The sequence below is a fragment of the Citrus sinensis genome, chromosome 4, assembly GCF_022201045.2.
Source record: "Citrus sinensis cultivar Valencia sweet orange chromosome 4, DVS_A1.0, whole genome shotgun sequence".
NCBI lineage: Eukaryota > Viridiplantae > Streptophyta > Magnoliopsida > Sapindales > Rutaceae > Citrus > Citrus sinensis.
The window spans coordinates 15,773,677-15,897,946 of record NC_068559.1 but is presented as its reverse complement, the minus strand read 5'-3'; the positions used below and the strand labels follow the sequence as shown (position 1 = coordinate 15,897,946).

Genomic DNA, 124,270 nt, shown 5'->3' with positions numbered 1-124,270 from the left:
CACTACCTCCACAAAATTTCCAAAATGCTCAGCCTTATGCACCATATGTTCCACCACCATGGAAAAATCTGGAAGACACAATGCATTCATTCATCAGAAAGCAAGATGTTATTAACAATCAAAATGCACAAAATTTTTCTGATTTGAAAGATACTCTTGCTAAAATTGCTTTTGCACTCGCAATTCAAGAAAAAGGAAAATTTCCAGCCCAACCACAACTAAATTCTAAGATTCAACAAAATCCACCCACAGACCAAGTCAAGTAAGTTATAACTCTTCGTAGTGGTAAGGTTGTTGATAGACCTATGCTTGAACCTTATGAAAATGATGAAAATTCAAAGGGTAATGAAGGACTAAATGAACTTACACCTAGTGAAGAAATAACTAGTGTTCCAGCTGAACCACAATTTCCGCATGCATTGAATAAACCAAGGAAATCAAACCACTCTTCTGAAATTTATGAAATCTTTAAGCAAGTGAAAGTTAACATTCCTCTATTAGATGTAATCAAGAAGGTACCTTCATATGCCAAATTTTTAAAGTACTTGTGCACTATTAAGAGGAAATTGAAGGTAATAAATAGTGCTTTCATGGCCGAATAGGTAAGTACAACTCTGTCTACTAATAATAAGTTGAAATATAAAAATCCTGGTTGTCCTACTATTTCTTGTATTATTGGTAATCACAGAATTGAGCATGCTTTATTAGATCTTGGTGCTAGTGTTAATTTTCTTCCATATTCAGTTTATCTTCAACTTAATCTTGGTGAGTTAAAATCAATTTCAACTACATTTTTGCTTGCCGATAGATCAGTTAAAGTACCCAAAGGAATAGTGAAAGATGTTTTAGTATAAGTTGATAAACTCATATACCCTGTGGATTTTATTGTCTTGGAAACTGAACATGTTGTGAATAATTACAAACCAATTCTTGTAATTTTAGGTCCACCATTTTTAGCAACTGCTAATGCTTTGATTAATTGTATGAATGGTTTAATGAATTTATCATTTAGGAATATGACTTTGGAATTGAATGTTTTCAACATGTGCAGGCAACCTAATGAAGAAAATGAGAATGAAGATGATACTGATGAACAAAAAGAATTGCTTGAATCTTGTATTGAGGAAAATATTCAAAAAGGGGATTTTTCTAAACTCTCTAATGTTTGTTTAGTTAATTCAATTGAGTCAAATAAGCAACTTGAACTTGATATTTCTAATATAAATTCGTTGTTTGATTCTGTGCAGACTTCACAAAATTACGATGACGAGCCAAAATTTGATGAGCTTGGAAGTATTGAAAAGACAAAACAACAAGAAACATCTAAACTGGAATTAAAACCTTTACCTGAAGGATTGAAGTATGGTTTTCTTGGAGAAGAACAAACTTATCTTGTTGTGATTTCTTCAACTTTAACAAGCGACCAAGAAGGTAAGTTACTAACTGTTCTTAAAAAGTATAAAAATGCAATTGGATAGACTTTAAATGATATTAAAGGCATTAATCCCTTAATCTGCACACATAAAATTAATTTGGAAGAAAATGCTAAAACATGTCAACAACCTCAAAGAAGATTAAACCCACACATGAAAGAGGTAGTCAAAACAGAAGTCCTTAAATTGCTTGATGTGGGAATTATCTACCCTATTTCTGATAGTAAGTGGGTAAGTCCTACACAAGTAGTGCTTAAAAAATATGGAATCATTGTTGTTAAAAATGAAAAAGGTGAATTAATTCCAACACGAATTACATCTATTTGGCGCATATGCATTGATTATAAAAAGTTAAATGAAGCCACTAGAAAAGATCATTTTCCATTACCATTCCTTGACCAAATCTTAAAAAGCGTAGCAGGACATCCCTAATACTGTTTTTTATATGGATATTCAAGTTATTATCAAATTCCTATAGCACTTGAGGACCAAGAAAAGACCACATTTACATGTCTCTTTGGAACATTTGCATTTAAAAGAATATCATTTGGGCTTTGTAATGCTCCTGCAACATTTCAAAGATGTATGTTAAGTATTTTTTTTGATATGGTTGAGCATTGTTTAGAGGTCTTTATGGATGATTTAATTGTGTTTGGGAATTCTTTTGATGATTGCCTTGATAATTTGGAGAAAGTTTTGAGAAGATGTGTTGAAAAAAAACTCGTGTTGAATTGGAAAAAATGTCACTACATGGTTACTTCTGGAATTATTTTGGGTCATGTTGTTTCTGTTGAAGGAATTGAAGTTGACAAAGAAAAAATCGAAGTCATATCTGAATTGCCACAACCAAAAACAGTTAGAGATGTGCGATCCTTTTTAGGACATGTAGGATTTTATAGGAGGTTTATAAAAAATTTTAGTGTCATATCTAAACTACTTTGTAACCTCTTCTTAAAATATGCACCGTTTGAATGGAATGATGATTGCTAAAAATCTTTTGAGAAAATAATTTATCTTTTAACATCTACACCTATTATGCAATCTCCTGGTTGGTCTTTGCTCTTTGAATTAATGTGTGATGCAAGTGATTTTGATGTTGGTGCTGTTTTAAGACAAAAAATGGATGGTAAGCCTTTTGTGATTTATTATGCGAGTAAGACTTTAGATAGTGCTCAAATGAATTATTCTACAACTGAAAAAGAATTACTCGCTGTGGTATTTACATTAAACAAATTCTGTTCATATTTGCTTGGCTCTAAATCTGTGGTGTTTACTGACCATGCTGCTGTGAGATATTTGATGAGTAAACAGGATGCCAAACCGAGATTAATTCGTTGGATTTTGTTACTTCAAGACTTTGACCTTACCATCAAAGATAAAAAGGGTGCTGAAAATGTCGTTGCTAACCATCTATCAAAACTCACATCCAAATTCTGCACTAATATAACACCCATCACTGATTTTTTCCCTGATGAATTTTTATTTTCTGTTACTTCAATGCCATGGTATGCTAACATTGTTAATTTTCTTGTTACAGGTAAAATGTCTTTGCAATGGAATGCTCAAGAGAAGAAGAAATTTTTTGTTGAAGTAAAGAAATTTTATTGGGATGACCCTTATTTGTTCAAATATTGCCCAGATCAAATTTTTCGGCGATGTATTCCTGATAATGAGGTAAGTAGTGTCATTAATTTTTGTCATTCTGAAGCATGTGGTGGGCACTTTTCGTCAAGAAAAACTACTGCTAAAATTTTACAGTGTGGATTTTATTGGCCTACCATATTCAAAGACACATATGAATTTTACAAAACTTGTGAAAAATGTCAAAAATTGGGATCAATTACTAAAAGAAACATTATGCCCTTAAATCCCATACTTGAAATTGAAATATTTGACTGTTGGAGAATTGATTTCATGGGTCCGTTTCTATCATCTTTTGGATTTGTGTATATATTAGTTGCAGTTGATTATGTCTCAAAATGGATTGAAGCAATTTCTTGTCGAAATAATGATAGCAAAATTGTGGTTAAATTTTTAAGAGAAAATATTTTAAGTCGATTTGGAATCCCTCGAGCCATTATCAGTGATGGAGGTAAGTATTTTTGTAATGAATAAATATGCCATTAATAAGTCATTTGACTCTTTAATGAAGAAATATGGAATTACACATAAAGTTGCTACCCCTTATCATCCTCAAACAAATGGTCAAGTTGAATTAGCAAATAGGGAGATAAAACAAATTTTGAAAAAAACGGTTAACCCAAACTGAAAAGATTGGTCTCTTAGACTTAATGATGCACTTTGGGCTTACCGCACTGTATTTAAAACGTCATTAGGAATGTCACCCTATCGGTTAGTTTATGGTAAACCTTGTCATTTACCTGTTGAACTTGAACATAAATCACTTTGAGCTATTAAAGTTTTTAATTCAAATTTGGATGATGTTGGTAATGTGCGAAAATTGCAATTGAATGAACTTGAGGAATTAAGGAATGATGCATATGAATTATTAAGGCAAGAACAAAATCATTTCATGATAAAAGAATTTTTCGTAAAACATTTGAAATTGATAAAAAAATGTTGCTTTATAATTCTCGTCTTCATTTATTTCCAGGGAAGTTAAAGTCAAAATGGAGTGGCCCATTTGTTGTAAAAAATATATATTCATATGCGGCCATAAAAATTGAGAATTCAAATAACGGTATCACATTTAAAGTTAATGGTCAAAGATTAAAACCATATCTAGAACATCACCCACGTGACGAGGACACCGAAACTAATTTGGGTGACCCACCAATTTTTGATTAAGTCTTTAATGATTGATTTTTTTTTACTATTATTTTTCTATTTCACTGTTTGATTTTTTTTCTCTGTTGATTGATGCACTGTATATATTTTTTTTAACATTATTTTTCTTGTGTAAGCGTGTTTGTTTGATAGTTGTACTTTCTCTCATCAATTTTCATTATACATCATGAGTACCTCAATAAAAAAGTTCTTGTTTACACATCTTAGAAGATTTCTGCGTATAAAATTTCACTTAAAAAGCCTGATACGAAGCTATAAATCACATCCACTTTGGGATCTGCAACCACCAGAATTTGTGTCCTATGTTGAAGAGCTAGAAAGCCAACTTATAGCAATGGAGAGAAGTATATATGAATATCAATTGGAGCTTGAGGTTAACTCGATAAGAGGACGAATGTAAGTTCATTTTCCTTTTATATTGTGTGTTTCTTTTTGCTCGCTTTCACATTTGATTTGATTTTGCAGATTTGATTTTGGTGTGTTTTGATTTATTTTCCCGTATAAATGGCAGACAACGGTACTCCGTAACTTTTTAAGTCGGTATCTTCAGTTTTCCACAATAACTGAAACCCCAAAATCAAACATGGAAGAAATACAACATAAACTGCATAAGCATTTTCCCCCTCTCCCTCAGAATGCCCTTAGGAAAATTTACAAAGTTTGTTGTGAACGACTACGTTTGTTAATGATCAATGGCATTCCTTCTGACATTCGTTGGTTAATTGAAGCAAGGTCCGATTAGCAGGTGAGTTTTCTGATCCATTTGTTTCTTACATGCCTAGTTTTGGTAAAAGCACATTTGCTAAAAAAATGAGAGCTAAACAACTTGGCTCAAAATATCATAACTGTGTACAACTTGATTGCAAATGACCGGATTGTAAATCTTTAGGATTGGTTTCTGATACTTGTGAAGATACAATTAAATCGTTAAAGATGGCATGAGTAAAGAATCATTGGATGATATCTTACGATCTCTTGAGACGCATTGAAGCAGATTTGTGCAACATGAGATTTATAATTTGTGGATACTATTCTAAAAGAAAGCGCACAGTTTAGTCTTGGGAATATGACTTAAAAAGACCATGTTTGCCAGTTTATAAGAAAACTGAATAGGAAGTCAATCCTCGACCCATAGAGGGCGTTCAAGCCGTTACTAGACATAAAACCAGAGGAAGATGTGAGCCACAATCACAACTACTAGTAAATATCCTTTTATTTTGCTGTTATTTTATCATTTGCATTATTGTATTTAGCGGTGTGATTTTGTATTTAATAAATATTTATTTTCTTTTACTGTTTGCTTTTTCTAATCATTATTTTCTTTTTATTGTTTGCTTTTGAATTATTGAGCCACGAGTTTTACTCGTCATTTGATAAATATGCCAACCCATTTACAGCTGTTTCACATTATTGCTATCACCAAGATCTTTAAATATGAGCTCGTTTTTCAAACACTCACAACTTGTTTTTGAAAGATTAATTCAATGGCAGCATCTTCGAGTAAACAATTCAAAAATATTTGTGTGCTTTCTGGGTTTCATTATGGAAAGTACAAAGAGTTCGTTCAGGCAGCTGTAAATCTTGGTTGTGTCATAGCAGAGAGAAAACTGCATCTTGTAGATGGAGGAAGTGAACGAGGGTTATCAAGACTTGTCTCAGAAGCTGTTTTTACTAAAGGAAGCCAAGTGCTAGGCATTATCCCAAAAGTCATGAAACTACTAGTGTGCATGTCTGGCCCACCAATTAGAGAAGAATTAATGGTATCAAGTATATAAGAGAGAATATCTGAAATGATGAATCATGCTGATGCTTTTATTTTCTTGCCATGAGATCTTGTAACTTTTGAGGCACTGATTACATTTGCATCTTGGACCCACTTGAACATTCATCAAAAACTCATCGGTTTGTTAAATGTTAATAATTTTTATGATGGCTTGCTAACTTTTATTAACCATGCAATAAAGAATTATTTTGTTCCATATTCTGGAAAAAAAACTCTTTATCTCTGTTTCTACTGCTAATGAGTTACTTGATCTTTTACAAGCTTATACACCAGAGCTAGATCCAAAGACTTTTGCACTGAATTGGTCGACTGATGATGGTAGCGGTAACAGTAGTAGTAATAAGAAGTGCGAATTAGATTTAACTCTTCGTCTATAAATATTTTCTGTTGCAGTGTTTATGTACTTTCTTCTAAACTCTTTCGCTTTCCTTTTAAAACATTGAGGATAATGTCTTTTTCAGGTTGGGAGGAGGGAATAGTTGATAATTGTGGAATGTCTTAGTCCTGGTGATGCGTTTACAAAAAAACAATTCTGTAAAAACTAACTTTGGACTAAATTTGAGTCGAAAATGGCTGGATATGGAGAGTGCAGTACCTCTAAAAACGCATCTTTTTAAATTAGGATTAACTAACTTAGGACAAATTTGAGTCGAAGATGGCAGGATATAGAGAATGTAGTACCTCTATAAACTCATCTTCTTAATCTTAAGAGTGTTGTTTTAAAAAAAATTGACTTTTTCTTGTTCTTTGTTATCTGCTTTTAAGTTTCTGCATCAAGTTCAGGTAAGATCTTCTCCTCTTCTTCTTTTATTATTCTCTTTTATTATTATTTTTTTTTTGCATATTTGTAAAATTATAAAATGTTAAGATAATGTTTAGATTAGGTTGGGGGTGGGGATAGTTGACGTATATTTTTAAATATGTGTGTTGTTTTTCTCTTTTCTCTTTTCTTTTCTTTCTTTAAAAAAAACCAAAAAAAAATTTATTTTTGTCTAGGATGGTTATGTAAAGAGTCACGACTTTTGAGACGCATCCTAATAGTCTTGTTGTATTATATTTTGATTTTGAAATTCATAGTAAATTGTTTTTGTTCCCTTTTCTTTGAATTACTCGAATTTGTGAACTCTCCACTTGGTTATTAAGTTATTTAATTGTTTCCTCATTTGACAGGTATTATTGAATCATTCTTCACACACACACTATGACACATACTAGTGGGTTGTAAGTTAAAATTTTACAGCATTTAGTTCTTTTGATTTATTCGGAATAATATCTAAAGTAGTAGAAAGTGTATATATCAAAAATAAAATAAAAAAGAAAAAAAGAAAAAAATGTTTTTATTTTTGCAATATCTAGAACCCGAGTAATTAAGTCCGTAGGGGTGTTTCAACACCTAGTGCCCTAAGGTCAACTGGTTTGGAAGTCACTGACCTAAAGCTCGCTACATGGGTTAGAAATGTAATATTTTAAAAATATGTGTGAATAATCTACTGCCTAAAGATATAATTTCTAATAAATTTTGGAACGAAAATGTTGTTTTTCTTTTAATGAAGCCCCATAAGTATTGTGTTAATTACTTTAGCAAAAAAGAAGGTTTGATGATATTCTTGATAATAAGTGAACATCAATGTGATAAAGAAATTTAGGAGGGTTCATTTATTTGGTAGTTTAGAGGATAGATGAACAACTATTAACTTGCATGTGAATTTTGTAAATCTTAATTTAATATAACGCTTTAATTGCTAGAGGGCTAGCAATAAGCTGGTTGGGGGGAGTGATTAGTATTAAAAATTATTTAATTATCAAGCGATAATATGTTATTTTATGCTTATGTTATAATTTTTATTTGTGTTTATGTAATATATTAGGAATTATTAAATATATTTAAAACAAAATGGAATATCGATTACCAATAAACGAAAATATGGTTATTCAAAAATTCAAATTTCGGCTACAACAGTAAATTCAAGCGGCAATCTAATTAAAATAAACAGCAAGTCGCTTATAACAAAAAAAGTCAATAACGACTAGTTTTTCAGATCCAACTACAAAAAGGCTCAATCAAATTCAAATGATGGTGGATAATTTTCATTAAGCTTGTTATTGAGAATTCAACCTCTCTTGTGCTTTAAAACTTGTTATTCTTTCATTAAATCACATTTTGGTCTTTCATTTGTAAACATATATATTGTGTGAGGGAAACTCATTATAATCTTTTTTTTTTTTTTGAGTGATTGTAAGTGTGGAAAACACTTGGGATAAGAGGTTTGGGATTACCTCAAGTTGTAAAGGTTGATTGATACATTAGAAGTCAATTGTAAATCTTATAGCTTTGGGTTGTAAAGGCATGGATAGTGGAATTCTCAAGTTTGGTGAGTTTGGAGGCGTGGACATAAGTGGAGTTTGTCGAACCACGTAAAAATATCGTGTTTGCTTTCTCTTCGCTTATCTCTTTAATTTTGTTTATTATTATTAATTTTATTAAGGCATTGTTTTGAATTGTTGTGTGATTTTATTTGCTTAAGTTTTTAAAGCCTAATTCACCCCCCTCTTGGGATGTATCGCTAGTATTTCAAAAAGTTAAAGAAAAAAAAAAAAGCAACCCTAAAATGTAAACCTCATAGGCTCACACTAGCCTCGTCCTCTAATATTGGTCATTCCCCATCATCAAAGCAGCCGCCTCCTTTAATCAAACCAAGGGTCTTGTCTTTTCAATTGTGTTTTTCTAGTATTCAACTTGCTAAAAATTCTAACAACAACCACTTAAAATCTAAAAATCTCAATTTCAAACATACTTAACAACAAATATCAACTACAAATCATCCTTAATAACATTTCAACAAGTCTTTTTAAAGTTAACAAAACATAAAACATGCAATCAAGTACAATAAAGCTACAAAAATTACAAATCTAAAAATTAAAATGGCAAATGGCAAGCATGATTAAACATGTCTACATGACAAATAAGGCTAATAATTCATCTCCAACACCATCAATACTCAAAACAATATCCAAATTAGCAATAATTAACCACCACCATAGGAATTTTTTTTGTTTAATGTATATATATTTTTAATTTTTAAAAGCTGAATCTTAAAAAAAAAAAAATTCAACCAGAACAAGTTAAAAATTCGGTTTGAATTCAACCTAAACCGAATTTTAACCTAAACGGATTGAAATTTTAAATTCGTTCAAGTTTCACCGGTTAATTCGAACCGAACCGAACGCCCACCCCGTACTATTTACCTCCGCACATAGAAGTAAATCCCAACGCCCGAACAAAAGAATCTTTTTAAGCGGTTCAACATTTACTGCCCAAATCCCAACGCCCACGTGCGGGGTCGTATGGCGCGGGGAAACGAGTGGACCAGCCGGTCGTGCTATTCTCACAAACACTGTTCTTAAAGGCATTAACCGGCGTGCAAGATATTCGGCTTTGTCCAAATCTTTTGAATTATTCCCAATCCCTCCAACTGTCATAAAATCTTTGGCCTTCAGTCGTACATTTTAGACAATTTATTTTCCCATTTCATATGTAAATGACTATACCACCCCCATGCAGAAATCTCTCGACCTTTTAATTTTTCATATAGTGGAACCTTGAGAAAACATTCATTATTTTTTTTTAACATTTAAAAATATCTTTGCTCTTAAATTATGTTATTCGGAAAATACAATAAAAACCGTGATTAATCTGAATAATGTGAACCATGTAACTCATAGTTATAGTCATATTAGATGAACCTGTGTAGCATCTGAAGGCTAAAATTGTAATTTCGTAGACTATTTTGACATTTCCAAATTCCAAATGTGTAATATCCGATGGAAATTTCTTACGCCTCAAAAAATCCCCCGTGAAAATGGAGGAAAACCAGTTAAAATCGTTGACGTGCAAGGATCTTATTGGTCCATCCTCCAATCGAGTAACGACGTTTCACATCCTCCCATTTCTTGGGGTTTCGTGTCCTTCCTCTCTCTCTCTTTCTCTTCTTTCACGCTTGCCTCTCCGGTCGGTTTATTCTCCCGGGAAAATCCACCGCTCCGACCGCGATTGTTCCATTTTCCCGGAAAATTCCGTCCATTCGGTCCGTTTTCTTGTTCCCTACCTATCTCAATCCTACTCACCTTCTCAAGTCTAAAGAATAGCCGATCGTTTACTTTTTTCGATTGTGACTAGACTGCTTAATTAGATGATTCTACCTTCTGGATAAATTATTTGACGTCGCTATCGATCCCAGGAGTTTTGTCAGCAACCAAACGGAGGTTTGATTTTTTAATTATTCTATTGAATTTTTGAATTTCGTTGAATTTTTAAATAGCAGAAATATAATTCGAAATGATGCTTCTGCTTTGTTACAGTGTTTTGGAGAAGGAGAGAGAATGGCTGGTCAAGGCGGCTCTTCAAGGAAAAGCCTGTCGATGACGAGTTCGTCGTTGACCGGGAAGAAGAAAGCTGAGAATGGAGGCTCTGATTTGCGAAAATCGTTTTCAGTTTCCCGTTCTATGTACGTTCAATTTTGTTGTACATATTCCGTTTCTTTTATCGTCTTGTGTTCTTCATTCATTGCTCACTGTTTTAGCCTCTAATTTAGGATACTGTTTTGTAGCGCTGTCGCCTGTCAGTTTGGTTGCTTTATATTTTTCTTTGAAGCATGATTGTTTGGAGTATTTCGTATATATTAAAAAGTCAAAGGTTTAGAAATATTTCATATTTTATCATTCGTTAGTCATATGCTGATGTGTTTTTCTTTCATTTTATGCTGCAAATTCAGACTTTGCTTGCTTGCCAATGAAATTCTAGCGGAAAAATGACAAAGTGTTGTTCTGGTATTGTCGGGTTTAACTCATCTAATTTCAAATATTAGACTCGATGATGATGGCATTTCTTTTGGCTCTCCAATGTGGAAGTCCATATGCTTGATGAGATACTTGATTAAATTTGTTAACCACTGGTGAAGGACTCTGACTCAAAAGTTCAAAGTTTGAACATTACAAACTGTTCCTAGACTTGGCAACATAAGTGATTAATTGGAAGACTTATTTGTGATTTCCTGCATTGGAATTGTAATCTCAGTATCTTCTTCATTCCCACTTGCTTTTGCAACAGGGGATTGGCTGGAGAACGCACTGTTAAGCGATTGCGACTGTCTAAGGCCCTTACTGTGCCTGAAAGCACAACTGTTCAGGAGGCATGTCGTCGCATGGCTGCGCGTAGAGTTGATGCTTTGTTGTTAACTGACTCCAATGCACTACTTTGTGGAATTCTTACAGACAAGGTATCACTATGAATCTCATTTGGTTCTTGCCCAGTGGATTAACCCAAAAAGAAAAAAAGGGGAAACCCCCCCCCCCCCCCCCCACCTGGAGTTTAATGGCTGCTGTGCGATTGATTGTTCATTCCCCTTTGTGGATGAAGGACATAGCAACAAGAGTTATTGCTCGTGAGCTTAATCTCGAAGAGACACCAGTTTCCAAGGTTATGACCAGGAACCCAACATTTGTGCTATCAGACACTCTTGCTGTGGAAGCTCTCCAAAAGATGGTGCAAGGTTGGTGAAAATCTAAGAATCATATTTACTCTCATATCTGATATATTAGTCCATATTCTTCTTTTGAATTCATTCACGATCTCTCTTTTTTCACAGGAAAATTCAGACATTTGCCTGTTGTGGAAAATGGAGAGGTCATTGCTTTACTTGATATAGCAAAGTGTTTATATGATGCTATTGCCCGTATGGAAAGGGCAGCTGAAAAAGGAAAGGCTATTGCTGCTGCTGTAGAAGGTGTTGAAAAACATTGGGGTACTTCCATATCTGGTGGGTAGAGAATGTTTTGTTCAACAACTTAGAATACCTTCATTGTTTGTTGTTGTTTTATAACCATATCTGCCACCTAATTGGAGAGTAATCCTTATTTCATGCCATTTTTGGGCATATTCAGGTCCTAATACATTTATTGAAACTCTTCGAGAACGAATGTTCAGACCCTCTTTGTCGACAATCATTCCAGAGAAATCAAAGTAGGTAATATCTTCTTTTTAAATATCTATGGGCTTTTTGATATCTGTTTGCTTAACTGTAAAAATATTGCCAGAAGTTGCTTATTTAACCATTTTAACATTGTTCAGGGTTGTAACAATTTCACCAACTGATACAGTTTTGATGGCAACGAAAAAGATGCTTGAACTTCGATTGAGTTCTGCTGTTGTAACAGTTGAGAACAAACCCCGGGGCATTTTAACGTCAGTATCATTGTTCAATTCTGCTTCACTTCACTTTTAAACTGAACAAAAGAAACACATTGCTAGCCTATTTTTTACATTGAAATCTGAAAGTTTATCTTCTTTATTTTTATTGCAATTATTAATTGAGATTGTGACTTTTTGTCTTTTGATTTGTCAGTTCGAAGGACATCTTGATGCGGGTAATATCACAAAACCTTCCCGCTGATTCAACTCTTGTGGAGAAGGTATTTATCTCTTTTGGATGTCAAAAATGTAATATCTCAATGTTTGTGGAGACATCTTGGTGCTTATCTTTGTTGGCCATTTTACCTGCTATTACCTGTCATTTTACTGATTTCAAGGGATATCTAGGCGTTTATGGAGGACATCTCTTTACTGATAAAAATAAAAAGTGCTTGATTTATAAGCGTTGTGTTATTTATTTGATGTACAGGTCATGACTCCTAATCCAGAATGTGCAACTATTGACACACCAATAGTGGATGCTCTGCATATCATGCATGATGGGAAATTTTTGCACCTTCCTGTAGTAGATAGAGGTGATATGCCTATTACTTGTTACAGCAAAAAGTAATATGTAATACACCATAATCTGATGAATATGTATGAAATTTGTAGATGGAGATGTTGTTGATGTGGTTGACGTAATACATATCACTCATGCTGCCGTGGCCACTGTAAGTGAAGTTGATGCCCTTGTTGGCTGTGCAATTTTCCGTATTAATTCGCTTCATGCAATTTTTATAGGTTACAATCAGTTGTACGAGAAGCCTAACATGTTCACTTGATGTCTGTAGTCAGCTCTAGATACATAACCTTTATATAGGAGCACTTACTTATCTATAGTTTTTATCAATTGGATTAGTCCAAGGGTGCAAGTCCTATTGAGGAAGCATCAGTCATAGTTTGGTTGTTTAAATTGGTTCAATTAAATCTCAACCCTTATTCACTATCTTTGTTCGAAATCTTGCAAAAAAAAGGTAGCATTCAGTTCTTCAATGCCTTTTTTATTGATTTTGAATCACGTGTACGAATTGTTAAGCACCTGTTGGAGTAGTTTGAAAATTACATGTGTGGATATCAAATTTATTGACATTGCACATATCTTTTTACCTGAGAGCTTCTTAAATCTTCACTGGAAGAATTAACATGACCTAAAATTTCCTTTGTTAACTAGGTAGGAAATACTGCTGGATCAAATAATGAGGCAGCAAGCACAATGATGCAGAAGTTTTGGGACTCAGCTATGGCCTTGAGTCCTAATGATGACGAGGAAGACAACCGAAGGTTTTACGCTTGATGCTTCAATGTTGTTATAATTCTATTCTCTCTGACTGTCATTTACCAACTATTTGTGAAATTACAGTGAAGGATCCTTGAAATTTGCTTCTGAAGGAGCAGATACAGCAAGATATCTTTCCTATCCTTCACCTTCCCCAGGGGTGCCGAGTGCTTTTGCATTCAAAGTCCAAGATAAAAAGGGCCTAATGCATAGATTTACTTGTGGTATGCTACCTTTTCTGAATTTTATAGAAGTCACTAATTATGAATATCTAGTCTAGCATTTGACATGTGGTGTCTATTCAAATTCATGATTTGAACCACCACATCTCCAAAAAAAATGTGTAACTGGTGCTAGCTGACTCGTGGAAAATTGGGTGATGGAACTTAAGAGTCAAATTGTTTATCAATTTTACATGTCTTCCAGAATTTAACTTTCATCTGGACCTGAGAATATGGACCATTATATTACATCCATGGTTGATTGAATTACTTACTCTTAAAAGTAAAAAGAGGATTAGACAACTATGTGATAACTGTCATTTCGCCGAGCCTTTTCTTTCTTTATTTATTTAATTTTTTTTTCCAATCTTCTTGCATTTCAGCATGTTATTTGTAAGAAGAAATGAATGAGTGAAGATATTGAATAAAAGTCTGAAATGTGCAGGCCTTTCTGCAGGATAGCTTTGATTACAAAGTTGTCTGGCCTTTATAATAGTAAGATGTTTTTCAACCGTGGATGCAATTGGCAGTCAATATTCTGTGGTCTGAATGAAAGTTAAATTCCAGATTCCTAGACCTGAGAATTTGTCTCTATACACACACACACACACACACAAAAAAAGAGCTGTCTCGTGCGGACATCCACATTTAGGGGGGGAAAAATGCAGACATCCGCACCAAATAAACTGATTGTAGTTGTAGATAAAGATAGGCGCGTTCAGTATGTGTAAATTCTTGTTTCTGAAATCTTTAATTTGAGTCATGTAATCCTGAATAGATTACTCTTCTTTCGATATAATAATGTTTTGATTTGGGAGTTGATTGAGATTGTGCTTTTTGCTTCTGAATGTAGATATTCGTAGTTTGACAGAGTTGATAACTGCAATCCTTCAGAGGGTAGGTGATGACATTGACCGTAACAACCTGCCTATAATTCTGGTATAACTTAATTCTGTTGTTTCTTGCTTTCCTAATTTGGGCTTTCTCACAATAGTCTGCTTACTGCTAGCCCACACTATGTAGTATGAAGATGAAGACCATGACAAAGTTGTTCTGGCATCAGATAGCGATCTTGCAGCAGCAGTGGACCATGCAAGATCAGTAGGTTGGAAGGTGGGTGTCAATTAGTTCATAGTGCTTAATACTCACTTCACAATTGAAAACCTAGCATATTTTTTAGTGAATCTGAATAATGGTTTCCCTTGGAGTAGGGGAGTTTGGTGTCACTATAAATTAGTCCGAGACTGAGAAAGCTTTTTGTTCGCTAGCCTTTTTAGACTTTCAAAACCCAAACAGAATGCATAAGAATTTTACTGAACAAGTGTTGTGTTCTTTTCTATTCAGATGAATTCTGACATGACTGATAACTTTTTCAGGGATTGAGATTGCATTTAGATTACAAAGGAACTGGTGGACGGAGAAGGGGTTCTGGTTCTGAAAGCCTGGATTATGCTCATCAAGATGCTTGGGCTTCCGCATACAGTGCTGTTGCAGCTGGGGCTGCAGTAGTTGCTGGTTTAGGCATAATGGCATACTTGAAGAGAGCGGGTCAGTAATATTGTTGTTACACACTCACGGTTTTATAAATGATTTGTCAAGAGAAGCACAACTAAAGTTTCTCCTAAATTTGAAATGCCAAACTGGAATAGGGTTTTTCAGGGGAGGGTGGGGCACTTTTTGGTCCTCATACATATGTTTCCACAGAACAAATAAACAAGAAGGAAAGGCCATCATTTTGGGTTCTTGCATACATGACTGAAACTCATTTATTTCATAGATTGCATACATGATGACTATGTGGTTCTGTTCAAATTTTTTTCATCACTGAAGTTGTGATGTTCTCATCAACTTCAGTGCTGTCGTGTATAATAACAAGTGTTACAATGCTCTGACACACAATTTTGTTTTGAAGTTTTTTGAGTTTCGACAATCAATCAAGCTAGTTGAATAGAATTGGCATGAGTATCACATAGCATGTATGTTTGTAGATAAACAGGAACAGGGCAGCCATCTGACCAGCCATTAATGTGTTTTCTCAAAAAACAGGAGCCAGGGCTAAAGGCCCCTACAGTTGGTTCGAATTGTAAGGCGAAATGAAAACAAAATCCTACATGAAAGTTTTCAACTAAAGATTTTGTCTTGTCTTGTTGGGCCAAAGATTCTTGAGCATGTCTTAAACGTTGATTGTGTGGCCCTGTGGTTGAAGTTTTCAACGTTGGATATACTAATTTTGTAACACAAAAGTTTTTTTAAGGGGAAAAAAAAAAAGAAAAAGAAAAAGAAAATAAAATCTATGATATAATTTCTCTCTCCATCACAGCCAAGAAGAGTTGCGATTTAATTGAATTTTATTAATCTGATCGGGTAGGGGTCGTGGCAAGGGATTTACGAAATTATTTAATTTCTTTTCTTTTTAATAATAACAAACATAATTAGTCTTAGTTTCCAACGCATTTTGGCAGTTTATCACAGTGCAACAATTGATAAAATGATAACAACCCATATTATTATTACAATTTACACACAAAAAACGTTTTTTTTTTTAAATACTAATATATTACAATTAGAATTTTATTGATATTTACAATTAGATAGTAATTGGGATTTTTTTTCATTATTCTAATATGACACAGTCCGAACAATAATTCTTACTTAATATTAAAAAAAAATATATTCTACTCCCAAAGTAGAGAGCCAAATAAATTTCTATTAAAAGGGGGCAGGGACTCAAACTCATGTGCATTAGGTGCATGAGTTGCCAATGGGTTACAAGTCTATTGAAAACGGTGGTTATTACTAGCAAAATATTGTAATAGGGTCATAGCAAATAAATAGTGGATAAAGAGATTTTAAAACGTACCATTATATTTTATCCGCTGAACCCACCTTTTAGAGCAAAACTACTTTCCAACGTGGGTTTGATACCCCTTTCTTTTGTCTTTTTCAAAGTTAATTACAATGAAATCCTATTATTAGTTATAAAAATAAAAATAAAAATAAAATTTTTTAAATTTTTATATATTAGTCCTGTACCTAAAGATTTTTAATTGCATTAATGCTTCTAGAAGCCATGATTTGTTTAGAATTCAAGCACTTATTCTCTTTATACACACAAACACTAGTAAATTAAAAGAAAAGTTTTTTGAATTATTTAAATTATTTTAAAGAAAACTAAGGAAATATTTAAATTATTAAGTAAAAGAAAACTAAGGAAATATTTAAATTATTTTCAAATAGAGTAATTGTTTAGAATTTTTTTACCCTTCTCTTAGTTAAGTTAATGAAAGATCTCAACCATATGGACGTGTGCTAATAACTATTTAAACTGTTGAGGTGGAGTAACAAATATTAATTTATTTAAGTGTATAATTAAATTTATTCTTTTATTTAAGGACAAAAACTCAACCAAAAATACAAACTCATTGTTCAAACAAACAAAAATTATTTTACAAATTCATAAACTAACACTTTATTATTATTAGTAAATTAACATATTTTTACTATATAATTAAATAATTGATAATATGTTAAATAAATCTTATGTTTCCAAAAAAAAATTAACTACATAGAATATCAAATTAAATTTATTTTCATATTTTGTACATTACATTTACTTGAGATAGTAAAATCTCTTGTGTTGGAATAAAAAAGATTATGGGGTTTGAACCTTGGTCATATGGGTGAGAGGAAACTGGTTGCCGTTATGTTAAATTAAAAAAAATTAAATTTATATTTATCACTAATTATGGTTCGTAAATAATATACATAATTTAACTATATAATAAACTAGTTCATTTGTTAATTAATAAGTAAATTTATCAATTTAAATAGATATTAATACATGTAAGAATAAGTCATTTAATTGGAAATCTAGTTTAATAGTGTAAAATATATATATATATATATATATATATATTATGGACTTTTATGTCATAATTATAAAACTTTTGATTTTTCTTATTTTGTATGAACAAGAGGGGCCTTTAATGTTAATAGCCTAAAATCACATCTAAGCCATTATGCAAGCGGTGAATTTGAAAAAGACAAAAAATGGGGCACCAAACCCCAGAGGCAACGTAGCTGAACCCCACGTTTTAATGATTTTTTTTATTACTAAAATATCCCAACAATAAATTACAATAATAGACAAAATAATATGTTTAATTTTTTTGTTAAAAAAAAAAACACTGTTTCCACCCTGATATCCTTTGTATTGTTCTCTCTCTTTATTCAATGGGTAGTGATTGGATCATATTCAGTGGCGGATCTAGAAGAATAATTTACCGGGGGCTAAATTAGATAATAATAAAATATAAAAAATTAAAATTTTGAATATATAAAATATTTATTAATACATTTATAATTATTCTCTACGAAATTTCATATTCTAAAAATATTATGCAATAGACTTGTCATCAATATTATTAAATTTATTATTTATTATATAAACAACCAAACTATCATTTATTTCATCCAATTCCAAAGATGATTATTAATGAGTTTCATTACTGAAAACGTTCTCTTTACTATTATTATAGAAAATGTAAGAATTAATCTTATTTTTGAGAATAGAAAATATTTTGGGTGGAGGGCTATCATTATTTTTAATTAAAATATAAGTTTTTATAATTCTTAAAAGTTAAAGTTTAAATTTTATGGGGTTTATAATTTATAGTGACTATTTTAATAAATTTAATGAGGGATAATTAGAAAATAAAAATATTTTTCTTTTTTATTTTTACAATTGTTTTTGGGCCAGTGGGGGCTTGAGCCCCCACTGGTCACATGCTAGATCCGCCCATGATCATATTCAATGGTATTGAATTAATTGGAATCAGAGAGGATAATTACTTAAGAGATATTCTTTGTCAATGAAAGAAGGAAAGTGTAAAAGAAATGAAAGTTCTTTGCTTGCTTGATCTGAACTTGCTTCTGAGCTTAAAGATGATAGAATTTGAATTTTGTTTCTCTCACGCTACTGGAATAAAGATTGAAGGAAGTTGCATATAGGTAATAAGTTCTTCCTAACCCAATTTCTTACTACTTGGGTATGTCTTTAGTCAAGATTTCTATATTCACGTGTGAGAATGTAGTGCAAAAAATGGGTGGAGAAAGATTTTTTTTTTTATTTGTTGTGATTTATGATTTTGTTATTTAATGTAATTTATGAAAAATACATTTAAAGATTAATGGGACAAAAAAAAAACAGATGAAAAAAATGAATATGAGAGTAAAACCTTATCATTTGTAATGGTGGAGAAAGATCCATAAATAATTGCGAAGATAAAGAAAGGATGAAAAAGTCGTGGAAAAAAATTGCACAAATTATAATAATTTTGTTCAATAAGAGTATAATAGGTATTAAAATGGGTTTGCTAAGTAAAACATAAAGTTTTAAATTATGAAGATGAGTTTGTTAAGTAGTCGGGTTTAGTGAGTATTTTAGTGGATTTAAATAGCCCCGTCTAAAATTTAAATATTTTAAAAATATAAATTAAGCATAATTACATATACACCCTTAATTTTTAAATTAAATTAATACTGAATTGTAAATTATGGAAAAAGAAAATAATCAGTACAACAAAAAAGCTAATACCACTACAATAATAAAGCCATAAAATTTTGTTCTCTTAAACCTTTCATAAAATTATGGAAAAAGAAAATAATCAGTACAACAATCGGCGCTAGAGGCTTTTGCATTTTTCTCTAGCGCCACCTTCTTTTAAAAAAAGAAAAGAAAATCACATAATTTGTTTAAGAAGATTGATATTTATTTGTTTGGTCCTAAAAGGCCTTTTCGTTTTTTTTTAATTTATTTATTTTTTCAAACGCTAGAAAATATCTCCATGGAAAGCAAACATAAAATTCGAAAGGACTGTCGGTTTGCTTTTTTATTTTTTAATTTTATTAATCATTTATAGTATAAAAATATGAGTTTTTTTATTTAAAAATTGTTTGGTTATGTTATGTTTTCGTCACATGGGTTTATGGATTCGTTTCTTCATTTTTATTTTTCATCCTATTGTATGTGAAACGTTGCTAAATGGTTCTGATTTTGTTGGTTTAGTGATTTTAAACCAAAATTGAAAAAAAAAAAGAAAAAAGACTTTTGTTCAAGTTTATTTATTTGTGGTAATCTTGAAATCGCGATGCTAATGTCCATTGATACTGCGCTGAGATGACTAATATGGATGTTTTTGTTAATTTTGGTGGGAAGAAAGTTGATTTAGGGGTGAGGGATGTCGGTTATCTAACTTCGGTTTCTAATTTTTCTCCAATTCAATATCAAATTGATTTAGTATATGAGCCATTTTACTTGATTTATATTCTCAAAATATATAAATTTTATGGCTAACGTTAAAAGTAGGGACAGATTGGGAAAATAATATATAAAATTGACACCATTACAGTTAGAGGGAGATTTAGACCTATATGAAAACATGAAGGGAGTTTTGTTTAATTTCTCTAACCAACATGAGGATTTAATTGGAGAAAGCTACTAAAATTTTTTTAAGGGTGGTATTTTTTCGCCCCATAATTTTTGTGAACCCATCCCATTTTTAGAAAATAATTACAATAAATTCACATTATTTTTAAAAATTAAAGAAAATTTTAGAGAATTAATCAATTAAATCCATTTTTTACTTAGATTTTTTTTTAACAATATTTGACCACTAAGATTACCTTAACATATGTTTAATTTGACTATTTTATCATTATAAGGCAAAAATACTAAAATACTCAAAGTATCACTGTACTATCAATAATTTTTTTTATTACATAATGTACTAGTAATATACTTTACTAATGTGATTATTAATTTCCAATTAAACTAACATAATGTCTTTGATATGATACTTGTGAAATCTACCGGGATATCAATTTATGTCATTTACATGTCCCGCATTAACAATTTTTTGGATCTCATTTAAAAACATTCGACTATATAGGTTATAAAATTAGTACCTAAAATATTGGATATAATAACACGTATTATTGGAGCAATTTGGTCATTTTATGTTATAAGGATAAAGTAAAATTAATCATAACTTAAAGTAACTTTAATATTCAAAAGACCTATGCAAAGAAAGAAAGAAAGAAAGAAAGATTATTAGAATTTTATTGGTTAATTATCCAACCTACTCGTTGATTTAGTATTTTAAAAAATAATATGAATTTGTAGTAATTATTTTTTAGAAATAAGACGTGTTTACAAAATTTGTACCACCTTTTGAGCTATTCTAATTTTTAAAAATTTTGTACCATGTGTCTTTTAGTGATAAGGTATAATCGGTTAAGATTTAATTTTTTATTTTTTATTTATTAACTACTAATTATCAACATATATTTTTATCAAAGTAAACATCAAATCATAAGGGTACTAATATTTTATCAAAGTGAATGTACAAAGACTAATAATATGACAATTGAACCTACTGCCATATTATAGAGGTTGTGAGTTACATAGGTTGTGAATTAGCAAAACTCTTTTTATTAATAGGCGAAAGTGTACTTGAACAACAAGAGCAATCACAACCTGTGCATGAAAGTGATGTGTGAAACTCATTAATTCAATACGGAAAAAAAAAAAAAAAGTGCGATTAGAATTTATTAGAACAAGCACTTCACAGGTGACAGTACGCTACCTTAGTTAAGTGAGAGCCGGACTTGCCTATGGTACAGATTCTGTACCTAACATCTCCCGTCATCCCACCGTCTCATTTTCTATTGTTTAAGTAGCTCACAGATTCTGTAAGCTAGTCGAGTCCAGTAGGGCCACATTATTGATTGGGATTATATTAGGGATTATAATGGATTGGATTTGACCCAAGATTTACGTAATTTAAATTTAATCAGATTAGATTTGGATCAGTTTAAAATAAATTTAGATCAAATTTGAATATTAATGTGTGGATCTAAGATGGATCTAGAGTAAATCTGAATTTATCTTAATATCTAAATTCATATCTATATCCACTCATCTTTTAATTTTATTTTATTTTAAAAATTTCTTAACAATTGTGGAATTATAGTGATAATAAATTTTATTCATAGCATATTAGTGGTATTTACTATACATTTAAACTCTTAAAACTTAAATGTTAATTTTGTAAATTTAAAAGTCAGCCAGGCCCAAAGCATGTACATGCAATATTCAAATTGCAAACCAAGTAATACAACCTGACAATTTATTTTATTATACTGGCCAAATAATTTTTAAGGAATATAGTTATTCATATATTTTGTCAAATAGGGTCATAATAAAAATAATAACGGACTTAATATAAATCATATTTAATTTATATGTTATTATCTAATGTTGTAGGAATGAGGGTAGGTGTGTCGTGGATATTAGAATGATGAAGGAGACAATAGAATATTAGATTGATCTTACTCCTACAATTACTTTTGAATTATATTTTATTATCTTTCTTATTTATTATTTTGGTGTAAAAGTATAAGTTACAATATTTATTATATTTTTTAGAAAAATTATATAATTTATTTATTATCAATACATTTTAGCCTTCAATTTTCGTTCTAAAAAATTATTTTTTTTTATTAGTGAGTTTTAGAATTCATAACGGATCTAAAACAGATTTTAATTTTATTTTTTTTTTAATTTGGAGCAGATATATATATTTATTTCTTTTTTAGATCTGAATATGGAGCGAAAAATATGAATTCATGATGAATCTGAAACAAATATAGATCTTAATTTTTATTATAAATTTAAATTTAACATAAAATAGATCCAACCTATATATTTCTCATTACTATCCTTAAATTATACAGAACAAGTACAGCTCAGCCCCAGTCGGCAGGCCGTCAAAGTCCATTTTCCCAATGGGTGGAGTTTTTTTTTTTATTAATACTTGAATCACAACACTCCACGCTTCATCTCAATTCCCTCATTGTCGGTGACTACGGAGTACGGACCCACTTTCAAAATTCTCTTTGATCCTCTTCTTCTCCCTCTATCTCTATGTATATATATTTGGCTCACAATTCTCAATTTCATTAAAATTTAAAAAATATTAAATAATTTGATTTAATAATATAACTATCTAGTTTAATAAGGGTCAATTTGAGAATGTTATAATTTTTAAAATAATTATTGTTAACTGTACAGTAAAAATAATTAGTTGTGAAGAAAATTAATTAAATATTTGGTAAATTTTGTTTTAAAAAATACTATAAATTTTGAAAGCAGTTATAGACGTTTAGTAAATCTTACTGTTAAACTGCTGAGAAAAAATAAATAGCTAAAATGTACATAATATAGGATAATATATTGATTTTATTTTTTTATTTTTATCTTAAAATAATTGATAATTAACTTTATAATATAGTGAAACAAATTTAATAATAATTCGACCAATAAATTGATATTAATAAATTTATATTGATAAATTATAATAAAAATTTATTAAAATATTGATTTTGTTTCGAATTTGAATAAGGATAATTTTGAGTTTAGATAATAATTTTAATAATTTTGAGTTTAGTTAATCGTTTTAAGGACATTCATGGAATTGTATTAAAGGATAAAATTGATTATTAAAATTAGAATTTAAAAACTACTTCTTTCGTGTTTTTCAAAATCAGTTGTAGAAATGGTTGATTTGGCAAAAGTGATTTTGATTTTGTTTACCAAATATTAAAATTAACTTTTAGATTTTAAAATCACTTTTAAATCTCTCAAAAATAATTCCAAATGAGCCCTAACTGTTATAGTTATTACATTATTAAATCATATAATTTAGTAACTTTCTTAAATTTTAATAAATTCAAGATTTTGAATTATAACATTTTTATATATACAAAATTTTAGACTGGATCAACACTACTCTCTCTCTATATATAATATATATATATGTGTGTGTATATATGTATGTATTATTTTGACTTATTTTTTTCTATTCCCAAATCCCTAGGTGAAGAAGGAATATAGCCACGACAACACCATCACATGCCACACTTTCCATATCTTCAAGTTGGAAGCACTCGAAAGATTACTTATTCTGTGTAGCATGACACTTCGATCCTCTAAAAAATTGTATAAAAGCATAGTTGAAGGAGCTAAAAATCTTTCGTGTCCGGAAATGTGGAATTTATCTTTAAACTCTCAAAGCTTCAAAAAAAAAAGTTAAGCGATCTTTAATTTTTTTTTTTTTAATTTTTTTAAAATTGTATTTATGATTAGGGATGGGCATGGGTTAGATTTTAAGTCAACCTAAACCAAACCATAAAAATTTGGATCCAACCCAAACCAACTCAAATATTTTTAACTCAACTCAAACCAAACCATTTGGGTTTGGTTTGAATTTTATTATCAAAATAATTTTTATTTTAATAAAATTTAATTATATCAAAATTATAATAATTATTAATTGTTATTAATTATTAAATTGATATTAAAATATAAAAAAATATAGTGGATAAAAATTATAAATTTTACAATAACTTAATCCTTAAATTAAAGAATACTAGAAAATCAAAATAAAGTTTAATCACAAAAATTATTATTTCTCAATAAATAAGAACGTACACTTTAATAATAAACTTTCACAAACATGACATTAACAATCTAATAATAAATTTTGCCACTTGTTATTTATTTAATTATGCAATATTTATTTTTATTTATCGTTTTGATAGTTTTGCGTTATGTTGTCTACTTATATGTTTAATTTTATTTACATTCTGATATTATATAGTGTGTATGCTTTATATTCTAATTTCATTATATGGTAAGTAAAGTTTTGTACAGGGCCTAATATGGGCATTACATTCAATTATTGACCAAAAATTAGCCGCCATCTAGCATATTGGACCTAGTCCAAGTCGAGTTATTATTGATCACTAGTAGAGTCTCCTGATCTTTCTATGATGATCCTTCCATGTGGGAGGAATTATTTTTGTAAATAAGAAAAAAAAATTATGCTATTTACAACAATATTTATTTAATTTAAATTTATTTTTACATGTTATTTTCATTTTCCAACTGTTGACAATTGATCATGCCATAAAAAATTTAATAGTGGCCTTTCACTTATTTGTGCTCATTTATTTTGTTTTCATTTATTTCATTTGAAAAATTTGAGTGTTGGGGTTTTGTCCATGACCCATGAGTAAACCATACCCAACCCATAATGAAAATAGTTTTCTATATAAAACCCACATCTAACCCATTTTCATGATTTACCCAACCCAAACCATTTTATTTGGTTTGGGTTTGGGTAAACCCATGGGTTGTGGGTTTATGCTCACCCCTATTTATGATATTAGTTGTGGTTAATGCGTACTTGATGCCAAGAAACTAGGATTTAGTTATTTAGCTAATAGTGGTGTTTAGTTTTACTCATATTCTTTAATTTTAAGTTTAATATTTAAGCTAGTTTTTAAACTCGCATCAATCTCAATAATGGAATTATGTATTAGAAGTTATTAATCCTTTGAAGTACCATAAAAATCTCTATGAAAGTTTGGATTTCTTCATATTAACTTGTTTATTACTTTTATCTTTTTATTTCATGTTGTAGACAATTCGCGCCTGTAATATTAGTTCATAAAAAAAAACTCATTTAAAAGAAGTATAATTATGCTCTTTCGAAAAATTTATTTCTCTCTCTTTCTCATTTCGTTAGGGGGTCTTTAGCACCCCTCATTACTTAGCAATGCAACCCCATGTTTGGCTGCAGCAAGTGGCTGCTATACAGTACATTATAATACTGCAATGGCCGCAATAGATTTTTTTTTTAACTTTATAATAATAATATATAAATGTAACTTTTTAATTTAGTATAATATTTATTTTCTTTTCTTTTATTTTTACATTATAATTATTAATATAAATTAATAATTTATTATTCAACAATATTATATTATCTTATATTATATTATAACTTTTATTATATTAAAATATAACTAAAATGCATTATTTAATTATATTATAATAATTAATATATAAAATTAATTAATATTTAATAAGTTAATATTACTAATAATAAAAACGTAATAATATAAAAAATAAAAATATAGTATAATAATACATTATTTAATTATACTATAGTAATTAATACATAAACTGATTATTATTTAACAAATTAATATAACTAATAATAAATACTTAAATAAGATATAAAAGTATAATATAGTATGACATTATTTAATTATATTACAATAATTAATATATAAAATAATTACTTTTAAATAATTTAATATAATTGATTACAAATATATAAACATGAAGAAGTTTGAATAATATTAATTTAAAACTAATCATAATATAAATAATGATATAAAATAATAATCATTTTGTTAGCGAATATATTACAGCTATTGTATCACTTTATTATTTTGTGATTATCTTGTGGTGTGTATAAACATTTTTTTCTATCGTCCTAAGATGAATTTTAAATTGATCTTATAGGTTTTAAGTACTTACATATGTAGTGATATTATTTAAAGATTATTTGGTTAAATTATTTACTTTGATCTTTATTTAATAGGTTATATATTGGAAAATACTGAAAAATAAATATTATGCTACTGAAAATTTAAGAATAGAAGCTTTGATTTTTATGAAAAATTATGATATATTTAACATTTATATTAAAAAAACAATGTTAAATTTATAAAATTTAAGACTTCTGTGTTTAGGATTTTTTTAAGTACTAATAAATATTATTTTCTAAAATCACAAAAAAATATAGTATAGTACAACACTAAAAATAATATAATTAAAAAAATTAATATAGTACAACGTAACACCAAATATTATACAATATTATTATAATATAGTGGTAATATTATAAAATATAATATAATACACATGTATTAAAATAATATAATACAGCATAATATAATATAATATACCAAACTTACTCTTAATGTGTTAACCCTTTATATAGTGCTCATTCCTTAAGTGAAATGAAATGAGTTATTAAAAACTTATTAAGAACCCCAGTAATAAAGATCTTATAAAAAAAAACCTAAGTAATAAAGATAATATATAAGAGGACCCAAATGTCATTATCCTTCTATTCTATAATATGAATTCACAAGGCCATCATCATGATTGACTGATGAGTTTAAATCATCTTTATTAATATTAAATTATATATGCCCATAGGTTTAGGCTAAAATTATGCAATTCTGAAAAGGAATCACAGTTTCTTGTTTGTCTCCATTCCCATTACTTTTAAAAATATAGTATTTCTTCTCTGCCGGCCTTTTAATAATAATTAATCAATTCATAATTAAAATTCACATAGTGCTTTCTTACTCAACATAATGCTATCTCTTAAAGCAAAAAGGGATTCACCATTTTCTAACTAAAAACAGCTATACTCCTTTCAACTTCTATATTTGTTCTTATTAAGCGTATGTATCTCGTATATAACTTATTTTATGTAATATTATAATAAAGAAAATAATTTAGTGAGCAATTTCATACTACTATATAATGAGTATTTAGATACGTGACACAATTGTATGATTATTTATTAATAATATTAAATTTGTAAATTAGTCAAACAACACCCGGTGATACCGTGATAATATAACTTACCACTTACCATAACCAAATAATGTCACCTGATAAAATCATTACTCATTATAAATAATAGCACAATGATTTTTTTTTTACTTTTTAAATTCACACTAAAATTATTCATGAATTCCATCTTTTCCTTTTATTTCCGTTTTCAGCGGAACCAAGATTCTATTCCTTTTTCAACCATTACATTGAATAAGTTCTAATACCAACAAAAATCTCTCAATGACCTTTTTCTTTTTCAACTGTCTCATTCATCCTCATCTTCAAAAGTCTAGATTATGGCGAAATTAGTCGCATAATAAATGTGCATGTTGATTTATTTTATCCAAAATTATATCTTAACAATGTGACTATTCCAGAGTATTTGCGAGGTGGGGTGGGCTAAGAATTAGGAATGGCAATGGGGAGGGGAGGGGAGGGGAGGGGACCAATCTCTCCGTACCCATCCTCGATATTTGCGTATGACCCCGTCCCTGTCAGAATTACTTGAGAGAATCTTCATCCACTCCCCGAATAATAACAGGGGATTACCCATCCTCGATATTTGCGTATGACCCCGTCCCTGTCAGAATTACTTGAGAGAATCTTCATCCACTCCCCGAATAATAACAGGGGATCCCCGAGGGTCCCCGATCCCCGAATAACTAATGCATTTTTTTTTCGATTTTGAGTTAATCATATTAAAATAAAAAATTCAAATAAAAGTAAAGTTCGAAATATATCTTACATTAATATCCATTACAAAAGTCACATACATTAAATTAGTAAGTAACGTAGCATGCAAGGGATACAAACTTCTTTTACAAACTATCATGAGCAAATTAATAGTTTAATATAAAATTGTTGCAAATAAAATCAAATTTAGATTCAAAATTAACTTTTTCAATGGTGGCGTATGCACTTTATAAATGTGGACTATTCCCTTTACAATACAATAGTTAAATCAGAGCAAATTAAGAGCAAATATTATATTAGATTAGATTAGTTATTAAAATTGTGATTCGTTGTGGGCAATTATAACATCTAAAAATAAATAAAAAATAGATTTAAGTTTAAAATATTTAAAGAATATTAAAATTAAAAAATTTTTGGGCTAATAGAATCTACTCGGTCTTTTTAATGTCCTAAATAAAAATTTAGGACTTTAATTAGTTAATTAAGCCTAAAAGTTTAATAATATAAATATTTTGATATTTTTTATTTTTACCAATATTTATAATTTAAATTTTATAATTTATTTACTAGTAATTTTAAAAAATTAAAAAAAATTAAAAATTAAAATGGGGAAATGGGTAGGGGATGGGGATTCCACCTCATCCTCGTCCCCTCCCCGAATAAGAAATTGGGTAAAAAAAAATTTTCGTCCCTTCCCCGAATAAGAAATTAGGTATAAAATTATCCCCATACCCTTTTTAAATGGAGAAAATCTCCCAGGGTACCCGTACCCGTGGGGATTTTTGCCATCCCCACTAAGAATGTGTTAAATGTGAAGCATAATAAAAAAATTCTCTGACGAATTTTCAACTAAAATTTATTGCAAGTGAAAAATACTAGATTGCTTTTCTACAATTTTTTTTAAAAAAAGTAATCAAACAAGCATTCAACATTTTAAATTTCAGACATAGAGAATAAATTGTGTAAAATGAAACAAACGACTGTTAATTATTTTTTTTCCCCAATAAAACCTCCAAAAAAAACCTGTTAATTAGCATTAATTAGGCATTCATATAGAGGAGTTACAAGTGAATCTGTCATTAAACAAAATGCCAGCCAGAGTCGGTTGTATTTTCAGTTGAAAAGACTGATAAGTCCACACTCCACAGAGAGCTTTGCCAGCTTGTAAGCATAAAACATCAATCAGCAATGTTTTCCTTCTATTCATCACGTGATATGCTTTGAGATATTGTCGACTTAAAATAAAATTTCATGTTGCCAGCACAATGGAAACTGTATTTTTGCCCTAAAAATGAAATTCAATAATTAAAAAAAACGAAAATGACCCTCAATATTCCGCCGTATTTGCTCCTTTTGTTTTTTTTCCTACTTCTTAAGTAAGGTTAGGATATTAAAAAAAGTTTAAATTAACTTTTTAGTTTCTAATTCTCTAAGATTTGAATACGGTCAGTTGTCTAATCAAATAAAATTACTTGTAAAATACTTCCACTGAGTTTCTATGGACTATTGAATGATTACAAATTTATAAATATATTAAAAATTTACAGTCTATTACGTTTATTTTTAGTACAATCTAAAAATTTAGGAAGACTTACTTTAAAGGTAAATTGATCCCTAATTATTCATGCTTAATTACACATGCATAAATATAAGTAAGGATAGATGATCCATCAGTCTATCGTATTTCCATGGTACCTCACAGCAGACAATCGTTTCTCACTAAACAGAAATTTACGATTGAGGTGGACCATTTGGCCACGTTTGATATAAGAATTTATACATTAACCCACAAGATGAAAGTGAAACAGAGGTCACTATCAAATTTTACTTTCTTTTTCTTTTCATTTAATTTACTTTATAAAGCAGAGCAGCAGGAGAATAAAGATAGCGCACAAAAATCGAAATCAATCAAAACCAGAAGCTTCTCTTTTTTATCTGTGGTCTGTTAACCAAATCTACTTCTTGCACTCACAGTCACATACACAGACATTCGTATACTGATGATATATTCTTTTGTTTTGTGAGTTTGCTCACATAAATATCGAAAAAGAAACGTACAAAAATCATTATGTTCAGTGCCATATGTTCCTCGTTGCCATAGTTTGCTTAATTAAAAAGGCTACCCCAGACAAGCCGTAGTGTATGTATAGTTATACAAAAGGCAAAAAAACTTACCCATTTGCCCAAATTCCAATCTTTTTCACAAGCTAGGCAAGAAGCAGCAGCCATGAAAGGTTCCAAAGTGAAGCCACCATTTTCATTTTCAGCCATTTTGTTGCTGGTTATTGTAATCACTGTTTCATGTGTTTTTTTAGCACAAGCACAACAGCAGCAGTCACCCATTAAGACAATAGTGGTGTTAGTGATGGAGAACAGATCCTTTGATCACATGCTTGGGTGGATGAAGAAAGCCATCAACCCAAGAATCAATGGAGTCACTGGAAATGAATGCAACTCTGTTTCAACCAAGACTCCGAAGTCGCAGACCATTTGCTTCACGGATGATGCTGAGTTTGTGGATCCGGATCCGGGTCATTCTTTTGAGGCTGTGGAGCAACAGGTATTTGGCTCTGGCGTTATCCCTTCAATGTCTGGTTTTGTTGAGCAGGCATTGTCAATGTCTCCTAATTTGTCTGAAACTGTCATGAAAGGCTTTAGCGCTGAGGCTGTCCCTGTCTATGCTGCACTTATTAGAGAATTTGCTCTATATGATAGATGGTTCTCGTCAATTCCTGGTCCCACACAACCGAATAGGCTTTTTGTTTACTCTGCTACTTCTCATGGCTCAACAAGCCATGTCAAGAAGCTACTTGCTCAAGGATACCCTCAAAAGACCATTTTTGATTCATTGCATGAGAATGGCATTGACTTTGGTATTTACTTTCAAACCATACCCTCCACTTTGTTCTATAGGAATTTAAGGAAATTGAAGTACATATTTAAGTTTCATCAGTATGATTTGAAGTTTAAGAGGGATGCTAGAAAAGGGAATTTGCCAAGCTTGACTGTAATTGAGCCGCGTTATTTCGATCTTAAAGGGTTTCCTGGTAATGATGATCATCCATCTCATGATGTTGCTAATGGGCAAAAGCTTGTTAAGGAGGTTTATGAGACATTGAGAGCTAGTCCTCAATGGAATGAGACTCTTTTGGTCATTACTTATGATGAGCATGGTGGGTTTTATGATCATGTTGAGACTCCATATGTTAATGTTCCTAATCCAGATGGGAACACTGGCCCTGCTCCTTCTTTCTTCAAGTTTGATAGGCTTGGTGTTCGCGTGCCGACAATTATGGTGTCTCCTTGGATCAAGAAAGGGACTGGTAAACTTAATTTTTCTTTACTTTGTGTCTGTTATCTTTTTCTGTCTAGTGTTTGGGGTTTAGTAGCAGAATTGTTTTGTAAATCACACAGCTGTAGTTGATGCTGATTTCTGACAGTTAATTAATGTCCCAATTAATTTCATTGTGTCAAATGGCCTAGACTTTTCATAAAATGTAGGATATGGTCTTGTTGATTTCCTCAGTCAATCTTCGTTATCTGGATCTGCATGCCAAACATACTGTACTGTATATTGTTTAAGGTCAATTGATTTTGACACGCTGGTTTAAGTCCTGTATGAAATTACAGGTGGAGGGATTTCATAATCTGGCTAGTGTATAAATGTCTTTTAGGTGCATACTATTGAAAATTGTCCAGATAGAAACTAAAATGGATGTATTTATCTATTTTCAATTTTATTATCTATTGCATTGATATGTATTTGTTCGTTCTTTGCAATATTACAGTGATGAGTGGCCCAAAAGGCCCTACTCCAAATTCCGAGTTTGAGCACTCTTCAATCCCTGCAACTATAAAGAAAATGTTCAATCTTTCTTCGAACTTCTTGACTCACAGAGATGCTTGGGCTGGCACGTTTGAGGAGGTTGTTGGGCAATTGACTTCTCCCAGAACAGACTGTCCGGGTATGCTATTGGTTTTTGCAAATCTAAGATTTGCCGATCATACACTACTTGGAGTCATCTGTAATTTGGGAGTAAACTTTATGCGGCAATAAATCACAGAAACTTTGGTGGGAAAAAACCAGTATATTGACCATCTTTGCTGGCTTAAAAATGAAAAAGAAAATTCAATAATAAGTTTTGGCAATTTTCAAGATTGATGATACGTGGCAAAAATTTAGTTTGTTTTTCTTATGTCTACTGCAGAGACCTTGCCAGATGTGGCACCTTTGAGGAAGACAGAAGCGAAAGAAGATGGAGGACTATCAGAGTTTCAGAGTGAGGTAGTTCAATTAGCAGCTGTTCTCAATGGCGACCACTTCTTGAGCAGCTTCCCAGATGAGATGGGCAAGAAGATGACCGTAAAAGAAGCTCATGAGTATGCGAAGGGAGCTGTCTCGCGGTTTATTAGAGCAAGCAAAGAGGCAGTCAAGTTGGGAGCAGATGAATCTGCCATTGTGGATATGAGGTCATCACTCACAACAAGATCCTCAATTCACAATTAGTCAAAGTCCTATAGAATCCTTATTCTCTTTTATCTTAGAAAGTCTCTATTCTTAAGTCAGATTTGTGAAGTGAAATGCAATTAAACCAAGGGGAAGCACAACTCCGCTAGAGCTATTTGGTTGCGTCTGGTTTTTTCATTCCAAAAATGCCAAACAGATGCAACCAGAACTGCTCTGTCAACGTTTCTTCTCTTTAGACTGTTTAATTGGTTTATTTACTTGTTTAGAAGCAGGTTATCGTAAGGTATTGATGTAAGAAGAAGGCTTCAAGTTTGTGAGAAGAGTCAATTTATGTAAATTTGTTATTCAGGTCATCCTAAGGTGTTGATGTAAGGAGGTTTCAAGTTTGTGAGAAGAGTCAATTTATGTAAATTTGTTGTGCTTGAGCTTGCAACCTAAATAGAAACGTTTGTGCTTCAAGATTCTACTTTTCCTACTTTCTACAACTGCAAAACAAAGCGGTTGCAAAAAAAATTGATTTGCTGGAACGTCGACAGCAGGGTTCGAACCTGCGCGGGCGAAGCCCAACAGATTTCAAGTCTGTCTCCTTAACCACTCGGACATATCGACGGTTGGCGTATTCAGGCCTAAAAATTATATTAGAATAATCGATCTTGTAGTCCTCCTGTCCTCTCAAAACAATATCACGATGGCAATACTCTAATTAGAGACATTCGTATCATATCTAAGTTCGAAAAATTGTCATCAGATTCAAATGTAGCTACGAATTTTGAGAATTTATGGGAATAGAGATGAATAATGGACATACATTACCAAATCCAAACTTAATAAAAAATCGCCATCTATATTTGGTGCAGCATCGTATTTTACTACTTTATATTGTATTTCTTATATCAATTAATTAACATTACTCATGATAGTATTCTACGCAACACCTGAAATTGATCACAAGATCAAGCATGCATAATTTTCCAAATGAAGGGTTATTGCAAGCTGTTTTGTTGGCATGCATAGGGAGTTTCATGTTTTTGCCTGATAACTGATGTTCTGCCACTGAAAACAAGTATATCACCAATTGCCTGTGCATTGAGAGCTAAAAGCAGATTTATTAAATATGGCAAAGAGCTTTCCAGAATTTAGGCAAAAACTGAAACTTGCTGGCTGACAAGCTGCAAGTCAAGAAGGAGAATGTGTTTACATCATTAAATAAACAGTGCTGCTGTATACCCCGGGTTAAACCCCGAGTCAAACCTCAAATATTGTGAAAAACGACGTCGAGCATTCCTAATAAAACCGAACGATGTCGCTTTGCTTCAATTCATTTCAAACCAAACGATGTCGTGAGCATATGCTTTGTCCTTTTATTTGCTTTCAACCACAACACTCCGCTATTTACAGAACTTTCAAACTGCAAACTACAAACTGTAAAACCCTAAGTACAGAATTTCCAAACTGCAAAACGCCAACTGGTTCGTGAAAATTGAGTGTTGAACTCTACATTGCAAAACCCTAGCTGGTTCTTCAAAGTTAGTTTCAATTTGTACGTGGGCTTTGGCATAAGACAACCAACGGTTCCTCAACGTTTACTTGAACCTTCACCTAATTCATTTTGAATTGGATCTTGACCTGTCTGATCTTGAACCGTAAGCATTTGTTTGTATATTATTGTTCCTAAATTTAATGATTGTGAGCTGAATCGTGAGTGGTTTGCTTTTGAATTTATGAATTTTAAGATGTTTTATTTTAATTTGTGAGCTGAACCATGAGCATTTGTAACTAAATTTGCTGAACCGTCACCGTTGGGTGATTGCAGATTTTGTGGGTGTGAGAGGAAGAGAATGTGTTTATGTTTCTGTGGTTCGTCAAAAGAAAATGAAAAATGTGTTAAACAATGTGTTTTCAATTTAATCAAAACGGTGCATTTTCAATTTAATCAAAACGGTGTGTTTTCAATTTAATCAAAATGGTGCGTTTTCAATTTAATCAAAACGGTGCGTTTTCAATTCGGGGTGCGAGTAAGGGGAAATAGCTTTTTCGTTAAATAAAAGAAAACAGGGCAATGGCTACACTAGAAGAGGTGACTTACTAGTTATTAGGATGAGTGAATTCCAAAAGCTGTGTGAATTCAACTTATCAAAAGGCTTTAGAAAGCACTTGCAATGACAACAAGCATCTGTTGGCTAATGCCTGAAACCAAATGTCATTTAGATAATGTAGAGATCAAAGAAAAAGGAGATGAATGTTTCAAAGAATCTCTCAAATGTACAATAATTTGATCCAAATTTAGGGGAAACCTTGTGTAATTCACATAACAAAGCCTCAAGCTCCCCAAATAGAAACCCATCCAGGTTGAGGATTATGCTATGGATTGGAGACTGAGCTAATATCTAAAACAAAGAGCAACTCCAGACAAGCCACTTTCCTTTTTCCAAATTACAGAAGTAGATAACTGTTAGAATGAAATGGTGAGCCCCCTGTAACAAGCAGTGGTGGTACATTTAACACGCTTAATTTCCAGCAACCTACAACTAAAATTTCACATCACAATTTGTCAACAGCAACTCACACAATCACACATTAATCATATAAGATCAAGATACCCACTACTAAAATTTGTTTCAACACTTTATCAGGCTATATGAAATCCTACACAGGCTCTATTTTCTCATTTTTGCAAAGAAATACAATTATATCCACTGAGAAACCCGATCACCCACTTTCATTAGAGAATATCCGTGATGAATAAATAACCAAGTGTCAGATAAAAAGCAGTGTCAAGATGAGAACCTCGGGCAGTTAACTAGACTAAGTCTTCTATTCTCAACCACAATTGTACAGCACAAAAGATTTTGCTGAGCTTTTCAGACAGAACAAGGACTTTGCCATGTAGATATGTCGGTAATAAGATCCCGTAGCTGATCTATGAGACGCTTGAGATACTTGTTCTTGTTTGCAAGCTCCTGAAGGAAAGTAAAATAAAACTAAATAAAAACCCACAATTCAGTAATTCTCATTCTCCTTAAGAAAAAAAATGCAATACTTAATATAACCCAGAAATAGAAACTTAAAAAAATTCAATATTCACCAGAATTAACTCAAAGCTACTGGAAATTACCTTCCTTAGAAGAGAGGCTCGCTCTTCTAACTTATCGATTTCAACTTCATCTGACCGAGACACTGAATCCACTGGGGAGGAAACCATTTCAAATGATTTTGCCTATTTTAAGACGCAAAACCCGCCACCAATAAAACATGAGTTGACAGTAAACAACGGATTTGGAATCAGCGTTGAGCTGAGCCTTTGTACATTGCTATAAATGCATGAGTGGCAGAAAATTATGAAAAGCCATGATCATTACTGGTGTCAAATTCACAAGCAACTTGCTCAACATTACCCTAATTCATTTACAGTTAATACCATATATATGATGATGTAATCCAAAGTTCAATTAAAAATATCTAGCTTTCTACTTCAAAAAATAAAAACTTCAAAAGGCTGTAAGTTATGAAATTAGGGTTTTGGAGAAAATAGACCTTATGAGAATTAGGAATGGCAGTGAGCACAGCACGGAGAGCAGCGACAGAGGTTTTGTAGCGATGCCGAGCCTCGTCAAGGGCGCTATTGCCGCTGCCACCACTGCTGTCCAAGTGATGGTTGTTGGCATCGGAAGTGGAGTCGGCGTGAACGACGCCGTTTGAGGTGGAGGTTGTGGTGGTAGTGGTGGTGGACCACAAGGTAGGGTTGCAGAGCTCGTCGTTCATAGAGGAGAGGATCTGAAAAGCTGCTTCAATCGTTTCTTCCAGATGCTTCTGCCCTTCTTTTGCCAGCTCTTGTGTCGTTTTGCTCGTTGTTGCTGCGTTCGAAACCCCGCTGGTTTCTTCCATGTTTGGTCCTTTCTGGTCCGATTTCTTTTTGCTTGGAGTGAATGGAGGAGTCTTTTGAAATCAAATTCAAAAAAAAAAATATCCAAAGAAAAAGAAAAGACGTCGACAGCAGGGTTCGAACCTGCGCGGGCGAAGCCCAACAGATTTCAAGTCTGTCTCCTTAACCACTCGGACATATCGACGCCTGTCGTATGATCAGTGACCAAAATTTAATTATCACATTTATTACCAATAGGTGCCACGCATTGACATTTGACGGTCGTTTAATATTGGCTAAGGGTCAAATTGTGAAAGCATGCCTAATTATTTCTGAAGTGAGACTGCTCTGTATTCATTTCTGAGTTTACAAAAGAGTGAAAGGGATTTTCACAAGTAAAATATCTCCTGCTTTCTTCTCCTTTTTTTTTTTTAGAAGGAAAGTAAGACTTTCATTGCTTCAACTTTGTGAATACATCAAAAACGGCCTGAGGAATTTCATTGATCCATACACCTGGCTCTTTAAAGTCTATGACAAATTTCGCCAGACAGTAAGCTTCTAAATTACAAGTTCTGGGGGTATGCTCAATCCTGACAAACTCAAACTGTCTACACATGCTTTGAATCTCTGAGATCACCCAAAAAATTTCAGTCCTGCTTCCTGACTTGTTGTTGACTAAATTAGTCGCTTCCAGGCAATCTGTTTCTACAATCACTGACTGCATTTTTGCTTCTGTTGCAACCTGGACCCCCCAATCCTCAACTTCAGCTTCTGAGTATTTTGCTTCTCCTCTAAATGGTACAGTTTTGACAGTTGCCATCACTATTTTGCCATCAGACCCTCTGACCACAGCTCCCAGCCCGGCTGTTTGCGATCCAACATGGATGGCTGCATCAACATTTATCTTATAGGTTCCAATTGGAGGAGGTTCCCATTGCTTTTTACATTTCTCAGACCTTGACTTGAGGGCATTATCTCCAACCTCTCTCACTCTCTGAAAAGCTCCTACCACAACTTCTGCTTTGGCTGCAGACACTAGATGGTTCACCTTTTTGTCTTCGAAAATCTTCTTGTTCCTAGCATTCCATGCAACCCACCAGTAGGCTACTACCAGCTCCATCTAAGATTTGGTCAATTTCTTGTACAAATCCTCCATTGAACTCAACACATCTTGATTTAATCCGCCATGGAGCTCTACTGCAAAAGGGGCTTGCCTCCAAATTTTATGGGAGTTTTTACAATATAACAGTGAGTGAGTTATGGTTTCCACCTCTTTATTGCATAATCTGCAAATTGGAGTTGACAAGATCTTTTTTCTCCATAAGTTTTCAGCTGTGGGGAGAAGATTTCTAGCAACCCTCCAGAGAAAGATTTTAATTTTCTCTGGAATGTTTAGAGTCCACAGATCCTTCCAGTATTTAAAAGCATCACCATAATAACTTGGAGTGTCAAGGTATTTTATTTGAAGGGCAATTTGATAGCCACTTTTCACCGAATATTGCCCTTTTTTGTCAAAGTGCCACAACACTTCATGCTCTTTGTTTTCTTTTGGCAATGGAATTTTAATGATTGCCTCTGCATCCTCTTTCATGAAGCTTTGCCTGATCAGACCTTCCTCCCAATTATTCCCAACATCAATCATTGCAGCCACTCTAGCATCCTTGTTTAGATTAGATAGGAAAATTGGTTTAAAGGTTGCTGGTCGAGGAATACAATTATCTTTGAAAATTTGCACTCTATCTCCATTTCCAATTCTCCATCTACTTCCTTTCTGCAGGATTTGCCTCCCCCATAATATTCTCCGCCATATAAATGAAGGGTTGCAGCCAGCCTTGGCGTGAAGAAATTCAGAATGCTTGTAGTATCTTGCTTGCATGACTTTGGCTACTAGTGAGTTAGGATACTGCAGCAGCCTCTATCATTGTTTAGCAACCAAGGCTTGATTAAAGCAAGTAAAATCTCTAAAGCCCAAACCCCCTCTGCTTTTTGCAACACTCATCTTCTCCTATCGCGTCCAGTGAATGCCTCGTTTGTCTTCTTTGGAGCCCCACCAGAATCTTGCCACTGTCCTTTGGATATCTACAAGGAACGATATGAAAGATTTTTCATTTAGTTTTGCCGGAGTCGATAAATAAATAAATTTTCAATACCAATGTTTTCACTTTATAAATTGTGGTCGTTCACAAATGAAAAAGAAAAAATTAATCAATAAATAACAATAAAAAGCATACGGTCTTAAACATCTCTAATTGGTAAAAATCGAAGGAGCTATACTTTCCCTATTAATTAAAAGCTTTAAGTTTTAATTCAAAAATTTTCTGTGAACAAACATTTTAAATCAATACCATTTAAGATTTAATCTAGTTTCAATAGGTGAAAAACAAGTTTTGTGAACACTTGTTTAAACGGCATTTAATTTTTACTGATTAACTAAAGATTTTAATTTAGGGATGGGAATATGCGGGGTAAGAGATTTAATATGATTTTAATAAGTGAAAATCAATTTAATGAACTCTGTTTCAATAGACATTTACTTGAGATCACCATATTTGATTAAAATATTAAATTGTTTAATTTAAAATCCTCGACCTTTAAAGCACTCCTCCTCTGATCAAATCTCTCTAATTGAGATCACATTTCACTTTTATAAAATTTTATAAGTGAAAGATCATTTACCCAACATTTCCTCCAACAATAATCAAAACACCTTCAAAATCATTCGGTAGATGGAGTATATAGAATATGAGGTGTTTTTCTACCTTTACATATAGAATGTGAGGTTGGGACATTTCCATTCTCAATTATTTTCAATTCTTTTTGTTCCCGAGACAAAGGGACACCAAATGTTTGTTACTTGTTCAAACACAACGTTAGAAAGATCTTATATTTGATACATGTAATTTAGATTGAAATGTGAAGTAATTTGATGACATTAAAACACTAGCGCCACATGTTAATTTTCTTTTCTAGTTGCTTCAAATACATGAAACAAAGCAAGTACTTGAAGCACTCTTTACAAACTTTAAAACCAAATTTCAAATAATTTTACTATTATAGACTTTCCTTTCAAGCTGGATTTTGGGCCAACGTCCCAAATTCAGCCCAGCTAAACCAATTAATCCACAATTTGATTCAATACTTTTGGGAAGCCGTGTGATTTAGAAATTTACTAACGAAAGCTGAAATGGCAGCAGTTTTTTATCCAAATTTCTACCAAACTACTTCATGAGTTTGTTGCTCATTGTTCGTTCATGCAACTCTTGCTGGTTTCTTAAAGATTGTATATCTATTTTTGTTGTGATTTTTTTTTCCCGATGTTTGGTTGTATATGTAGAAGGTCTATAAATATAGTTGTGGCATATAATTTTGGCCATCTTTTTGCAATTTGATTCAATTGGTTATTTGGGATAAGAAAGAGAAATTTATAAATGCCTTGGATAAAAAATTGGAGGAAATTAAATAAATTTGAATTATGGCCTAACACTATTAGAAGAAAAGAAAGATGGGTTTTACCCATCATTTGCCATATGGTGTCATGGTTGAGAAGAGCTAGCAAAAAAGTACGGGCTGAAAAAGAAAAAGAAAAAGCTAAGCCTGATGATCTATTTTTTCAAAAAAAATTATAGATTAAAATAATAAATTTAAATTTAAAAATAATAAAAATAAAAATAAAAAACCTAAATACTCAATTGCTACATCAACAATAATTCAAAGAACTTAAAATTATAATATTAAACTCTCTTTTAAACCTTAATTAATTAAAAGAGTGCTTGAATCAGATAATTCAATATTAAAAAAATTAAATATGTAAGTTTTTATTTGCTTCATTTTCTTTATCTATTATTTTATTTGAAATACTTTTTTTAATCCATTATTAGTAATATCAACTTATTGATTATTAACTCATTATGAGTTTACAATTATTTAAAAAATTAAAATATATGTGAAAGCCCTAGCCTTGCTGAGCCTCTCCCAAGCCTGCAATAGGCCCAATATTTATACTTCTCTTAATATGGGTTTGACCAAACCCACAATTTACTATCCCTACAGTTGAACGACTATTTTTTATTTCAGTGTCAAGGATTATATAGTGCATAAAGTATTATTTATCACGATTTTATTAAAAATATTTTAATAAAAAATTAAATATGCATGACTAAAATCTATCATAAAAATTTTCAAAGCATAATTGATATCTATCATCATAGAATGACATATGTAAATAAAAATATAATTAAAATTTATAATATTATATATATAGTTAAATGTTTAATTTTCAAAAAGGCAAGAATTAGAATTTATTTTCAAATAATTATGGTGGGCAGAAATTTATTTCATTGGGATTTGAAATTAATTTTAAATTTATTTTGGTGAGAATTGAAATTTATTTATTTAAAAAGTACTTTGCTGAGAACTTCATACACACACATATAATCATTATCATATGTAAGCACCTTTTTTTTTTAAGCACCCTTTTTTTTTTTTAAATATGAACATGTTGTTAAGCCGTTTGACTTAAAAGTTAATTTTCAATTCACTATAAAGCAGTGTGGTTTAATGATATTAAAAACTGACTCTATTAAATAATATAGTTTCAAAGCATGTCCATCTTAAAAAAAAAAAGAGTGTACCCACACCAAAAAAGAACTCTATGTGTGTGTTTGTGTAAAAAACAACTAAAATTGTGCTAACCAATATGATATAGACATAAACAAATTACCATTTATAATTCATAAATTACAAAAAGCATCTCTCATAACATATCTTACAATCAATCTATAGCACAAACTAATCAAAAATAAAATTACATGTTTTTATAATAAATAACAAAACTAAAATATAAAAGAAGAAATAAGGCCCCTGAGGTAAAATCAACGTGATACTTTATCTATCTACATGAACAAAGCGCATTGGGAGCCAAAGAAGGTGATTTGTTGCTAGTGAGCGAGTCAACACCATACCGAGAGAACGAAGCTTTTCTTTTGAAAAAGATGAGAACAGAGTTTGAGTGGGTTGAGGGATGAATGAAGCTTGAATGGGCTGTTGATATTGTGAGTCTTGAGAGGGAGAAAAAGTAAAGAGATAAAAGTAAGTAAGGAAAAAGAGTGGAAGAAAACTAGGGGAAGTGAAAAAGTGAGAAAGGAGAAAAAGTGAGAAAGTGAGTATTATGTAGTGACAAGAGGGGAGAAGACTTTTTTTTTTTTTTTTTTTTTCTCTTTTGCCTTGGTTACTTGTATTTTAATTTTAATTTTAATTTTTGTCCTTTTTAATTCATGACTGATGATTATCATGCTAAGCAATGATCTCAAATCAGGTAAAATAAAACGGCGCTATTATAAAAATGACATTTTGTACTTAAATTTTATTTAGAATATTTAAAAATAAATAAATCAATAAAACATAATAACATCATTGGAATTCATAACAGATATCTGTATGCTTTGTACACGACGTTGGTTGTGTAAAAAAACGATAACTTTTTATAGTGGTGTTTATAATTTAAGTTATCATAGACTATTTAAAATGATATGACATATATCTATCAAGTTGTGCAAAAGAGTAAAGACATACCGTTTTGAATTCTAAAAAATTGAAAATATTCAAGCATGACCTTTATCTATCATCCATTTATATTAATTGTCTATAATTTACAAATATATCATGAATGAGTGACATATGTTGTGTATCATAAAAATATTACTAAAGCATGACAGATTCATGAAAGATTGGTGTCTATCCAAAAAAATAAATAAATTAGATCCTAAAACAATGCTTGATGAAATATGAGGAAAGTTGCTTCAACCACCTAACATCTGTTGACTTTCATGCATGAGTGCTGATGTTTGCCCCGGGTCAGACCCCGAAAAATACAAAACGTCGTCGTTTTGTTTTTAATTTTTTTTTGCTTCTTCGTTTTCTTATTTGCGTCGTTTTCTTTTTTTTTTTTCTTTTTCGTTTCTTCCATCCTCAACCGAGATCCACAACCCTTGAGTTGACAGTAGAACGAGATCTACTAATTAAAGCTTTATCCTCTTCGTCTTAAGTTGAACTGAAGAAAGTGATTAACAAAGAATGCACCCATTTAGTGAAGAACAAGACCAACAACAGCTGAGTTTCGGCTGCGAAATTTGTCCTTGAAAGCTGAGTTTCGGCTACTAAGCTGAGTTTCGACGGAACAAGACCAACAGCAGCTGCGAAGTTTCGGCAGAGCAAGATTAACATTGTGCCTGAAAGCTTGAATTTTTGAAGCTTGAATTTTTTTTTTTTTGGTACTGTCTTCTTTGTAACATTTTGTTTTTTAATTTTATTTTAAATTTTTCCCTGCGTTTTTACAACATTGTAACATTTTAACATTGAATTTATTTCTTCAGTTCTCATATTCTTGATTTGTCTCATTTCTATTCTCATGTTTGTATGAAACTTTGTTTTGGGTGATATTGTCGTTATTTGACAATTACGTTAATATAATGGGTATTAAGCTGAGAATTTGTTTCTATATTGCATTTTGAATGTTGATTAATGAGTTGGGCATTTGTTTGTATATCCGAATCTTATACTGCAAAAGCTGTATCATTTGACCTGTACAATTTGACAAATTATTTTCATAAGATTTCAAACCTTAATTTTCATTGTCGTCCTCAAGAAATCAATAAGATATATTGTATACAGCCTTGAGTTGACGGAGTCATGAATATGGAGAAGTTTCTATTACTAATACTCTTGTTAATTACCATCTGTTGGATTTGAATTATTCAACTTAACCACCTTATCATCTGTTGAGTATTTGTTTCTATGTTGCATTTTGTTTCTAAATTTAATGAATTTGCGATAAATAACTAATAAGATATTGAATTATTTAATTTGGCGCAGTTAATGGATAATTTAGAACAAGTGGAGGAGGTTGATGAAGTTGGGGAATTGCAAGATTTACAGGGGGCTGATTTGGAAGAAAACAATAAGGAATTGGTGGTGGAAAATGTTGTTGAGCCTACGGTTAGGATGTCTTTTGATAGTCCTGATGAAATGTTTGAATATTATAAAACTTATGGCCTACAAGAGGGGTTTCTAGTGATGCGGAGATCTTGTAGAAAAAGGGATGATGGGAGTTTGAGATATGTGACATTTACTTGTGGGAGAAACGAAAAGTCAAAAGTCAAAGCTACTAATGTTTTGCGGCTTCAACCAAACCAAAAATTTGGATGCAATGCTAAAATTGGAGGACGTTTGGATTTTGTTAGTGGAAAATGGGTAATTGGAAATTTGATCCTTGAATACAACCATGCCGTGAGTCCAAGCAAGAGTAGGTATTATCGATGCAACCGTTCCATTAGTCATTTTGTTAAAAAGCAGCTTGAAATAAATGAAGAAGCTGGAATTAAAATGGCTCAAAGTTTTAAGTCGATTGTTGTCGAGGCTGGTGGCTTTGAAAATGTGTCATTTTTAGAAAGAGATGCTACAAATCATGTTGACAAGGTGAGGCGATTAAGACTCGGAGAAGGGGATGCTATTGCAATTCAGAGGTATTTTCAGAAAATGCGAACAGAAAATGATGGGTTTTACTTCAGTATTGACTTAGATGAGGAGGGTCGGTTAAAAAATATTTTTTGGGCAGATCGAAGGAGCAGGGCAGCCTATAAGGACTTTGGGGATGTTGTCACATTTGATACCACATACCTAACAAACAAGTATGACACGCCATTTGCTCCTTTTATAAGAGTTAATCATCATGGTCAATTAATTTTGTTAGGATGTGGGTTGATTTCGCATGAGAACACGGAAATATTTACGTGGTTATTTGACACATGGCTATCATGTATGTCTGGGTGTCCTCCCCTTGGAATCATTACAGATCAAGATAAAGTGATGACAAACGCAATTCAGATTGTTTTCCCAGGCACTAGGCATCGATGGTGTTTGTGGCATATATTAAAAAAGGTGCTTGAGAAGTTGGTAAGGTATGCAGAATATCATGCCATTAGAGTTTCATTGCTTTCTGTTGTTTATGATTTACATACTCCTATTGAATTCGAGGAAGCTTGGCAGGACATGTTAGATAAATATGATCTTAGTAATAATCAGTGGCTAAGTGGATTATATGAGGAAAGAAATCGTTGGGTTCCATGTTTCGTGAAAACTACTTTTTGGGCTGGAATGTCAACCACTCAGCGTAGTGAGAGTATGAATGTGTTCTTTAATGGGTATGTTAACTCGAAAACAACTTTAAAGCAATTTGTAGAGAAATATGAGAAAACAATAGAAAGTAAAATTGAGAAAGAATGGCAAGCAGATGCACGGAGTTTTAGTCAACGGTTGCCATGTCGTACCAGTTTTGCAATGGAAAAGCAAATTGAAGAAGTGTACACTATTTTCAAGTTTCAGGAATTTCAGCAGGAGCTGATGAATAAGATATATTGTGAGGTTTTCAGTTGTGGGGGGTCAGAATTTGAAGTTATTGAAAACGATGAACAGAGTTGAGAAAAGACTTTTAAAGTCATTTTTGAAAAAGATGAAGGTGAAATTCGTTGTGTGTGTTTAATGTTTGAATATAAGGGCATTCTTTGCAAATACGCTATCGCAGTGTTGTCACGTAACCATATACAATTACTGCCTGAAAAGTATATCCTACGAAGATGGAGGAAAGATGTGCAGAGATTCTACAGTAAAGTCAAAGTCAGTTATGATGCACGAAGTTCAAGCATTGAACATTAGCGATATAAAGAGGAGTGCACTGCTTTTTATGATGTTGCTAAGGTAGCTTCAAAAAATGAAGAAAGCCATAAAAATATAATGGGTTGGATCGAAAAAGCAATGAAGGATGTATCTCTGAATGTTCGAAGTAACGATGGCGATATAACCATTTATGGTGAATCAGGAAGCTGTAGCGAAAACATACAGGATCCAGTAGTAACTCGGTGTAAAGGTCGTCCACTTAGTCAAAGAAAGCAAAAGCAATTTAAGAGGCCAAAACAGAAGTCGAATAATGCAGGATCCAGCATAACTGTAGAGGTAATTACTTTAATACATTCATTTTACATTAATTTAAAATATATACTTTAAATGTGTGTTAACCGCATTTGTAGGACTCGGAGATACATGATTTTTCTGCGCAAGTGGCTACTACAATCCCAACACAAGAGAACCATATGGCTATGGTAATATTTTTTTTAATTTGTTATTTCCATTCATTGTCATATATTTGATAATTTGTATATAATTTTTTTTTGGCTGTATAACAGCTAGCACAGCAAGCACCCTTACAACATGCATTTTACCCCCTTTACTATCAATCTTGGATGAATTATGGCGGAGTCCATCACGGAAACTTGCAATATTTTCCGTAACAAAATTTCGAGGAGGCCAATCGAGGGGAGTTTTCAACTAATGAACCAAGCACATGATCGAAGTTAATTGAAGTTAGCTTATGTTTTATGTATTTACTTGGTGTATGTGTATTTTGACATTTTTTAAATTTTAGACTTTGTAAGTCTTTTTCAAAATTCTGAAAATGGATCTATTTGGAACATATTAGAATGAGTTGGGCCATAGTATAATTTTAAGGAGTATTATTGGGGTCAAATTCTAAATTCAGAATACTTGAATTAATTCAAACAACCGGAAACTTATATTTAACATGAAAATGTTATTACATTTCGTGGTCAAATTATACAATAGAAGTATTTTCCAGTAACATAGTACAAATAGAAACAACTTAAAAACAATACTTAAATAGAAAACATAATACAGCAATCATGATTAATTTAATAAAATCATATCGTGGTGCCTCTCTCTTTCGAAGTTCGTCGTCCAACAATTGCCTCTGCACTTCACGATCTCGCATATGCTCAAGTTCTTTATGTAATAGTTGAAATTTTACGAACAAACACTCAATTTCCAAGGCCAACTTCCTAACCTCATCCACTAACAATTTATCTTCTCTTCGCTAGATTTACGATCTTCTGCCCATTGAAAATTGTTACATCCTCTACAAATCCAAAATTTACGATTTGGATTTTTTGTTGTGTGTGATGTTAACAGCTCCATCTGATCACCGCATCCATTACACATTCAATTCTTGCTTGTGTTGGATGACATTGTTTGTGAAGCCATAGACCGTTGGAAAGAAACTGCCGAAAAAGGGATACAATTACAGTTAATAATGAAAAGAAAACCAGAACAATGTGTGTCAAATTCTTTGTGTGTGTGTGTGTGTGTGGTTCTCTGTGTGTGTGTGTGTCTGGTTCTGTGTGTGTGTCTGTGGTTCTGTGTCTGTGTGTTTCTGAGTGTGTGTGTGTGTGTGAAAAGAACATGAAAACTAGAAACTGGAACATATGAACAACATGATTACTGCCTGAAAAGAAATTACAACTAAATTCTACAAGCAACTATCTAGCAACCACCCAGCAGCTAATGCGAAAACTACAACCAATATGCCAGAAAGGCTACATATGTCTCGCGTAGCTGACCCAAATTCAAAAAGTTCAACAAAGTAACCAATAAATTCTACAAGCAACCAACCAGCAACCAGCTAGTAGCTAATATGAAAACTAGAAGCAACATGCCAGAAAGGCCATCAAAGAACCCAAGCCAAAATGCACGCAATCTATATACCAAAATGCACACAATCTATAAACAGACAACTGGAGATAAAATACAAGCCTCCATCAATAATATTAATCCTCATCACTCGGTTACATTAATTCAAAAAAGAACATGAAATATAGAAACAGAGCAGCTGCAATTGATTCAAATCAGAAATATCTCATGCTCAGAAATAACAGACAAGTTTCGGCTGCATAAGCCCGAAATAACAGACAGAGCGCAGCTGCGTAAGCCCAGAAATAACAAATAGAGCAACTGTAATTGACTCAATTCAGAAATCTCTTCCAAATCTTCCAGAGCAAAATCTCTTTTTCATCATCATTCATCCTCAACCTCAACATTAGCAAATTCAAAATTGTACCCAAATTCAGCCGAAACTCAATTGCAATGTAACACACTTAAATAAAACGGGAATCACAATAGCTATCCAAATTCAGCCGAAAATTAATTAAATGGGAATGACAATAGCTAAGAAAATTTAGCACTTGCAGAGCAATGAAATTAAATTAAAGAGGAAAAAAATTTAGCACTTGCAGAGCAATGAAATTAAATTAAAGAGGAAGAAAATTTAGCACTTGTAGAGCAATGAAATTAAATTCAACATAACTGTCCTAACCTAGATCAACCAAATCGTCCCCATTTTGCCATAACCTAAAGAGGAAAAAACGAAGCATTACCTTAGGCTGTGAACTTTGCCGCTTCGTGAGTTCAATTTCCCGAACAAGTTTCGGCTACCAGCGTTACCAGCGTTAACAGTGACCGTGGCTGTGAGTCGATTGTGGTGGATCCTGAATTCCTGGACCTAGGGAGAGGAAGGAAAGTAACGAATTTTTTGAAGAAACAAACTGTAGAAAGAAACGAAGAAACAAAGAAACGAAGAGATTTACGGTCAAACGGAACAAGACCAACTTGCTCTTCTCTCTATTGTTTTCGCAGGTGAAACGAAGAAACGAAAACGAAGAGGAAGAGATTTTATTCTTCTCAAAATAGTCATCAGAAACGGCGTCGTTTTGGAGTAGCAAAAAAGAAAAAAAAATCAAAACGATGCCGTTTAAGTTATTTTTGGGATTTGACCCGGGGCAAACATCATTTTCCTTCATGCATATTCAACATACAATTAATGAGAGACACAAAAACATACATTTTGATCCATGAATGCGGAAGTGAATCGCCATGAGGTTATGTCACTGTCAAGTTGATTAGGGATAGAGGATAATCTTATAAAAAATCTTCATGCTCCTCTATACTTATAGACGGAGGATAATCAAAATAAAAGAAAATTCCCTCAGATCACATTACAAAATCCTACTGCCTTTGTCTCGTTTTCACTTTCTATGTTTTCTAATAAGTTCAATGTATTTTATGTCTTTTACATCTATTACACACCTCTATTTTAGATATAATAGTTGTGTTTATATAGAAGCTAATAAAAGTGATTGAAGTCAACCAAAAAACTTTATAACTCTTAGAGTCCAATTGAACTTACAACAGTTATATGAAAGTCTGATCTAAAATAAAATTTTAAATATTCTTTATATTGGGCCGATCCAACCCATCATGAGCACCAATTCCAACAACAACCTAGTTGCAAGGGGTGGCTGATGCAAAAATTTCAAGCATTAGTTTAAGATGGCAAAATGAGCTTAGTTTAATAAAGTTGAGCACTGCATAGCTAACTTAAGATTCATAGAATTCAATAGGATGTCACATGATTCTAAATTTTACAATCACATTTACTATTAAAGATTTTGTAAGTTCATTCTATTTAAGTGTGAAAAGATGTAGACAATCCATTTTGGTACATAATTTACTTGGTTAGTGGCTTAAGTGAGACAACATAAATTCAGTAAAATTTACTTACCTTACATTTTGTAATTTAATAATAATTTAAGCATTTGATGCATAGATTCTTAGTAATATTTACTTCATCAATGTTAGTTAATGTTTTCACTGAACCGTCATTAGGCTCTGATTGAAATCAATTGAGTGGTTCTCACTAGATTTAGCTCAAATCTAATTTAAACAAATAAATTTATATGTGAGAGAGCTTGTGTTAAGTTTGAACTTACATGTGTTTTTTTTCTTTTTTTTTTTTATGTTTGGAGCAAGTGGTTTAGTTGAGGTACACTAGGTAGTGAGTTAAAGTAATATACATAGTAAGTTGAGATGGTCGTATGAGGAAATATAGGGAGAGCTAGCGAAGTCCTATATGAGTTGATATAAGGCCCTAATGTGTGCTTAGGAGTAGCTCTAGTGTACTCGGGGAACAGCTCATGTGGTCTCACATAATACTTAAAGTAACTAAGGTAGCTCTAGTAAGTGCATAATTGAAACACAAACTCGACCTTAAATTAAAAATGTAGCATAATAAATATAAATTTTAAAGAACACACGATGTTTCTATTGTTCGGTCTTCGATCTACATCCACGGGAGCAAATCATCACCAATCTACTATATAAGTGAGAGGTTACATAAGATCTTATATTATCCAAGATTAATTACGCAAGCTAAATAGCTATATAGAGATGTTGGGTATTGACAATGATGAAAATGGTGAATAAAGATATGGAGAGTAATAATATAGTGGAAAAGATGATGAAGGTGGAGAATAGAAATACACTCTCAAAAATGGAGAAGGGTTATGATCTAAAGGATATATATATATATATAGAGAGAGAGAGAGAGAGAGAGAGAGAGAGAGAGAGAGAAGAAGAAGAAGAGAGCCCCGTCATATGGGTTGAATAAGATATTTATATAGGAGAGACTAGCAGTAAAGAGAGTGTATAACAGTGAGGGCTAAATGTCATTTTTAGATTATCAGGAGAGAATATTTTAGAGCTATTTGTCATATTTGGGAAAAAAGAATATGAATATCCTTACTATACTAGATTTATTCTTTTCTATAAATATCTTGATATGTTCAACCTTGACTTTTAATTTTCTAAGTCCATCCAATGTCGTAAATTTTTCTAAATGACATCTTTATACTGTTCTAAGTATTATACCTATTTTGTCCTTATAATTGTCCATATATCATTCATTTATTGGTCTAAGAATATACTTCCTATTTATCTCCAAATAGCTAATCTCTATATTCAATATTAATCGGTCAGTATTGTGGAGCATAAAATTACAAGAATCTCGTATTCTTTCATTAAAAATTGACAAAATGCACGCGCACAAACATATACCAGAAACCAATGCCTAAAAGGATTGTATAAAAGAAATGAGTGGTGCTATTGGCACACCTCCAATATCCTCTTAAAACCCCTCTTATTTTCGTCTGCAAATTTACCTCTAACCGAAAAACCCCTACATACCTCATCCAATGCAAAAGTGCAAATGAAATTTAAAGACCACTTTTACAGTTGCAGATTTATCTCTCTCTTTTCAAGAGTTTGATGAATAATATTTACCCATGGCAAAACTAATTTACATTAATTAAAAATAAATCCATTAATTTTCATTGGACTATTCATTATTTTTAATTATCTCAAAAAATGTCAATTGTATCCTGTTTCGATGCATAAAAAAAGGGTTCAACCCCCGAAAATTTTTATGAATAAAATTAGATGAAGATGAAAACATCCCATAACTTGTTGTAAGCACTTAGATGCACTCAAGACATTCAAATTTTAATTTTTTCTTATTTTGAATTTTAAGTCTATGAAAAGTTAAACAATAGAAAAACTGCCATAAAAATAATCGATCCCAAAAAAATATTAGCAGTTATCTTTTTTATAAGATGCACAATCAGTATTGGTAATAAGAGAAACATAGAAATTTTTGTTTTTGTACCTAAAGAAATTAAGAAAAGAGACATCATGAATGGGGTTTGTTCAAAGGAAAGAGTGAAGTAGGAATATTTGTGGAATAAAAGAAGACGTCAATAGAAGTTATCTTATTTTTCAAATTATTTAATAAAGTATATTGAGAAAAGGGATTTGAAGAGGATAACTGAAGGGTGCCAATAATCTAACTCAAAAGAAATATTTTAACTTTTAAATAAAGCAAATCAAATTTCCAACTAGTGGAAAATGATTAAAAAAGAAATTGCAACTGGTTCTTAAGTGGTTATAAATAAAACAAAATCATTTTTAGTTTCATTTTGACGCTATAAAGGAGTAGTATTAAATGTTTTTAAATTGTATTTTAAAATTTCATCTGCAATATAGCATAATAAAGTGGATGACGTGATATGATAAATTCTCTTAAAATTATGAAAATATATTAACCAACTAATAAATGACACATTACATACCGCTTTCATCAATTGAGATTATAAAGTTTTGAGATATAATTTGATATGTATATTTTGATATAAATTACATTTGTTTCTAATATTTGCATCCTTTTGAAGATATATAATTGAAAAAAAAAAAAAAACAACGGGTGCGTTTCACCTCTTCATCCCATAGTGGAAGAGCCAGGGGAGCGAGACATAGGCATAACTATCAACTAACTAACAGAAGAGGTAAAGGGATAACAAATTTTATCAAACATGGGTTTGATTGGTCACCGTTTCCAACCACCTGATTTCTCACTCATCAAATCTTCAACAATCTTCACCAAAAAATCATCACTTTGCCATGGACATCACCCTGAGCCTGCAGCATCCACTTCACAGGCTCTTTACAAAAAGCCCATAATTTTATCCCATTTGCTTTCCTTGGCTCTCACCGCAACGTTCAACTCTCCATTGCCTTGTTTAGCCGTTCCTTCCGTCAACTCTCAGTTTCCGTTGCTTTCTCCTACCACCCCATTTTCTCAGTCCAAGAATTTGCAATTAGGACTACAAGAAGATGGGTATATTTTCCATTTTGCCCCAATTTGCATTGTAACATCAACATTATATAACATGCCCATTATATTCATATTTTAACTGTTTTCATTTCTTCTTGCAGGAAAATTAGGCCTTGCCCTTCAACAAATCCAGGGTGTGTGTCCACTAACCCCAAATCGTCATCGTTTGCGTTCCCTTTGAGGATTCCTGAAAATTCCACCGAGAATGCAATTCAGGTTTGAATGACACATGACCATACTTGTGAATCAGGATCCTCTTATCATCTGAGCTCTCATGAGTTTTGGTCACAGGTCAAATGTCTATTAGTGATAATGAATGGTTGAAATTTAACTAGATGAAGTGAGATCATGAGAGAATGTAATCCATTTTTAGGTAGCTTGGTTTTCTTTTGTTGCAGAAATTGCAGGAAGCCATCCTGAAAACACAGAAAAATGTCAAGATTGGTGTTGTAGAGGATACCCCATTTGGTAATTTGACTCAATTTAACTATTACATATTTTTAGACACTTACACACATTTTGTCACGCATTAAAACTAGCATGTTTGCACAAATCCAGGCCAGTATTTACAAGCTGAGGTTGATGGAGGGTTTGGCCGGGACGTGCTAGAGTTTTTGGTGAAAGGGGATGTGGTTGCTTATAGGTCAGTGGCTAAAAAAGTAACTTATGTATATCCCTTCACAACAGCTTTAGGGGATTCGAAGGGACAGGAAGAAAGAATGAAGCAAATTATTGCTGAATTAGGCTGGTATGCTCCAAGTTTTGATTCCATGGAATAGACTTTTATCTTTCCTGCTACAATATCAGTAGCTTAAGTACATTTCACTAATCTGTATCTAGCCATCAGGTATTATAGTTGATGCCATTAAAACTTTACTGTCGAATGCCCACAAACATTACACGGGAGAAATGCAATAACTACATATGTGTGAATTCATTTTAATTCAATTTTGTTATTGCTCTCATTGCCTTGACTATTTCTGGAGGAAACTTCACTAGCTAGTCTATTGCTCTGTCTTATTTGCCTCTGTGTGGAAGAATACAAATACCGCTAACATGTTAATTTCGACAGCCTGTTCAACTAGAGGACTTTTGAAGTTAATCAAAGTGGCTAAATTAGTAATTGACTTGTTAGTATTGATGCGTCTAAAAATAAGAAACATTGTATTGGGAGGATTTTTTTTTTTCCTGTCATAATCTACATAAAAGCCCTTTGTCGGCCATGCTATAGAAGAAATGAGATCTTAGCAACCATAAAGAAATGGAAAAAGAATGAAAAGCTGTAATAAAGCATAGCAATCATCAGGTATGGATAGTTGTTATGGCACACTCTTGGCAGAAACTATTAGTGCGCATAAAACCCTAGGATTCTTGTTAGAGCACTAAGAGGGAATATATATGGAAATGGCTACAATGGGGTTAAGTTTTATCATGCAATAATAATCAGAATCATGAATCTTGCACTACCTTTTCCAAAAGTTCTGATATTTATGTCTATTTTTCTTCGGCCTTGCGAGTTGTAAGATGAACATTGTTCTTATTGAATTATTTTGTATTGATATGAATGATGAATGTGGAAGTAAAGCACAGATCTTTTGGCTTTTGGTATTTCATTGGAGTTATTGCTGGGTGAATCATGAGCAAGTTGTATGTCGCTGAATGATAGTGGAATCGTATTATACATACTATTAGTGTTTAATTACTAGGAGTGTATTTTTTGTTCTCAGCTTCATTTGAGTGTGGTTCATTGCACTCAACTCAAAACTCCTTGCTACTGGATTCATGTTACAGTCAGTAAAATTTTTGGCCTTTTCAGTACGGAATGCTCGAGAACTTACTTTGATTGATTAGAAATGAGGTTTCCGCATGTAATTAGACTATATATCTTGTTCTTTGCTGAGAGCCATAGTCTTTTCATTTGTAGTGATACCTTTCATCATAGATAACATTTGGAAATCGTAGGAAAAATTAGTAATAGAGATAATCCCCATCACATGGAACTTCATTGGTGTTCTTAGAATCTTACAAAATCCATGGCCAATATGGCTCATATCAGAGGAAGAGAAAGAAGAAAATCAACAGACGCTGGCAAAGAAATTATAGTAACATTCATTTGTGTCTTGGCAAAATGTTGTAAAAACTGGAAGTGACCGTGACGATTGAACGGGTGTTATAAGGCAAATTTTGGTAATGAGATATACTATGATTGACCATTGATCATGAATACTACAAGTTTGTATATAAAAAGTAAAAATGTTGTTTACGGATGATTTAACTTAATATTTTCAAAAGAAAAATGTTAAAATTTTAATATTTAATACTTAACTGATATCACTATCTCTTTATGGGAACTACTACCTTACGTTTAATGTAAGGTACAATTCTCTCTCCTAATGGTGAATTCTAATGGAGCTCATGAATCAATTGTGTGAGAGGCTGTACCTTACCTTTAATGTTAGATAACAAAATCCTCTCTTTATACTTATAGCTTGGCTTGGGGAGAAAAAATTTCACAATTTTCAAATATTGAAAAGAGGTCAGGTCATGGATGAACCTCAAAACTTTTAGAAACTAGTGCCCCATTTCTGAAAAGATTAAAGTGGTGGTAGCCGTGGCCTGTGGATGTGATCCAAAACATTGAAAACGTTTTCAAATGATTGATAATTGTTAGGGCCTTGATATTATTGTCTGTGCATGCAATGGGGTTCACCTAAGTTACATTCCATGTAACTTATGGCCATCATGTAAAATTTTATCTAGCCCCCTATATTCTATATTATTTATACTTTATTCGTAAGTATTATAAAATTTTTGGATTGTAAAATATCATTAGCCCCTTATATTCAATTTTATTTTATTGAAATCCTGAAGCTCGAAGTCGCCCCCTACAATTTATTCATAAGTATTATGAATTTTATAGTGCATTCACTAAATAGGAATCAAATTTAGTTGGAAACATAATGAATTACAATCAGAATAGCTAGAATTAAAATAAAGAATTAGAATTAGAATAATTTATTTACTTGAACTGTAGAAATCGTAATTAGAATGAGTTGTATTACCATTTATTTGTTTATTTTGTCTTAGAATGAAAATCATAATGAGTTAAATTGTAACATTGCTATAAAATTATTAATTAATTTTTATCACAATTATTATTTTATATTTTAATTATTGTTATTGTTATTATTATTCAAAAATTAATTATTAATAATAATTATCGTTAATTATTATTATTATTAACAATTTAATGAAAATTTATTATTAATTATTGTTAATAGATTAATTAATTATAATACTTTTTATTCTTGTTATTAATAATAAAAATAATAATCTATTTAAAGAATATAATTATATTTATGATTATAATAAAATAATAGTTATTAATTAAATGGAGGTCATTTTGGAAATTTAAAATTATAGGGAGCGAATTCGTACTTTAGGGTTTCAATAAAATAAAATTGAGTGTATGAAATTAAATGAAATTTTATAATTCAAAAAATTTTATAATACTTATGAATATATAAATAATATAGAGTATAGAGGGCTTAATAAAATTTTACATACTGACCGTAAGTTACATTAAATGTAACTTAGGCAGACCCCAATGCAATGTATTAATTATAAACAAATTCGTTGCATGTGGTCCTGTTTGTCAAAAGGTTTTCAATCATAATTCATAAATCATACCTGGGATTCTTAGGCTCTTATCAATGTATTCGTCATCTCTTATCAGTACCACAAATTACAATATCTCTTATCAGTGCACAAATTACAAAGTCGGTGGATTGGAACGGCCTTATCTCTCGCGGCCACAAATTGAAAAGGATAAAAGTACACGACAGAGGTTCATTCACTTGACATTTTGGAACCATTTGTACAATTAATGAATATAGTCTCAGATTATTATTCTAATAATGTTATATTTATATAGTTAGAAAATTTAATTTATATTCTAATTGATATAATAAATGATGTATCACTATCAATTTGATTCGAGTAATAGATAATGATTAAGTCTTATTAGTTAGCACAATACATATATTAATAAGTACAACATTCAAAGTTTCAAACTTCATTTATTTATTTATTACTAACTATCATTTTTTTTTTTTTTTTTTACATTACTCTAGATAGAACATACAAATATTATAATCCAACTCAATATACATGTCGGAATCTGTCTCGACGTATCAAAGTTGAAGTCTAAATATAACTCAATTCTATATGTCAGTTAAAGAAGATATTGGTCACAAACTCTCGATTTAAAAAAATATTGTTATATTTATATTTATAAATCTTAATTTTCTAATTTATCATCAAAGAAAGAAGAAAATGACAACGCTACGCGTGCTGCTTATCTACTAAGTCTGAAGCTTTCAGATTGATGCACTTTCACATCACCTTTCCAGTTCCACAACCAACCCGCCCTTCTTTTATTTTAGTTATAGTGACCGTTGGCCAGCATTTTAGTTTTACCGCGCTTTGATTGTGACACGTTTTGGCTTTTCTTTGTATTAAATTAAAAAAAGGCGAAAAGCAGGAAGTCAATAAACAAATCATATTTTAAATTTGTAACAGTAACACAACGGATGCTTCATATTCAATCATCATCATTTGTTCCTCAAGAATTAAGAGACCATTTATAGCTTTTAGAGTTTCGATAGTACAAGCATGGTACGTCTACCTGAGAGGCTCAAGTCCTTCGTGAACAACAGATGGCTGGTTTTTGTTTGTTCAATGTGGATTCAGTCCTGTGCTGGAATTGGCTACTTGTTTGGAAGCATATCACCTGTGATCAAAGCCCATATGGGTTACAACCAGAGACAGGTTTCTCTTTTGGGTGTGGCCAAGGATTTGGGTGACAGTTTTGGCTTTGTTCCTGGTACTTTTGTTGAAATTTTGCCTGTTTGGTCAATTAATCTTATTGGTGTGCTTCAGAATTTTGTTGGGTATGGCTTGGTTTGGCTTATTGTCACCAATAGATTGCCTTCTTTGCCCCTTTGGGTGGTGAGTGCTTGCCTTGCCTCGTCTCTAGTTTTAAAGCCTATTTGTCTTTCTTTATGCTATGTTATGAAGGTTCAGAATCATGTATCGAGAGAAGATTGAGAATTCTGATATTTGAGAACTTTTTCTTTTTTAAATCCTTTCTTGTGGTTGATAAACATAATTAATTGATAGGTAGTGGCAGAAGCTTATTGATAAACATATTATATGAATTGAGTCATTATGCTTGAGAGGTTATTCCTAATCTCTAATTCAGATCAATGAGTGGAGCAATTAATTATTGAAGAAGAAGAAGCATATGAATTGTCCATGCCATTATATCATTGGGTAATTTCTTTGATTTGTTATTAGCTATTGAGATGTCGTTTCAGTACCTAAAGCTTGTGAATATTTGGCCGGATGGTCAAATGCTCGAATACTTGTACTGGGAGGAGCTTTGCAGTTTTTGTCAACCATTTCATGCAGGATCATGATTTTTTTTTTTTAATTTAATTTAATTAAATTAATTTTTTTTTTTTTTTTGCAGCTTTGCATTGCTATATTTGTTGGAACAAATGGCGAGACGTACTTCAACACAGCAGCTCTGGTTTCATGCGTGCAGAACTTCCCCAAAAGCAGGGGTCCTGTTGTGGGGATATTGAAAGGATTTGCTGGGTTGAGTGGTGCTATTTTAACTCAAATTTATATCATGATCAGTGCTAATGAAACATCACTGATTTTCTTAGTTGCAGTTGGACCTTCAATTGTTGTAATGGCTTTTATGTTCATTGTCAGACCTATTGGAGGACATAGACAAGTGAGGCTGTCTGATAATACAAGCTTCTTATTCACGTACACTGTTTGCCTCGTTCTGGCGGCTTATATGTTGGCCGTCTTGCTGCTTGAGGATCTAGTAGTTGTAAATCAAAACGTGCTCACAGTATTAGCAGTGGGTTTGATCATTATCATATTGCTTCCAGTAACAATTCCTGTTGTATTGGTATTCTTCACGGAACCACCACCTCCAGTAGAGGAGACTCTTCTTGCCAAGACAAATAAAGGAGAAGCAAGTAAATCTGAGGACTATCGAGAAGAGGTCATTCTAAGTGAGGTTGAAGATGAGAAGCCTCCAGAAGTAGACTCGCTTCCAGCATCAGAAAGACAAAAACGAATTGCTCATTTGCAAGCTAAACTGTTCCAAGCAGCTGCAGAAGGGGCAGTGAGGGTCAAGCGGAGAAAAGGTCCACGTAGAGGAGAGGATTTCACTTTACTTCAGGCTTTGATGAAGGCCGACTTTTTGCTTCTGTTCTTCTCCCTTGTACTGGCTTCAGGATCTGGTTTGACTGTTATTGACAATCTGGGACAGATTTGTCAATCTCTTGGATATGCTGATACAAGTATATATGTATCCATGATCAGCATTTGGAACTTTCTTGGCCGAGTTGGAGGTGGCTACTTTTCAGAGGCCATTGTAAGGTGCAACCTATTTTCTTTTATAGCAATGAATAATTTTTAGTGATTTTACTTCAGCTAACAAGAAACTTTGACCTGATCTTAAGTTTTATTTATTTTTTTCCTCCCTTGAAATTCAGAAAATTTGCTTATCCAAGACCAGTAGCCATGGCCGTAGCTCAGGTTGTAATGGCTTTTGCACTGCTCTACTATGCCATTGGATGGCCAGGTGAAATATATGTCACAACAGTGCTGGTAGGACTCAGTTATGGTGCTCACTGGGCAATTGTGCCAGCCGCAGCTTCAGAGCTATTTGGCTTGAAGAGTTTTGGCGCCTTGTATAATTTTCTGACACTGGCAAGTCCTGCTGGTTCTCTAATATTCTCTGGTGTCATCGCCAGTGGTATATACGACTATTATGCAGAGAAACAGGCCGGCCTTCTCTGGAAATATAACGGCAATATGCTTCCGGTTTCATTTCGGGATCAGGAAACTCCCACTTGTTTGGGTTCCATATGCTACTCTATCACTTGTGGGATAATGGCAGGACTTTGCATCATAGCAATGGTAATGAGTTTGATTGTCGTTCATAGGACTAAGAGTGTTTATGCTCAACTCTACGGGAATCTTAACAGAAGCAACAGATGATTGTTTTACATAGATATGCAGGTGCAAAGAGTTTTATCGAGCGTATCTTGGGCTGCAAGCATTTTTGCTGCTCATAATCCTTCTGAACCAACAGTCGAAGGCAGTCCTTGATTACATTGCATATTTAATGAAACAGGCTGTGTAAGGACATCTGCTTCAAATTTGGATTGAAGTTATTTCTTGTGTAGAGCATTTAATTCTATGTATTTGACCCTTAAACCAGTTATGATTGCTTGCGGCCCTGCAGGTTTTTTTTTCATCTGTAGCAGGATCATGCTTCCTTTGTTTAGTTCACAATGTGTACCATTATCACATTTAATTGACATTTATCTTTCAGGTTTATATTTCCTTTCTAGAACTTGTTTCGGTGCACAAATTAGAAGAATTGACAATGATTCAGTAAAGGGCAATATAACAGTGGTATGCTTAAGATCTGCCAGTGCTTGGCGTTGAGCCCGCAGGTTCGTCTAAAATGCTCTCGCCGAAACTCATGGTAACAGTTTAACAGAATGAATTAAGCAAATCTCTCTGATTGCAACTACTGATACTAGAGCAAGTTGAGTCCCATTCCCATGAAAATGTAGAGACCTGGACGGTCACCTAAACTTGTTTTACAGATTTGACATTATGTATCTAAAGCTAGACACATATGGTAATGAGATCCTTTTGCTGATACTGCTGCTCAAGAATAGAATTGGTAAGCAAAATCTTGAGGATCCAGAACCATATGGGAAGTTTTTTATTGCGTGGATTTAAGCTCTGCCCAGTAAAATATTTAAGCAAGTCCAATTTCACATGGCGCATATATGGTAAATGGCAGAGCTGAGGCATGCATTCAAAGCAAAATTCTCCATTTGGCAAATAATTGTGGATTCATTGCTGGACAAAGGGAAGAAGTTGGTATCATCTTTAATATGCTTACTATGCTGCCATTTTTTTGTCACAATTTGCTATGTCAATATATTTATTGCCCCTCCCATTTCTGGAAAAATTGAATTTTTCTGACAAAAATCCATGTTAAAGTCTTTTTTTTTTGTTTTATTTTTTGAAAAAACTATGTTTGGTGCCAGCTGTCATATTCAATCACAGATGTAAATTTTAACATTTTAAATATAAATAAACAAAGAAATGTACAAGAAGAAAAAGCATCAGACGTTGGTACATTGGAAATTACCAAAAATTAAAATTTTCCATATTTATACAACCTGCCAACTTTTCAATTTCCATGAACTAGAGTTAAAAGCTAACCAAGGTTAGTGTTTTGTCATATAAGCAACATTGTTGTGTAAAAGTTAATATATAAAAAAAATATTTATATATATTTATTTATTTATAAAATACCCACATTACCATTTATATTTAATCGATATTATAAATATACCCACAAATACATTTTCTATGGTGTGATACCTGGGATTTTAATATTCTGGCTTTTTAATTTCTGGAGTTTTATTTGGTTCTGGGTGGTAAAAAAAAAATAAAAAATAAAAATAAAAAGAGAAAAAAAAGGAAAATTCAAAATTCAAGTGGGAATTCATATCAATGGCGTCTCTTTCGAATCAATTCACTGAAATGGGTAACTTAAATAATCTCTTATCATTTTCTCCTTTTATTATTACTTTTCGTTACATTTATATTATAGCCACTTTATTCGATTGTTAGCTGTTGTTAGACCCTTTTAGGGTTTTGATCAAAATTATTGAAAGACCATATGTAATTCTTGTGCCTTGTTTTATATCACATTGCATGTTAAGAATGCTGGGTTGTATTAAAAATATATAAATATTTCTTATTTTTGAAAAATTCAAGTTAATATGAAAAATGGATATTTGCTCCATTCTTGTTTTCCTTTTGTATATGAAAAATGGATATTTGCTCCATTCTTGTTTTCCTTTTGTTTTCTTCAATTTTGAATGGAGGCTATAGTTTAGATATGTATTAGATATTTTTTTTTTTTTTGTGTTTCAAGTGTATGATGACTCTGATAAAAATTTGAATGATCAAAGAGAATTATGTATGTTTATTTGCTGAGAAATAAAGGAGAAAGTGAAGAAATCTTGAAATGTGTTTGCCAGTCATATGCCTTAACAACATTTAATTAGATTCTAAGAAATTTCATGCTGTTGCTTATGATTTCTTACCAAATGAACCGGCTATTGGGATGTTTGTTTTATAACCTGTCTTTGATTGGTTTCATGATTGTTGTTGTTGGTTATGGATGGACAATGCTGACGGAATTTCTATTGTGTTGTTTAATAGTTTTATGTTGTCAAGTCTGTTATGCATATTTTGAAAGTTCGTTGCCACAGTTTGTTGAATTTCAAAAATATTTTCCCGCGTCTTTTTCATTTTATTATTTAGTAGGTTCTTGGATTTAAGAGATATTACAAAATATTGAATTGACGGATCTTAAGAAGCATTTAATTGTGCTTCTTTGATCATTGTTGTTATTAAGGAAAATTATGGACGTCTGTAGTTGTTTATGAATAATCATGACCGAAATATTCGGGATAATTTTTGTGTCTTCATATGTTATCAAGTCTGTTATGCTTATTTTGAAAGTTTGTTACTCTGAGTTCATTGAATTTCATTACTGTTTTCCTGCTTTTGTTTCCCCTTCCAAAATTTCATCATTTATTAGCTTCTTAGATTGTTAGATGTTACAAATGATTGAATTGATGGATCTCAAGAAGCGTTAAATAGTGTGCCTCTTTGATGGTAGTATTTAATAAGAGAAATTGTGGATGTTGGCGGGTGTTTATGAATAATCATGACCGCAATATTCGGGATAAATTTTGCATCTTCATTCCTTCTTTGCTAGAGATGTTTACTTATATGCATTTATTGTTTTGGTATATTAGGGCTTGAATAGTTGATGCAGCTTCTTAATTATGAGTGCGAGAATATCGGTTTACATATTTGGATTTAATCTGGCTGCTTCTAGTTGAAATCCTCACTTAAACAGAAGAAACTCCAAAAAGAATCAAAAGTGAAATGGAATGTAATAAAGATGAGGCCGCCAGGGCCAGAAAGCTTGCAGAAAAGAAGCTTGCAGAGAAGGATGTTGAAGGGGCAAAAAATATGGCATTGAAGGCCCAGAAGTTGTATCCTGAGCTTGATGGACTTCCCCAATTGTTGGTGATACTTGATGTGCATATTTCTGCTAGCAAACGAATTAATGGCATGGTTGATTGGTACAGAGTCCTTGGTGTGGAACCATTGGCTGATGATGAGACAATCCAGATGCAATACAGGAAACTTGCTTTAATTATTCATCCTGATAAAAGTACATCGGCAGGTGCAGAAGCCGCTTTCCAAATTTTAACAGAAGCCTGGAATATATTGTCAGATAAAAGCAAGAGACTTGCTTATGATCAAAAGCGAAATGGTAGATATGGGAAAAGTCCAAATATGAAAGTTTCACCAGTTAGTCCTACTACTGGTGAGAAAAGTATTCATTATTTCTCGAAGAGTGATAATTCGGATGCAAGGTATCAGAAGAATCCTACCTTTTCCAAATGTGCCCCTTCTCATTTTCGACCTAAACCAAGTACCTTTTGGACTACCTGCAATGCCTGTAAAATGCATTTTGAGTACCTCCGAACTTATCTCAACAATAATCTCATTTGCCCCCAATGCCGTCAACTCTTTTTGGCTGTTGAGACTGCACCCCCTCCTTTAAATGATACCATGACAGGAAACACATACACTTCGGTGAGGAAACCAGCTCCAGCTATGAGTGTGAGATCAGATCCATTCTCAGATTCTGGCAGTGACCACTGTTCAGCAACACCATCTTCCTCAGCTGCTCAAGCTGCACTTACGGTTCAGCCATCCTGTGTGAAACTAAAGAGAGGTCGTGAGGAGGCAGCAGCATCGTTTTTGAAAGAGGATGCTATTCAAATGAAAACTCTCAATCCTAGGAAAGGTGGTTATGGATTTTCTTCTGGGTCCTCTAGTGTAGGTGCCAGCTCTGCGACAAAAATAGATGGACTGAAGAAAAAAAGATGCAAGGATAAAAAAGCGGTGAATAGCAATGAAAGGGAGATGGCAAATCGAATTTTCACCGGAAATGGAGGAGTTTGGATATCTGGATTTGAGAATGGTGGTCCTGAATCAGGGAGGGTCAAAATTGCTGGAAACCAAATACCTGGCTGTAGGAGGGAGTTGTCACTGCTACAAATTCGGAATATGTTGATGAATAAGGCTAAGAAAGAGATTTGCTGGAAGCTTGATGAATTGTGCCAGAATGCTGTTTCTAAGACACCCCATGAATCTTTTAGCACAGAGATAAAAGATAAGAAGGAAGAGAGGCAAAAAGATTTTGTGAATGGTGAGAAAGGTGACGCAAACAAATGTTCGGAGTTTGTAAATACCAAGGCTGGTGTTCAGATCAAAAAGTCTTTGCCGGCTTCTGATGTTGAAACTGATAACAAGGATGCTGATCCCACATCAATGATTGTTCCGGATCCAGATTTTCATGATTTTGACCAGGATCGAACTGAAATGTCATTTAGCGAAAACCAGGTTTGGGCTGCTTATGATGACGATGATGGGATGCCGCGTTATTATGCTATGATTCAAAGTGTGATCTCATTGAAACCATTCAAAATGCGGATCAGTTGGCTCAATTCGAAAAGCAACAATGAACTTGCCCCACTAAATTGGGTTGGTTCTGGCTTTCCCAAGACTAGCGGTGATTTCTGGCGGGGCAAGTATGAAGTTTATGACTCTCTTAATTCTTTCTCACACAAGGTTAGGTGGGCCAAAGGCACAAGAGGGGCCATTCATATCTATCCTAGAAAGGGAGAAGTTTGGGCTCTTTATAGGAACTGGCGTGCTGATTGGAGTGAGTGTACTCCTGATGAAGTTATACACAAATATGACATGGTAGAAGTCCTTGAAGATTACAATGAGAAGACAGGTATCGGTGTTGTGCCTCTCCTGAAAGTTCCTCGTTTCAAGACAGTATTTCGCCAACATTTAGAGCAAAGTAAAAGGAGAACAATTCCAAGAGAAGAGATATTCCGATTCTCTCACCGAGTCCCTTCTTACTTGCTCACAGGTCAAGAAGGTCATAATTCACCTAAGGGTTGTTTGGAACTTGATCCTGCATCTACGCCTTTGGAACTTCTCCAAGTTCTAACGGAAGCTCAGCTGGAGAAAATGGAGACTGCAGAAAATACTAAAGAAGAATATCCGGTGGGTGGTGAGCAAAATACTGAGAAAGAGCTAGTGAAGAACGGAAAAATTATCGAGGAACAATGCATCTCAGAGGATGTTCGTAAAAAAGTTGAGAAGGAAGCAATGGTGTGCCAGAGTAAGGAGGCAAGGGAAGACAAGATGGTGGTGTATAAACGGAGAACATTGAAGGAAACGGGAAAGGTACTGGTACTGGATACATAGGAAATACTGACTCAGAATTTTGGAGTATATTGGCTTGACCTGAGTAGAAGAAAACACTCATTGCAGTTATTTTGTAACAGCCAGGATGCTGGGAGAAAATTTTACAAGAAACATAGGTTTCTCTCTCCTCTTATCAAACACAGAAATAGCTTTATTTTGTAGATGAAACTTGAAACACAGTTTGGATAATGGAAATTTGAAACATAGTTTGGATAATGGAAATTCATAGCCACCCTTTTGGAACTTATACTTGAGCACCTTGTTACATTTATCTGCCCAAAAGCTTCACATTCATTTTTAGTTATTTTTTATTGTTCTTTGCTATAAAGATTACATCTATAGTCCTTGCTTTCTATCTTGTAGCAAAGTATCGCTTTAGATTCTTAGGGCTTGTTTGGTATTCGGGATTGAATTTGATTGGATTAGATTGAATTGGATAATATTGAATTATATATAATATTATATTGTGTTTGGTGCAATATTGAATTGGACTATAAATAATCATGTTTTATATTATAATATTACAATTTACAAGTTATTATTATTCTTAATATTATTATAAACTAAAATTTTGTATTATTAATTATACAAATCAACCTCAATGACATTAATGAAATATAAATCATAATTTAAATATTTTTGTTAAATATATATGATATTTATATTATTTTTATTCAATAATCTATTATTTTATAAAAAAACTTATCTTTTGAAATTATAAAAATATTTAATAATACATTAAATTAAAATAGAATTTTACCCTTAGGGAAAAACTTTGAAATTGCTTAGAAAGGATCAGCATGGTAAAATCCATTTTCTAAAGAAAGAATATTTTGAAAATGGGTTTTATCAAACCAATCGAAGGTTTTCTTTGAAGGTGATGGTTGGGAAAGCACAATTTGGGAAGAAAAGCTTTCACCAGAGACAATCACATTTTGAGAAAAGGGTTTTGAGATTTCTTTGGAGATAGGGTTATCTTTTTCTCCTTTTAAGAAAATCTGGCTTTGGGAAAGGTTTTGTAAGGCGAGCATAAGTTCAGGGGACTTTGTAATGGAACTCATCCATTGTTTTACTTGGTCATCAGAAGAGGTGGTTTTGTAATGGGCACCATGTTCTTCAACCATTTCTATCCAAGATTTAATAGGCATGGCTGAGGAAAGTAATTTGTCTTTAGAAGGGGTAGCTTGGGGTTCTTTAGAGGTTGCTCTAGATTCAGAATCTTTAAGAACGGCTTTACCTTTGTCTTTCTTCTTTGGCGGCATTATCTGTTTTGAAAAAATTTCCGAGTTAGAAAATCAGGAATAAAATTTGTATTACCTTTAATATATTCAATATCAAAATCAAAAACACTTAAAATGGCTTGCCATCGTGCAAAAATATATTTTGATGCAATATTTTGAACATCTTTTTCCAAAACATGTTTTGCAGCTTTGCAATCAATTCTAAGTAGAAATTTTTGATTTAATAAATCACTTTGAAATTTTGTAATGCATAAAACAATGGAAAGGATTTCTTTTTTTATAGTAGAATAATTTTTCTGGCAATCATTCCAATGTGCAGAAACATATTGTACTATCTGTTCTTTATCATTTTCTTTTTACTTTAATATGCCTCCATAACCTAAATCAGATGCATCAGTTTCAACAATTTTAGGTAATGTAGGATTAGCAAGATATAAACATGGGATGCTTTTCACAGAATTCTTTATAAGCTTTACAACCTTGGTATGTTCATCTGTCCAGGGAACAGGTTTTTTCTTTAATCTATCATGCAAGGGTTTAGACATCCTATTAATGTTAGGACAGAAATCAAGAACATAATTTAAACTTCCAAGAAATCTTTGTAATTGGGTTTTGTCAAGAATTTTATCAGGAAATTTATCAGCAAACAAAAGAGATCTCTCGATTAGAGTGATTGTTCCTTTAGAAATATGATGACCAAGGAATCTGACTTTTGTTTGAAATAAAGAAACCTTAGAACTGGAAATTGCCAATCCAGCCTTTCTGGTAGCAAAATAAAAAGTCTTTAAATGTTTGAAATGTTGATCGATAGAATTTGAAAATATCAATACATCGTCAATGTAAACAATGCAAAAATCAGAATAAGAATTATAAATATCATTAATAATTCTTTGAAATTCTGAGGGTGCATTCTTTAAACCAAAGGGCATAACAGTCCACTCATACTGTCCAAATGGAACAGTAAAAGCAGTTTTGTAACGGTCATAATTTATTATTTACATTATTAAAATCAATATTTTTTATTACACTTATCATATATTACTATAATTTTAATATTTTTAAATTATTATGTTTAATTGAGTTATCAATATAATCCAATATTAACTAATCCCATGACCCTTCTTGAGATAATTTCCTTTACAAAATTGAGATTAGCTTGTGGGCCTAGGATAACTAAATCCCAATACCCTTGAGTCCTTGACAACACCAAGCATGAGATAAGGATAAAATCTTAAAAAAGAGTCAAATCCCCACTTTTAATCCTTCAACCGAACACACCCTTAGTGCATGTTTGGGAGTTAGGATTAAGTATGAGATTACATTAACTTTAGAATTAAATATTTTACCCCATGTTTGGCTACTTTGCTTGGATTGGATTAGGGAGGACTAAATTTAAATTTAGTCCTCAAATCATGGGATAAACAATCCCAATTTATAAATGGGATTAGAATAAGAGAAAAAAATTTATTCGTATTTCGTTCATAAAGAACGCTATTTTTTATTTGTAACCTAACATTTAATTACTTAATTAATTATTTTATTCATGATTTACTTGAATTTATTTTTTATTTTGTTTTTATAGTCTAATTAAATTGGTACTTTTACTCCAATAAAATTAACTATTTAATAATTTGTTACAATATTGATTGTATTAAATTTCATAATCACCAATGTAATATTAAAAATAATCATGGAAATTAATAATACAAGTAAATAATCGATTTTATATATACATTATTTGCTAACTTTTTGATAAAATAAAATATATCTAAACTATCTTATAAAAATTAATTAAATAATTAAATAGTTTTATTAATTTATATTTGTTTACTATAATTATGACTGGCCGACAACTAATTTACTACATATTTAATGCTCTTGTTAATTATATTTAAATTAAATTTAATTATTACTCTTAAATATTCATAAATATTTTTTTGTATTTAAATATGATTTAAAATTGTCCAATCCGATATTGTACCAAATATAGTATAATATATAATATAATATAGTTTAATCCAATTCAATTTAATCCAGTCTAATCCTAATAATTAGTCCAATCCAATTATACGTGCCAAACGTAACCTTATTTTTGAATAAATTTCTATTTTTCTTTCGTTTTCTCATATGTATAAGTGCCTTCAAGTGCATCTTAAATAAATTTTTAATTGTTAAAAAATAAAAATAAATAAATAAAATTGGAAATGTTTTTAGATGATTTTGGATTCACCCTCCCAAGTTTTAGTTATCAATAGATACGTTTTTAGAATTAAAAATTTGAGTATATTTAAAAAAATATCAAAATTCATAAAAATGTATAAAAGATTGATCTTAATTAGAACTTTCAGCCTTCCAGTTTCACAAGAATCACAACATCATTGTTGTTTATCAAATAAAAATAAATAAAAGAAAAACAATTACTTGAAAAATGTTATCGAAACTTTCAAAATTATTATCAAATTGATTCAATTCAAAATTCAAAAACTTATGGACAGACAATAGAAAACATCTGATAAAAAACAAAATTATATGAAATTCAATTTTTTTTTAAAATTTTTTATCCAAGGTCCAGATCCTTAAATAAATAAAAGAGAGAGAGACTGAGAGAGCACAGAAACTCAAGCATCGTCTCGGCCGTACCTTATCCCCATAAAAATTCTCCCATATAAAATCTCGACCATCCATCTAAATTCAAACCCTTAAACAGCGAACGTATGCTCCCACATCTGATCAAACACAAACCCACATCTGTCCACAATTCACTCATCCCCCTTCATCAAAACAGTGGAACAATCTAAACAAGCCAATCCACAATCAGCAATCATCAATCATCATCAATTCCCAATCATAATTCATATTAATCAAAAAAGAAAAAAAAAGGATCAAAATCCAATGGAGAACAACCAGCAAGGCCAATCCTCCTCATACCCACCCCAGCCTCCCTCCGCTGCTGCTGCTGCCACCGCAACGGCGCCGTTTCATCACCTAATCCAACAGCAGCAGCAGCAGCTCCAAATGTTCTGGTCCTACCAGCGGCAAGAAATCGAACAAGCGAACGACTTCAAGAACCACCAGCTGCCGCTCGCCCGCATCAAGAAAATCATGAAGGCCGACGAGGACGTTCGCATGATCTCCGCCGAGGCCCCGATTCTGTTCGCCAAGGCCTGCGAGTTGTTCATCCTCGAGCTCACGATCCGCTCGTGGCTCCACGCCGAGGAGAACAAGCGCAGGACTCTACAGAAGAACGACATCGCGGCCGCCATCACCAGGACCGACATCTTCGACTTCTTGGTCGATATTGTGCCTAGGGATGAGATTAAGGACGAGGCTGCCGGCTTGGGCGGCATGGTGGGGGCCACTGCCAGTGGGGTTCCGTATTATTATCCTCCAATGGGGCAGCCCACTGGGACTGCTGGCCCCGGTGGGATGATGATTGGCCGGCCGGCTGTCGATCCTACTGGTGTTTACGTGCAGCCGCCTAGTCAGGCTTGGCAGTCCGTTTGGCAGACGCCCGCGGGGACTGGGGACGACGGCTCTTATGGCAGTGGTGGGAGCGGGGGACCTGCCAATCTTGATGGTCAAGGCTAGGGTACGTGTGCTTTTGTTTGTTTGTTTGTTTTACAGTTGTTTTGGATTTTTTGTGTAGTTTAAAGTTGTGACTTTTTTTAAAAGGTGCTTGACTTTTCTGTTTAATTTGAATTTTCTGTTATTTTTGGACTTTTGTGGTCATTCCAGATTTGGGTTCTAGGATATTTTGAAATGTTGGCATGACTTGGTAGTGAAGTCAGGAAGTAAGCAGTGCTTGCCTATTTGTATCGGCTATGTTTTGTTGTTGGTATGGCTGAAATCCTTTGTATCCCCTTTGTGTTCTTCCTTTAAAATGAGTAGCCATTCCTGCATAAAGAAATGTAGTTATTTTGTTGTTATATGGAAACGGGAATTCTTATCTTAGGGGATGGATCGGAGAGTGTAAAGAGAATTGGGGTTTGGTAAACAGCTTGACGAGTTTCTATACAATGAAACAGATAAGCTTGTTGAAGTTCTGTTAGTGGTTATGCTGTGAGAGCCCCTTTGGATGGGGGAGTTTTCATTAACATTATTGATTAACCAACCTCAGGTCAGCAGAATCCACAAAACACGTTTATGATTTTGACCATCACTGTAATTCCTCTCTGATAAATTGTAGCTGATAAATAGTCTAGTTAGTTTCCTAATTTTCTTCGTTTAGTGATCCAATGCCGGTTGTAACATTCAGTCATTTGTCAGTGTGGTGTAGGCATCAACAAAATGGTAACAGATAATTATATCCCTTTTACTTTTTGCCTTTCCTTTGGTATATCTGATATATTGCTTCAGTTAGCTTTTTGATTTCGAACAATTAGAAACTGTAATTTTTCTAGTTACAAACCAACAAAAAATTGACACATGTCATCGTATACTTGTGTTGAGCATCCTAAAATTTTTGACCTTAAACTGTCTCCCAGCCACATGAAGCTATTTCAAAACTGAACTTGGTTCCTGGCTGTAGTAGAATTCAAGCTAAACCTGAGCAGTGATTTTAAAAGACCATGTCATGCATGAGCACTTTAGCCCGCTCGGATGGCTTCGTTCCCTAACAAAGTACAATATCTGCTTTTGATAAGCCTTACAAAGTACGGTATCATCTGCTTGGAAACAGAGTTTCCTTCGAAATGAATTCTTCTTTCTCCCCTGGCACTCAATTATCTTCCTCATGTTTCAAAGAATAATTTTCCTTTGATATCATGTAGATGGTTTAGACTTTCACAACATTGCTAATTAAGCGGGCAATAATAACTTCATGCCTTTAAAGTGGTCTGAATTTATGGGAATAAGCAATAGATTGACATTTCACTACCGTTGAGGTGTATTCAGTTGGTAGAAGGAGCTGTTTACTACTAAATATAGATTGTGTAGTTTTGGCTTGACTTGAATTTGACCTGAGCTCAAACACTGATTTGATGTGACTGAGGCAAGCCCGAGTTATTTAATGTTCGATTCAGCTCCTTCTGCTAGAAAGAGGCAGTTTAGTTGCTTGAATGTGGGATTCTCTGGAATGGTATTGTCTTTCTTGAGATTGTCTTGATACACTGTTGAATGTATAAAAGAATTTAATATTGTTTGCATTCTTAGTGAATAAAATTTTATTTTGAAATGGGATTTTTCAGTCTTGCATTTAAAATCTCTTCTTAAGCCAGCACTCTTGTTGTGATTATAGTCTGTGAATTTCTTTTCCAGCATAGTTTCAATGAAGTGTGGTATGAGTAATTTGATCTTGAATTACATGAGTTGAATATTGACTTATTACTGATCCAGACTATTTATCTTCTTTCCAACTTTTGAGACGTAAGGTTTATTGTATAGGGGAACAGCATGCAATTTTTTCACCTTATAGCCTCAAGTTGGGTTAAGCGAGACTTCCTTTTAACTCAATTTCGAGTTTGGAATTTATACAATGAACTTAAGGAAGAAGCATACAATTGTTCATTTAATATACAGTTGTAGTCAATTCATAAATTCTTGCTGCATGTGGCATACTTGTCATTAAAGTGTCACATGTTTGTTGTGTCTTCTCCAACTTCTGGAACAATGAGGTGTTCTCTTCCTTTTTACATGGAAGAAATAATATGCTGGGGTTTTTAATCACAAGACATCTGTCTTTTCTGTATGTATACTTATATATGCAGTTTCCCAGTTTTCATTGCTCCTGTGGATTTATGCTGTTGTATACTTCCTGAATTTCAGCCATGGTCAAGCATCTGTGTTATTCCTTTTTTGTGCCTATTGAATAAGGTTCAAAGCATAGGAAGGTTTTATTAATTAATTCTCGTCCTAGGGAACTTTCAAATTGGATCGGGATTGTAACCTTAAGACCTATGATAAAATGCCTAAATATTATTAGTATGTACTGAAGTGGAACAAGTTTTTTCCCAAATCCACGGGTGTCATAAACAGGAAGTGACGATTCATACTCCGAACACCTCGATGGCCCTGCACTTGCACATACTTATTCATGCAATATGTGCTGCGTAAGCGTGCATATTGTGAGCAAAATTGCTGGTAAATCTGTCTGTGAAATGAAAGAGAATGTGTATGTTCTTGTCATTCAATGTTATTTCATGTTATAATTGTTTATCCCCACTCATTATGAACTTCCCTTCCTCTATTTTGCAGTTAAACAAAAACAACTAATATGCAGATGTTATGCTGCTGTGTGATGCAGTAGAAAGGCATTGGAACCCCTGCCGATGCTACATGGAATTTTGCTTGCATCTGATTTATGAGAACACTTGTCTGTAATGTTTAGGAAAACCAGTTCTAAATGTGATGACTTTAATCGGAACTCGTTGGGACTTTTTAACTTGATTTCATGCAGCAAAAACTGTAGCTGCAGTGACTTGCCTAATTATATCTAATGTGCAGTTCTGGATTTGTGAATCATCTGTTTTTCTTTTTTCCCTCTAAATATTCTTGATTATATATTTGTGTACGAATATGATGAGAGAAAATTGAAGCAGTGAATAATATGATAATCTGATAATCTTCACTAATAGCAGGTAAGAAATCTTATTCACTAAAATCTCTGTAAAATATAATAAATCATCTTCCATAATCAATAGCAATCTAGTTACTTGTGGCATTCTGAGTAGTGTGAGCTCGACTTGGAAGAGCAGTAGTCATACACCAAATGCTTCTTCCTGACATTTCTGTATTCTCTTTCTTGATCTGGGTTTAACTTCCGGTACTTCTCAGCGTTCCACCAAAATTTCGGGGAATGACATTCTCGAATATTGTGATCTTGTAACACACATCCATCGACGTGAAAGTCTTGGTAGTGTGCATGGAATGGTGCTTGATGCCAGTCAGTTTTCCTCCCATCAGATGCCCATCCTTCAGCATGCCATATACTTGCAAAAATATGCATTGGCTGTGATGGGAAGCTTACTTTTTTCCTGATGTTGTTTCTATACACTCTAATTGGAACATTGTCCACAAAGAACCTGCAAATTTAATGTTATGTCAGTCGAAGCATAATTAATTGTAGTTATGTAATAAAGCTGCCTGTTAAAGAAGAAATGCTTACACAATTTGATGTTCATTCCAAAGAATTTTGTAGGAATGGAAATCCTTTGTGGGATCAAACCAAAGAAGAATTTGTTGCTCTCTGCCACCTTGACCATTTATGTACAAATTGGTGTGCAATTTATAAGGTGGCCCATTGTTTCCCAAGAACTCTAAATCAATCTCATCATGATGGCTCGAACGCGAAGCTAACTGCAAAACGAAAGTAAATTAATCAAATATTCTGTGCATTCCTGTCACATTCGCATACACACATACAAACCAAAAATATCTCACATAGAAGCTCGTAAGAACTCCTGTAGAATTCTTGTCTGGTATCTTCATTCTGATATGAAATAACCCGGACCCGTACCTCATCTTCGACTCGAACCCAGCTCCTGAATTGAAGTACATAAAAAGTTATTAGACCTCAATTTTCATGGTCAATTATAGAGAGCAATGAAACATATATATCAACCAGATTTTTGGTCCAAGGTAAGCTGAATTTCCCTATCTTGGTTCAGAAGCAAGGCATGATCATGTCCCCATGTAACATGGTAGTTGTCATTGAAGCTAGTTGTATCAGCTCTGCAGCTTATACGCAATGAAGTGACAAGAAGAACAATAAAGGCAAAGGAACGTGAAAGACAAGAATGATCCATTGACAATAGCAATGGCATAAAAAAAAATTAATAATAATAAATCACTTTGATTTAAGTTCATTTTGCTGTCTCTATATTTATAAGGTGGGACACTCGAGATATGACTAGTGTTTTAATTTTTATTTATGATGTTTAAAGGAATATCAGTGTTATGAAGTTATGCTCAATTAATAAGCTAACTTCTGTTTCTAAACCAAAGAATTATGTATGTTAAAGAAATGAGAAACTGAATGACGCGTTTGGTAAAGATGGTAATTAATGAATCTCGTTTCTCTTCTCATGTTCACAAATGGTAAAATTTCTTTTCATCTTTGTTCTATCTAATAAAACCTCAAAACAGGCGTCATGCATGCTAATCTAGTCATGTTTTGCTTTTTGCCGTTCGTTAATAAGAAATAATAGGTTTTTGATTTTGACACACATTCACTTTACAAGAAATAATTAAAGAAGAAGAAGGAAAAAAAAAAAAGAAAAAGTCTTGGATGAGTGAACATAGTAGATACCTTGCGAAAGCCAAATTTCACCCTATTGTAAATATTTCAGGTTTTTTTCTATTATAACCGAGCAAAACTTGTGTAGGTCAGAGGGCCAACCATTGATGCTTTTTCATTTAGCAGAGCAATAGATCCGCGGTTAGATTACAAATCGGATTGAGATCTAGAATTGAGTTTTTTTTTTCCTTAATTTTTCATAATTTCTTACTACATGTTCATGTATAATAATAATATGTTACTGAAATTTATTTAGGTAACATTTGTCTTTTTTACCTAAAATCTAAATAAACATGAATTAGTCTGAATTCTTAATAGAGTTAATGTCTGAATTCGAATGATATATTTGTTCTTTTTATCTGAATTGCTAAAAATATGAAGTTGTTTTTTCCAACTTAAAAAATTTAAAAACTAATATTTTTATATTTGTAAGGGATCCTTACAAATTATAAATGTGAAACAAATAATAAACACTCTAAAGATTATAAATAAGATAATATATTATCATAATATAAATCATGTTTAATTAAATAAAATCCTTTAATATTTTGAATTAGTATATATTAATTAAGTTTATTGTACTTTATGATGCTTTTATATGAAAAATATTTATAAAAATTATGAAGATAAATAATGATAATTTAAAAAAATAAAAAAGATAAAATAATAATAGTCTATCATTATATTATCGTAAGTTATAGAGCTGTGTAATAATACTAATTATTAAATTTTGTTTAGGTAAGAATAAAAATTAATTAATTAGATAAGAATATTTTAGAGAATATCTTTTAATAATATTATTCAAACTTTTAGATTAAGCAAAAAATTAAAAAAAATAATTTAGTAACTTAATGACTTAATAGCTGAAATTTTCATTAAATTAAAAAAAACAAATAGACTTAATGACTTACCTGATTGAAATAAGTCAATTAAATTATGAAGTTAAAAAAACAAATAACTCTTTAGTCTTATATTTCCTTTAGTCTTATATTCTTATCTAATAATTATTAATTATGTATTTTAAAAAAAGAATAAAAATACTCACAGCACTGAATGTAAGTCCCTCGTCTTAATACCTAATTAAATTTAATACTAAAAATAAGATAATTATTTACCGACCACTAATTTTTTTAAATTTTTTAAAAATACACATTTTTTTTTCTGATTTCACTTGAAATTATATTTTCTTGCACCTCCGCAGTTCCGTTTGTACGTTGTTATAACTTTGCTAACATTATGAGGATAAAATCGTCATTTTATCTGCACAGCAAAAACCAATATCATTTAAACGCGGTTGAAAGAGAAATAAAAGGCAAAAGTGGTGCAGAGCACCACAATCAACAAAAATGGCCGCTGTTTATTCCAAGCACAAGATCTTCAACCTTTCTTTCACCCTTCAGCAAATACCCAAAAAATTGAAGAAGTTGCAGCAGGCTGCGGCTGGATCTAAGAAAAATCTGTGGCGGACGGTCGATCTTTGAGGCTCGAGCTGCTGGTGGCATGGTAGTCGATTGACATCGAGCTACTAATGGCAGTGAAAGTGAAGGAGATTGGTGAGAGGTTGGGGCAAATAGTGGAGAAATGAAAGGGAGATGTTGTGGGAATGCTGAAGCTGGGGAAAATGGTGTTACTTGTTGAAGTTTTAATGAATATTGCTCTAGAAATGTTTGTGGTGGATAACAGTAGTTGCAGTGGCACGTTGCTGGAGTTTGAGGAGGCTGATTGAGAGCAGTTGCAAATGGGGCTTGGGGATATCGTTTTTTCTTGGTATAATAGTGATGCGCTGTCATGTGAAGAAAATAATAAATTAGATTTTTATGTAATTTAATGAGAAGAAAATGTTAAATTAATTTCGGTTATTTTGTTTCATTGTAATTTTGATTATTTTGTTTAATTTATTATTTAATATCTAAACTACAAAAGAAAACCGGAGTAATCTAATTTTTTTTTCACTTAACTAAGGAGAAATAATAATTTTATATTAAGGAGGTAAAATAATCATTTCATTAACATTTTGTTAACTTCCCTTATAAAATTTAGACGACAATAAAAAAATAATATATTTTATAATTTTAGGTAAAAATTAATAAAAAAAAATATTTTTTTAAAAAATATAAAAAATAGGTGCTCAATAGTAATCGCCCTTAAAAATAACATGTCCTGCATCAATATTCAATAGGGTAATTTTTAAAAACCTCCCTTGAAGTTTGTACTTGTTGCAAGTAGATGGTAAGAATCTATTTATTTGTAAACAACTCCTTACGTTTTTACTCCGTTTAATTGCCGTTTTGGTAGTTGTGGGCATTGTCGACATTTCGCAATAAAACAAACCTTTTGCAACTTTCGTTGCCTCGAGAACAATAACTAGTCATTTCAATTACTGATGTTCTGACACAAATAAAAACCAAACTTGCAAAAAGAAATTTGGTTTCGTTTCAAACAATGCATCTCTTTGCTATCATTTTTTTAATAATCTTGAAAACTAAAAACAAAAACGAAAGCAAAAACAACCACCACCATCATCATATAAAACCCTAGATACAAAGACGATTTTTGATCATCACAGAGGATTACTGAATTGATGAGCAGCAGCTTACAGTGGCAACGAGCAGCAGCATAAACCACAAGCACGAACCACTAGTCCACGATGTATCGTAGTGAGTTTCGCCGGCGACCCACAAGCACGAACATCTATGTCGAAGCAAATCAGAGGTGAGTTGTTTGAAAGCACACTCTTATCTACTTTTTATTTGTAGATAACTCAAAAAGATATTGTGATTTATATACATGGCTTAGGTAAAACCAGAATTGAAATTAGAAAATTTTGGCTCTGTAATGGCAGTAAAACAAGACAAAATTTGTTTGATCTATATATAACATTTGCTGCATATGGTCGTGGACTTACAATAGTTAAGCCTTAGAGTTACAGCTCATAAGAGAATTGGTTTTTGGTTTAATATTAGTGGAAGGAATAATAAGAGCCAAGCTATTTGACACCGGACACTTGATTAATGTAAGAAATTCTATTTAAAACTGAACAGTCTACACTTAACTGATCATAACTTACTGTAGATAGCTCCAAATTTAGATTAGTAAAATTCATTGAAAAGCTAACAGAAATATCTTTCCAATGATGTATGGCTCGAAAATTAATTCGATCTCATGCAGTACAGTTTAATTCCCAAAGATGCCCCTTCTGCACAGAAATTCTGCTCACTTGATTAATGTAAGAATTTGAATACCAAATATTTCTTTCCAATGATGTATAACTTGAATACCAAATATTTCCACCTATCTGGAATTTTTACCTATCACTGTTTTTGTTGTCAAACAATGAAATTTTAACCTATCTGCTATCATTGCCTCTAATGCATATGTTGATGACCACTTGCAGTTGTGTTTTCTTTGATGTTGAAGCTGTAGTTGATGGCTCAGTAATTGAGATTAGTAGTGTTCTACCTGATAAGTACACCCTAACTAAGTTGTGGGCAGACATCATTGACATATGTTGGGATACATCTATCAGGTATGCATCTACAAGAGAGTACAAAGTGATGCTCCCTTGGTCTTCTGAGTACCATAACCTGTTTAATGATAATGACATGCAAGATGCATTTTAAAAGTTGAGGGAAAAAGAATATCGTTGGGCTAGGTTTATTGTGAATACTTCTATTAGTCTAAAACCAACTTATAAATCATCTGAACATCCAATCAATAGCAATGATAATTCCATAGATGTGGCTAAAAGTCGTGCAAATCAAGTTTCTGTTAACTTAAACCTTGAACCTGACATGGATTGGTCTAGTTTTACTGATGAAGAAATCTTGGCCAAATTTTCTGCTCTTAATTCAAATATGCATCCTGAAAATTCAATATCAGTGCTGGAGAATGAGATTTCACCTTCAAGTACTGATGATACAGAAAATATAGCAAAGTATCTTGGTAATATAGTACCGGTACCGGAACCTAGTGATGATGAGAGTGATGGGTTAGGTGATGATGAAAGCGACCATGGTCTTGACGATTACCAATCTGGTGATGAAAGTGGCGAAGAATCTGATAATGATGAGGCTGCTTGGGCAAGATACGAAACAAGCTCTGGTGGATTCGAATTCACTGGTGATGGGGAGAACATAATTCTTAGGCCTGGACAGTTATTCATAGATGTGTATGAGTTTAGGAAAGTGATAAGGGTTTTTGCAATTAGAAATGGCTTTAGGCTTAAGAGGATTAAGAATGAGAAGGCAAGGGTAACTGCAAGGTGTGCAAAACCAGGATGTACTTGGAGAATTCATGCAAGTCCTAACTGGAATAGTAACTCATTTCAGTTGAAGACCTACTGTCCTGAGCATACATGTGCAAGGGATGATGTTGATAACCGTGAAGCAAGTGCAGCTTGGATTGCAGCCCAGTACTTGCATGTATTCAAAGCAACTCCTGATATTAGTGTGAAGGTGATTGCTGCTGATATGTTTAAAAAATATGGGATTGAATGTAGTGTGCACAGGCTGTACAGAGCTAAAAACAAGGCAATGGAGCTGCTGGGCCAGGACCATAAGAAGAGTTACAGCAAACTCTTTCGATATATGCATGCTCTATTGGAAACCAATCCTGGATCTACTGTCTGTTTAGAAAGGGATTGGCTTTGTGGTGTTGCAAATCCGGTTTTTAAGAGGTTCTTCATGTTCATTGATAGTAGTAGACGAGGTTTTTTCGAAGGATGTAGACAGTTTGTGGGAGTCAATGGCTATCACCTTAAAGGTCCTTACAAAGGAGTATTATTAACTGCTGTCAGCATTGATGCTAATTTTAGGATATACCCCCTTGCAATGTGCATTGTGGAAAATGAAAATACTAACTCTTGGGTGTACTTTATGGAAAAATTATATGAGCAAATCGGGTGTAATCAAGGAGAAGGGTTGTGTTTTATGAGTGACAGGCAGAAAGGGATTCTTAATGCACTTGAACAAGTTTTCCCACTTGCATTAAAGAGGTACTGCTGCAGGCATATCTATGCCAACTTCAAAACGAAGTTTCCTGGTTTATTATTGAAGAAGACATTCTGGAGGGCTTGTAGAAGCCCAAATTGTACTGAGTTCAGTGAGCAAATGGAGAAGTTGAAAGCAATTAGTAGTGCCGGCCATAAATGGCTAATGGAGATACCTATCTAGCATTGGGCCAAGCATACATTCCCACCATTCACAAAATGCACACATGTGACTAATAACATGACCGAATCTTTCAATAATTGGATTAATGGCTACAGAGCGATGCCTGTTGTGAGGATGTTAGATGAAATAAGGAGGAAGATTATGAGGTTGATTCATACAAGGCATGAAGCTGCTAAAAGATGGAATGAGGAGCTGCCACCATTGGTGAGGAGAAAAATTGTTGAGGCAAGGATGGAGTCAAGAGGGTTGTCTGTTATTTTTGGGCATGAAAACACATTTGAAGTATTGGAAGATGCATCTAAAGCATTTGTTGTTGACATTGGTAATAAGAAGTGCGATTGTGGGGAGTGGCAAATCTCGGGGCTACCTTGTAAACACGCGATATGTTCTATTGATGCGAAAAGGTTGAAAGTTGAGGATTATGTGCACAATTACTTAAAGAAGATTGCTTTTTTAGGCACTTACCAGCACCAATTCAAGCCTGTGCCAGATGAGACTAAATGGCCATTGGTGCTGACTGACAATCTACAGCCACCACTTGTAACCAAATCTGCTAAGAGGCCACAAAACAAGAGAAAGAGGGAGGTTGATGAACCTGCTGCATTCAAGAGAAGCTGCAGTCTAAGATGCTCCAGATGCAACCACTGGGGACACAATAAAAGGACCTGCCAAAGTGAAAAGCAATCAAGCAAAAAGGTTAGTCAAATTTAAGCTATTTACTAATGATTTCTTAAATAATTGCAGTATAAAATATCTAATTTTTTGTCATTGTCTGATTCAGAGGAAGAATGGAGAAGGAAGCCTAAGGCCCCAACAAACTGTGACTGAAGTGGCTACATCATAGTCCACTGTCTTTGACAATGGTGAACTTGGTTTCCCTTAAATTTTGGTTTCATCTTTTAATTTGATTACTTAACTACTTTTATAACTAATATTAACTATTTATGTTTGTTCTTTTAATCATTTAGGACAACTCACTCAAGAATGAAACTGAAACAATTAGAGCATCCAGCATATGGCAGATCAATTAATGGTGTAATGATAAAGGAAGGCAGACTTACCTAATCCCGCTAACTAATTCTTTTGAGGGATTAGATGATACAACACTTTTTGGAAAGGCAAGGCTTTTGAGATGGTGTATCATCTTTTGCCCAAGCTAACTATAGGTTTGAGACTTTTGTTTTTTTGTTTTTTTCTAGATTATTAATCCACTGTCTTTATGTAATCATGCCAAATACAAGTAGCTTGGTGGTGCTTGCTGGGTTATCAATTGTAAAAGTGGAAAAAATGAATGTATTTCTTGCCTGTTGTGCGGAGGTTGTATAGAGTGGCCAGAACTGATACTGCTGCTATTGTACTAGTGCTGGATGGTTTCATTTGAAAAAAAAAATTATTAAATCTAGCTTTTGTACGTGTGTTATGTGTGATGATGATGAGAAATGTTGTGAAGAATGATAACATTTAGAGTATAAGGGTAATATTGTCTTTGTACAGTTAACTAACGGTCAAGGTAAAAGTTAACTGACGGTAGGGGATTTTTTATAAATAAATCAATTCTCGCCATTTACTTGTAACAAGTCTAAATTTCAGGGGAGGTTTTTAAAAATTACCCATATTCAATACTCTGCCTGGCAGAGTATATCAATGGCTGGCATACATTACAGTGAGACCCGGCTCCTGACGAGGCTTTGCTCTTTTTTTTTTTTCTTCGTTGACAGACTCCTGACGTGGCTTTGATAATTAAGGATTTGATATTTTAGTCATTGGGCTTGTAGTGGGCTTATAACAGACTAATGCTCTCGATAAGAGTGGAGCTACTGGCACCCCTACATTATTCTTACAAAACCCCGCATCAAATAAAATTACAATTAAAAGTGTTATTTCAGCCAATAGTCCAACTCTCTCAATAATATTGCTCAATATTATTGAAGGGATCAGGGGCCCCTGTTTCACGTGTGAGTTGTAACAGATGCTCGGACAAACCTGTGGAAACGGTTAAGAAAAGTAGGACCCTTTTACTCTCTCTCTCCATTGTGAATTTGTGATTAAAGAAAAAAAGATAGAACTTTGAACTTGTGGCTTGTGTCAAAGCCACGTTAGTCATAAAGAAGCCTGTTCTGCCTCCAATGAGCATAAGCGCTGTCATATGCACACACGTCACGAGACAAGAATTTGCAATGCTTTATAAACGGAACCAAAGGCCCAAGTTATTAGAATCAAAAACTGACCCGCAAAACAAACGAACAGGATCAACATGGCTGCGAATTCCGAACCGATGCATGTATCCATCAACGTCCCAGAAGTAAAGCTCAGCTCCGCCTCCGGTCACCGGAAGATGCCGGTGATCGGACTGGGCTCGGCGGTGGACAACATAGATGAAAGGGCCATGAAATCAGCAGTACTGGAAGCGATCAAGCTCGGTTACAGACACTTCGACACAGCTTCGCTGTACGGAACAGAGAGGGCCCTGGGAGAAGCAATAGCTGAAGCACTTAAACTTGGGCTTGTCGCATCTCGCGAAGAGCTCTTCATTACTACTAAGCTCTGGTGCAGCGACGCTCATCGTGATCTCGTTGTACGCGCTCTGAAGAAGTCTCTTAAGTAATGATAATTGAGCTCGCTCACATCTACACATGCATTTCATTGTTTCACTTATCTATTCTTGCATGCAAAAGCACAAAAGATTCCTCTTCATTAGCCTCTTTGTTGTTAATTGAATTTGAGCTTACTTGAGCTTATTGATGTGTGCGCGCGTGTGTACGTGCAGGACGCTTCAGATTGAATATGTTGACCTGTACCTCATTCATTGGCCAATGAGTGCTAAGCCGAGTGAGAAATTACGAAACGATATACCCGAAGAAGATCTTGTACCACTGGACTACAACGGTGTGTGGGAAGCCATGGAAGAGTGCCAGAGGCATGGCCTCACTAAGTCCATTGGTGTCAGCAACTTCTCTCCTAAGAAGATTGAGACCATACTCGCCTTCGCTACCATCCCTCCTTCTGTCAATCAGGTGAGACTTATCACTATAATTATTGTTTTTATTTATGAATTAGGCATTGGATAATAACGATGACATATTAGGAGTTGATGATTATTGTTGTTAGGTGGAGATGAACCCTGCCTGGCAACAGAGAAAGCTCGTAGAATTTTGCAAGTCCAAAAGTATTATTGTTACCGCATTCTCTCCTTTGGGAGCCGTCGGGTCCAGCTGGGGCACGAATCAAGTTATGAACAATGAAGCACTGAAGCAGATTGCCGCCGCTCATGGCAAAACTGTGGCCCAGGTTCCTTTACGTAGTTTTTTTTCCTTTTCTTTAAACAGTCTATGAGCCTAACACAATCCAAAAGGTAGTATATCTTGGTCACATGTAGAAAATCTATGAGCCTAATTCCATCCAAAAGTTAGCTTATTCCATCACGTGTAATAGAAGTTTATGGTACTAACTTAATTCAAAAGTCAAGTTGAAAAGATAGCTCAAGAATTGAGGGTCTTTTAACATCCCCATTAAAAGATCCCATCACATAACAAGCCGATCTTATTTACTGGTCGTCATCAGGTGGTAAGGTAGCGTGGGCTCTAATATTAAAACTTACGAGCGTAACTTAATCATAAACCTACGTCAAAGATTGAAGATTGTTCAAATTTTATGTACTAAGTTTAATATCAAGGATATTTTCCCTAACCGTATTTACGTTGGCAGGTTTGTCTTCGATGGATAATTGAGCAGGGGGCAACTGCGGCTGTTAAGAGCTTCAACAAGGAGAGACTGAAAGAGAACTTGGAGATCTTTGACTGGGCACTAACTGATGACGATCATGACAAGATCCGTCAAATCCCGCAGCGCAGAATGATGCCTAGAGATGATTTCATTATCCCTCATGGACCATTCAAGACACCTGAAGACTTGTGGGATGAGTAGATAGATCTCTCGCTTTTAATATCAAATTCGTGCTGTATTGATTTCTACTGCGATTAGCTCCAAGTATGTGTGCAAAAAACAGAAAAAAAAAAGAAGGCATTTTATTTCTCCCTCTTACTCTCTATCTTCTCATCAAGGAATGAATAAATAAAATACTATTATGCACGTGCATAGCATCTTCATATGTTAAAAGAATAATAAAGTGATGAATCTAAATGAGGAAGAGAAATTCTACTGTATATTGAAGGTTTCACATCACATTTTGATGTGAAATTAACGACTAATAATAATTTGATATATGGTAATACATGTTGAAAGATTTTAAATTCTCACCTTTTATTTTTCCTCCGAAATATAGAACTTCAAAAAATTAGAGACAATAAATGTTACTCTTTCACTCTGTTATCTCATTCTAACTATTTTTTTTTTTTCTCTCCAGTTTTCATCTCAATCCGGTTATTGCCATTTTTAAATTATTTGAAGCACAAAAGAATTGAAGACATCCGCATCTCTCACAGCCAAATTCAGCGACATACACCTATTAGGTGCAAAGCAAAGCATCTGATTCTATTTTTCTCAATGTTCCCCAACTCGTCCAGAGTCTGAACCACAATCGACACCAACACAGCCACCAACCCTGTCCCCAAGTGAATGCCTAGCCATGGTCAAATTATAATCCAGGTTCCTCTCAACCAACCCCCTCCAAAACTCACACTCCGCATCAATAACCCTCCTTGCAGCATTCAGTAACCCATTGTGAACATACCCACTATCAAACTTTGTCTGCCCATGTTTGTTATCAAGCAAAACTGCATAATCACCATTTCTGTTTCTACAATGGTTTAAATAAACCCATTTTTTTTTATTAAAAAAATGTATTCAAGGTTTGAAGATAAACAACAAAGATAAAAATGTATTCATTTTTGTTCTAAACTGGTTTAAATAACCCCATTTTTTATTATTATTTAAAAAAAAAACAATGGCAGTCACTCATGCTTCAAAAATCACCTTCTTCGTCATCATGAAATATTTTCTTCTGCTTCACTGCAGTCACAACAATGATTTTGGCTTTGGATAAAAAAAACTGCAAAAATTTCATCAACAAAAACCTTCTTCTTCTTCAGTAGGTTTAAAAAATGGCAGCAGCTAGATTAGAGATGAAGTTTGGAGAGCGGGAGAAGCAAATAATAAGAATGAGGTAATAAAGAGCGAGAGCAAAACTTATTTTCTGTAGTTTTTTGAAATTGTAAATTTTGGATGAATAACGGAAAAAAGGGAATTTAAAAATTTCTCCAACATGTATGTCGCGTGTCTATTATTATTAGTGTTAGGAAAATATGCTCTTTAAAAATATATGTGTTTATTTAATTATAATAAAGATTTTTTCTGATTAATAAAATAAATAAGGTATTTTATTCAAGTATCTTAATTGCATTAATATTTTGAGTAAAGCCCATTTAATTATATTATATGTATTTATGTGATCACCATGTGGACTTACAGAAAACATAAATACAAGTTATCTTATGATTAAATAAATTAAGTTCGTAGTTGATAAATAAAGTTGGACACTTTATTTAGGTATAGACTGTAAAAAATTTATTGAATGATTTATCTTAATCATGTATGAATTTATTGATGTAATACGACTACATTGATCAAGATTACATATAAGATTTAATTAACTTTGTAATAACTGTCAGACTTATTAAATCCCATAGACATTGATTTTACTGTAATCTTAATCTTGAGTTAGTTATAATTTCATTATTGTAATTGTTATTCTATTTAAGTTACCAATGGGCACGACACACACTTTTAGTCAAGATTATCTAGTATCTTGGTGGGAGCAATTATGAATATTGGAGTTATAGATTATAATATAGACTTTGTACAATATATCTCTTGATGGATTTTCGGCACTTAATCATATAATTCTCTGGCTAGAGTGTGTCAACATATTTAATATGTTGAAAATGATCATTAGAGAAAACCAGTAAGTATCAAGGAACAAGATGTAATTAAATTGATTAGATAGTTGATATATCAATTTAATTAACGATGTGGTACAAAGGATTGTGCAATAAAGAAATTAATGTGGCATGGGTCGAATTATTATTTGAGAACACTATTATGAATAGCATACAATTATGGAGGTCAGTTCAAATCTTTTAATGGAGTAGATTTGGAATTAAATAATTTGGCTGATTTAATTATAGGTCTAATTATTGTAGCCACTATTGTACGTACCCATATGATCCCCGGGTTAGCTCATTTAATTGAGTGCGCCGCTACTGGATTAATAAGTAAGATAACTAGTTATTTGGGTTAAAAGTCTAAATATATTATTTAGTGGGAGGCTCCATATAATATGTTTGTGTGTAAGGGGCCTTGTGTTATTTTACAAGGTGGGCCCTTATAACACAAGAAGAAGTAACGTTAGTTTTTATTTTATTATTTTTTAATTTAAATCATATTTTAATAGAATTAAAAAATAAATAAATATGGAGCCTAGGGTTTCCACTAAAGAGAGATATAAAATGACTTATTTTCGCCCAAAAAAAGGAAGAGACACATTATACAGATCAGAGAAAAAAAAATTTCTCTCTAATTTTGAGAGAAAAATTTTCTCCTGCTAGTTGCTTTTAGTGGTGATAAAGGCGCTCACACGTCAAGTGCAGATCAAACATGAGTCATAACCTGAAAGATCATTGGTGACAGATCGTGATTTAACAAGCATGGTGGTGATGGATCGTGATCTAATAGGCGTGGTGGTGACGGATCGTGATCTAACAGGAGTGGTGGTGACAGATCGTGATCTGAGAGCCTGAATTATTTTCAATTGTTCATCTTCTCAGATTGTTAAGGTATGATTTTCTAGATTACGAATTCTTATGTATTATATGAGATCGATCCTGAAAGTTTTTTTTTTAAATTAATTTTTCTCCAATAATTAGTTGGTGGCTTCACGTCAGATTATAATGTGGAAACTCTAATGTACTATAGAATTTCTCATAAATGGGAGTGTTATTAATAAATGATGGTTTAGTTTTATTGTCTATGACAAATATTCCACATTAGAAACTTTTACTTTGACTTTTTCCCAAAAAATAAAATTTTTGTTTGTTAATAAAGTTGGCAAAATGGATCACTAGGTCTTGCTCGTGCCGCGTCAACTCGTATCTTATTAAATTTAGTTCGACTCAAACACAATTCATTTAATAATTATGTTAAAATATTGATGTTTTAACCCAACACGAAAAATAAACAAGTTATTCAATAATCTGATTGATATATACATATTTAATAAAATTTACATCAAACATTTGCACTCCATATCTATCAATATATTACACAGTTACACTATTGAAATTCTAATAATATATATGGGTTAATTTCGGCTTACCCTCTCGTGAAGTGGGAATTTTCAAATTGCCTCCCTTACTTTTGAAAATAATAAAATAATATTTTTAACGGCCAAAATAATAAAATAATATTTGTACATTCTTCGAATAGTCAATTAATAGTAAAAGGTTAAACCTCTATGTATGCTAATTTTTATGAGCCTAAATCTTTCTAAGTTTTCTAAGAAACAAATAAACATTTCAAATATTTATAGTGTGCATCCAAGTACTTAAAAAAAATTTCATTTTGCACCCATGGATACCATCATATCAAACACATAGCCACGTGCATCCAAGGCAACCAAACTTTTGGCTGCATGAGGCCATGGTAGCCAGATCCATGGCCGCGCTTGTAAGAGAGATTGTAACATCTTTCAAGTTTTTTTTGGTTTGATATTCTGGACGAAAACAGTTTGCCGTTTATTAAGAAAACGGCTAACCGTTTTACTCCAGAGAGCATGTTTTATGTTCTAGAGAAAACGGTTCACCGGTTATGGAGAAAACGGTTACCCGTTTATGTACAGTGAGCAACGTATTTGACATTCTGGAATAAAACGGCTCACCGTTTATTGAGAAAACGGTTAACCGTTTATTTCCAGAAAGGCGTCAACTAGAAAACGGTTAGCAAGCTTGAAAATTTCAAGTGTCAAACGTTGCAAAATCAAACCAAAAAGAGTGTTTTTGAAGAAATACCATTTCGAATGGTTGTATTCTTCATTAAAAAACATCTTCTTCATAATAAGAAAGAAATACAATAAGAGATATCAGATTTTTTTGTAGGTTTCATATATATGTTCTGGAAATACAATCTTATTTGCTAGAGATTGTATTCAGGATTTGATATATCTTGGGGGTAATTTGCCATTAATACTCTATAGCAAACCAAGATTGGAGAGGGCAAATAAAACCTTAAAGGAAAGTGTGCAAACACGTCTCAAATCCTAAGAAATTTTCTTTGTTCTTTACCTCCATATTCTTAATATTCACTAACAATCTTTAAGGTTTTATCTTGTGCAAATGGAGGTTGAGAAGAGTTTGACATCATTTCTAAATCCTAGTGTCCATCTCGATCGTTTTGATGGAACTAATTTCACTCGTTGGAAGGGAAAATTGTTCTTTCTCCTTACTGTTCTTAAAGTGGCATATGTTCTTGATCCGAAATTGGAACCATTTCCAGAACCAAGAGAAGATGATACCGAAGTTGTTAAGGCTGCAAGGAAACGTCGTGAAGATGATGAATTGATATGCCGGGGTCACATACTCAATACGCTTTCTGACAGATTATATGATCTCTACAATTCTATGACTTCTCCGGTGGAAATTTGGAATGCTCTTGAATACAAATACAAAACGGAGAAAGAAGGTACTGACAAATTCCTTGTATCTAAATATTTTGAATTTATTATGGTAGACACAAAATCCATTCTTGATCAAATACATGAGTTACAAATAATTGTTGCTAAGCTTCGAGAGTTAAAAGTTGAAATTTCTGAATCATTTCAAGTTGGGGCTATTATTGCTAAATTGCCTCAAAGTTGGAATGATTATAGAAAGAAACTCCTTCATAGTAAAGAGAACATAACTTTAGAAGAATTGCAAAAACACTTGGTAATTGAAGAAGAGACTAGGTCTCGTGAATCCAAGGATAAACATGATTCTACTAAAGTTAATGTTGTTGAAGCTAGTAAATTCTCAAAGAATTTTAAAGTCAAGAATGACAAGAAATTCAAGAAGTCCAGCACACAAAAGTTTTCTGGAAATTGTTTCTTTTGTGGTAAGAAAGGCCATCGCCAAAGTGATTGCAGATTCAAGAAGAAAAAGGAAGAAGTGAATTCCCATAAAGCTAATGTTATTGAAAACAAATCTGAAGAGATTTGTGCTATGGTTTCTGAAATGCAAATTGGCATGATTACTGAAACCAATATGGCTGAAACTAAGTCCTATGATTGGTGGCTCGATTCGGGTGCAACAATTCATGTTTGTAATGATAAGAAATTTTTCTTATCATACAAAGAAGAAACGGAAGGACAAATGGTTCTCATGGGGAACAATAATGCAGCCATAGTAGCAGGGAAATGAGTAGTTGAGATCAACTTCACTTCTGGAAAGAAAGTCACATTGTATAATGTCTTTCATGTACCTTCCGTTAGGAAGAATCTTATTTCTGCTAGTTGTATGTGTAAGCATGGGCTTAAGATTGTGCTTGAGGGTAATACTTGTATTGTGTCAAAGAATGGATTATTTGTTGGGAAAGGGTATTCTTGTGATGGAATGTACAAACTCAGCATTAATAATAATAATATCAACTTAGCTTATATTGTTGAGTCTTGTGATGTTTGGCATGCTAGATTAGCACATTTGAACTTTAGATCTTTGAAATACATGTCTAAGCATGGTTTGATTAATTGCAATGATGTTAAAGGTCATAAGTGTGAAATCTGCATCCAAGCTAAAATAACTAAGAAACCTTTTCCTAAAGCTGAACGAAATACTCAAATATTGGATCTGATACATACTGATATTTGTGAGTATAATGGCATTTTAACAAGAGGAGGTAAGAGATACTTTATCACTTTTATTGATGATTGTTCTAGATATACTTATGTGTATTTACTTAGAACAAAAAGTGAAGCTTTTGATAAATTTAAAATTTTCAAAGCTGAAGTTGAGAACCAAAAAGATAAGAAAATCAAAATGGTTCGTAGTGATAGAGGTGGTGAATATTTCTCAATTGAATTTAATAATTATTGTGAAGAAGTTGGAATTATTCACCAAAGATCAGCTCCATTTACTCCTCAACAAAATGGTTTGGCTGAAAGGAAGAATAGGATCTTCACGGATATGATAAATTCCATGATCCTTAATGCAAAACTACCAAATAATTTGTGGGGGGAAGCATTACTCACTGCATGTCATATTCATAACAGAATTACATCTTTGAAAACACATATATCTCCTTATGAAATTTGGAAAAGAAGAAAACCAAACTTGATGTATTTAAGGGTCTGGGGTTGTTTAGCTTTTTATAAAATACATGACCCTAAGTCATCAAAGTTGAGTGCTAGAGGTATAAAAAGTGTTTTCGTAGGATATGCTGAAAATTCCAAGGCTTATAGGTTGTTAGATTTAGATTCTAATGTGATTGTGGAATCTAGAGATGTTGAATTTATTGAGAATAAATTTCAACGTGATTCTAATATTGAATCAGAATCAATTATTGATCAACCATGTGTTAATACTCATGTTACCTCCACTAACAATAATAAAAGGAAAGAGTCTATGACATCTTTCGAACTAAGGAGGAGTCAACGTGAAAAGAAAGAAAATAGTTTAGCTCCGGATTTTATTTCATCACAAGCACTACTCTTCTTGGTTGAAGGGGATAGAAAGAATGTACTTAACAAAGTACCATTGTTGTTAAATATTGAAAAAGATCCAAAGACATTTAGCGAGGCTATGTCTTCTAGAGACGCTTCTTTTTGGAGAGAGGCGGTAAGTGATGAAATGGATTCGATTATGTCGAATCAAACATGGGTCTTGGTTGATCTTCCTCCAAGATCTCAACTAAATGTGCATCAAATGGATGTTAAAACAACTTTTCTTAATGGTGATCTTGATGAAGAAATCTATATGGAACAACCTGAGGGATTTGTTTTGCTAGGAAATGAGAAAAAGGTATGCAAGTTAGTCAAATCTCTTTATGGTTTAAAGCAAGCACCAAAACAATGGCATGAGAAGTTTGATTCAGTAATTTTATCTCATGGCTTTAAGCATAATAATGCTGATAAATGTATATATTTTAAATTTACGAATGACTTTGGTGTGATTATATGCTTGTATGTTGATGACTTGCTTATCTTTGGAACAAATATGCAAGGAGTAGATGATACAAAGAAGTATTTAACTTCACAATTTAAGATGAAAGATCTTGGTGAAGTAGATACTATCTTAGGTGTCAAAGTGAATAAACATAGTGGGGGTTACTCGTTGTGTCAATCTCATTATATAGAGAAAGTGCTTCTTAAATTCAGTTATTTGAAATTTAAAGAAGCTAATACCCCATATGATTCTAGTATTAAATTACTAGAAAATTCAGGCCGAGTAGTAGCACAACTAGAATATGCTAGTGCTATTGGTAGCTTGATGTATGCTATGCATTGTACGAGGCCTGATATAGCATTTGCAGTTTGCAAAATGTCAAGATTCACGAGTAACCCTAGTGTTGAACACTGGAAAGCAATTGGTAGGATACTTGGTTATCTTAAAAGGACCATTAATTTGGGTTTGTTTTATAATGATTATCCTGAAGTATTGGAAGAATATTCAGATGCTAGTTGGGTAACCAATACAAGAGATAATAAATCCACTTCTGGTTGGATTTTTACAATTGCTGGAGGAGTGGTTTCTTGGGCTTCAAAGAAACAAACGTGCATAACTCATTCAATAATGGAAAGTGAGTTTATAGCACTTGCAGCTGCAGGCAAAGAAGCAGAATGGCTGAGAAATTTGTTGTTTGATATAATGTTGTGGCCACAACCGATGCCATCTATTTCTTTGTACTGCAACAGTGAAGCTACATTGTCTAGAGCTTATAATAAAGTGTATAATGGAAAGTCTAGACATATTAGCTTAAGACATGAATATGTGAAACAATTAATAGCAGATGGTGTTATTAATATTGTTTATGTTAGGACTAATAAGAACCTAGCAGATCCTTTAACAAAAGGTCTTTCAAGAGACTTAGTTAAGGATACATCTTATGGAATGGGATTGAAACCTTTATATAATAAAGTCACCAACGACGGTAACCCAACTATGTAGTAGTTATACCGCTACTCCATAGTTAAATGGGTAATAACAAGTTGTTGTTATGTGACTGGTTTGACACCGAGTAATAAATAATCCCATTCGAGATATTCGGTGCAAATAGCTACGAGGTTGAGGTTGAGTATTTACTCTTAATGAAGTTCAAGTCTTTTAGTAGCTAAAGACATGATTTGAAACTTCACCTAAGTGAACATAAGAAATGGTGCCGTTTCTAACAAGGTCATGGTTTAATCTTGTAAATGTTCATGAATCCAAGATAGAGCACAAGGCCGGAATAGTGCTAACTATTGGAACACAACTTTGAAATCTGGGATAGCTTATATGTGATGTATCTCCGGTATTTACTTAAGAGACAAAGTTTAATGCTTAGCACACTATTGTCTTGTAAATGCTTTGAAATACACTCACTAATTAAAGGTTAAAATCGAAAGATACCTTTTTGTATGTATAAGTTTATCATTAATAAATCTGAAAAATATTACAATCTAGTGGGGATTGTAAGAGAGATTGTAACATCTTTCAAGTTTTTTTTGGTTTGATATTCTGGACGAAAACGGTTTGCCGTTTATTAAGAAAACGGCTAACCGTTTTACTCCAGAGAGCATGTTTTATGTTCTAGAGAAAACGGTTCACCGGTTATGGAGAAAACGGTTACCCGTTTATGTACAGTGAGCAACGTATTTGACATTCTGGAATAAAATGGCTCACCGTTTATTGAGAAAACGGTTAACCGTTTATTTCCAGAAAGGCGTCAACTAGAAAACGGTTAGCAAGCTTGAAAATTTCAAGTGTCAAACGTTGCAAAATCAAACCAAAAAGAGTGTCTTTGAAGAAATACCATTTCGAATGGTTGTATTCTTCATTAAAAAACATCTTCTTCATAATAAGAAAAAAATACAATAAGAGATATCAGATTTTTTTGTAGGTTTCATATATATGTTCTGGAAATACAATCTTATTTGCTAGAGATTGTATTCAGGATTTGATATATCTTGGGGGTAATTTGCCATTAATACTCTATAGCAAACCAAGATTGGAGAGGGCAAATAAAACCTTAAAGGAAAGTGTGCAAACACGTCTCAAATCCTAAGAAATTTTCTTTGTTCTTTGCCTCTATATTCTTAATATTCACTAACAGCGCTCAGGCAAGGCAACCAAACCCATGGCCGCAAGCAGCCAAGGCAACCAAATCCATGGCTGTTCGCAACTAAGGCAACGAAACCCTCGGTCGCGTGCGGTCATGGATGCTAAACCCATGGATGCGCACGGCCAAGGCAACCAAACTCTTAACCGACACAAACAATCCTATGGGCGTGTGCAGTTGTGTCAACCAAACCCTTAATCGCGCACTGTTAAGACACCCAAAGCCTTAACCGTGTGCAGCCATGACAACCAAACACATACTAAATCCATGGCCATGAGCGGCCAAGGCAAATTTTTTTAGTTTTAAAACTGTGTCATTTTCATTTTATTATTTTATTACTTCAAATTATATTTTGTTAGGGTTGCAATCGTTAGTTAACAAAATTGTTATATAAAAAAAAAATTCTCGTACTTTAACAAGTCATCGACAGTCAATCATTAAAGTTAACTGCTTTTAAGGGGTAATTTGATATTTTCAAAAGTAAAAGAGGTGATTTGAAGATTGTTAATTCACAAAAGCAGTAGGCAGAAACTAACCACACACAAATAAAATATACTATAAAATATACATGTTTACCAATATTTTATACATTTACATTATTAAAACTCTAAATTTATATAGAATTTTATAAACGAAACAACATGTGTATGTTCATCTTTAGAAAAAGGAAAGAAGAAGAAAAACAATATTATTGAGTATTTTAGTGGTTAAAATATTAATAAAAACGATTACTAAAATCAATTGAGTAAATGAGACGTGAACAAATATCATATGTAAGCTCCTCTTCTTCTCTTCTGCAAAGCTCATAGAAAGAGAGCAATCGACGCTTTGGACAACGTCGTCGACCCTCTTGAAGACTTCTGATAAGTGCATATTTTCTATATATTTTGCTATTAATTTCTCCATCTTTTTCTTATTTTGGTCTTAAATATTCTAGTTATTTTAGTTAATTTTTAATTTAGTAAATTATATTTTATTGTGTTAATTTTTATCTTAGTTTTATTTATTTTGTTATTTTAGGTATATTCTAGAATTAAAGAGAAATTCAATCGGAGCATTCAGAAAAGAAATTTGATTAAAGATTGAGAGACAAAAGTCCACAAGAGATCAAGAATTTAAAGGAATTAGAAAATAAAGAATATTCTCTAATTAAAGCTTGTATGGGCTAAGCAAAATTAATGTTGCACATGGAGCTAAAATTGAAAAATGGAAGTAAAAAAGGAAGCCAAGCCAATTAACAAGCGAAGCCATCACATGAAAGCAAAATTGGAAAACAAAGATTGCAAACCAAAAGTGGCCAGCACGTGAAAGGAAAGAGAATAAAGCCTTTTGGCTTTAGGAAATCATGGCCAAATCATTATTGGCTTATTAATTGAAGCATGAAAGTGGCGGTTTTGGGCTTTGGATTTAATTCTTTCCATGTAAGGATTTAAAAAAGCCACAATTGAAGCATTATAAAAAGGATCGAGCGGAAGCAAACAGGGGGATTTTTTTTTTTTTTTTACAGCCAAAAGGATTTGAGGAACCAGCAGCCGCAAGAAGGAAAAACAAGGGAGAAACCGAAAAGGAATTGAAGAAAAAGGCAGCCACTTGAATTAATCTCCATGATTGATTTTGTCAATTCTCTTATTCCTAATTCAATTATGTTAGGCTAGATTTTTATTTGGTTGAGAGTGAATTCAAAACCCCGAACATGTCACATGATTAATTTTTAATTTCTATCATTCAATTTATTTAATTGAGATTGTTTATGTTCTTCTATAATTAATGTTCATGGTTTATTCTTGTTTGATTTGAGTGGCCAATTAGATAGGACTTGAATAAATTCTATTGCTAGATTAAAATTCTTGATCCGTAATTGTCTTGATATTTTAATCAGTAGTAGCAGGTTGGAATCAATGATTTCAATTGGAGAACATAACGTAGGTTAAATAATCTGAGCTTGTGTGTTTATTACTTAGATCAACCGAATATCTTTCTCTGTTTAATGCTTCCATTATCTTAAATAGTTAGAGATCAGGTGAAGAGCTTGTTTTGCCTAACGACACACTAAGGAAAGATTGAGACTAACAGAGCTTATTGTTGTCTACGGTTGATAGTTTCAATATAAATTGATGATAGAATTAATATATTATGTGTATGTTTGGTGGTGACGAATGATCCTTTAACCAAAGTTTTCATCATTATTATTTATTTCTCCTTTAATTAGAGTTTTTATTAAATTCTTGTTCGTAGTTTTAATTTTTTTTATTTCTTACTATTTAGTTAAAATTCATAAACCCCACCTTTTTATTTATAATTGGCATTTTCTTTAGTTAGATTAATTTATATTATTATTGTTATTGTTATTACTACTATTATTTCTATTTTAAATCTTGCTTTAGAGTTGATAATAAATATAACTAGTATAGTTTCTGTGGGATTGATCTTTACTCGCTCTGTACTAATTATTTATATTTGTGGTAATGTTTTAAATTTGGTGCACCTTAACGACACTACCAACTTCACCAAGGAAAGTATCCGTCTCATCAAGTGCTGCCACAAGCCCAGATCGCAAAGGTTTTTTTTTTTTTCTTTTATACACACACACACACATACATACACACATACATACATATACATGCATTTGTTTACCTGGGTTTTGTTTATTACGGGATTTCGAAATTAGGGTTTTGTGTTTTTATTTATTTTTTTCCTGCGTGTAGAATTCACGAAGGTAGCTTTCCGTAGAGCGATAGGATTCGTGGTGATGGGTTTCGTTGGATTTTTCCTTAACTTGACCTTCATTCCCATCAATAACATTATAGTTGGCTCTTCTTTGGTACTTTCATTTCGTTTATTATTTTATTTGATTATTTTGAATTAAATTAAGATGTACTTGTAAGATGTTTGCATGCATTGGTTTGTGATTTTTTTTTTCAATTTTAAGTTATGTGACATGTCTAACTTTTTTATTTGATATTGAACAATAATTTTAAGATTCATTTACATACGCGGTTATAATTTTCAATATTGGTCGGTAGTATTGTTGTTGATGTGGACTGTTTGGAAAATGAAAGGTAGCTTGCAGGTATGTGTGTCTGTAAAGACGCTTAGTTTATTCTTTGATTAATCGTTGTAGCTGATTGGATTAGAATTCATTTTCAACTGGTTGGATGCCTGTAACTGATTATTTTGGGTGTTTGCCGGGTCTATGTGGTTTTCTACTTTGGTATCGTGGTCGTTGAATCCACTGTTTTAATCTGACATAAGCGATAGTGATCACGTGATATTCCTCATAGGTGGGTCCTATCTCTGTCGGCGTCCATGATACTCTTGAATTTATTCGGAAATTGGCGTTTTTTGGGTCCTATTAAAATTAAATGGTGATATTTGACTCTCCTGGTACCTTTTCATTTTTTCCTTTAGCGGCAGTTGGTACTAGAGGTGGGTAAAAATGGATTTGGATCAGGTTTAGATTGACCCGATCGAGTTTCAGGTCAATTAAGTTGGGAAAAAAATCATTCGAATGTTGAATTGTTAATCTAATCCGATCCGAATTAATTTGAATTAATTTGGATTAAAAAGTATGTGGGTTATATGAATATCCATTCTATATTTTTATGGTCATATTAATTTCAGATGCTATCAAGCAAAACAATCAACCTTACCTCATGATATAATTTCGTTTTAAGCTTTTTAAATTAAATTATTTAAAACAATATAGTCAATACCATGAAAATACTTGGTGACAGTGACTGTGGAGGTGAATCAAGTTGCAGCTGTTATGGAAACCGGTGAAGCCAACGGCAGCAAGCGGCAGCGGTCGAGGTCCAACAGATTGCATTGGCGCGACGTAGTTGCAGCGATGGCTTGGCTTTGCACGGTTGCGTCAGTGACTGCTGGCTGCTAGTTCGCGCGGTTGCATATCTGATCTACTAGCTGCTGGTTCATGCGGTTGCATCTCTGATCTGTTGGCTTTTGCTTCGTTGTTTGGCGTCTCGACATCTCCGATCTCCGAGGCCCGAGTTCTATTTGTGTGTGCTGTGAGTGTGTGCTGTGAGCGCATATGTGTCTTTACATATTTTTTCATTTAGATCTAAGATTTGTTTTGCATGTGGTGTGAATTCGATCTAAAACTTTTATTGTTTGTTTTGTTTGCCACTTGTTTCATTAATTCTTTCTTTTTTTTTAATTTTAAAGCCAACCTGATCGGGTTGGCAAAGTTACACCCGATCGAATTTTGTTAATAATTCGATCCAATCAAAACCCGATATTTTTTGGATCAGATCAAGTTGGATCGGATATTTTGCCCAGCTAGGGCTAGTACCCCGCGTTCCATGGGGATGCAATGCAACCTCATGTTTGGGGCACCAAGTTGCAGTATAAAGGTGCATTATTAGCTTGCCTTCTTTTTTTTTTAAAATTGTAATATAATAAATAAATATAATTTTTTAATGAAATATAATATAATATTTTAATTTTATTATATTAAAAATATAATAAATAATGTATTATGTATTATATTATAATAATTTATATATAAAATTAATTAATCTTTAATAAGTTAATATAACTAATAATAAATACTTAAATAACACAATATAATATTGCATTTTTTAATTATATCACAATAGTTAAATTAGTTATTTTGAAATAATTTAACATGACTAATAATAAATATTTAAATATGAATAATTTTGAATAACATTAATTGAAAATCAATAATACAAATAATTAATGGACTATGTAACTCAATTCATTTTGTTAGTAAATTATGTTACAATAACTGTATCACTTTGCATTTGAGAAAATGATACATTGACAATTCACCATTAACAAACTCAATAATTAAATGCATATAGTTATAAAGACTTAAAAGACACAAAGACAAGTCTCCTTCTAGGGTTCTCTCTAAGAGGAAACCTCAGAATGGCAGCAAACAAGATTGTCATAATCCTCATATTGTCACTCACAAAGGAGTAGTGACAAAAGATGACCATAGGATTGGTGGCAAGGAAATTTTATTTAAGAGCTGCTCAAGTAAGAAAGCTTTTTCCGGTGACAGAGAGGACAACAATGCTCATGTAGGAAAAAATCAAAAGAGGAGGAACGATGATAAGTGTTGGATTTTTATGACTTTTCCTTTGTTATTGGTTTTTCCATTTATTCTTACCAGACTTCATGTTTTGTTTTAATTGTATAGCTATTTTCTATAGCGGAGCTTCTACTTTGGCGAATCGAAAAAGATATTCATCATGATTTTCTGAAAACTAAAAAGTATTAAGAGAATAATACATATATATACATAAAATAACAACATAAGCAGGAGCAAAGGAACTTATATACCATCAGATTCTAACTTATCGAAATCGGTTGGAAGAAGAACTTTGTTTAGCCTCTCCTTTTGCACCCGTTTCGAAGGATCAGAATATTTCTCTTTTCGTGGACCAACATTTCTGGGTTTCTCGCTATGAGTTTTTTGTGTAGGATTAGCCATTGTCTTCTTACGCTCAGATGAAGCTCCCCGGATGAGAACATCACATTTCTCCATAGATCACTTCCTAGCAACATCGCTAGCTTCGCCACTTTGTCTCTCAATAGGAATCTTCTCTCTAACCTGCGCCTTCTTTTTATTAACCTTTCTTGGAATATATAATTCCTTAGACCCGTAGGGAGGAGACCTTGGGTTCGATATAGGCTCCTTGGCCCCTATGTCTATAGGAATCCCATCCGGAAGAGGAATGTTAGGATCCTCATCCTCACCTTTACCAGCCACATATAAGTCAAATATTTTCCTCGTATCCTCATTTATTTCATCGTTACTGGAAAGGCGGGCAACTCCAAGGAGAAAAACAATATAGCCTCCTCTCAAACACAAGCTATCAACATGACAAACATAATTAAATCGACCAACTTGTCTCAAACATTGACGTGAAATCAATTCTGTAGCGCACGAAAAATCTTTTCCCAAAAAATTCCTCTCCAAATACGCCACTCGAGCACCCAATAAAGGAGGATCAACAATAGGTACAACTAAAAAAAAAAAAGTGAGTACCGCAAATAACAAAACAAAAGGCATCCACACATAGCAAAAGACATACTATTATAAATAAGGAATACAAACTTACGGAGCTTTTTTCAAAATACATAACTGAGAACATAGGATTCCATATGCTCCCTCCTACACCAATAGCCAGTAACTATTACAGGATAGTTGACTGACCACTCCCTAAACTGATCCTTTTTCATCGAAGAAGGAATTTTATAAAAAACACCCTTATCCTCAAACCTCAGTGAACCATGAATCCCTTTCGTCTTTAGGACCACTATAAAGTTTAAGTCTATAACATATTAAGAAATCATACAATGAGAAGAAATGGGACCCCTTAAGAGCCAAATTGGTGGTGGCAAAGGCTCTTAATAATATTGGAACACAAGAGTTAATCATCGAAGGCGAAACTCCACAACGAGCAAAAAATTCCATAACCAGGGGAGAAATAGGGAATGATAATACTTCGATTTACTGGCGGTAAAGTAAAATTGACTCCCTATCAATTCCAAGATCCATATCAACATTATCCGCAAGCTCTCTCAACTGGACATCAGGGCCAAGGTCCACATATTCTACAAATCAGTGAAATGAGAGCCTCTCTACTCTAGGGGGCAACCATGTTCCTGTAAAAAAAAAATCAAATTGAGAAAAATTCAAAACCGAATTAAAAAAAAAAAAAGAGAGCAGAAACAAAGAGCATAAACAAAAATCTGATGCATATATACTGAAGCGATAAGAATCAATATATTGAAGCAATATGTCTGATGCTTTTTGGGATTATAAGCTATAATCAATTATGAAACTAAAATTCAAAACCAAATGAAAAAGAGAGAGAGAGAGCAGAAACAAAAAAAAAAACAACAAAAACAAAAGCAAAAAGGCAAAAGGCCATGAGGAGAAGGAACACACACACAAAAAAAAGAGCAAAAGAAAGAAAGAAAGAGAACCGAGAGAGGAAACAAAAAAAAGGGCAAAAAGCCACCAGAGAGGAAACCAACCAAAACAAGAAAAAGAAAGCAAAAGGAGGTGAGAAAGAAGAACAAAAAATAAAATAATAATAAATAATGAATAAATGAGGAACGAAGCATGTTCTGAAGCTTACTGGAAAGCCTTCAACAAAAGAAAGTAATGAAGAAAAAGCCTTGAGTAAAAGAAAGTGACGAAGAAAGAGCTTTGAGGGAAAAAAAAAAAAAGAAAGTGATAAAAAAAAAAGAAAGTGATAAAAAAAAAAGTAAGTAAAGGCATTGGAGGTTGGAGTCACGAAAAAGTTGCAGGGGAATAATTTTTGAAAAGTGTGAAAAAAGAGATGAAGAAAAGTAGTGATCTAGAAAAAGAGTTAAACTAATCATTTAAATAAATTCAAAAGGGCCAAAAGCCCTAGTAACCCATTACCAGCAAAGTTAAGAAAGGCATTTTTGTTAACCAACTCGGCTAGTAGTTAAATATTCACGTATAATATTAAAAAAAATATATAATAATAATAAAATAAAAAATAAAAAAAATAAAAATAAAAATAATGAAAAAATAGAGGGGTATGATGAATCCTATTACTTCTAGAAAGTATTTTGAGAAAAATAACATATATTATAAAACTGTCACTTTTTTAATAAGGTATTTTAAAATAAAAATACACTTGTGGGGGGAATGATGTATGTACCATAACTTAGAGGCACAAAATTACGCCAAGTGTCCAAATAAAAAAAAGAGAAAGAAACTATCCTGGAAAATCAAATAAGTAAATAGATTATATTCAATCTATTCAGGAGAAAGTAACGCTGGAACAAAATTCTCCTGGGACTTATGATAATAACTAAGAGTAAAAAATCATTCTAATTCCGGGATTCCGGGGTCTGAGGGAATCACGCCCAAGATCATAGGAGTAGGGAAGCACATGGGCATGGAATAAATGACATAGGTCTGGAATAAATATATTTATTTCCTTACAAACAAGTTCATGTCCACGTGTGCAATAATAGTTGGTGGCACGTGTCATCAAGGAGAGAGACCAAGGCAAAACCCTAGACTTATGTCATCTATCAACTATAAATAGAGACCATCTCACCAAGAAAAAGGGGGGGGGATCCCTCCTAAGCAAAAAAAAAAAAATCCTGATCTTGTTTATTGTTCTTTCTTCCATTAGACCTTAAAATCAAACACTGACTTGGGCGTCAGAGTGCCTTTTTCAGATACCCACCATGTCGGATTCGAGTTTAACACGTCTCACAAGTTCTCCACAAATCAAAAGTACGTGTGAAGGTAAATTCTTGCTCTTTCAAAAATAACATAGTCAATACCATGAAAAAACTTGGTGACAGTGACTGTGGAGGTGAATCAAGTTGCAGCGGTTGTGGAAACCGGTGAAGCTAGCGACAGCAAGCGGCAGCGGTCGAGGTGCAGCAGATTGCGTTGGCGCGTCGTGGTTGCAGCGATGGCTTGGCTTCGCATGGCTGCGTTAGTGACTACTGGCTGCTGGTTCGCGTGATTGCATCTCCAATCTGCTAGCTGTCGGTTCATGCGGTTGCATCTCTGATCTATTGGTTGTTGCTTCGTTGTTTGGCGTCTCGACATCTCCGATCTCCAAGGCTCGAGCTCTATTTGTGTGTGATTGTGTATGTTGTGAGTGTGTCGTGTGAGTGCATATGTGTCTTTACAAAATTTTTCATTTAGATCTAAGATTTGTTTTACGTGTGGTGTGAATCTGATCTAAAACTTTTATTGTTTGTTTTGTTTGCCACTTGTTTCATTAATTTTTTTTTAAATTTTGAAGGAAAACCAATCGGGTTGGCAAAGTTACACCCGATCAAGTTTTGTTAATAATCTAATCCAATTCGAACCCGATATTTTTCGGATCAGATAAGCTCACATTGGGTATTTTGCCTAACTAGGGCTGGTACTCCGCGTTCCATGGGAATGCAATGCAACCTCATGTTTGAGGCACCAAGTTGCTGTATAAAGGTGCATTATTAGCTTATCTTTTTTTTTTTTTTAACTTTGTAATATAATAAATAAATATAAATTTTTAATATAATATAATATTTTAATTTTTATTATATTAAAAATATAACTAAATAATGTATTATTTATTATCTTATAATAATTTTTATATAAAATTAATTAATCTTTAATAAGTTAATATAACTAATAATAAATACTTAAATAACACAATATAATATTGCATTTTTTAATTATATCACAATAGTTAAATTAGTTATTTTTAAATAATTTAATATGACTAATAATACATATTTAAATATGAATAAAATTTGAATAACATTAATTGAAAATCAATAATACAAATAATTACTAGACTATTTAGCTCAATTCATTTTGTTAGTAAATTATGTTACAATAACTATATCACTTTGCATTTGAGAAAATGATACATTGACGATTGACCATTAACAAACTCAATAATTAAATGCATGTAGTTATAAAGACTTAAAAGACACAGAGACAAGTCTCCTTCTAAGGTTCTCTCTCAGAGGAAACCTTAGAATGGCAGCAAACAGGATTGTCATAATCCTTATATTGTCACTCACAAGTTGGGTGGACTGGGTGTTCGGTGATATGCTTTTCTAGGTGGGAAACAATAAGCGTGGGTGTGTAAAGATGGGTGAGATTTTGAGTTTTAAAAGATAGCAATTGACTAAGCTAAAGGAGTAAGTGTGTTTAATACGAAAGGTGCTGCATTTATTAAGGCTTGAGAAAGATGTAAAACAGTGGCAATTTGTTGCTTGTGGTGAAATGGATACGGAAGAGTTAATTAAAAAGTGCAGCTCTATCACGATGGAAGAGGAAGAAGAAGACAAAGTACTTTTCGAGGGGAGAATAAAGGAAAAAGAAGAAATGCTTGTAGCCTACTGTTTGATTAGAAAAATCCTTCTGAATCGAGGAATACATATAGAAGGGCTGAGAATAACTGTGAGACAAGTCTGAAGGACTCTTAAAAAGGTGAAAATAGAGAGCTTGGGGGAGAATTTTTTATTATTTAAATTTGGCTCAGAGGAAGAAAAGAAAAAGGTATTCACTAGCGGCCCTTGGCACTTTGATAATACCTTAATAGTCTTTACAGAACCAACAGGAATGGGGGATATAAAAAAGCAATCTTTCTTAAACACTTTATTCTGGGTACAACTACATAATGTGCTCCTTATATGTATGGAAAAATATGTGATAGAGAAGCTAGGGTCCCTAATAGAGAAGGTGGAAGAGGTGCATACTGACGAAATGGGGGAATGCATAGGACCTATTGTACGAGTAAGAATTTCTATGGACATTACCAAACCACTGAAAAAATTCTATTTTTTCAACAAAACGATGGAGTTAAAACCCTAATAGGTGTTCAATATGAAAGACTCCCTAGATTTCTGTTTTTGTTGTAGGCTTGTTGGACACTAACACAGGGAGTGTCTCAAATACAAAGGGGCAATCAAAGGAGAAACTAGCTTATGGATCATGGCTCAAAGCTTCATCAATAGTGGTTGAATGGGCTAGGAAAAATAGAAGAAAAGAAAAATAGAGTAGAGAGCATAACTAGCAAAGTTCTAAAACGACAAACACAGAAACTCAGAACCATGATCAACATGTCAGCCTAGTTGAAGACAATGGGTCGAGTCAAAGCCATAAGGGTGAATCTATTGTTCCAATGTAGGTGTGTAATGAGACAAAGGTAACTGAGGAACATTCAATGCGAGCAGCTATAGAAGCTACAAATCTCAGAGACAACGAGCTACAAGATGTATGGAATAAAAAGCTTATCAATGCAGTTGTCAAATTTTCTCCTAAACAAGGGGATATTAAGGCGGAAAACTATGGAAAGCGGGAGAGTGGAAGCTTAAATGAAACAAAAAATAGGGTTGCTCAAAATCCACAAGAAACAAGCAGTCAACACATCTCGGAGGTTGATGAGCCAGAAAATGGGCCAGCTAAACAGTACAATTAGTGGGCAAAGTCCACAATCAAAACAGGCAAAATTAAACAGCCCAAGCAAAGCTCTCAACAACAAGCTCCAAATCAATGCTCCTGCAATGAAGATTCAACTAGCCTGGGAACAACACAGCGCCATGGCTTTAGAGGACTTAGAAACAATTCTAGAAGATATAACAACGGAGGTTGCTAAATAACCCACCGATAGCTATGAAACTCATTAGCTAGAATGTTCAGAGTTTGGGGAATCTCTGAATGCGCCTAGCCACGAAGAAAATTCTCCAAAACCATAGACCTCAGCTTGTTTTTATTTGTAAAACAAAGTTGGAGTCTAGACAAGTTAATGAAGAATGTAGAAGATTTAAATTAGGTAATTATTTTACGGTAAGTAGAAAAGGTAAAAGTGGAGGCATAGCAATGATGTGGACCTCAAATATTAGTATGAACATTGTCTCCTACGGCAGGCACCCTGAAGTGCAGTATGGCAATGGCAAGACTTGGTGATGTATTGGAGTTTATGGGCACCCATATACACAACAAAAGAAGCATACATGGACTTCGTTGCGAAGGCTAGTAGGTCTGTCCTCAAAACCATGGCTGTGTTCTGGTGATTTTAGTGAAATTCTGAATTTGAATGAGAAACCAGATGGGAATTATAGAAATGTACAGATGATATATGAGTTTAGAGAAGTTATTCAAGCTAGCAATTTTGTTGATTTGGGTTGTAAGGTGTATCTATTCGCTTGGAACAATGGTAGGTTTGGGCCACACTATGTAGAGGAGAGATTAGACAAGTTTTTTGTGATAAAAAATGGGGGAATCACTTTCAGAAGCAAGCTGCCACAAATCTAGTTAGTTTGGGTTCTGATCATTGTATAATAATAATGGAGGTAAAGGAGAAAGGTAGCGGGCTAAAGTATGTAAAAAGAACCTTTTCTAGGGTGTATTATAAGGACATGTGGAGCTCATATGATGTTTGTAAAAGTATAATTAAAACTGAATAAGAAATATGGATCCGCTGGGGAAGAAAATCTTGTCCTTTAGTTTAAAACAGTGGCAAAATCTTTATTGGCTCAACTAAAATGGTGGAGTAATGAGGAGTTTAGAGGGTGGGAGAAGAAGTTAAAGAAGCTGGTGAAAGAGCTTCAAAGTGCGAAGCAGAACAATGTACAATATGAAGAGGCAATGAAATTAGGAAAATTAAAAACCAAATTCACAACATGTTGCTTGATGAGGAGATTTACTAGAAGTACAGAGCTAGAGCTAATTGGCTAAAGGTCAGAGATGAAAAAACATAAGCTCTACGTTTTTTCACTCAAAAGCTACAATTAAGAAGAGACAAAAATAAAATTTGAGGAGTGGAGGACAGACAAGACAACTGGACAGAAGATGGGAAGCCGTGGAAAGAGAGTTTTGTGAATACTTTCAACAACTCTTCACATCCTCAGACCTAAGCCAAGCTTAAATGAATGTTGCTTTAAAGGGCTTAACACCAAAGGTGACGGATTCCATGAATGATCAGTTGAATGCCCCATTTACAGTAAAGGAGTTTTCAAAAGCCCTTTTCTAAATGTGCCCCCATAAAAGCACCTAGCCCTGATGGTCTACATGTTGTCTTCTTTTAAAAACATTGGCAGTATGTAGGCAAATGAGTGACACAAACGTGCTTGCACATTTTGAATGAATAAGGTGTTGTGCAAATTTTATTGAACTCGCAACTGCACGAATCTATTGTAGAATAGATCAATGGTGACGAGTGTCAATCCCACGAGGAGGTGGATTCTAATTGTGTGTAGAATTAATTTTTCTAAATTGGCGGTTGGATTTGTAGTGAAAGTAACTTAGATTATCCTAAAATTTGAATTAAAATGACGGGAATAAATTGGAGCGAATTCTATTGAAATGAAGCACTTGGGTATATGAATCTGCATCAACATGCACCATGGGCTAAATATTCCTTATTAATGCCAATTAAATCATGATGGGGGATTCCACATCTCATGAACCACACTCTAATCAATATGGTGCTAAGGGCTTATCGTGTCAAATAATAATAACCTTGTACTAGAGAGCCGGTGATACCAAGGCGGTATCTAGACAAGATTATTATTATTTGTCGACGAGAAGTCAAAACATCCACAAAAATTAGAGGGGAAGAGAAAATAAATTTATCAAATAAAACCCATGACACATGTTGAGACTTCACCTTCAACCCAAGTTTGAAAAAAAATTAGCTACTCATAATTGAACTAGGGACAAAATGGGAATTTATTAAAATATGTAAAAAAATACAAGATAGAGAAGGAATTACAGAAAATGGAGTCTAAAAATGAATTCAGAGATATCAAATTAGGGGGGAGGCCCCCTTTTTATAGATACATTGAGTAAATCGTGGCCATCAGATTAAAAACAGTTTGGACGCTCAGGATTGCGCCACGTCATCAGTCAACAGTACGCGGTTTGACCACGTGGGTGAACAGTAACACGGTTTGACCCGGGTTGAATAGTGACGTGGTTTGGTTGAAAATAATCCTGTGTCATGCATATACCGTACGCGAGATTTTTGGTCCACTAACATGTTGCCACGTCATCGATTAACAATGCATAAGAATTTTAGTCCAACAGGATCGTGACACCTCATCAGTCAATGCCACATCATCAGTCAATGCCATGTCATCGATCTGTCTATGTGAACAGTGTCGTGAACAGTAACATAGACACTACCGTACATGTGAATAGTACCGTACATGTGAACAATGTCATTTTTCCTTTTATGCTCCTCCTAAGGTTTTCAATCGTCCTGAGTTTAAAAGTGATATCCGTTTTTCCGTCTGATCTTTCGTTCATTGTGAAATGATATGATGCCCCTAAAATACATAAAATACTTAATTAAAATAAACACACATAATTAAATTACAAGAAGCTTAAATACATAAAAGTAAAGGTTGTCAGTAAGGCTTGAAATGTAAAATGATGATTTTCTCCTTTATGAATATGTATTTTCAACACTCAACATATCCCCCAACCAGCTTATTGCTAGTCCCTAGTAAATAAAGCGAAAACAAAATTCAAATCCAAAATGATTTTTTTTTTAACAATCATGTTTATTCAATCAGACTAATGATAGTAATCAAATAAAAGTATAAGCATTATCTTCAGTCTAAAGAAACATCACACCCACATCAACCATCCACATGAATCAGCCTAGTAGACTTTGTCATAGCTACTTTCAAGAATGACATGTCAAACCACAAAATCTCACTGGAAGTAGTGACACTCTCACAAAGAAATTAAACTCAATAAAAATAGTCACTCTAATGAATGGTAATTGAGAGAAAATAATAAAGAAGTGATATCACATGCTCTCGCCAAGATGAAAGAAATATGCCTTCAGCTTAGAAATAATACGATCTCAAGTCAAATAAAAATGATAATCAACCCAATTTATTTTTTTTTTTTATGCACAACTACATCTTTTTAGCCCATATAACTAGCTTCTACTTTAGACTATAATTTCCTAAAATTAAGAAGGACTTTTATTAGGACATAACGTAGGTTAGGGACATGGCTAACAAAGGAGGAAAAATAAGGAAAATAAAGTGTATGTTTAAGAAAAATGTAGAATTTTTTTTTTAGGAGTTGCAAGGTAGATTTCACCTATTATTATTTTTTTTTAAACAACAATTTTTTTTCTTTTTTTTTTCTCTTTTTTTTTGTTTTTGTTTGGCACAACTTCACTGAATAAAATAATTATTTATATTTTTCTCAAACATAAATAGGTGATGAAACATCTTAGATATTGGGTAATACTCCAAATCAGAGTGGGTCAAGATGATAAGTTTGACAAAGAAAATATATTTTTTTAAAGTCTCAAAAGGGTTAACTATGGATATTTCATAAAAGGGATGGTTAGAAAGGCTCAAATGGATCAAAGATAGCATTTCCATCGTCTTTTAGGGCTATAAATAATCTTCCATATCTACTAGTTAGATGGGCCTCCAAATGTAGTAACACACATTTTTTTCTCTTTTTTTTTTAATTTTACAAATTTTTTTTAAGGGTTAACTCAAAGAAATCTAGAGATCGTGTATAAAATAATAAACTGCTTAGCTGTATAAAGAATGTGTAAAAGGGTTACTCTCCAAGAAAAATAATAGGCTCAAAAACTCACTTGGTACTTATTATGACATGTTCATTCCTTCAAGCAACTCATATTTGTCTTTGACATCAACATGTAAAGTAGCAAACATAACGTAACATCACTTAAGACCAAAGATAATACAAATACTTAAATTTGAAATTAATTATGTCATCAAATGTTAAAATAAATCACACAATTATTTTTTTAAACAACATCCTACCCCCCAACCAATTCTAAATATGAAGGAAAATATGCATGCAAAAATGTGAAAATAATGTAGAAAAACTAATTATAAAATGATAGAAAACGAAAATGTTTTTTTTTAACTTAAGAAGATGCGTTTCTAGAGTCACTACACTCCATATTCAGCCATCTTCGACTCAAAAAAAATTGAAAATGTATATTTATAAAGGATAAATTAAAAAGAAGAAGAAAAATGAACATCAAAACATAATAAAGAAAAAGAAAATGTCTGAATTTTTTTTTGTTTTTTTTTTAATTTTTTTTCAAACGATGAAGATGCGTTTCTAGAGTCACTACACTCCTTTCAGCCATCTTCAACACAAAAAGTTAGCAACAGTTAGTTTTTACAACAAAAAATCAGTAAAAACTTAACCAAGATTCTACAATTGTCGACTATTCCCTCCCCCCAACCAGAACAAAACATTGTCCTCAATGTTTTAAAGGAAATAAGTAGAGTTTAGAAGACTTCACCTGGGTGCTGCAACACAGAAGAAAATATTTACAGACGGAGAGTTAAATCTAATTTGTACTTCTTACTGCGGCTACTGTTACCATCATTATTTGGACGCTCCAACATAAAGGTCCAGGGGTCTGGCTCCGGTCTATAAGCTTGTAACAGATCAAGTAGCTCATTAGCAGTGTGAGCATAAATAAAAAAATTTTTTCGCATTGGAAGGAATGAAGTAGTTTTTTATTGCATGGTTAAGAAATGCGAAGAAGCCATCATAAAAGTTATTGACATTTAACAAACCGATGGGTTTCTGGTGAATGTGCAGATGGGCCCAAGATGCTAGTGTGATAAGTGCCTCTAGTGTTGCAAGATCTCCTGGAAGGAAAATAAAAGCATCAGCATGATTAAACATTTCAGTTATTCTTTCTTGCATACCTGAGATGACTAACTTTTCTCCAGTCGGTGGGTCAGACAAACTGCTCAAAGGTTTTAGGACTCTTAGGATGATGCCTAATACTTGGCTTCCTCTGACAAAAGCAGCTTCTGAGACTAATTTTGATAACCCTCGGTTACCTCCTCCATATACCAAGTGTAATTTTCTCTCTGCTATACTTCGACCAAGATCTACGGCTGCCTCAGCGAACTCTTTATGTTTGCCATATTAAATCCAGAAAGCACACAAATATTCTTGAATTGTCTATTGGGAGTAGTTGCCATTGGAATATTTCTCAAAAACAATTTGTGAGTGCTTAACAAAAAGTCTTATTTAAGAATCTTGGTGACAGTGGATCACAACTGTGTATGAGGTGGCATGTCAGTGTCAAATAACGCGTAAAGCACATGGTTAGCGAGTCAAAAAGGAAACAGTAAAAAGAAAAAGAAACAATGATAAAATAAAATTATTAAAGACAATAATGCAAATGATAAAACAACAGTGAAATAAAATAACAATGAAGTAAAAGGATATTTACAGGTAGTTACGACTGTGGCTCACATCTTCCTCTGGTTTTACGTCAAGAAACGGCTTGAACGCCCTCTATGGGTCGAGGATAGGCTTCCCATCCAGTTTTCTTATAAGTTGGCAAACATGGTTGTTTATAGTCAGATTCCCGAGACTATATCGTGCATGCTCTTTCTGGAATAATGGCCATAACTGGAGAATCGCTCCTTGCACATATCCACTAGGATGCGTTTCAAGAGACAGAAGGATATCATCCAATGACTCTTTATTGAAGCCATCCCTAATGAATTGAATCTTTTCTTCCCTATTATCAGACATCATTCCTAAATAACATCGATTTTTATTGCATCTCATTCTAGCACACTTATGAAAAGCAACTGAAATTCTTTGAGCTCTTCATTTCTTGCATAATTTCCTTTACCACAACCAGACATGTATGCAATAAATTTTGGAGGTAACTCACCTGCCAATCGTACTTTAGCTTCGATTAACCAACGGATGTTAGCAGGTATGTTATTCCTCATGAGTAATCGCATGCGTTCGGACCGAGCTTTATAGATTGTAAGGAGGGCATTCTGAGGAAGTGAAGGGAATCGATTATGAAGCTTTGCTAGAATCTCATTTCTGTCCATACTTTCGCTTCAGAATATCAGTTATTATGGGAAACTGAAGTAACCGACTTGATTGTCACGGAGTACCGTTATCCGCCACTTCACCGGGGTAACAAACTAAAGCACACAAACAGAAAAACAAATTAAAACACAAAAAGAAAATTAAAATCGTCCTCTTATTGAATTTACCTCAAGCTCTAACTGGATGTCGTAAATACTTCTCCTAATGTCTCTGAATTGGCTTTCTAAACCCTTAATATAGGATACTAACTCTGGTGGTTGCAGAGCCCAAATATGATGTGTCTTACAAAATCGAATCTGACTTTTGAGATGATATTTTACACGTTGAAGTGGTTTAAGAATGTTTAGAAGGAACGGTTTAAGTATGATACTCATGGTTTAACAATGATAATAAAAAAAAACTTAATGGTTAAACAAATACACTTATGCAAAAATAATTTCAATTAGCAAAAGAATAATAAAAAGAAAGAAAGAAAAAAAATCAAATCACTGAAAAGAAAAAAAAATCAATTCAAATATGGTGGGTCATTCAAATTTATTTCAGTGTCTTCTCCATGTGGTTGGTACTCTAGATATGGCTTTAATCTTTGACCATTAACTTTAAACGTAACGTCGTTCATTGGGTCCTTAATTTCAATTGTCCTATGTGAAAAAACAGTATGAACAATAAAGGGGCCAGACCATCGAGAGCGTAACTTACCTGAGAATAGGTGCAAGCGAGAATTGAATAAAAGTACTTTCTGACCTGGAGTGAACGATTTTCTCATAATTTACTTATCATGGAAGACTTTCATTCGTTGCTTGTAAATCTTGGCATTTTTGCATGCATCATTGCGAATTTCTTTAAGTTCTCCCAGCTGTAATCTTCTTTCTAAGCTGGCTTGCTGCATGTCAAAGTTGAATTTCTTGATAGCCCAATATGCACGATGCTCGAGTTACACAAGTAGATGGCAAGCTTTTCCATACACTAGCCTGTAGGGTGACATCCTAATCGGGGTCTTGAAAGCCGTTCTATATGCCCATAATGCATTATCAAATCTTAATGACCAATCTTTTTTGTCCGGCCTCACCGTCTTTTCTAATATGTGCTTTATTTCTCGATTGGAGATCTCAACTTGGCCACTGGTTTGCGGATGATATGGGATTGCCGCTTTGTAAGTGATTGAATACTTTGTCAAAAGAGCTTTGAATGCTTTGTTATAAAAGTGGGCACCACCATCACTGATTATCGCTCGAGGGAATCTAAAGCGCGAAACAATGTTACTTTTCAAAAATCCTATCACCACCTTGTGATCATTGGTTCTGCATGGAATTGCTTCTACCTATTTCGATACGTAGTCAACAGCAACCAATATGTATTGATGGCCAAAAGAAGGGGGAAAGGGTCTCATGAAGTTGATACCGCATACGTCAAAAATCTCAACCACTAAAATTGGATTTAGTGGCATCATGTTCCTTCGTGTAATGCTCCCCATTCGTTGACACCTATCACATGAAGAACAGAAAGTGTAAGCGTCTCGAAATATAGTTGGCCAATAGAAACCACATTATAAAACTTTAGTAGTTGTTTTCTTAGCACTGAAATAGTCTCCACAAGCTTGTTCATGACAGAATGAAAGGATATTCCGAATTTCACTTTCTAGGACACATCGCCTAACAATTTGATCTGTACAATACTTGAACAAATACGGGTCATCCCAAAAGTAATTCTTTATTTTCGCAAAGAATTTAGCCTTGTCTTGTGTTGGTCAAATGCTCTGGAAGTTGACCTGTAACAATATAATTAACGATATCAGCATACCATAGTAATACTTCCACACTCATCAATTGTTCATCTGGGAATGACTCATTCAATGGTAATGATTCCATAATTGTGTCAAAGTGGAGATGAGAGAGATGATCAGCTACAACATTCTCTGTGCCTTTCTTATCTTTAAATTCCAAGTCGAACTCCTATAAAAGTAACACCCAACGAATTAGTCTAGCTTTTGCATCTTTTTTTGTGAGAAGATATTTAAGAGCAGCATGATTTGTGAACACAATTATTTTACAACCAATGAGATAAGATCGAAATTTTTTCAATGCAAACACTATTGCTAGCATTTCTTTTTCAGTAGTTGAATAGTTCAACTGTGCATCATTTAATGTCATACTAGCATAATAAATAACATGGGGAATTCAATCAACTCTTTATCCTAATACTGCTCCTACTGCATAATCAGATGCATCACACATGAGTTCAAATGGTAAGCTCCAGTTTGGGGGCTGAATAATAGGTGATGATGTCAACAATTGCTTTAATTGTTCAAAAGCCACAAGACATGAATAATTAAAGATAAAAGATACATCCTTAGTAAGTAGATTGTATAAGGGTCTAGAAACTTTGCTAAAATTTTTAATAAAACGTCTATAAAAACCAGCACGCCCAAGGAAAGATCTTACTTTTCTGATTGTTTTGGGTGGAGGAAGATTAGAAATGAGATCCACCTTGGCTTTATCAACCTCAATATATTTGCTCGAAATGATGTGACCGAGAACAATACCTTATTTTATCATAAAATGACACTTCTCCCAATTTAAGATTAAGTTCTTCTCGATACATCTCTGCAGAACCAGTATTAGACGATGCAAACATTGATCAAACGAGTCACCAAAAACAGAAAAATCATCCATAAAGACTTCAAGGAATCGTTCAACCATATCAGAGAAAATGCTTAACATACAACGTTAAAATATAGCAGGTGCATTACATAATCCAAATAGCATTTTCATATATGCAAAAGTGTCAAAAGGACAAGTGAAAATGGTTTTCTCTTGATCTTTTGGAGCTATAAGAATCTAATTATATTCTGAGTAGCCATCTAGAAAGCAATAAAATTCATGGCTTGCCAATCTATCAAGCATTTGATCAATAAATGGTAAAGGAAAATGGTCTTTACGTGTGACAGAATTCAACTTTCTATAATCAATGCATACACGCCATCCTGTAGTCACTCTAGTTGGTATTAATTCATTATCGGCATTGGTAACTACTGTGACTCCTGACTTTTTGGGGACAACTTGTACAGGACTGACCCATGAACTATAAAAAATGGGGTAAATGATACATGCATCTAATAGCTTAAGGACTTCAGTTCTAACAACTTCTTTCATATTAGGATTTAACCGACGTTGCATTTCCCTAGTAGATTTAGTAATTTCATCAAGGTGAATGTAATGCATGCAGTCTACTGGGTTTATACCTTTGATATCTGCTATGTCCATCCTAATGCTCATTTGTGCTCTTTTAAATTATCCAACAACTTACCTTTTTGTTCGTCATTTATGAATGATGAAATGATTACCAGCATAGTACTTTCTTCTCCCAAAAATGCATATTCCAGAGTGTTGGGCAATGGTTTGAGCTCGAGTTTCGGTGGTGATTCTGATGATGGGATGAGTTTATTTTCTGATAGTGTTAGTTATTCAACTCTTGGCTTTCATTTATTAGTGTCCATGGATGGTGCTGAGTCAAGTAGAGCATTGACCTCATCGATTGATCTGTCAATATCAAAATCCAAACCAAAGTGAGTTAAACATGTTTGTAAAGGATTATCGCTAAGGTTTGAAACAAAAGTATTATCAACTAATGCTTCAATTAAATGCACATCAACAATTTCATCATCTACATTGTGAGATTGTTTGGCAATGTTGAAGATGTTCAGCTCCATAGTCATGTTGCTGAAGGACAACTGCATATTTTCAGTCCTGCATTGAATGTGAGCATCCGCAATTGCCAAGAAAGGTCGACCTAGAATAATGGGGATGTACTTCCTTGAATCCTGTATTGGTTGAGTGTCAATTACAATGAAATCAACAGGAAAATAAAACTTGTCTACCTGGATAAGTACGTCATCTACAATACCACGAGGTATTTTTGTGGACCGATCTGCAAGCTGCAACACTACTGGAGTTGGGTGTAATTTTCCCAGTCCAAGTTTCACGAATACAGAGTAAGGCAACAAATTTATACTAGCTCTTAAATCTAATAAAGAATTCTCAATTGTGTGGTTCCCTATACTACATGAGATAGTGGGGGAGTTTGGGTCTTTACATTTCAGAGGAATTTTGTGTTGGAGTATAGAACTAACATTTTCTATTAAAAATGCCTTTTTTTAAACATGAATATTTCTCTTTTTAGTTCAAAGGTTTTTAAGAAACTTAGCATAAGATGAAACTTATTTTATAGCATCAAGTAAAGGGTTGTTAACACTTACCTGTTTGAAGATTTCAAGAATCTCACATGTGGATTTTCCCTTCTTTCCTTTAGCTAACCTCTAAGGAAATGGAGCTTTAGGAACATATTCTCGTGGGTTGGTTTCTTCTTTCTCTTTCAATGGTGAGTCCTCAACATTCACAGGTACAATTTGATTTTCTTTTGTCACCGGCATCTCCACTTTGTTGTCGACTTCTTTTCCTTTTCCCAACGTCATAACTGCTTTGACATCTCCATGCTGCTGTGGTGAACTGATACTTGCTTCATGCACTCCTTTAGGATTAGGCACTGGTTGACTTGAAAACTTGCATTTCTCAACAGTCATTGCCAAGGTCTGAACTGAAGAAGCAAGTTGTCCTACCATTTTCTCGAGGCTTGAAACTGATTGGGCTTGTGAGTTAAAGCCTACCCTCATCTCATTTCGTAGTCCATCAATAGTGCGGTTTTGTTGCTCAATCGTAGAGTGAGTAACATTCTTGAAATTCTGGAATGCATCCTTCCATGGTCTGGGTTGAGAGTAGTTCTGGTTCTGATTGTATGGTTTAAATGGTGGTTGAGAGGCTTAAGGATTTTGAGGAATTGGTTGCATTGGTGGAGCTGGAGCTGCTGGTCCATTTTGTTGGAATCCTTGAGACCATGAAAAATTGGGGCGGTCTCTCCATCCAGGGTTATATATGTTGGAGTATGGGTTATAATTAGATGGTTTTCTCATTACACCTATGGCATTGGCTTGATCTGAGTATGAGTCATGGTCATGTGGCTCTGTTGATTTAGTAGTCGATAACGATGCTATTTGTCGAGCGAGACCTTCAACCATCTCCCTGACTTCTTTGATTCCCGAAGTTGACTCGCCAATGTGAACCTCATTCACTCCTTTAATTCTTTTAGTATTCCTGAGTGGCCGACTCCATTGTTGGGAATTATCCGCTTGTCACTGGAAGAATTCCCAAATCTCTAATGCACTTTTTGACATTAGCTCTCCTCCACTTGTTGCCATTAGCTATTCTTGCACATTCGGCAATAATCCTTCCAAAAAGTATTGGCATTGGTGTCATTTCTCGTACCCATGATGTGGACACTTCAAGAGTAGTCCATTGAATCGCTCCCATGTTTCGAAAAACTACTCGTCTTTCCTCTAGGTAAACTCTGAAATTTCCATACGAATAGCATTGGTTTTATGTACTGAAAAATATTTATTCAAAAATTTTGTAACCATTTGTTCCCATGATGTAATGTTATTAGTAGACAATGTATTAAGTCATGAACAAGCTCTATCCTTTAAAAAAAATGGGAATAATCTAATTTTAACATCATCATCTAAAAAATTCTCATATCTAAATGTTTGACAAACAGCATGAAAATCATTCAAATGATTATATGGGTCCTCATTTTCTAGGCCATAGAATGTTGGAAGACAATTTAGCACACTAGGTTTTAGTTCAAAACTCCTAGCAGCTACATTTGGATATCTTATACATGATGTGCTCAAATTAGCTAAGGGACTAAAATAGTCCTTAAATGGCCTCTCCTGTGGTGCTTGTTGTTGTTGCAAATTCCTTTTATTTTTAACGTGTTTGTGTGTGCGCAGTGTTTTTTCTAATTCAAGGTCTATAGGTTCAAGATTAAGTAATAATAACCTACGACCATGCATGCAAAGAACAAAAAATAAATGGGAATAAAACGAATAAAAATAAAGAAAAATGAGAAATTACAATACTAAATTTATTGCGTTATTACAACCTTACTATAAAAATACACAAAAAATACGTGAAATAAATTAACTTAAAAAAATTAGTAAGATAAACAAAAATTACAAAGAAAAAAAAATAACTTGAAAGTTAAATTACAGAATTTTAAAGAAGAGAAAAAGAAAAGAAATACTAACCTCTAAATGCAGATTCATTTTTTTTCTTTTTTTTTAATTAAAAAAAAAAACAAGAAAACGAATGAAAGAAATTATTGACATAAATTAATTCTATAAATTAAAATAACTTACCTCCCCGGCAACGGCACCAAAAACTTATTGTGCAAATTTTATTAAACTTGCAAGTGCACGAATCTATTTTAGAATAGATCAATGGTGATAAGTGTCGATCGCACGAGGAAGTGGATTCTAATTGTGTGTAGAATTAATTTTTCTAAATTGGTGGTTGGATTTATGGTGAAAGTAACTTAGATTATCCTAAATTTTGAATTAAAATAACGAGAATAAATTGGAGCGAATTCTATTGAAATGAAGCACTTGGGTATCTGGATCTGTATCAACATGCACCATGGGCTAAATATTCCTTATTAATGCCAATTAAATCATGAGGGGGGATTCCACACCTCATGAACCACACTCTAATCAATATGGTGCTAAGGGCTTATCGTGTCAAATAATAATAACCTTGTACTAGAGAGCCGGTGATACCAATGCGGTATCTAGACAAGATTATTATTATTTGTCGACGAGAAGTCAAAACATTAACAAAAACTAGAGGGGAAGAGAAAATAAATTTACCAAATAAAGCCCATGACACATGTTGAGACTTCACCTTCAACCCAAACTTGAAAGAAAATTAGCTACTCATAATTGAACTAGGGGCAAAATGAAAATTTATTAAAATACGCAGAAAATACAAGATATAAAAAGAATTACAGAAAATGGAGTCCAAAAATGGATTCAGAGATATCAAATTAGGGGGGGAGGCACCTTTTTTATAGATACATTGAGTAAATCGTGGCCATCGAATTAAAAACAGTTTAGACGCTCAAGATTGCGCCACGTCATCAGTCAACAGTATGCAGTTTGACCACGCGGGTGAATAGTAACACAGTTTGACCCGGGTTGAATAGTGACGTGGTTTGGTTGAAAATAATCCTGTGTAATGCATGTACCGTATGCGAGATTTTTGGTCTACTGATATACTGCCACATCATCGATCAACAGTGCATAAGAATTTTAGTCCAACAGGATCGTGACACCTCATCAGTCAATTCCACATCATCGGTCAATGTCACGTCAGCGATCCATCTATGTGAACAGTGTCGTGAACAGTAACATAGACACTACCATACATGTGAATAGTACCGTACATGTGAACAGTGTCATTTTTCCTTTTATGCTCCTCCTAAGATTTTCGACCGTCCTGAGTTCAAAAGTGATGTCCATTTTGAGGTCTGATCTCTCATTCATTGTGAAATGACTATGACGCCCCTAAAATACATAAAATACTTAATTAAAATAAAACACACATAATTAAATTACAAGAAGCTTAAATACATAAAAGTAAGGGTTGTTAGTAAGGCTTGAAATGTAAAATGATGATTTTCTCCTTTATAAATATGCATTTTCTAACACTCAACATAAGGTAACATCATCCCTTTAAATCATACATTCATTACTTTAATTCTTAAAGTTGCCAAGCCCAGAAAGGTCACTAAGTATAGACCCATTAGCCTATGTAATGTTGTTTACCGAATTGCGGCAAAAGTTATTGCAAATAGGCTTAAACAATTTCTTCACCATATCATTTCTTTGTCCCAAAGTACTTTCATACCTAATAGGCTTATCACTGACAATATCATTATCGGGTATGAATGTCTTCATAAAATTGGATATAGTAAAGGGAGAAAAAATGGTTTAATAACTCTAAAGCTTGAAATTAGCAAAGCCTATGACATAATAGAGTGGGGTTTCCTTGAACATATCATGGGTAGATTAGGATTCACTGAGAAATGGGTGTAGCTAATTATGAATTGTATAATGACATCTTCTTTTTCGGTGATCATCAATGGGGCTGTAAAAGCATTGATCCAACCTTAAAAGGGATTGGGGCAGGGGTGTCCACTCTCACCTTACTTGTTCATTATGTGTGTAGAAGCATTCTACCTTCTAATACAGGCAGAAAGGCATAATTGTTTTTTAATAGAGAAAGGCAGAAAATTATTCATAGACTAAAGTTTGATAAGCAAGTGACAATCTCACACTTGCTATTTGCGGATGATAGTCTCATCTTCACTGGCGCATCTATTAAAGATTGTAGAAACCTAAAGGCAATATTTGACTGCTATGTAGCTGCCTCAGGACATATCTTCAACTATGAAAAGTCTTCCATGTTTTTTAGTGGAAAGCTTCAAGTTGAGCAAATCATAGCCATAAAAAATATCTTCCAGCTGAATATGGTATCTAAATACGAAAAATATTTAGGACTACCATCAATGATTGAGAGAAAAAAGATGAGCTTCTTTTTTTAAGTAAAATCTCGAATTAGCAACATAAGTTATTCTCAAGTGGCCAAAAAAAAAGTCTTGATAAAGGTTGTGGCTCAAGCTGTTCCTGCATATGCAATGAGTGTTTTTAAAGTTCCATTGACACTGTGTAAGCACATTAAAAAAGCAATTGCTAAGTTTTGGTAGGGCACTAAAAAAGATAAGCACAATATTCATTGGACAAGACGGGAAAGAATGAGTTATGCCAAGCATAGAAGAGGTTTGGGCTTCAAAGACATATACAACTTTAATCAAGCTTTGGTAGTTAAACAAAGCTGGAGAATTATTCAAAATCCAAATTCTTTAATGGTAAAAGTCCTCAAGACAAGATATTTCAAACACACTGACTTTGTCGACGCCAAGATAGGAGCAAACCCATAAATCATTCAAAAAGGGACAAGGTGGAGAATTGGCTCGGGGCAAAATGTGCAAGTATATAAAAGCAATTGGTTGTGACGGCCAACTATTTTCAAACCAATATCACCAAGAACTCTAGCTGCTAATGCTAAAGTGGCAAATCTAATAAACTGTGAAAGGATGTGGAAGACAGATATAATTCAACTGCATTTTATCTAAGAGGATGATGTTATTTTGAAGATTCCTTTACCAAGAAAATCATTGGCGGATGAGTTTTGTTGGCATTATGATAAGCTTATGAAGTACTCTATTAAAAGTGGTTACCAGATAGCTTTGAAAGAAAAATTCCCAAATGCTCCAAATAGTTCAAGCCCAGATCCTAGATAATGGAATGCCATTTGGAAATTGGACTTGCCGGAGAAAATAAAGATATCCATATGGAGGGCTGCTAAGAACCTGTTGGCAACTACAGAAAACTTGTGGAAAAGGTAGGCGATGCTTACTCCAACCTATCAAATAAGTAAGTAGGGAGTGGAAACAATTACTCATGCATTGATCAAGTGTAAAGTTGCTCGAAAGATTTGGCAGCATTCTCCCTTAGCTGCTTTGGAGATTCCAGTAACCCCAGGCTAGAATATGTTAGATGTGATACTTAAAACAACAAGGTAATGGAGTAAGAGTGAAACTGAACTTCAAATTGCTTATTAGTGGCAATGTGGTATGCAAGAAACCATTTTTTGTTCAAAGCCAAAAAGCTGGACCCTTTAATTCCAACAGCCAAAGCTGAAGCTGTAGTAAAAGCCTTTAGAAGATTTAAGAGAATGGAGCAACAACAAGTGAAGAGAACAAAACTGGGGAAGCCGAAGCAATGGAATTCTCCTCCCAAAAATTGGTGCAAAGTAAATGTGGATGCAGCCATTGACAAGAAGAATTATAAAGTTGGGTTAGAAGTACTAATAAGAAATGCTAAAGGAGATATTGTAGCTGTAGCCATCAAATCTTCAAATTTCAATGGAGAAGTTTCCTTTGTAGAAGCAGAAGCAATTGAATGGGGAATGCAAGTGGCAACAAGTGCTGGTTTATCAATTGTCATTTTTGAATTAGATTGCCAAATGGCTATTGACTTGGCAAACAACAAGAAAGGTAGCAAAAATGAGATCTGTTGGGTGATATCAAAGATTAAAGAACGAAGAAAAGACCTACATGCAGCCACATTTCAGCAAATTCAAAGGTCTTGTAATTCTAATGCCCATACCTTGGCTAAGGTAGCCTTAAAAGGTCTAGAATCTGTTGTATGGCTGGATAGTTTACCAACTCAAATCATCTATTTGGTCTCAATTTCGTAATGAAAGTTTTATTCCCTTATCTAAAAAAAATTGTATCACTTTATTATTTTATAATTATCTTGTGCTATGTGTAAACTTTTATTTTATCATCCTATGATGATTTTTGAACTAATCTTGTAGATTTTTACTATCTATTTATGTTGTTATATTATTTAGAGATTATTTGCTTCAATCTTCATGAAGAATTATGATAAGTGTTAATACAATACAGCATAATACAATACATCTACATTAAAATAATATTGTTAGACCAAATTATGAAAGGCCCAAAACTCATAAAAAACATAAGCCCAATAAAATTATTTTACATAAAATAACCCAAGCCTATTCTCTATAAGAATGACCAAAGTATTTACAATTTTAACTAAAGTATCTAAATACAAATGTAAGATATGACAAAAAACCAAAAGCGTGATTCATTAAAGAAAGACTTGGTCTTAAAGAATGATTTAGGTCAATTCCTTACAAAGAATGACTTAGGAACTTAGAAAATATTTTTAAGTAAAATGCTCAAAGGGCAAGTCTTTGACAAAGTGCCAAAGACATGATTCAACAAAGAACGACTTAGGTCCATTCTTTACAAAGAACGACTTAGGTCCATTCTTTACAAAGAACGACCTAGGCACTTAGAAAATATTTCTTAATAATACGCCTAAAGAGCAAGTCTTTGTCAAAGTGCCAAAGGCATAATTCAATAAAGAATGACCTAGGTCCATTCTTTACAAAGAACGACGTAAGTCCATTCCTTACAAAGAACCACATAGGTCCATTCATCGTAAAGAATGACATAGACACTTTGAAAATATTTTTAAGTAAGAGCATACGAGTTACTCAGAATGCACTTATGGGCAAATATACGTTCTACGAAATGAGCCTACTGGCAAATATATATTCTACGGAATGGGCATAGGGTAAATACACATTCTATGGAATGGGTCTACGGGCAAATACACGTTCTACGAAATGTTACTCCAGGCAAATACACATTCTATGGAATGCGCCTATGGGCAAATACACATTTTATAAAATGCGCCTACGAATAAATATACATTCTATGAAATGCGCCTACAAGAAAATATATGCATTTTATGGAATGTACTAACGGGCCAATAAATATTCCACAGATCGAGCCTATTGGCTAACAAACAATCTGCGAAATGCGCTTACAAGCAAAATGTTACAAAATCAATCATCTTTGTAAGGAACCAATATAAGTGTCAAATTTAAGTTAAAGTACATTAAAGGTTAATGGCCCAAAAACATGACAAATGTCCAAAGATTATTTGTCATGAGCAAATATTGACACATATGAATATGTGTCTCCATGCATGGACTTTGGCTGACACTTGTCACAAGAAAAAAGCCGCATAACCTCTTCAATTGACTCTAAGTTGCTATATAAAGGTCAAGACCCCTCATTTGAAGGTAAGAGAAATAAGAGCATAAAATGAGTAAAAAAACTCTGCCCATCTCATTCTAGATTTTCTCTCAATAAAAATTGAGTAAAAATAACTAACTTGAGCATCGGACGATTATCGCCGGCATGCCAGCACCCTCTAATAATTGTTTCTTTTTGCAGAACAATTAACTATAAGAAGACATGTTATTTGAAACACTCGCCTCAAGGAAAAAAAATAAGCCATAGAACTCAATTTAGAAAAAAGTTTGAAACACAAATCAATTATTGTACATTGAGCAAAAATTTCCATCAATAAATACAATACAATATAATATAATACAATGTCTCAAATGTACCCTAAAATTATCTTATGAAATGCATGAGTCTTAGTTATGTTTGGTAAATTTTTTGCAGCTTTGTTCACACCCATCAGAAATTATATATTTATTTAACCCTGCGAATGAATGAACGAGTGAAGGTCATATTCCCCTCACCCAAAAAAAACAAAAAAAGAAAAAGGTCTTCCATTATATTGGTTTAAGCACGATTTACTGTTGTATGATGTGTGAAATGAAAATATTCATTGCATCAAGAAGCATGCCAGATTAGTTGAATGCAGCCCATGTACTAGTCATTGTTTACAATATGGTTCAAAGGTTCCTGTACAAACACCTAGATTGTTTTATTATAAAATAATTTTGATAGTAGAACCAAAACACAAGGCCTATGTATCATTATTTTGATGCATTTTTTTCCACTAGTTACTCATTCAAATATCAATTCGACTTGTTACTTTTAGTGATTGTGTTCTTACGTTTATATTTCGTTTTCAAGATGTAATGTAATTGTTGCATTTTTCACATGCAAACTTGTGGGATAGCGTGATATGTCTTGAATTGCGGCCAATTGTACAAGTTATAATAATGTTAGGAGAAATGTGGTAGTTCCTTACTAGTGGATCATTTTTTTTTTAATAAAGGATTCTTTGCATTCAACTAAGGAGACAAAAAATCATATATGATTGCTGGAATGGGGTCCAGCCATAAGTCAGTTACACTGTTCATTACAGTATATCTAGCTAAGTTGTGAGCTTGGACATTGCATATCCTTTACACGTGCTGAGCTTTGACTTTTTGAAACCACTTGCACTGATTTTGGATTTCGGAGATTACCCGAAATATCTCGATTCTGTTCTCTTTCTTTTTGTTAACTAAGTCAACAACTTCTTGGCAATCTGTTTCCATAATCAGGTGAAACATAACTACTTCATTTGCTACCTCAAACCCCCATTCCATGGCTTCAACCTCAACATAAGCCACTTCCTTCCACTGCTTTGAAATTTTGACAGCTGCAACCATTATCTTACCGTTGGAATCTCTTATGACCAGTTTCAACCCTGCTTGCTGATTTTGCTCATCAATTGCTGCATCCACATTTACATTTATCTTGCTAACATTACTGGGCGGGGGATGTCATTTCTCCTTGGCTCCAATATCCTTTTTGTCAATGTGTTTGCCTTGAAAGCCTTACTCTTTGATAAGCTTCTATGATTGCTTCAGCTTTTGCAAAAGAGAGCAGAGAATCTAGCTTCTTTCCTTCAAAGACAAAGCGATTTCTTGCGTGCCAGGCTGCCCAGCAATATGCAACCATCTGCTCAAATTCCTTTTTACTTAAATCTCTTGCCATCTCCTGAATTATAGAAGGCATGTCAAGATTTATGGCTTGTGGGAATTTAATAGCAAAGTAAACTAATCTCCAAATCTTATGAGCCGCTTTATAATTTAACAAGGCATGAACCAATGTTTATGTTTTCTTTTTACACACTTGACAAGTTGGATTTTGCACAATTTTATTTTTCCAAAGGTTATCAGCAGTTGAAAGGAGGTTCTTACTAGCTCTCTACATGAAGAGCTTGATTTTAGTTGGGAGATCCATGGATCACAAGCTGTTCCAGTAACAAGAATTATCCTTGGAGCATCCTGGAGTATCAGGATATTTGATCTTCATTACGAATTGATAGCCGCTTTTCACAGAATAGGCACCCTTTTTATCAAAATGCCATAGGATTGAGTCTTTATGTGGAGTTTTTGGTAGTGGAATGTTTAAAATTAGGTCGGTATCCTCCTTCATGAAGTGCTGCTTCACCAATTCAGCATTCCATCTGTTATCTCTGTGAATTAAATTAGAAACTGTGGCATCATTATCCAATGTTGGAGGATATAGTGGTTTGAACGTTGTTGGCCTTGGGATCCAACTTTCTTTGTGAACTATAATCTTTTCCCTATCACCCACTCTCCATCTAATTCCTTTTTGTATGACCTGATTGTCCCAGACAATACTCCTCTAAATAAATGAGGGCTTATGGCCCAGTTTAGCCCTTAAAAAATTAGAGGCTTTATAATATCTAGCCTGTAAAACTCTAGCTACCAGCGACTCAGGATATTACAGCAATCTCCAGCTTTGCTTTGCCACCAGTCAATGATTGAAACTGGAAAAGTCTCTGAATCCCAAGCCACCTCTGCTTTTGGCATGGCTTAGACTTTTCCATCTAGCCCAATGTATTCTGTTTTTGTCTTCTTTAGCTCCCCACTAGAATTTTGCTATAGCTCTCTGAATGTCATCACATAGGCTCTTCGGAAGTTTAAAAGCACTCATTGCATAAGCTAGAATGGCATGTGCCACTGCCTTGATGAGAACCTCTTTACCTCCACTGGAGAAAAACTTGTGCTGCCAATTTGAGATTTTACTTAATACCCTCAGCTTTATATCATTGAAGAAGCTTTTTCTTTTCCTTTCAATCATAGATGGCAATGCTAAATATTTTGCATATCTGGACACCACATTGAGTTGGAATAAGTTCTTGATTGCATATACTTGCCCCTATGAGATTTTTCCGCTGAAAAACATTGAGGACTTTTCATAGTTGAATATATGGCCTGAAGCCAAGGCATAGCATTCAAATATAGCTTTTAAGTTCTTGCAATTCTCAGCAGAAGCTCTCGTGAAAATGAGGCTATCATCAGCGAAGAAAAGGTGTGAAATTGTAAGGTTTCTCCCAAATTTCAATCCTCGGATTAGTTAATGTCTCTCAG

The 124,270-nt window shown here is 33.3% G+C and overlaps 11 protein-coding genes, 1 long non-coding RNA gene and 2 other non-coding genes across 16 annotated transcripts; 8 read left to right on the top strand and 6 right to left on the bottom strand.

Moving 5' to 3' along the window:
• The first annotated feature begins 9,932 nt into the window (after nucleotides 1-9,932).
• Nucleotides 9,933-15,724, top strand: LOC102618776 (CBS domain-containing protein CBSCBSPB5). The gene is made up of 15 exons (XM_006493151.3): nucleotides 9,933-10,287; nucleotides 10,384-10,529; nucleotides 11,132-11,300; nucleotides 11,441-11,573; nucleotides 11,670-11,840; nucleotides 11,965-12,043; nucleotides 12,152-12,265; nucleotides 12,426-12,492; nucleotides 12,702-12,807; nucleotides 12,887-12,945; nucleotides 13,446-13,555; nucleotides 13,635-13,774; nucleotides 14,625-14,710; nucleotides 14,795-14,884; nucleotides 15,148-15,724. The coding sequence occupies exons 2-15, from the start codon at nucleotides 10,405-10,407 to the stop codon at nucleotides 15,325-15,327; spliced, it is 1,629 nt and encodes a 542-aa protein (XP_006493214.1). The 5' UTR covers nucleotides 9,933-10,287; nucleotides 10,384-10,404; the 3' UTR covers nucleotides 15,328-15,724.
• Nucleotides 15,725-29,901: 14,177 nt separating this feature from the next.
• On the top strand, nucleotides 29,902-32,937 carry LOC102618497 (non-specific phospholipase C6). Its single transcript, XM_006493150.4, has 3 exons — nucleotides 29,902-31,333; nucleotides 31,799-31,975; nucleotides 32,219-32,937. The coding sequence occupies exons 1-3, from the start codon at nucleotides 30,238-30,240 to the stop codon at nucleotides 32,515-32,517; spliced, it is 1,572 nt and encodes a 523-aa protein (XP_006493213.1). The 5' UTR covers nucleotides 29,902-30,237; the 3' UTR covers nucleotides 32,518-32,937.
• A 68-nt stretch (nucleotides 32,938-33,005) lies between these two features.
• TRNAS-UGA (transfer RNA serine (anticodon UGA)) lies at nucleotides 33,006-33,087 on the bottom strand. The gene has a single exon. It is a non-coding gene; the product is annotated as a tRNA-Ser (tRNA).
• A 1,866-nt stretch (nucleotides 33,088-34,953) lies between these two features.
• Nucleotides 34,954-36,428, bottom strand: LOC102618213 (mediator of RNA polymerase II transcription subunit 30). The gene is made up of 3 exons (XM_006493149.4): nucleotides 36,013-36,428; nucleotides 35,594-35,695; nucleotides 34,954-35,438 (listed from the first exon to the last, which is right to left on the bottom strand). The coding sequence occupies exons 1-3, from the start codon at nucleotides 36,361-36,363 to the stop codon at nucleotides 35,340-35,342; spliced, it is 552 nt and encodes a 183-aa protein (XP_006493212.1). The 5' UTR covers nucleotides 36,364-36,428; the 3' UTR covers nucleotides 34,954-35,339.
• Nucleotides 36,429-36,463: 35 nt separating this feature from the next.
• On the bottom strand, nucleotides 36,464-36,545 carry TRNAS-UGA (transfer RNA serine (anticodon UGA)). The gene has a single exon. It is a non-coding gene; the product is annotated as a tRNA-Ser (tRNA).
• A 246-nt stretch (nucleotides 36,546-36,791) lies between these two features.
• LOC107174549 (uncharacterized) lies at nucleotides 36,792-37,460 on the bottom strand. The gene has a single exon (XM_015525544.2). It carries the CDS (start codon nucleotides 37,458-37,460, stop codon nucleotides 36,792-36,794), a length of 669 nt encoding a protein of 222 aa, XP_015381030.2.
• Nucleotides 37,461-43,213: 5,753 nt separating this feature from the next.
• Nucleotides 43,214-44,815, top strand: LOC107174548 (protein FAR1-RELATED SEQUENCE 5-like). Its single transcript, XM_015525543.2, has one exon. It carries the CDS (start codon nucleotides 43,214-43,216, stop codon nucleotides 44,813-44,815), a length of 1,602 nt encoding a protein of 533 aa, XP_015381029.2.
• A 6,504-nt stretch (nucleotides 44,816-51,319) lies between these two features.
• LOC102617934 (thylakoid lumenal 17.9 kDa protein, chloroplastic) lies at nucleotides 51,320-52,686 on the top strand. The gene is made up of 4 exons (XM_006493148.4): nucleotides 51,320-51,746; nucleotides 51,845-51,959; nucleotides 52,142-52,211; nucleotides 52,302-52,686. Exons 1-4 carry the CDS (start codon nucleotides 51,442-51,444, stop codon nucleotides 52,520-52,522), a joined length of 711 nt encoding a protein of 236 aa, XP_006493211.1. The 5' UTR covers nucleotides 51,320-51,441; the 3' UTR covers nucleotides 52,523-52,686.
• Nucleotides 52,687-56,223: 3,537 nt separating this feature from the next.
• On the top strand, nucleotides 56,224-59,171 carry LOC102617653 (protein NUCLEAR FUSION DEFECTIVE 4-like). Of its 2 annotated transcripts, none has more exons than XM_006493147.4 (3): nucleotides 56,224-56,753; nucleotides 57,277-58,205; nucleotides 58,322-59,171. In XM_006493147.4, exons 1-3 carry the CDS (start codon nucleotides 56,418-56,420, stop codon nucleotides 58,827-58,829), a joined length of 1,773 nt encoding a protein of 590 aa, XP_006493210.1. In that variant the 5' UTR covers nucleotides 56,224-56,417; the 3' UTR covers nucleotides 58,830-59,171. The 2 variants fall into 2 exon arrangements, with proteins under 2 accessions (XP_006493210.1, XP_052296046.1); XM_052440086.1 differs by lacking the exon at nucleotides 56,224-56,753 and adding an exon at nucleotides 56,760-57,077.
• A 1,032-nt stretch (nucleotides 59,172-60,203) lies between these two features.
• Nucleotides 60,204-64,480, top strand: LOC102617358 (uncharacterized). Its single transcript, XM_006493146.4, has 2 exons — nucleotides 60,204-60,405; nucleotides 61,691-64,480. Exon 2 carries the CDS (start codon nucleotides 61,824-61,826, stop codon nucleotides 64,233-64,235), a length of 2,412 nt encoding a protein of 803 aa, XP_006493209.1. The 5' UTR covers nucleotides 60,204-60,405; nucleotides 61,691-61,823; the 3' UTR covers nucleotides 64,236-64,480.
• Nucleotides 64,481-68,129: 3,649 nt separating this feature from the next.
• LOC102617055 (nuclear transcription factor Y subunit C-1) lies at nucleotides 68,130-71,932 on the top strand. The gene is made up of 2 exons (XM_006493145.4): nucleotides 68,130-69,065; nucleotides 71,669-71,932. Exon 1 carries the CDS (start codon nucleotides 68,369-68,371, stop codon nucleotides 69,062-69,064), a length of 696 nt encoding a protein of 231 aa, XP_006493208.1. The 5' UTR covers nucleotides 68,130-68,368; the 3' UTR covers nucleotide 69,065; nucleotides 71,669-71,932.
• A 61-nt stretch (nucleotides 71,933-71,993) lies between these two features.
• On the bottom strand, nucleotides 71,994-74,040 carry LOC102631028 (putative xyloglucan endotransglucosylase/hydrolase protein 1). Its single transcript, XM_006493194.4, has 4 exons — nucleotides 73,035-74,040; nucleotides 72,854-72,954; nucleotides 72,579-72,769; nucleotides 71,994-72,495 (listed from the first exon to the last, which is right to left on the bottom strand). Exons 1-4 carry the CDS (start codon nucleotides 73,234-73,236, stop codon nucleotides 72,123-72,125), a joined length of 867 nt encoding a protein of 288 aa, XP_006493257.2. The 5' UTR covers nucleotides 73,237-74,040; the 3' UTR covers nucleotides 71,994-72,122.
• Nucleotides 74,041-81,078: 7,038 nt separating this feature from the next.
• On the top strand, nucleotides 81,079-82,969 carry LOC102616758 (non-functional NADPH-dependent codeinone reductase 2-like). Its single transcript, XM_006493144.4, has 4 exons — nucleotides 81,079-81,481; nucleotides 81,648-81,894; nucleotides 81,989-82,168; nucleotides 82,586-82,969. The coding sequence occupies exons 1-4, from the start codon at nucleotides 81,135-81,137 to the stop codon at nucleotides 82,802-82,804; spliced, it is 993 nt and encodes a 330-aa protein (XP_006493207.1). The 5' UTR covers nucleotides 81,079-81,134; the 3' UTR covers nucleotides 82,805-82,969.
• Nucleotides 82,970-97,439: 14,470 nt separating this feature from the next.
• Nucleotides 97,440-99,638, bottom strand: LOC112496192 (uncharacterized). 2 transcript variants are annotated; one of them, XR_008054005.1, is made up of 3 exons: nucleotides 99,316-99,609; nucleotides 98,290-98,836; nucleotides 97,440-98,194 (listed from the first exon to the last, which is right to left on the bottom strand). It is a non-coding gene; the product is annotated as an uncharacterized LOC112496192 (long non-coding RNA). The 2 variants fall into 2 exon arrangements; XR_003062689.2 differs by lacking the exon at nucleotides 97,440-98,194 and having other exon boundaries at nucleotides 98,248-98,836; nucleotides 99,316-99,638.
• Between the last annotated feature and the right edge of the window lie 24,632 nt (nucleotides 99,639-124,270).

Excerpts from the sequence above, each read along its gene's own strand:
- LOC102618776 (XM_006493151.3), top strand. The coding sequence starts at position 10,405 with ATGGCTGGTCAAGGCGGCTCTTCAAGGAAAAGCCTGTCGATGACGAGT. Across the intron at positions 11,301-11,440 it reads GTGGAATTCTTACAGACAAG|GACATAGCAACAAGAGTTAT; the intron begins GTATCACTATGA and ends TTGTGGATGAAG. Across the intron at positions 12,493-12,701 it reads ATTCAACTCTTGTGGAGAAG|GTCATGACTCCTAATCCAGA; the intron begins GTATTTATCTCT and ends TTTGATGTACAG.
- LOC102618497 (XM_006493150.4), top strand. The coding sequence starts at position 30,238 with ATGAAAGGTTCCAAAGTGAAGCCACCATTTTCATTTTCAGCCATTTTG. Across the intron at positions 31,334-31,798 it reads TTGGATCAAGAAAGGGACTG|TGATGAGTGGCCCAAAAGGC; the intron begins GTAAACTTAATT and ends GCAATATTACAG. Across the intron at positions 31,976-32,218 it reads TCCCAGAACAGACTGTCCGG|AGACCTTGCCAGATGTGGCA; the intron begins GTATGCTATTGG and ends TGTCTACTGCAG.
- LOC102618213 (XM_006493149.4), bottom strand. The coding sequence starts at position 36,363 with ATGGAAGAAACCAGCGGGGTTTCGAACGCAGCAACAACGAGCAAAACG. Across the intron at positions 35,696-36,012 it reads CCATTCCTAATTCTCATAAG|GCAAAATCATTTGAAATGGT; the intron begins GTCTATTTTCTC and ends GTCTTAAAATAG. Across the intron at positions 35,439-35,593 it reads GAGCCTCTCTTCTAAGGAAG|GAGCTTGCAAACAAGAACAA; the intron begins GTAATTTCCAGT and ends ACTTTCCTTCAG.
- LOC107174549 (XM_015525544.2), bottom strand. The coding sequence starts at position 37,460 with ATGGAGCTGGTAGTAGCCTACTGGTGGGTTGCATGGAATGCTAGGAAC.
- LOC107174548 (XM_015525543.2), top strand. The coding sequence starts at position 43,214 with ATGGATAATTTAGAACAAGTGGAGGAGGTTGATGAAGTTGGGGAATTG.
- LOC102617934 (XM_006493148.4), top strand. The coding sequence starts at position 51,442 with ATGGGTTTGATTGGTCACCGTTTCCAACCACCTGATTTCTCACTCATC. Across the intron at positions 51,960-52,141 it reads CCACCGAGAATGCAATTCAG|AAATTGCAGGAAGCCATCCT; the intron begins GTTTGAATGACA and ends CTTTTGTTGCAG. Across the intron at positions 52,212-52,301 it reads TGTAGAGGATACCCCATTTG|GCCAGTATTTACAAGCTGAG; the intron begins GTAATTTGACTC and ends GCACAAATCCAG.
- LOC102617653 (XM_006493147.4), top strand. The coding sequence starts at position 56,418 with ATGGTACGTCTACCTGAGAGGCTCAAGTCCTTCGTGAACAACAGATGG. Across the intron at positions 56,754-57,276 it reads CTTCTTTGCCCCTTTGGGTG|CTTTGCATTGCTATATTTGT; the intron begins GTGAGTGCTTGC and ends TTTTTTTTGCAG. Across the intron at positions 58,206-58,321 it reads TTTTCAGAGGCCATTGTAAG|AAAATTTGCTTATCCAAGAC; the intron begins GTGCAACCTATT and ends CTTGAAATTCAG.
- LOC102617358 (XM_006493146.4), top strand. The coding sequence starts at position 61,824 with ATGGAATGTAATAAAGATGAGGCCGCCAGGGCCAGAAAGCTTGCAGAA.
- LOC102617055 (XM_006493145.4), top strand. The coding sequence starts at position 68,369 with ATGGAGAACAACCAGCAAGGCCAATCCTCCTCATACCCACCCCAGCCT.
- LOC102631028 (XM_006493194.4), bottom strand. The coding sequence starts at position 73,236 with ATGCCATTGCTATTGTCAATGGATCATTCTTGTCTTTCACGTTCCTTT. Across the intron at positions 72,770-72,853 it reads GAGTTCTTACGAGCTTCTAT|TTAGCTTCGCGTTCGAGCCA; the intron begins GTGAGATATTTT and ends TTCGTTTTGCAG. Across the intron at positions 72,496-72,578 it reads TGGAATGAACATCAAATTGT|GTTCTTTGTGGACAATGTTC; the intron begins GTAAGCATTTCT and ends TTAAATTTGCAG.
- LOC102616758 (XM_006493144.4), top strand. The coding sequence starts at position 81,135 with ATGGCTGCGAATTCCGAACCGATGCATGTATCCATCAACGTCCCAGAA. Across the intron at positions 81,482-81,647 it reads GCTCTGAAGAAGTCTCTTAA|GACGCTTCAGATTGAATATG; the intron begins GTAATGATAATT and ends GTGTACGTGCAG. Across the intron at positions 82,169-82,585 it reads ATGGCAAAACTGTGGCCCAG|GTTTGTCTTCGATGGATAAT; the intron begins GTTCCTTTACGT and ends TTACGTTGGCAG.